A 129,741-nucleotide genomic window follows, 5' to 3' on the forward strand; every position below is an offset into this window, starting at 1 on the left:
CCATTGTGTAAATAATATGCAATCACCTAATCCATAAAAAGTAACTGTAATCTGATTATGAGCATTTTAAAATGTAATCTAATCTAATTAAAAGTACTACAGATTTGGATTCTGATTGCTTAATCCAGATTACATGTAATCAGTTACTACCCTGTGGTCACTGTATATGATGAAGACACAGTGTTCCAAAGCTATATGTCAGCAGTGTTTAACTTGCACCATTATTCTTCTCATACACGTTGTAACTGAGAGGTGCTTTTGTCAGACTTCAGCACCTCTTTTTACTTTGAGATCATTCTGAGGTTAAATACAGATTTCTGGATTAACCGATTTTTAAATTTCCAGCACTGGAATACATTTTTATCACTCGCCATGGTGGCAACTCTAAGACAGATTGTAGCCTAAAGCTTTCAGTGGAAATGTGGATTGATGTGATTGGCAGAATTTTGTGCCGCAAATTCAAACCATCACTTTACTAAACGGCCTTTAAATTGCAGGAGGCATCGTGTAAATCAAAAACAGGCAAAGCAACATATTAATATTATTCAACATAACCTAGCTTTTACAGGAAATATTCAGATGTAACCCCCTTTGTAATCGTTAACATTTTTATAAGTAACTGATTTATTAACACATTTTTTCTCGGATTACATTTGTATTTATTTGGTAATTAAATTATGTAGATAGATAGATGGATAGATGGATAGATAGATAGAAAGATAGATAGATAGATAGATAGATAGATAGATAGATAGATAGATAGATAGATAGATAGATAGATAGATAGATAGATAGATAGATAGATAGATGTCACACTTTTTGCAGTGAACTCAGGTTAGGTTTGTTTTTTTAAAACAGATTTTATATAGACGTATTCTTTAGAGTTTCCTTCAAACTTTATATGTATAACCTACATCAGGAATGTTTGTCGGAATTGAGAGGTGCACTTTGGACTTGTTGAGCAAAGCATTAATTAACATAGGCTATTAAATGTGAGTAAATGAAAGCTTGGACAGAGTTGCTAAGCCTGTCTTACCACTCTGCTAATTACAGTGTGGGGGTGTTGTGAAGTTGCTAGGTACAAGTAAAGGAATAAATAAATATATAAAAATGCTGGGTTGTTTCAACCCATGTTTGGGTCAAATATGGACAAACCCAGCTGTTGCGTTTAAAAAAATAATTTAGAAATTTAAACATATGGTTGGGTTTATCCATATTTGACTCAAACATGGGTTGAAACAACATTTATATATGTATATATATACTATATATATATATATTCTGTGCATAACCATTCAGCATGATTGCAAGCATGAAAACTTCAATACATGTTCAATTGCACTATCACAGATTTTCACTGTGAACTCACATGGGGCCTCATTTATCCCGTCTAATCTGGCAGTAATTTCTTCGAGGGCCAGGAGGTTCATGGGCCGTGGGCTTTAGACTGTAACTCAGAGGTCATTGAGTTCATCAATCCATATCTAACCTCAGATGTGCTCATGGGGTCCAAAAGTTTAAGACAACTTGCAAAATGCTCCTCTTTGCAATTTTCAAAAAAAAAAAAAAATTTTTATTTTTTATTTTGAGAACTCGAGTGAAAGGCTGAATTAAAAAAAGAAAACTTTAATTTTGGAATGTCTTTTGTCCCGGTTTGCTTTAATGAGAGCAGCACTCAATCTGTGTGAACAAAACCTGATGATCATATCTCAAAGGAAAACGTAACTATTTTATGAGGTTTTTTGTATGAATTTAAACGAAGTGAATCATAAGAAATAGACCTATATATTTAGAAGAAAAAAAATAGCATGAAGGTTCTGACCCCACCCCCAAACCTGCCACTGGGCCATAACCAGATTGTACAAAAAATGTATTAATGAGATCATACGAATTCATACGAATTAGCCACCAATTCGCCAAAACGTAAAATAGTTACAAATTGCCATGGATTGTGTTGCCATGGTAAGAACATGTAAACAAAAGTGAACATTGGGTCTTACGATGTCACATGATGAATGTCACAAAATAAAAAAAGTTAAAATGCAAATATTAATAAAATATTAAAATGTAAATAGTTCTTATTTATTATACCCTCATGTTTTTTTATTTACTTGCAGGTTTAAATGAAGTAAATAAAATAAAATAAAGATTTTCAGTGTGACCTCAGATTTTTTTTGTTTTCCTCCCAATTAATTAGAATTATGTATAATTCTGTGAGGAATAATTGACGACAGACCGTTGAATTATTAAAAAAGTAATACTAACCAACCCCACTATGTGGTCGTGTCCCTATTTTTCAATAAGTCAACGGCCCGAAGTCGATTATTCCGCCTATACTACGGTTACCACACCCCAAAACACTGTTCAGAGATGTATTTCAAGACTTTGTCAGGTTTTTGTCCTTAAAACACTCTTATGTGGAACTAATTTCTTATGCATCTCATCCCAAGCTTCCATAATTCTAAAATGTCATATTAATGGATGTTTGAGCCACAGATAATGCCATAATGCAGATATTAATGTTGTTAAGAGAGAGAGAGGGAGAGATGTATCAAGCGTGAGAATTACCTGAGTCACCGTCATCCTAAAACACTGTGCGTCTCAATTAATAGTGAAACTGTAAATTTATCTGCTCCAAGACCAGTGCTGTTATTCATTCGCTAGTGAGAAATGTCTTGTAGCTTTTAAGTTGTTAAACTATTTTACACATAAAACCATCAGAGCAGCGCTGACAGCACGTTTCTGTGCGAGTGTGTCCATACTGTATGTGCTTTCCTTACATAATAATAAAATGTAATTTTGTGGCAAAAAACAAGGAGATGATCTGTTGTTTTTATCCTATTGTTTACTATTATTTGCTTGGTCAGTGTCGTTGTGGGTTTTTGGTTCTTTTGTTGTTGTCTGTAAGGACCTTTGAAATAACTGAAATCGTTTGGTGAAGTGATATGTGGAACTGTATATGGAACTGTAATGCGGTCAAGATCTGCCTGGAACTACTTTAGCCGTGCTTTTCCCTGAAAATAATTGCACACCTTGAGGACGTGCATCAACTAATCAGATTCAAGCATTCAACAGCCCTGTAGAAATAAATGTGATGTATGAGATAAATGTGATGTATGAGAGTTAGACACAAGCCCATTTGGTCTTTGGTATTTGAGGAAGTAGTGCTTACAACACCTTGTTGTTATTGCTCTTTGTGTTGAAAACTGGTTCGTTATGATGTAAAGAATGAACAACTTTCCTTAATATGAGCATTCATTTGCAAGTGTTTGTGAACAAAACCAGCTCTGCCGGTTTTGGGCTATATCAATGCTACTTTTCTAAACTCTTGTAAGCGTATAATATTTATTTGCCTAATCTGGTGTCAAGACATGCCCTGAAAGAAGTTTTATGTGATTAGTTTGTACATTTTTATTTTATTAGCTTTTTGCTTGAGGTTTTAATTTATTGTTATTTACTGCAAATCCCATTATCCTCTGTGCTTTTACTGGATTGCAATATAACTTTTTAATTAAATCCATTACTAGTTTTGTGCAGGTCTATGGCACAAAAGTCGTTTGTGTTAGGCTACTAAAAGTGTAAAGTTCTGCAGGAATGCTGCTAGACAAAACATTGTATTTTATCTTTCTTTAAATGGACGCAGGATATAATCCATCACACTGTGATTCTTCACAGGAATGTGTAACTTGCACCTGGTAAGGTTTGGGGTTGCAGGGGGAAATAAGGGTCAGGTGGGGTTGTTGGGGTTGTAGGGTCAGGTGATGGTTTTTGCTTGAGGGAGATGCTTTCGAAACGAACTTCAATTGCGCAACGCTTGCTGTCAATTATGAATGAGTCAAACACCTTGCAAAATATTACCAGACTCGTTTGCTCACTGGCTCTGTTTTTCTTTTTTAACTTTCATAACGATCACACTGCTTTCATAATTTGTCTAATCGCCTCCAGGTCTGGAAGAGTTTCCAAAGTCTCATTCCAAACTGAGACTAAAAGGTCGGAGCTCATAACAGATTTAGAGTCAAGACTAGGAGTGTTAAGAGAAAAATGAAACTGTTAAGTCCTTTAATGCGTCATGCTTTAACCTACAAGCATGATAATAATGATCTTGATTAGCAACATTTTCAAGGTTCCTCAAGAGACTGGCCATTAAAAACGGACTTCGTGAGTCACTCCACAGGACTCAATAATTGTTGATAAAGCTGCATATTTTTTTCTGAAATTTTTAGGGTAATATTGTGTCCTTATTGTTCATTTTGACAGGCTTCTGTATTTCACAGTTTATTATTCTGAATTATTCACAGTTCTTTATAAGAAAGAAAAAACCCACCACAGGACAACATTTGACTTTAAATTGATTTAAAGAAGTAAATAAATAAAATACATAGATATGTATAATTAATATTATACAATTTCAGTGTTCTTTGCTTTTTAGTTAAATGGTCAAAAACATGAGACAAAAAATAGACTTTTTTTGATAAAAGTATTTTTTAATTTTTTATTACATTTCTGCCCATTTACAACTGATCTGTACAACTGACGGCATGATGAGTGAATACAAAATGAAATATCCAAAAGTGCATTTTTCTTTTTGTTATATTTGCAATGGAGTCTTAATAAAATCTTTATATTGTCAGCCTTTATTGTCTTCTGATATGTAAAGGGTAATCAATCATAAAATTCATAGGTTTCACTTTTGCTACATGTCTTTAAGGTGTGTATTTTTGCACCGTCATGTGTTCACGCACACACCACACACGTTTCACTCAGCTCAAACTGATCAAACAAAGCCACAACATGTTATAGATGAGCAGAGCTGATGTGATTGGTTGTTTAATCAGCCGCTCATGTCAAAGGTTTGCTCTGTTTCAAGAGAGGCTGTTGGCTTGAAAGATACCTCGGCAAAGCATGATGGTTGTTAATGAGTAACTTGTTGTAAAATCAGGGAAGATGGTCTTAGCATTTGCAAAACCTCTGACATATGTGTACTCATACTACTGGACTTATTTATAATGAAATTGGTAATAGATACATTGGTAACTACTTGGACGACATTTGGTCTTTTTAAGATTGCCTGTTCAATTTGCACAATTGTGCAAATTGTGTCGACTGGCTAATTAACAGAAATAGCCTCTTCACTAAATGTCATTTCTTGTCAATTTTTATATACTGTACGTAGACACACTATCATTAAAAAGTTTGTGGTCAGTAATATTTTTGAAATAAGTCTCTTATGCTCACCAAGGCTGCATTTATTTGATCAAAAATACAGTAAAAATTTTAATATTGGTAAATATTATTACAATTTTAAATAACTGTTTTCTATTTGAATATAGTTTCAAATGTAATTTATTTATGTGATGCAAAGGTGAATTTTCAACATCATTACTCCAGTCTTCCGTGTCACATGATCCTTCAGAAATAATTTTAATATGCTGATTTGATGCGCATTTCTTATTATTATCAATGCTACTTAATATTTTTGTGGAAACTGTGATACTTTTTTTTCAGGATTCTTAACAGAAAGTTCAAACCAACAGCATTTCTTTGAAATTGATTTTTTAAACATTATAAATATCTATATTGTCACTTTTGATCACTTTAATGCACCCTTGCTGAATAAGTAGTTCTTTAAAAAAAAATCTTACTGACCCCAAACTTTTAAAGTTATCTAAACACACACACACACACACACACACACACACACACACACACACACACACACACACACACACACACACACACACACACACACACACACACACACACACACACACAGGTTTTGTACCCTACATTATATTGACTCTAGATCAGTGCTTCTCAACTGGTGGCTTGCAAACTACTTAAAACAATACAATAAATAGGATTACACTTCAAAAGGGGAAGTCAAAACACCTCCTATATATTTCTTGTTGATGTCAATCAAACTAAAATATTTGAACAAAGGACAGTTCTGTTCATTTTCAACAATCTTTAGACATTGTGCATTAAAACCTGACCAACTACTAGAGTCAAGGCTGAGATGAATGCTGACATCACTGTTTGCTTTGATTCTACAGTAACAGCAAAGTTTTACTTTAACCTTGGGTCAGGTTATCCTGCACTATAAGACGGATATGCACTGTTGCACTGTCACCATCTATCATTAATAAATAATGCAAGACCAGTTGAATCTCTATTGGCAAAGCCACTGAGAACTGAGGAAGCGTTTGTGAAACAATTAAGCACGACAAGGCATGAGATCACAACAGCTGCAGGTCTGAAAAGCGGCAGAAGACGACATGAAACAGGCCATTTCTCTAAAGTTGAATTACGATATCTACTAAAGTCTAGAAATGAATCGAAAGGAAGGAGCGGGGGATTGGTCAGAGAATCACATCCCCTGCTTTTTCTATCTGAGCGGGCCTGGGCTCTCCTAAAATGGCCGCTATCAGAGCCTCCGGAGCGCTGACTCCGTTCCTAGGAGATGCAGGGCTCCGTGGACTAAGAGGACTGAGGGAGGGCGAGGTTAACGTGTCTGGAGAAACCAGACGCTCTTTCTTGGCATTGGCGGAAGGGTGCGGGGAGGAGCTCCGTGTGGGGCCGTCGCGGGGCCGTGAGCACAGGCTGAGAGACTGCAGGGAGGGAAGGGGCGATGAGGAGAGCGCAGGTACGGCGGGGCTGCGGCTGCGCTGCCGCTTCTGGTGGTGGTGATGCCGTTTGCCGCTGTGGTTTCCAGGGCTGGGGCTACGAGAGCTGGGAGCCAACAGGACCAGCGTACTGTCGTCTTCAGAGCTGACATCTGAACTGTCAGAACGCGAACGACACCCTGGTGCAGGTGGTGTCGACATGGGAAGCTGCACCTGTGAGGACAATATACACAGAGAATGAAATGCAATGAATATATATATATATTGATGACTTAAATGTTAAATAGAAGTTAAAGGAAGAGTTAAAAAAAGCAATGTTTTTAAACCCACATGACCTTCTTTCTTCCACAGAACACAAAAGGAGACTTTTTGAAGACTGTTTGCATGCTCCTTTTAATGCAATTACAATGAAAAGACCCAAATGTATGTTGTTATTCACTAAAAGTATTGAAATCTGCCCTAGCTTGATGTGTTCAGGAGAGGACATGAGAGAAGAAACAATGTTTGTTTCACGAACAACTACATTTTTTCAGTTAATCACTTGATCACTCAATTTACAAAACTGATGTGAATGGTTCATTCACGGTTCATTGCACTGATCTGGTTTGGTTCACGTTCAACTAACCACTCAAGTGGTTTTGTTTTACTGGATGATTCAGTCGCAGTGGTTTTGCTTTACTTTTTGAACTGTTTCACACACAAAGAGTTCATATCAGCCTCAAGCCTCAGCTGGTCCTGACTACACTTCAGAAGACTTGAAAAAAACTGGTCCATGAACATTTAAAGTGCTTTTGTCCATGAAAGCTTCAGTCTTTATTAATTCAAATGAATGACGAAATCAGCACCATCTTCAAAACTCCCCTGGAGTTCCATGGAAGAAATAAATTCGGGAGGATTATGTCATAATATCTGGGGTATTCAGAATTTTGTTTGAGGCACTTAGTACCAAGTGAACTCTTATCTTGAGTTTCCTGGCGGTGAAATAATGAATGCTTACTACTTTTGGAAAGTCTACACATATTATATTTCAGGTCATTTCTATTCAGCCAGTCTATTATTGTGGTATCTTTGATTTCAGATTTAACTGCCCTTAATCACTATGTAAAACAAAACAAATTGAAATCAGTCACTGTATGTCAGTCTAAGTGGGCATTTTTTTTGACCTGAAGAAACTTTGAAAGACATATCTTACGTTGTGAATGTTTGTGAATATTTTTTACCACAGTGGTTTTGTTTTCGTTCCTAAAATCCTATCCAATTTTACTGATAGAACCTCTTTGAAACTGTGGAACATTGTGCCTTATTTCCATTGTGTGTGCTTTCATTATGTGGTGTCTAACATGTAGTTGGAAATTCAAATGACACAACTGAGTCTCTGTTTGTTATTTGTGGATATCCAGCCTCAAATACAAATCAAGGCTGCAATCAATGTTGACAATGGCGATGTCAGACCGCAATGACCTAGTCATCATGCCCTTGGAATAACACACTTCTCAAACCAAACTAATATTTGCATTTGTGTGGAATCAGAATGTAGCAGTGTGAGAGAAGTGTGGACCTGAAATGGTTCTGTCACTCCCACGATGCTGTTCGTGTTGTTACTGTAATATCCCAGAATATATTCCCCCGGGTCTCTAGGCAAATCTTCCTCAGAAAATGTCACCTGAAGGTCATGAAAAAACCACCAGTTACAGATAATGCTAGTCAGCACTGGCTACACTATCAATCTACTTTGTTAGTATTAATACTGGTCAGTGATCTTAAAGCTTTCAATCCAAGATTATCCAGAAATGATTTGATTTTGGGATTAAAGCATTGTCCTGTGAACACCTAAAGACGTAAAGGTCAGGGTCAGGTTGCTAATATCTTTCAGGATTTCATTTTGACAGGATGTAAGGTGGCTCTTAGCCAGGGTCGGTTTACTTGGCGTCATGACCAAGTATTGCGATGTTTGGCTTTAGCATTGGAAGGCAAGCGTAGTATGACCAATAAATTGCCGCCTGTTCTAGCAAAACATTACACGCAGAAGACAATATTCCTCCGCCCAGGCGAGCAACCACCAAGAAAAGGTGCTAACACCAATTCTCGCCCAGGACAACTGGAAGCTGCTAGGGACTGGAAGATGCTGGTTGATCTTGATCAACGGCTTATTTTTCCACCTGAGATTGCCACCACTAACCTACGACCAGATATTGTTTTGTGGTCTGGATCAGCACGCATTGTTCAACTGATAGAGTTAACAGTGCCATGGGAGGATGCGGTAGATGAGGCATATGAGAGGAAGAAACTGCGGTATGCTCATCTGGCCACTGAAGCAGAACAGCGAGGATGGAGAGTCCAGGTTTATCCAGTGGAAGTGGGTTGTCGTGGTTTTGTGGCACACTCTACAACCCGGTTCCTCAGAGACGTCGGATTCAGTGGCCAAGAGTTGCGTTGTACAGTAAAGAACTTATCTGAAGCAGCAGAAAGGAGCAGCAACTGGCTGTGGTTGAGACGGAAAGATTCTAGCTGGCTGTGTACAGGCCGCCATGCTACGGTTTCGTAGAATTCTTGAAAACTTGAAAGGTCTGTTGGTTTATTTGTATAGGTTGTATAGTATTTACAGTCATTACGTTCCTGTGTATATTGCGTGAATGACGGGTGGTTGGGCAGATATTGTGTTTTGCGGTAGGTGGTATGCCATACGGAACCGTTGCCACTGAAACTGCATATTAACGCACCAGTGGGGCTCGACAGCCTTAGTCAAATGGGTTGGCGCGTATGGTTGGGTTGCGGAGAGATTGTGAGATTGTGGTTAGGTCTCAGCAGCAACTGTTGGTTTATTTGTATAGGTTGTATAGTATTTACAGTCATTACGTTCCTGTATATATTGCGTGAATGACGGGTGGTTGGGCAGATATTGTGTTTTGTGGTAGGTGGTATGCCATACGGAACCGTTGCCACTGAAACTGCATATTAACGCACCAGTGGGGCTCGACAGCCTTAGTCAAACGGGTTGGCGCGTATGGTTGGGTTGCGGTGAGATTGTGGTTAGGTCTCAGCAGCAACTGTTGGTTTATTTGTATAGGTTGTATAGTATTCACAGTCATTACGTTCCTGTGTATATTGCGTGGATGACGGGTGGTTGGGCAGATATTGTGTTTTGTGGTAGGTGGTATGCCATACGGAACCGTTGCCACTGAAACTGCATATTAACGCACCAGTGGGGCTCGACAGCCTTAGTCAAACGGGTTGGCGTGTATGGTTGGGTTGCGGAGAGATTGTGAGATTGTGGTTAGGTCTCAGCAGCAAGAGGGAAGTAGAGGTCAGTAAGCTGGGCTGAGTTGAGTGGGGGACGGAGGGGGTGACTCTGGGACGCCAGAGTCACTGTCGAGCCCTCTTGAGGTGTCGTGGGCTAGTCGACGAAACACTGAGGACGGAAGGTGCCCGCTTGAAGACCCTAGAGATGTTCCCTACTCCGCTCAATCCAGAGGGTTGTTATGGGGGGACCGCACTGTGGTTGCAGCCGTTGTGTGTGCTGACGTGCAATACACTGTATTAACACCAGACAGAAAATTCACGTCACCAGATGGAAAGAATGGATGGAGAAGCATAGGTTACTGTAAAGCTACGTCTTAGTTGGTGATTATCTTGGCGAAAGCCGAGTACAAATCAGCATGAAGTTTTAACATCTACTCTCGTGTAATGGAAATCAGATCTCCAGAAAACATCTTACACAAAAGACAAAAAATGTTCATGTCCTACCTGCGTTAAATGCTCAGATTTGGCCCAAACATAAGCAGTGTAATCCTTGTGGTGCTTAAATCCCACCTAAAAAAGGCAATAGAAAAGTAAGTATATAAGTATATAAACAATTTATTTGATTTAATATAGAGGTGCAGATTTGACAGGGCGTGTGCATCTGTTTTTTTTTTTTTGTCATCAACATTTAAAATAATTAAGTAAGATTTAGTACATTTTTAATAATTGATAATTAAATCCTTAAAAGTGCACAAGTTAAACATTTTTAAAAAATGATAAATAACACAAATGAAATCAAAAGGGTCAAAGATCTGCAGTGTATCACAGCACAACAGGTGAATAAACACTGGATTTAATATTTCTGTATAGACAACAAGTACATCATGATCAGGTTGCAACTTATCAACATCAACCAAATCACATGTTCTATCAATGGTTTAAAATAAAATGACAGTTAAGTGAAGTAAAAGTGCATTTGTACTCATACACTGTGCAGATGAAAATATGACAATAATTCTCTGGTGTAAATTAAAGTGAAAGAAACAAAGCATGACAGATATCATAGTTAACAGATAAAATTGTAAAGTGTCAGATAAACAACAACTTATGTCATAGTTTCCATGTTAAATCCACATTTCTTTCTATTACAAAATGTTCTTGAAAATTCTTGTCTCTGTTGCTTGATGTGGTGCTTTTGTATAAGAGTTGGGTAAAATGAGATTGAATAAGCCAATTAGGCTAGACAACTTTTATCAAAATAATTTGTCATTTATTTTGTTAATGTTTTTTGCTGTTAAATGTGTAAATTATTTCTATAATAAAAGTAGGCAAATATAACTAAGCAATTCATAGGTTAATAATTTCCTTGAAAAGACTGGGAAGCTCTGTCTATTTGATTTTCCTGACCAGCCCAACATAGCAACACTGGCTCAACCAATAGCGTGAGTTTGGGGGGAAGGTATATCAATTTATTGACCAATAGTAGCTTGGGAAATATATTTGAGAAACAGTCATTATTTTAGCAAATTATTTTTGGTGATAGTGGAGCATAAATGACACACTTTGATTTAAATGAGGTTAACAGAGTTAATGACTAATTGTGATTAATTATTATAATAACATAATGTGTGTACTTGTTCCAAGTAAAAAAAAAAAATGGATTAAAAATCGTTTTAAGTGAAAATGCTATTCATGTATTACCTTGTACAGTCCCACCCAGTCCCATGAACTCCTCTGAAAGCCATGTGCCATTGCAAGTTTTGCTTTAGCATCAGATAACTTGGTCCATTCTTTCTCCACTTCCAGTGTCACTAATGTTTGGTTCACCTTAAAGGGAAACTGATGGGACAGAAGTGTACTTGTGTAACAAATCTTAGAAAAAATTGTAGGTATTACTACCATAATACAACCTTTTATTATCCCTTTACAGAGGCCTTCAGTAAACAAAAACAAAAAAACAGTGAGAAAATCTATTTAATTATTTTAGCAGTGTGTCTGTGGCCATAAGCAACTTTTTTTAACCCATGAATGTCGAAGTGTCAGGATAATAAATACCTCGCATGACACTGTATGCCTAAAATACAGGCAGCGCTACTCACAGACTATCCAGTATCTTTCCCGCCAATTTTAGACTTACATGCAAAGTAAAGAGGGAGGACACTGGCTTGTGATCGCTAATAGTGAAGCCCATGTGACTGCGATAGAAGTGCTGAGAAACTCTGGTGGCGCCACCCAGCCATGAGGTCAGACCCCTCTGCAGGGCAGAATAATGGGACGGCACGGGGGAGCCCGTCCTGCGCAGACGCCACAGGATGCGATCTGTCCATGCAGGTTTCCTCTTTTTTGCACTAGGAAAGAAAGCCAGGTTTGAACGAGAGGCCAGGGAAACAGAAAGACTCATGAAAAAAAGCATAATTCAGTCCCACACCTTGTGTCATAAGTGTGTGTTCCCACATCAAACTTGTAAGTTGGTGGGAATTTCAGGGGGCCTTCTACAAATCCCTCCAGAACGGACTCGCTTTTTTTCGCCATGTTGAGCTGTGACAGACAAAACAAAAAGACATTGTTCTTTCACTTAATCTTTTTTAACAACAACCCAATCTAGCAGACAACACAACATAATCCAGTATTTTTGTATTGTATCTCAGTGCTCATGCGCTTTCTGAAGAGTTGAATCAAGCCACATTGTTTATAGATGTAGTACACTGACCTCTAGTGGTAACAGATTGAAAAATCAGTATCGCCAAGATCTGTATAGAGACACCTGGAGTTTTGTGAATGATAAGGATCATTTTCATTGATGTGGACTTGAGGCCTTGTTCTAAATTAATTTTATGATTCAAAAGGGTGTTCATGAGTACTATACTATGCTAGGCCTCCATTCTTAAAGAAAAGTACACTTAAGCTTACTATCCAAAAAGGTCACTGCGAGTTTGCCAAGTAAAACATGTTCAACATTCCTGTCCGAATATTAAGTCCTAAACCTAACCCTACCCATATCCCTAAAATCATATGGAAATGATGAGCATGAATAACACTGATGTAGAAGCACCAAACCCTGGGTTTGAGCCCAAACTGATATAAGCAGTAAACTCCCTCAAATCTGATTGGTTGTTTGGAACGTTGTTGACAAAGATGTTGATCCAGGAACATTATGTACTTGGTAAAATCTCGTTCACCAAGAAGAAATTCAGTACTTACTATGATAATATTATACTTTTGAATAATATACTTAAGTGTAAACTGAATGTAATGTTTTCCAACACTTTTTGCATGTTATTTACAATTAAATGAAAATGTATAATAGTTTACATTTACATTTAATACAATTAGCTGAACTTTAGAGTTCTTTTTTACCCACTTAAATAGGATTTATCATCTTTATATGTAATTTCATAATTACTTCAATTGTTGTGCATTCAATACAATTAAACGCATTTCTTTTTGAGATTTTTTGCTTACCTGGTCTTTTTCCCACAGTAGAGGCAGTTTGTCATTCTCAATTGCACTTTTCACCACGTGAATATCATAACCTTCGATTCGGAAGTTCAGATCACCAAACCAGAACACCACACTGTGAAAGAATGCAATAATTTCCAGTGAACCCAACAGGTCAAGTTTATAAGTATAAAGCCACTCAGATTAATGCTCGAATAAAGATAAACATTCCAGTTTGTATAAACCAACAAAATACGCAAAAGTTATGCAATGGTTTAATAAAAAAGGTAATAAAAAAGGTAAAAAAGGTATAATAAAACAATAATTTTATATTGAATTATTTATTTATATGTTAATTAGCTTTGTGGCAGAGTTTCAGTGATGATTTTGTGATGATAACTGCAAACTTCACATTACATGAAAGATTATTTAAAGCAATACTATGTAAAGTCTTTGACTAAAAAATGCTATTAATGAAAGAGTGCAAAAAGGCATCCTCCAAACCATGTCTTGACCGAAATACACTTTTATAATACAGATTTATATTTTAGAGTTGTTGTTCACAGAGAAACTGTACACATGCATAATTTGCATATACATACACAGGGAAAAGTAGCCCCAAACAAGAAAAATCGAACATGGATGATTCAAAACAGCAAACCTCATGAATCACTGGTTTTAAAAACAAAGAAATTATTATTATTTAATTTGTCCATATCCATGTGTACACTAGTGCCTCAAACCACATTCAGAGTTGAAGCACAACCAAAACAATATTCTTCAGCAAGACAGGGCCAAAAAAGTTACATAGTGTAGCTTTTAAAGTACATAAGTTAAACAATTAGATTTTTTTGCTTTGGAGCTCGAAGTATCTAAATCACTTAGTATAACGGTTATTGGTTGTTATAGGACACCCTCGGCTATTAGTGATGCTCTGCCCTCCTTAATGAAACTTCTTTCTGATTTTAAGTCTAAGGAATTAGTAGTCTTCGGAGACCTAAATTGGAACTGGTTATAACCAGTATCTGATGATTTCAGAGCTTACTGTGATTTATTAAATCTTTTTCAGATTGTTGACAGTCCCACACGGCCAAACCTTAAAAACCCGGAAAAACCATCGCTAATAGATGTAATCCTAACTAACGTTCCTCATAAATATTCAACTGCTTCCATTTTTGAAAACGACATCAGTGACCACTGTGTCATAGCAACAGTTAGAAATACTAAAATGCCTAAAACTAAATCACGCATTATTGTTAAGCGAGATGCACTTCTCAGAACAAGACTTCCTTTATGATTTATCTTACTATGACTGAGAATTTTTTTTATATTAGTACAGATGTTGTAAGTGCCTGGAATCTCTTTTATGAAGGGTTTACCAATATAATTAATAAGTATGCCCCACTAAAGAAGTATAGAGTCAAAGGTCGAAACAATGCTTGGTTTTCGCCTGATTTAGCAAAAATCCTTCATGAGCGCAATGTGGCATTGGCAAAAGCCAGGAAATCTAATCTGAACTCTGACTGGCTGGTCTTCAGACAACTGCGCAATACATTTACTCTCAAAATTAGAAAAGCTAAATCTGACATTTTCTTTCTCAAACCACTCATAATCTAAATAATCCTTCAAAATTTTGGAAATTTATAAAATCTTTATCAGAACACAGTAAAGGCCAGGAGCTTCCCTCAAGCATTGTCATGGACTCTCTAAAAGTTACCGACAAGTCCAAAATGCTGGATTGTTTTAATAACCATTTCATAGCCACAGGATTTTTATTTGAGTCACTCAGTCTCAACATGAGTGTTCCTCTACAGTTGAGACTGTTACTCTTGACCCTTCTAGTCTTTCTTTTAGTTTCAGTCCCATTTAAGTCTCAGACGTAAATAAAGCCCTCAAGCAATTGGACACAACTAAATCTGCTGGCCCTGACAAACTGGATCCCTACTTTTTAAAGCTAGCAGGAAATGTTATTGCCGAGCCCTTAACTACTATTTTTAATCTGTGTTTGAATACAAATGTCATTCCTCTCATCTGGAAATCAGCCTTAGTTGTTCCCCTGCTAAAAGGTGGTGACCCTACCATCTTAAATAACTACAGACCAATCTCTAAACTGTCTGTCCTGGTCAAGATTCTAGAATCCCTTGTCAGTGATCCGTTAAATAACTTTTTTTACAGTCATAGTGTGTTGTCTGACTTCCAATCTGGTTTTAGAAAAGGGCATAGTACAACATCGCCAGCTCTTAAGGTTTTAAATGACATTGTTGAATCCATGGATAATAAGCAGCATTGTGCAGCCCTTTTTATTGAACTTTCAAAGGCATTTGATACAGTGGACAACATAGTGCTTAAACAGAGACTCTATAGGGCTGGGCTTTGTGAGAAAACTGTTGGCTGGTTTGTTAATTACCTTACAGACAGAACTCAGTGTGTGCAGGCAGAGGGTTGTACTTCTCGCTATCTCCAAATAACAAAAGGCGTGCCCCAGGGGTCAGTCTTGGGGCAACTACTATTCATTCTTTATATAAATAACATTGATCATAACATGTCTGATGTAAAATTTCATTTTTATGCTGATGACACTATTGCTCTGCACCCACTGCAGACCGGGCCCTCTCCCAGTTACAACTTGCTTTTAACACGCTTCAACAGAATCTTTATGATTTAAAACTTGTTTTAAACGCAGATAAAACTAAAGTCATGCTTTTTTCAAATTCAAAATCGAAGTCAAATCTCCCGTCAATCCTTACTTCCCAGGGTATGAAAATTGAATGTGTTTCTAAGTACAGGTATCTTGGTATTTTAATTGATGAATCTCTTTCTTTTAGTCTTCATATTCAGCAGCTAGCAAAAAGATTAAAACTTAAATTAGGATTTTACTTCAGAATCAAGTCCTGCCTTTCGTTTAAATCTAGAAAGAGGCTGGTCGCTGCCACGTTTATGTCTGTACTTGACTATGGTGATGTTTTATATATGCATGCGTCATGGTTCATCACTGGTAGGAAAGCCCTCACTCACCATTGTGAACTGTATGAACGTGTTGGGATGGTCCTCACTATCAACACGGAGACTTCAACACTGGCTGTCCCAAAGGTCAGAACTGAGCCAGGAAAAAAGGCTTTTAAGTTTGCGGCTCCCTCTGCTTGGAACAATTTACAGAAATCCTTGAAACTTACTGAGCTCGTCTCATTGGTTGCTTTTAAGAGGTTGTTGATTGAAATGGAGGCAGCCACATCTGACTGCAGAGGGTTTACCTAACGTGTTTTTATGATTCTAGATGAGTTTGAAAGATTGGCTAAGTCAGTTGTTTTATGTTTCTAGTGTTTTTGCATATTTTATGTTTGTATGTACTGTATATGTGGTTTAGTACTGCTGCCTATCTTGGCCAGGATACTCTTGAAAAAAGAGATATTTAATCTCAATGAGTCTTTTCCTGGTTAAATAAAGGTTTAAATAAATAAATAAGTAAGTCTAGGCATCAAGCATCTGCTTTTTCCCAGGTACCCACTCATGATCCAGCACGCCCACGGCGGTGCCGCCCTCAAACTGCTGCTGCTGTAGGATGCTTTCAAAGTCCTCCATCCGCTGCTCGAGGTTTCGCATGTGAGCCGGCAGGTGGCAGTTGAGAAAGCAAACAGGATGTCCAAAAACCATCATGCGTGCACTCACGCCCCCTTTATTCCCCTGAGACAAACATATGGAGGTGGAGGATAATGGGAAGACATTAATAATACAGTAGCTCTGCACTCCATAGTAAAGTGTCTGTCCTAATTGTGAAAGAAAAAACAACATTATTACAGAAATTATTCACTCACACTCATCTTGATCATGGAACCCAAAAGGATTTTTTTTGTCTTCACCCAGCTCTTTTCTAAAAAATAACACTTCATAGTGAACTGCTGTCAAACTGTAATATAGAACAAACACCATCAAATTTTAGTTGGTTTATCACAAAATGTATTGTATGGCTTCTGAAGTCTCATTCAAGGGTTAGTTCGCCCATTTAAGACATGAAGTTGTATGCAATCCTTACCAGCACTATAGTGTATACACACTGACCCACTCTGTTGTCACCCCCCTGGTCCGAGTTCTGACCGCTGGAAGTTTTTGAATGAAGTAATCCCGGCTACTTTCCGGGGCCACAAAACTGTGCGTTTTTACGTGAAAAAAAGATTTGCCTTTCAAAGCTTGATTAATTTAACACAAAAAAAACACGCCGGGCAAAATTCATACCTCAGTTTTAATGCGGCACTATTTTCCTTCCGTTTCTATCAATCCGCGCTGCTGTCAATAGGCTTGTTCGACTTGAACCAGCGTTGCACAGACCGATCGGTTGATGACATCAAAGTACCGCGAGAGCGATTAGAGAGCAGACGGCTCCTTATGCTTTTGAATCGCTCTCGCGGTACTTTGATGTCATCAACCGATCGGTCTGTGCAGCGCCAGTTCAAGTCGAACAAGCCTAATGTCAACAGTGCGCACGTGACGATTAGATGTTGATAGCGCGACTCGCCGACAACATGTCCGACTACGAAACTTCAGATGATGAAACTAATTTTAGCACAGTGTCAGACGGATCAGATGAAGACAGTAATTTTAACTCAACGACAAAGGGATATCTTTATGAACCGGAGTATACCGATGCCGAACTTGAGCAGATGGACAAAGAACGGGAAGAGAGAGAGCGAGAGGACAGAGAAGTTGTCCAATCTGATGCTGGGCCCACCACAGCTGTAGCAAGAGGCAGGATGAATGACAAATGGTGGTGCACTTGTTCCAATTGTGAAGTTATGCCAACAGAGGTTGAAAGCTATTGCTGCCACGAATGGGAACTCATCATGCCACAGATGCAAAACCTTTCAATTGACGAGGACGCCAACGCACCGTCTGTCTGCATTACATCCAATGACGTGTTCCCTGCGATGCTAAATGCAGGTGTCCTGGAGACGTTCTTCTACATCCCTAAAATAAATTGGAAAAAGCGACCCAAACCAGCTGGACTTGACGGTCAGATGTCGGCAGAGTAAGTGTGATCGCTCATCTTGCTTTGTAGTTTTTTATTTATTAATTTAACGTTGTCTTGACTAGTGTTGGCTATATAATAGTCTATCTGACTGCATTATTATTATACTGAGTGGACAATAATACAATCATTAATAAATTAATAATTTTATGGAGTTGACACCAAATGTACCTAACTTACATCAAACTTTGAAATACTGTCTTTATAACCAAATGTATCTGCCAATTCATTTCACAATTGGTGCTCAGTGTTTGATGGATACTACAGTTATTGCAATTATCTATAGGCTATGTATTTCATTCTTACCTCCAGTGTTTTTCCCAACAAATCTTCAGCAATCATTATGTTGATTCTTTATAAAGCTCTCCTTGCTGTTGTCCATATTTGAGGAAAAAAAAAACTATAAATCAAGAAAACTGTTATCTAATTTTCATAAAATGTAACAGCTAATATTGTGTTTGTCTTCTAGACAGTACAGACTTGTTGTCACAGCCTGGGAATTTACAAGTTCGCACCATTGTTAATTTAATATTTTTTACCTTGTTGTCGATCGATTGTGTAAACACTATGGAAGAGCTGATCGTCACGTGCGCACTGTTGACATTGACAGCAGCGCGGATTGATAGAAACGGAAGGAAAATAGTGCCGCATTAAAACTGAGGTATGAATTTTGCCCGGCGTGTTTTTTTTGTGTTAAATTAATCAAGCTTTGAAACGCAAATCTTTTTTTCACGTAAAAACGCACAGTTTTGTGGCCCCGGAAACTAGCCGGGATTACTTCATTCAAAAACTTCCAGCGGTCAGAACTCGGACCAGGGGGGTGACAACAGAGTGGGTCAGTGTGTATACACTATAGTGCTGGTAAGGATTGCATACAACTTCATGTCTTAAATGGGCGAACTAACCCTTTCATGAACATACTGGGATAAATCTTGTTTGTTAACTTAAACTTTAAAATAATGTTTTCGGTCATTTTGGTAAATTTGGTAATTCATTTGCTAAAATAAATTAAAATATTGATATTAGATGAAAAACAAACTAAATAAAACTTACAAAATTAAATAAAATTTGTTTGAGTAAAAGTATTCAAATAAATAAAACTAAAAAAGAAATAAAAATGAAAACTATCCAGAAAAAAAAAATTAACTGAACTGAAAACCATTCATTCAATTTGGCATGATTCAGTCTCACATTTAAAAAAAAATAAACGACTTTATTTTTTTAATACTTTATGTTTTTATTTAGGTATTACTGTAGTCTTTTTTATGGCTTGATAAAAAGTTATGCCATGCAGTTTGCAAAATAAAGCAAAACATATAGATCAGCTTTGTTCTATCTGTTGTAACTTGGAAAATGCTGATGATGCTCAAACACACTTTCTGGGGCCTTTTAGTAGGTTTGTAGACATGTACATTTACAGGTGCTGGTCAACGAATTAGAATTATTTTAAATAGTGCAATCATGAAATTCTTTGAATGCATTTTTTGTGCAGAAAGCAAATCAGGTGTTCACCGCACCTGTCCTACTCGTTAGACTAATCACAGAACTCGTTATCTGGAAAAAAATTTGCTCAGCTGAGCTTTCCAAAAGGCCCATTTAGGCCATTTAACTGTGACACTGTTGTTTTATTGAATTAGAATAATGGTGAAAGCGTTTCATTGAATTAGAATAAATGCTCAAATTTTTGTTTTCTGTGAAGAGTGTTCACTGTGCAGTATAAAGTCAGGGTTGAGTAGAATTTCTAAGTTGTAAAATCAATCATGGGTAAGCAGCGCGACCTCTCAACCGGAATAGTGGCTCAAATTCAAGCCCTTCGCCAACAAGGCTTGACCCAAACTAAAATTGCTGAGCAGCTCGGCATCAGCCAGTCTTCCGTCTGCAAAGCTCTCAAGAAAAACTGCAGCAAGCGCACCAACTGTTCCGGCGTCCGAAAAACTTCTGCTCGCGACAACAAGCAGCTGAGAAAGATCGCAGTCAGCAACCGGTTCAAGTCCACTTCCGAGCTCACCGACTTGTGGAACAAGCAGACCGGCGCTGACGTCTCCAGATCAACCACTTACCGTCGTCTGCGCGAACTCGGCTTCAAATCTCGCGTTCCAGCAGTAAAACCGATGCTGAACAAGAAACAAATGGTGAAACGGCTGAAGTGGGCCAAAGAACACGGCGAGTGGACTGCTGAAGACTGGCAGAAAGTGGTCTTCAGTGACGAATCACGCTTCTGCATCTCCTTCGGTGACCAAGGTCCTCGTGTCTGGCGTCGTGGTGGCGAAACCTACAACCACGAGTGCGTGAAAAGATACGTCAAGTTTCCCCAGAGCGTTATGGTCTGGGGATGCATGTCCGCTCGAGGTGTAGGGAAACTCTGCTTCCTCAAGAAGACTGTCAATGCTGCCGTATATCAAGATGTTCTGGAAACGTTCCTGATTCCGACTGTTGAGGAACAGTTCGGCGAAGAAGACTTCATATTTCAACAGGATCTTGCACCGGCTCATGCGGCAAAGTCGACCAAAGATTGGTTCACTAAAAAACAGCTTGAAGTTTTGGCATGGCCGGCCAACTCGCCTGACCTCAATGTCATTGAAAGCCTTTGGGCCATCGTCAAGCGGAAAATTCGCGACAGAAAGCCTACTACGCTGGACCAACTGAAGCAGAACATCGCCACTGCCTGGGAAGCTGTGAGTGCGGAAACTTGCGACAAGCTGGTCAAATCGATGCCGCGGAGACTTCAGGCAGTCATACAAGCCAAAGGGGCAGCCACAAAATACTGAGAAAGTGATGATTGTAATTATAATAAAAATTATTGCAATTCAATTAAACGCTTTCACCATTATTCTAATTCAATAAAACAACAGTGTCACAGTTAAATGGCCTAAATGGGCCTTTTGGAAAGCTCAGCTGAGCAAATTTTTTTCCAGATAACGAGTTCTGTGATTAGTCTAACGAGTAGGACAGGTGCGGTGAACACCTGATTTGCTTTCTGCACAAAAAATGCATTCAAAGAATTTCATGATTGCACTATTTAAAATAATTCTAATTCGTTGACCAGCACCTGTAGTTTAGTTTTAAAACAACAGTTTGTTGGAACCAAAGTGCTGTACAACAAATATAAAACATACTTAAAACAAAAGGACCCATGAAAAATGTTACACACTCAAACAGAATTAAAACATAAAGAATAAAATGGGTCTGCAAAGAGGATTTAAACAGAAATAGAACGGTAAGATCTTATATGGAGGGGAAGACTGTTCTAGAGCCAAGCACCAACCACAGCAAAAGCCCGGCCACCTTTAGTTTTAACATGTGAACGAATGAACAAGAGGAGAAATTGACTAGAATGAATGAAGAGATCTAGAGAGGTATTATGGTTTTATAATAGGTATTATAGGTATTACTTTGACTTTCATCTTTGTCAGTCTTTCATTCGTGAAAGATTCTGTTACTTAATTGTTGAGTAACTTATTCAACGACTCACTCATAACACTCGCTTGTCGCCATCTTCTGGATAATAATTGAACCTGCTGCAACGAGTTACTGAACGAAAAGCTGGGCAAATCTTTTTGGTGAACAGATTCAAAAGATTCAAGTCACTAAAATGAATCAAAATCCCCACCACTGCATTTTTATCTGCCTATTTGTCTGTTTTGGAGCTTGGACGTGATCACTCTGAACTGTTGTTGGAACAACATGAGGATGAGTAAATGAAAGTCTGTGCTGAAAAAGGCAGGTGTGTTGGTCAGTCAAGGGTGAAATGGGCTGTGCAGAGACATGCAGTTTATTATCAGCGCTGGTGCTGCAGATCCCATGGGTTGTGCTCTTTCTTTCTGGGTAACGCTCTGGGGAGAACTGAGAGCTGCTGTGTGTGTGTTCAGTCTGTATTTGATCAAGTAGAGATGAACCTGATAGTGTTTGTTTGTGCACTGCAAGAAATATCAGAAACAGAGCTGCTGCGTGTCCTACTGTGCCCTACTCAAGGGAGACTGCAGAATGAGCCTGAAGCCATGCTGACAACAACACACAGCAGGGTCACACGCACGCACACACACACACACTCACGGCCACATACACAAAAACACACTCGCAGCCTAATTTCCATGGTCTCTCTTTAACTCTGCCTTTCCTGTAATCATCAAAGACATCGCACGGCTGGGGGTCTCGACATTATGCAGATGTTTGATGTTCGACATTAAAGTATTAATGCATCACAACAATCACTGATCACATACACGTTTATAAATTATTTCCCAGAGGTCTTTGCTCACTTGACTCACCCAATAGCCACCCAGGCCAGTGCGTGTGCTTTGGGTTTGTACTCCCCTGAGGAAAGGAAGGTGGCAGATTTTGGAAAACACCAGTAAGAAAACCCCCTGCATCCTCTGAGACGCAACCTAGAGGAATATAAAGACATTTCAAGTTAATGTACATTGTGGTGTTTACTACGGCAAACATCACTATTTCAATTTGAACAAACCTCTAAAGCCCAAACTAAATATACATCAGTTTTTATGCATGTGCTTGGGTATGCCTACAGTCAAAGACTTTAGATATATCAAGATGGTGCACTCATATTACTATGAATGTATGCACAAACACGCAAGAAAGTGTCATCTATGTCCAGTGACTCCTCTATTTCTCTCAAGAAGTTATCACTGATAACTTGCTTGTTTAAACCAGAGTTGCGTATATCCTTTAACACTTCCCCCAAGTGCTTGTCAATACGGGCACCTAATGTTGTAGTTTGTTGTTGTTATTCCATCTCATCCATGCTTCTGCTACTGCTACTGCTCCTACTGAAAAGACTTGCTACAGCCATTAGATACACAGACATGCTTCTGTGAGCATGAAAGATATACTGCTTTTGCATGATTAAGCATTCATAAATCCTGGTGCAGATCTGGGCAGGTGGAGCTGGGGGAGGTGGAGGATTTCAGAGGAACTGCAGGACTAGACTACTGCAAACACTGAACTAGTATCTTTAAATGTTAAGCAAGCAATCTCATTGACTGCAGAATCAGCAATGGCCAATCAGCTTGTGCCATGTGGTAATGCTTAGATGCAAATTGCATGTAAGAGTTTCATGACTGAACTAGATATTTGATTTCAATTCATACTGACCAACACATATCCAAAACGACTGAGTGTGTCCATGCAGAGGTCACTCCACTGGTCTGTGAAGAGAGCATCTTTAAGCCGCTTGTTTATCATGGAGTTTACTTCCTGTAGTCTAAAGAGAGAGAAAAGGACAGAAGCAGAGAGAAAGAAAGATGGAGGGGAATAAGAAAAATACCTTTAAATCAAGGACAAACATGAGAATTCCACAAAGAATTCAGAGGAAGGTTAATTAATTAATCAACAACTATGGAAGGTATTAGGGGTGCACCGAAATTTTGGCCGCCGAAAATGTTTAGTCGAAAACGGCAATATCGGTTTCGGGCCGAAATTAAAAAAAAACAGCCGAAAACATAAACCGAAAATGAATGTCACCCGCCTCTCCCATCCGTGCTTCAAGCGCTTAGGTTTCACTCACGGTCAAGCTGTTCACGTTTAATCACGCGTCTGCCTATCAAAGATAGGGATGTCTGATCATGTCTCCCGCATATTGATAGAGGCTCCCTGATGCCCGCAAATTAGTTCAAATCTCCCGGAAGAGCGAGCGAGCAAGAGCTTGTGCTCCAAACCGTGTAGCGCACGCACGCCAGACAGAGAGAGAGCGAGAGACCTTGCGTGTGTGTGTGTGCCACATGAAGCGCATGTAAGACCCCCAGTCCAATTTTCTGTGTGTATAGAAGTTACATTAAAATTTGCGAAGCACTGCACAATTGTGCTTCCTAAGGCTACATAGGCTTACATGTTGTTTACAGTTTGAGTTTGGATTAAGTTCTAGTGCTGTTTTTGCACTGTGGTTTTGCATTGTTTTGCACAGCAATTTAAAATGTAAGTAAAAAATTGTTTACATAGAGCAGCAGAATAGAGGCCCACTGTCATTCTGTGATTTTGAGTGCAGTTATTCAGATAATTGTGGATCCTTTTGCACAACTGTTAAACTATTTTATTTGATGGAACATAAAACTTGAAGAATAATATTATTTGGTATTATTATTTATATTTACTGTTACATTTAATACAACAAAAATATTTTAGGTTTTGTACTATATATATATATATATATTAGTATAAGTTTTTAAAAGAAGCCATTTTCGGCTTTTGGCAAAGTGCATCCTAAATTTTCGGTTTCGGTTTCGGCCCAGAATTTTCATTTCGGTGCATCACTAGAAGGTATGTAACAAAACAGCACTATACAGCACTTAAGACATTCTCACCCAACAACAAACATGTCAGTGCTCCCATTTTCAATGCCGGGCCCAAACAGGGATGTGATGTCATCAGGTGGTATACTGGAGCCAACATTCCACGTGACAATATGCACTCTAAAGGGAATAAAGCATACTGTACCTTTAATGTACAGTATAAAATAAATTACTTGATGTAAACTTCCTACATTGGCCGCTATCTTCTAAGGAAGCTTTCCAACTGAAATGGAATGGAATCTCATAAATGATTTGAAATGCTCTTCATAGGCAGCAATCACACACGCATGCACGCGCACACACACACACCTTAAAAACAGTGAATAACAAATAACAATATGCTAATTGCAATATACAGTCATGGTCAGAATTAATGGCACCCCTGGTAAATATAATCAAAACTGGCTGTAAAAAATAAATCTGCATCGTTTATCCTTTTGATCTTTCATTAAAAAAATAGCCAAAAATCTAACCTTTCATTGAAGTAAAAGAATTGAAAGTGGAGGGGAAATCACATGAAATAAATGTTTTTCTCCAAAACACGTTGGCCACAATTATTGGAACCCTTTTATTAAATACTTTTTGCAATCTCCTTTTTTTAAGATAGCAGCTCTGAGTTTTCTCCTATAATGTCTGATGAGTTTGGAGAACACCTGACAGGAGATCAGAGACCATTCCTCCATACAGAATCTCTCCAGATCCTTCAGATTCTCAGATCCATGTTGGTGCTTCTCCTCTTCAGTTCACTCAACTCATCAGGTCAGGGAACTGGGACGGTCATGGCAGAAGCTTCATTTTGTGCTCTGTAACACATTTTTGTGTTGATTTTGATATTTGTTTTGGATCGTTGTCCAGATGGATTCAGATTATAAGATTTCTAGCAGAAGCCGTCAGGTTTTGATTTTTTATCTGTTGATATTTGATAAAATCCACGATGCCATGTATCTGAACAAGAAGTCCAGGACCTCCAGCAGAAAAATATGCCCACAACATTAAAGATCCAATGGTACATTAAATTGTACACATGGGGTACTTTTTATCCTTGTGTGCACCAAACCCATCTAGCGTGTTTGCTGCCAAAAAGCTATTTTTTTAGTTTCATCTGACCACAGAACCCAGTGCCGTTTAAAGTTCCAGTCATTCTGACAACTGAATATGCTGGAGTTTGTTTTTGGATGAGCGAGGAGGATTTTTCTTGAAACCCTCCCAAATTACACGTGGTGATGTAGGGGTTGATTGATTTTTTTTTAAAATAGGCTTTCTGACCCCAAGACTCAAGTAATCTCTGCAATTCTCCATCTGTGATCCTTGAAGAGCCTCTGGGCACTCAATCCTCCTCACCGTGCATTAAGGCAATATAGACACACGTCCTCTTCCTGGCAGATTCATAATATCTTTAGTTGATTGTAACTTCTTAATTATTGCCCTGATGGTCAAAATGGGGATTTTCAATTCTTTAGCTATTTTATTACAGCCACTTTCTATTTTGTGATGCTCAACAATCTTTTAATGCACATCAGAACTATATTCTTTGGTTTTACTCATTGTGATGGATGAATAAGGGAATTTGGCCTTTGTGTTTCCTCATATTTAAACTCATGTGAAACAAGAAGTCATAGCTAGACAGTTTCATGTTCCTAGTCACCCTGGTGTGCTAAAAAAAGGTAAACATTAATGGGAATATACTTCAGAGATATTTTACTCTGAAGTTCTTAAAAATTCAAAAAAACTAAAAATGTCTAGGGGTACCAATAATTGTGGCCAAAGTGTTTTGGAGAAAAACGTTTATTTCATAATGTGATTCCCCCCCCATATTTATTTCATAATGTGGGGGAATCACATTATGAAATAAACGTTTTTCTCCAAAACACTTTGGCCACAATTATTGGTACCCCTAGACATTTTTAGTTTTTTTGAATTTTTAAGAACTTCAGAGTAAAATATCTCTGAAGTATATTCCCATTAATGTTTACCTTTTTTTAGCACACCAGGGTGACTAGGAACATGAAACTGTCTAGCTATGACTTCTTGTTTCACATGAGTTTAAATATGAGGAAACACAAAGGCCAAATTCCCTTATTCATCCATCACAATGAGTAAAACCAAAGAATATAGTTGACAACACATATATATATATATGTGTGTGTGTGTGTGTGTGTTGCTACACTAGGTTTTGGATCGAAGCTATCATTTCTAATCAATGTTTATATTCACCTTTACATTACATCATGCCATTATGAGTCATCATGATTTCTCAAATCAAAAAGCCAGCGATAAATGTCACCTGTTGTATAATAGCTTCCAAAACATGCTGAACGTTGTTAACTAATTAGAGCACATGCATGATGAATAAACAGCATTTCGCATTATAAGGGCTCTGTCTGTATTGTCAAAGATGACAGGCTAAATGATCCAGGAACACATTTGTGTGTCTAGGAATGCTGCCAGCTCAACGCTCCTGTGTCCATTCTGTCACCAGGCTCTGAGAGAAATATTACGCTGATTTAAGAGATGAGAAAATCGTAGCTCTGCTAGCATGCGTTCTTTAGGTTCATTTGGCTGCCATTCCATTAGCCGATTTCTCAGCATTTAAGTTAATGGTTAATGACCCTCTCTCTGACCACATGACATGTAGGAAGTTTGAAATCTGAGGCTGTTAATGGGATGGACTTTCATGGGATAGCCTGTGACCAATAAGCTTCTCCATGAGCTGAAGAAATGATTGTCCCATTCTGATCTAGAATTTTCCCTCAGCAAACAGAGCCTTAAACCGTCAGATTCTCTCCCCTCAGGCCAGAGGACATAAGCAAACACAGAAGAAACCCAATCACAGAGACTGCAGTCAAATCATAACACCAGATCTGAGCAATATTAAAGCAATATCACACTTGCAAGAGTGAATAAATGAATGAATCAGCATTTTTGAACAAATTAGTTGAACGAAAGATTCAATGGCTCACTCATAAAGATGGCCTCTTTTTTATTCCTGAATGATCAGTAGCTATGTTTACATGGACACCTTTTGAGTCAATCGGAAGGAAATCAATCCGATCGATGAATCCGAACACGGTGTTTACATGAACGATAAATAAAGTAATCGGGTTGATGTGGGCGTTTATATGTCACAAGCCTCAAATCGGAATTGATTTTTTGACATGCGCACAACTGCCACTGTTCGCGCATAACTATTCTCCTCTATTGGTTCTTTATTTGTTTTAAACAGCAGACATAACATTTATCCATCTCTGGTCATGATTTGGAGACAATGAGCATATGAACCGTTTTGTCACTGCTTTTATTTATCACACAGTAAAACCCGTCTTCCAAAACCAGTCGTATGTGGATGAGAGTCCGTTGTCCTGCTCCACTTTACAGACTCTAAGTGAAATGTGATTTTTAAAATAACGAGACACTCATTTACATGACTCTTTATTGAACAGGAAGAACAGCTCATTCTGTGCGTCATATGTCATTACGCTGTTTCAACGTCATTGCACATGCGCAGTCCTTTCAGTTTCGGTTTTCAATCCGATCAAGTGTTTACATGTTCTCTCGATCGGGTTACAAAAGGAATAAACCACCCCTTTCAATCCGATCGAAATTCCAATCGGATCGAGCTCAATCAAATCAATTAAGGTGTTTACATGAAGGTTTTTTAGTCTGATTGAGCCGTCAATCCAATTATAAGGGTCCATGTAAACGCAGCTAGTGTTTTAGAGCAAATTGGTTTAATGAAGGATTCAACGACGCATGAAGACGCTGACTTGTTTCGTTCCTGAATGAATCAATGTTTTTAAACAAACTGACTGAATAAACGATTCAACAACTCACTCGGAAAGACTGACACTTTTTTCATTCCTGAATTAATCAACAATTTTAAATGAATCAATTTAATGAATAATTTAATGACTCACTCATTAAGACGGGCAGTTGTTTAGTTCCTGAATGAATACATTTTTTTCAATGAATCAGTTAAATTAATAATTCAATGATGCACTCATTCAGTGACTAATAAAATAGAAACTTGTTACATTCCTGAATGATTCAGAAACTGAATTTGGAACCATGTACTAGCATAGTAGTCTTACTTTTTTTTTTACCAAATCGATATATGGCAGAAATAGTAAGAGTAGTATACTGTTCCAAATTTACAAGTGTTTTTGAACAAATCTGTTGAATGAATGATTTATGCTGAATTCGGAACCATGCACATACTAGCACTCTTATTATTTTTGTTATAGAAAGGCAGAATTCAGCGACAGTCATTTATTTAATTACAGATGCTCACTGCTGTTGCATCACTCTTGGAATGCTGCTTGACCAATCAGATTCAAGGAACTAACTGCTGTATAAATATGGACAAGGTATGTAACATCTCACCTGAAATCACCCTCTTCGCTGATGGTCTTGCTCAACTTCTTGTCAGTAGTGTCTGACAAGTTGGGTACATGTGTTTCTGGACTCAGGACTGGTTGAGGGATGTGGTTAGACAGAGGATTGGGGTTTGGGTTGGGGACTGGTCTGGCGATTAGATTATTGTGTGTGTTTGCACGGATGGGCTGTGATGGAGGGCTTGGAAGTGTTGGGGGAATGGATGGGGGGTTGAAACCGAGTTGAGAAGAGGGACTCGGCGGGTTTGGGGGGTTGCAATAAGGCAATGGTGATTCAGTTGGGCTGTGTGACAAGAAGTTGGGCGTTCCCGTAGCTTTAACCTGAAAAGAAGGCTCAGTGGGTTTGGAGACTTTGATTGTTGCCTTGGTCCCCAGTGCCGTAGGCCTGGGTCGACTGATGCTGATACAATTTGTGGATTGTGTGGTAGAGTCTAGTCTGACTCTCTCCTGAATGGCTGGATTTGTCCACAGTGCCGGGGTCTGTCCCAACACTGGTGGGTTTCCAGTCATGACCATCTGGCATTGTGAGGATGCAGGCAGTTTGCAGGGGTTTCCAAGCAGGGCTGGGACTGGTGGTTTTTGGAGTCCTAAAACTCCAGTAGGTCCTTCTGGCATAGGGCAGCTCTGAATGGGCTGCATTGGATCCATTTACCTGGAGAGACGATACAGAGAGCCATTGAGCTTTTAAATGAACTTTTCAGGTTCTATGCAAGTCTTCAGCTGTTAATCAACATTAAACAGATTAACATTTATACTATACAATTATATTATATATATTTTGTTCCTGAGGTTCACTTATAATGTTAGTATGATTTTAACATAAACATTGTCATAAATTAGTATTTTTAGATAAAATTAGAATATTTAGATCTAAATTAGATATTTAGATCTAAATATATTTAGATATATATAGATCGCATTAAATGTTGCAGCGATGAGCATTGTAGCAGATGACAGACATGAATGCAGTGATCTTGTCATTGCAACTCGATTTCTGCACTCTCACTAATACTTTCGTCATAACTAACAGTTCCAACACATGTAAATAAGAAAAACATGGTGTAGATTCGCTGTGTAGACAGAATCATTGACTATAACAGAAGTTTTAGCGAGAGTCCAGAAGTCCAGAGTCCACTTGTGACTTATATACTCACAATTTAATCACAATTTTAATAACAGGTTATTTTTATGCTACTAAGAGAAACAATGTGAAGTTGACCGTTCAGTCACTGGCTTGATTTAGTGACACACAAACAGCAATAAATGGCAAAGAACAAAGACAAATGGCAAATGGCAAAGACAAAGAACGTCTGACTGTACATGAATCACTATATATCAGAAATCACTGATAACAGATTAGGCATTTAAATTAACCAGGTAACATATTGTGGCATTACTGTCGGGTCCACATCGTACAGTAAAAGTCTGTTTGCAAAGCCTGCGCCGAAATTGTCACTGATTTATCAAAAATCCACAGTGAGATGAACCGAAAAAATAAATAATGCTCTACTGAGTCATTCACATAGTTGAAAATAAATAACCACATTCCTAGCATTAGGAGTCTTTGGAAGTAGAGATGCACCAATTACAAATTTCCAGGCCGATTCCGATTTTTCAATAAGTTTGACCTGACGATACCGATTTTATCCGATTCCGATTTCATTTTTTCTAACCACTTTACAGCACACACAAATATTTATTTTCTCTCTTTTCTTTAGTAGAACATTTTACATTTTGCATAGAACATTTTTTTAACAGTAATCGCTATAAAATAGAACGATTTAAATTACTCCATATAAATTACTCCTGGTGTGGGAAATTCACACACATCTAAAGTGCAGTGTTATGGAAGAACCATTTCCTTCTTTTCACATCCAATATCCAACTAAAAAATGTGTTCATTTCAAAAAGAAAATTCATTTTCTTTTCTGACATAGCCTACTCCAGTTCTTGTTAAAACACACCAGACATGCACATTTTGGGCACTCTTTGAAATCATATTTATTTTGTCCATCAAAAGTGTGCTTTCACTTTAATTGAGCGTGAGCAGTGCAGCAAAAATAGACTGCGCCAAAACCCCCGCTTCACTGCTGCTCACGCGATGCTCCTGCTCCCGGTGTGAATGCACTCATTGATTAACATAATATGCGCTGCTCACGCTTGCGGTGTGAAACGTCATTATTCACGAGGTTTCCTACATGTGTGTTCCGTGTGCACGTGTGATGCTGATGTTGCGCGATGTTAATCATGCTGCAGCAGAGTGCATTTGACAGACATAAAATAGGTATGTCTCAGACTGACCGGCTGGTCGCCGTTGATGGCCGATCACGTGAAAAATGGCCAATTCCGGTCACCAGCCGATCAATCGGTGCATCTCTATTTGGAAGGTAACGTTATTTTTAGTCCAGTGGTCCTGTATCACTCTTCTCTCCTCATCGTCTCACTAACACGCCAGTGGGCGGGGCCAAAGACGTGATGATGTATAAGTAGGCGTTGATCTGATTCTGCAGAGGCGTTCTTTTGTCGGTTTTACGTCATTATGTGACAAAATCTGAAACTAGTTATTTTATGAGCTTGGTTTATACAAAAGCTGTTTTTGAACTAACAAGATTTGAGCTCTGAAACTTACAGGATGTTTTAATAGTACAATGACCTCATGTACTTCATGACCCCTTTAATATCAGTGTATTTTTGGAGAATTGCACCACATGACATTTTACCACCTGAAATACCTTATCTGATATTTTAAATGACTTATTGACCTTGACACACAATAATGAGGGTCTGCAGGGGTCCTTTCTGTGATATCATTTTTGTATAATTTACGTTGTTTTCCTGCTTGTTTCTATATGTTGGTCACGCCACATTACTTTATAGAACTGTATTACTTTGACTTGTAAATGAATAAATTTGGACAAGATGAACCACTGACTCAAACCACAAATGCTGTTCAAAGAGCTTAACTTCTTCTGAGCCCTGAACATGCCTTTAATAACGGTAAGGGTGACCAAACCAGAAAATACATGCTGTGAATGCAGAGTAAGATCAGGGTCCTTGGTTTGTGTGTCCTTCACACTCCTCTGCTTTCTCCTATGGTCAAAGACAGAGACCATTGCTATCTGCAGTTGATGGATGAGTGTGTGAAGAGCTTTGGACAGTAGCCAGGGCTGAACGTCCCCACTACCTGTCCCCTCTCGCTCTCTGTTTTTCCTGGGACGTCACTGCTGACATCAATGAACTACAATCAGCTAAGATCAATCCTTTTCCTCAAATGACAACTATACCCTCCCCGCTGTCCTGATCTACTTTCCTGTTGCTTGGCAACAACTTTCAGTCGCCCCCCCCCCCCCAAACATTTCCATTCTTACCTTTTAAGAATCCAGTATATTATTCAGATCGATAAGGCAATGTTTGAACAAAGTGCTGGGGATAATGGCCATCACATAGCATTAGCAATGATGCCTCTGTCTCCATCTGTTACAGACTAATAGCTTAGAGCTTTTTTTACACATTGGTGTCTTGGGACAAATCTTTGTTGAAAAAGACAGAATGCTATCTCAAGTACGATTTACATCTTAGAAAATGTTATATATAGTTTAGCAAAGATGTCCCAGTCTAAAAATGCAGATATACAATAAAACACAGAACAATTCATATCAAAATTACAAACTGGGCAAAGCTTTGGAGCTGGAATGTTTATGGCTGATTTATTCTATGTAAATCATAATTCTAATGTTTGGAATGCAACACAATGCTATCCAACACAAATGTGACGTGTGAAATGTCACATTTGGATAAGGAACATATATGAATTATATGGGGGGGTTTTATCTATGTATTTTCAAATGCCCATTAATGTACTCTACGACAATCAAGTGTTATATATAGTACTAGTAAAGATATTATTAATAATTTAAAAAATCCTACAGTTCAGTGCAGTAAGGTAATAATATAAAAGTCACAGTATTTAGTGCACAATAATAGGATGGCATTAAGAAAATAGGTCATCATTAAAAATGTATATTGATGACAATAATAGCAATGGCTCAATCGGACTTCAGTGGGAAGATAAATTCACAAATGTAACCACAGGGAAGTAACAACAACATGACACATTTGTCCAACTATGACACACAAGGTGTCAGCTCATTTTATAAAGGAGGCCGGGGCTAGTTGTCACACATGTTAAAAATAATTTCATTACACATTCTGTTGGTTGGTGGTATTTTGGTATGTTAACTTTAACACTTTTGCTGTTATTTTGTGCTTCCTTTTTATTATTATTATTTTTTTCAGAAAAGCCTTTATGTGACAACATGTTCTGCTTTTGGGGTCACAAAAGGTCATTAAAAAGCTCATAAAAAATTTCACACCTGGCCATTTTTCACCTTATGAGCTAAAAAAAAGGTCATGTGCTCTGGTGGGTTTTAAAGGTCTATAAATACACTTCTGTTTATATATAATTTCAGTAATTGTATTTTAACCCCAAAGTTCAAATACAATGTTAAATAGAGTTTTAAATAGTGTCCCTCATTTTAAGTATGTCCTATAAAAGAACTTCTATGCAAAATGCATATATGCAAAATTAGTTGGTCATTTTGTCAACACATTAAAAATGTTTATAAAAATGTAGTAACGATTTAGTTTGAAACCATGCTGTAGGCCTACTTCCATTCATTAATTTTAGTGAATGTCCAGTATTTTTCATTATAGCCTAATAGCCTGCTCATTATTTTTGTATCAGATAACTTTGACTGATATTCAATGATAGGCAAGAAAAAATGGAAAAAAGAAAAAGCAGGAAATTTAACCCAAACTGAATATACTGAACAGACACAAAATATTTATTATATGCTTATCATATATAAACTTTTTTATTTATTTAATTTGGTTGTCACAAGAACCAGTGAGTAGATAAGTTACTCATTGGTCGCAAGAATATGAATTTTTACCATAGAGCACGCTGGACATCAAATAAAATCTCGAGTATAATATTAATAATCGTAATCTCCGTCAGCCATGCGCCTAATGAACCGATATTATGAACAAGCAAGGTCATATGTCCTCTCGTGACAATTAAGAGTCAGCAGCACGCGGTGCGTATGTGATTCACCGTTTGACACGCTGATGGGATGGACATTTTATGTTATGGAAATGACGAGAAATGAATGTGAGTCTATTTGACTGACGAGCTGGTTAAATATTTTCAAAGTTGTTTGTCTGACGACACTTGTTTTTACGCTGCAGTGTCTCGAGGTGAAGGATGTCACGCGCATCTCTCGCGCTTTAAACAGATGAGCGTCACGGTAATACTATCTCCAATCATTTTTAATCACAATTAAGTTGTCTCTTTTTAATATCGAAAGAATTCTTACCTGTCCTGTTTCTCTGCACCGGCGTAAATGTGTGTATCCTGTAGAGACGCTCACACACACACACACACACACACTTCCACTGGTGTGATGATGAATTATGGGGAGCGGAAACGTCAGTACCAAGATGACACGAGGAAATGTAGCGAAAACTGTTAGTGAAACATCTTCAGCAGACACTTGACTAGTAGTGACAAATATTGGACCTAAAATGACGTAAGGCGACGTAAAATCAGCCGCATCGCCGTGCGCAGAATAGAAAAATGTCCAGCTGGCAGCTGGCACTCGCGGGCTCTCACACGTGGGGTCAGGAATAGATCTATCATCAACCAGAACTTCCCTCACACTCCATCCAATCAATAATGATTGTGATGTTGAAGGTAGGGTCATTTGTACTACATATAGGCCTAGATATTAGAGCCCTAATATCTAATATAATAATTTGATAAAGTATTAAACTTAACTCACAGATGTCACCGTGAAATCAAAATGGACAATGCTTCTTGTTTTTTATGGAATTATTTAAAATAAAATAAAATAATTATTATAAATTGTTTATCTATGTGCAGGCTGGACAACCTGTCACTAACAGTATCAAAATCAATCAATATCACATAATATCGACCAATAGCAAACCACTATCCAACCATCAAATCAATTCCCCATGGACAAAATCAAGTCCCGCCCAAAATGTCGCTTGTCCGAGAAGCCATTTCACGTGGATATAGGCTAGCCTACTTGTATCACAAATTTCACAATAAATTTACACAAGAAAGTGAAGAACAGACTTCGACTTCCGTTTCATATTAGGCTAATCCCTATTGAATTTTTTTTTTTACTTTATTGTATAAATATATGCCCTTTTTCAATACTATATTGCAAATATAGCAAAGTATAAAGTATATTAGCATCGTGCTTTTACCTATTTTCACAATACAACTTTTAACACACGTTATTTATTTGCACTTTATTTGAAATATATTTTAGGTATATTTTATACCTCTTGTGCTGGAAACGATCATTATAACAATGCATTGAAAGTATACTTTCAAAATACATTAGCCTATAGTATACAATTTGTATACTATAATGTATTTTGAAAATACAATAGTATTTTGTACAAAGTATAGCTAAGTATTATTTGTCAAATAATGTACAGTTATATGCATTATATTTGTTATAGATATCTATACACTTGTGGTCGGCTCCGAGCCTCTTGGGTAAGTGCGCTGATGTGCTTCGGGAGACCTGAGTTCGGCCCTGTCCCAAACGGTGCACATCAAGTGGACTTTAGGTCTTGTGGCCTTAAATTGCGCCTGCTCGCTGAGTCTACGAGTCCGTAGGCCCTCCTCATTCAACATTTTAACGCTCTGAAGTGTGCTCAGCAGCGCCCCCTTTGTACCCTTGAAGCGGTCTTTCGCAAATCCCGCATGGATGCAGGCTCCACACACTTTAACTACCCAGGAATCCTTGCGAATCAGACAACGGATGGGAGGAGATTCCGCTCACGGACAATTTTGTTAACATGGCTGACAAGAAAATATTTAAATGTAAGTATCATTACAGTTTTTATGACCTACGTGTACATTTTACCAGTTATTACCTAGTTTATACAAACATTATGGTCATCGACCAGTGGTTGATGTCTCAAACATAGGCTAATAATAGCGTGCTGAATAATACGATCACATTATGATTTATTAAATAAATAGAACCTAATGTCAGGGCTTTTCTGAGTCATATTGTAACAACAACAACAATAGGCAGCATATTTCCCCGAACCTGCAGCTCCTGTCCATAACAACAATCGTTTTCCTATTTCCGGTGTGACAAATGTAAATGTAAATGTAAATGTAAAACAATCAAGTCTGTCCCAATGCGCCGTCGTGGTCTCACGCCAAGGGCCCTATATGTCTGCTAGAGATGCGGGGATGGGCTATTATTTCATCCGCATATTTCATATTTAATTTTCCGGTGTGACAAATGTAAATGTAAATGTAAATGTAAAACAATCAAGTCTGTCCCAATGCGCCGTCGTGGTCTCGCGCCAAGGGCCTTATATGTCTGCTAGAGAAGCACGGATGGGCTATTATTTCATCCGCAACCGCATCACAAAACTCATCATCCGTCCGCCATCCATCCGCACCAACGTTTTTGACCAATTTTCCCGCCTGCCATCCGCTGATACAAGGCGCTGCTGATGACAGCCGCGAGACTAGAAACCGCCCGCCCGAATTTAATTAAAATATTTTTTTTCGTCACGTCATCCGCCCGATCCGCGGTGTGCGCGGCTATAACCGCCAACCGTGCATCTCTAATGTCTGCACTACATGACGTCATCTAAGTGTGGACTCTGAGGATGGAAGTCCACAAGTCCAGAGTGTGCCATTTGGGACAGGGCCTTCGAGTTCCAGCTCGTGGACTTTTCCTGATCCCGTCCCCCCTCTCTCTCTCTCTCTCTCTCTCTCTCTCTCTCTCTCCCACCTCACTTCCTGTCTAGCTACTGTCCTGTCCTAATAAACGCCAAAACTAAATATTTAAAAACAAAAATAAATGTGTGTGTATATATATATATATATATATATATATATATATATATATATATACTTATGGTATAGGCTATTGCTTGTATGTTTCGAAGACACTAGTAATGAATTTGTAATGTACTTGTAACACAAATAAAGTACACTTTTAATATAACTAATCAAGCATGTAATTAGTCCCTACACAGGCATATACTTAAAGTATACTAAGTATACTTGAAGTTGGTCCAATTTAGTACACAATAGTACACTAAATACACTTAAAGTTATGCTTGACTATAATTTAATTACAACTAAAATATACTTAGTACAAAATTAGTTGTTTCAAAATAGCACACTTCAAGTTAACTAATAATTAACACACTTTAAGTATACTGGTAATTAGCCTGGCTGCAAGAATAGAATTTTTTTTCACCAGGGATTAGTTTTCTTTTACCACAGCAGTATTATTTTCTGAACATATAAATGGATTTTGAAGTAATTTCATGAGTTTTATTTGAGTATATTTTGCCATTTTTGTCATGTCATTGGGTGCTGCACTGAATTCGCAACTCAAAAAACTGACAATTTATTAAGAAATATTTCAGTTTTTTTGTAAACAGAACACATTTTAATTAGTAATCAATTTATAGTTTTATTTGACTGTGTCCTCAATGTATTAGATTGTGATTTGTTGAATTTTGTGGTATTATTTGTTTTATCACTAAAATCCAATAATATATTAAATGGCGTGTGTGTGTGTGTGTGTGTGTGTGTGTGTGTGTGTGTGTGTGTGTGTGTGTGTGTGTGTGTGTGTGTGTGTGTGTGTGTGTGTGTGTGTGTGTGTGTACGTGTTAGTAAAGAGAAAGAAAAGCACAGGGAAGAATATCACATTTATTAATACTTGGCAAACAGTCGGTGATGCACTGTGGGAGGAAAATAACACCCATAATTTAATCAAACCAGAACAGTGATACAGATTGACAGCAACTGTACTTGTATGACTAAAAATACTAATAATAGCCTACTTAAATAATTTTTTATTATATTTGAATGTCTTATTTTAATGGTGCACTTAAGTCATTAGCCATGCAGCAAATAAAGTGTCAAGGACATTTTAAAAGCACTTAAAATTTACCATTGGCCTTCTGAAACAATACTTAGATGTATGTTACAGGCCTCGTGTGCCTGTCTATCCCTGAGTGAGAGGTTTTATTGGACCTAATCTCTCTTAGTGTAGTTCTAGGGTCATTTTCTACTACCAAGCAAATGCTCAGTACGATGCACTTTTGATCCTGAACAAGATGAGAGAAACTGAAAACCATTTGAGTTGTCATATTTCACCCTATAAGCAAAATCAGGTGACACTTCTATTCTGAAGGAGACAAAAGAGCCATTTCTGAGGCTTTGTTGTCCTTTCTGAACTGGTTTATATAATAGCAAAAGTTCCCTGTCTATATTTTTAAACAAACGATTAATCTGAGTTAAGAATTAGATCTCATGCCCTTATAAGCCTGATGTCTCTGTGCTGGAGTGCATTAAAAAAAAACAGGGAGTAGCAGTACCATAAAAAGCCTTCTGCGTATACACACACACACACACACACTTTTACACAATCTCTAAGCATAGACTGAGATTAATGCATGTGTAATCTCACTGGAATGTGCCGTTTCAGAGCCCCAGCTGTACCCTAGTGCCAAACACGCAGGTTATAATCCTCGTCCACTGCATGTGCTTTTATGAAACAGAGAAGAGCATGAGTACATAATAGACTATCTGTCTGATTTTAGGTAAAAGCGGCATGTCAGGTCACATGTGCGCTATGTTGTGTGCCTGTTGTGGCCCTTTGGTCATTTAGTGAAAACGCTCAAAGTTTCTATGGCATCTTCTTCTTAGTCTTGACGAGGCCTTTCTCTACTAGGCAGCGGTAGAACTCCTGGATATATGTGTACACACACTTCCAGTCGGGCTCTCGCATCCGCATCAAGTCGTCAACATCCAGCAGGGGAGGACAGTCAGCTAGTCTCCTACACACACACAGAAAATAAAGCCTATTTTAGGAACATTATGATTTTTTTATATTATTTTCATGATTTGAGCTAATTTTCCCTACAAAATACCTTAACAAAAGAACATTTCCTCCCCCCACCATGGATTTTTTTATTTAAATTAAATTATAAAATTGTTGTGCTGTCTTTAATTTATGCTGATTTTCTTTTTAGGCCTGGATGAGAAAATTACTAAAAGTTTTTTTAAATGCATTATAATTTAAGTATAATATCATTAAGTATAATTATAAAATGAATTATATTAAATAATGAAATATATTAATATTATTAATATTAGGAATTTTATTATAATATTTATTTTGTATTATATTATTTTAAATGATGATTAAAATTTCGTTCTTTTTCGGGTGATATATAACTCAGACATTTCTTCATGAGATGCAGATGAGGATGCAATATTAGTGTCATGTCTTACTCTGCAGTCTTGAACGCCTTCTCAAAGTTGGCCCTGCGATCATAGGGGTCGAGAGTGCAATATTCAAAGCCCTCAGGGAAGAACCTGTGCACCAGGGCACAAAACGCCAGACCATCTGCCCAGCTAGAGGAGAAATTTTGGATTTTCACACCCTAAATATATAAACAAGTATAAGAGTGTGAATAATAAAAAAAAAACTGTCAAGAACACTTTTTTGTAAAAATATGTGAAACATAAACATATGAAATATGTGACAGGTGGTATACTGTTATTGAACATCCTGATGGCACCCACATTTAGATGAATGATTATGTAAGTGTTGCACGCTTTTCTCTCAATAACAAAGTAAGCACACAACTAAAATGACAGTGGTGAGAAAACAACAGTTAAGAAAGCATCTGATCATGATGTGGATGTTTGTCTGAGCTCTGAAAGCCAGGTCACCACATTTATTTATATAGCACTTTATACAATAGATTGCTTTAAAGTCCCCCTGTAGTGAAAATCCAGCTTTTAATGTTGTTTAGGTGGTGTTTTAAATGTGCTGTAAGACAAAGCATGTGCAAATTCATGAGTCAACACCATTGCTGAGTATTTTCTCCTTAAAACTGCAGTGAACCGAAGACAGTCTCAAAAACGCGGTTTGAAATCACTGGTGTTTCTGACGTCACAAACTACCTTGTAACCAATCAGGTCAATGTGCCGGCGGGCTTTAGCATATCACTAACAGCAAACTAGCAGGGGATTCTCGAGAGATGCCAGGATATTCCGGCATAATTTTTTGTTGTTATAAAAAGAATCGGGTAGATTTACCAATGTAGCAGGTGTATGATGTATATTATGATGTTATGATTAACTATATGCCTTTCTCGACTGACATTCTGAGTTGTTCAAAGCGTTTCTAATGATTGTTAGAAGAGATGGTGAATGGGAACTCGAGCTGCGTGAAACGCTGTGGGAACCCCTGCGTGAGTGCGTCATGAAGCACCTATGAAATCAGTCCAATGGTTAGACGGAACGTCATAGGCGGGTGACGTCATCGACCAGGAAACTTTATAAGCACCCCAAAACACAAGCGCATCAGCTTCTGAGTCTTCAGCAAGCGCTCTGTGTATGAAAAAGTCTGTGTCTCAAGTGTTTTTGTCTGTCCTTAGAAATTGTTAGGCAGGAGTTTTTCACATATATATAAAAACTATAAAAAGAGACTATATATATATCATGGCGAGCGAACAGCAGTTCAGAAAGTGTGTTCATCCCTGCCCACGTTATATTACGGGTGGGGACACACACAATCTGTGTGTTGTTTGTTTGGGAGTGCTGCATGCCCAGTCAGCTCTCGAGGGAGCTGAACGTGAGCATTGCGAGCGTTTGTCTATAAAAACGCTCCGCTCTAGCCGAGCCCTCTTTGAGGAGAGTGGTTCGGTGCGCGCTCATCGCGGTTCGGGTCCCGCTGCTGCCGAGGCACAGCGAAGGCTTCAATCGTGGGGATCGCAAATGGATCTATCAGCGGGGATTGAGACGGGCTCCGCCTTATCTCAGCCCTTACCTGCTAGATCCAGTGCCTCAGATCCGGGTTCGGAAGCACGCGCTGCGGTTTCTTCCGCCCGGGCTGAGGCATCATCACTTCAATTATCCAGTTCTGAGGATCTGGATGTTGAAAGTATTGATACAGCAGAGACTGGGGACTCGTCACTTCAGTCTCCTGCTAGTGAGGAGCTTATGGAGGTGCTCACTCGTGCTGTAGAAAAATTAAGCATCGAGTGGCCAGCTGATAGACAGGAATCTCGTTCTAAGAGTAAACTAGATGAAAGATTTCTGCCCTCTCGTGCTGCACCTCCACGCCGGTGTCGAGGTCATGGAAAAGACCAGTGTCAACCAGAATATTTAGCCAGCAAACATCTGTTTATTCAACTATTTCTGAGGCTAAGAATTATGGTTATGGGGCGATGCCTAAGGCTGAATAGACGTTAGCGAGTCATCTATCTCCAGTTACGGCATCGTCATTTAAGAAACCGGCATTGCCCACCAAGCCATTAAGAAACACCTCGGCTTTGGTGGGCAAAGCTTACTCGGCGGCAGGTCAAGCGGCAGCGTGCTTACACACTATGTCAGTATTACAAGTCTATCAAGCAGACCTATTAAAATATATGAGTGAGGGGGATGAAATTAGTGCTGGCGTAATTCAAGAATTACGTCAGGCAGCAGATCTATCTCTCCGTGCCACCAAGGAGCATGGTGGTTCTATGGCAGCCATGGTGGTAAAGGAGAGACATTATGGTTGAACTTATCCAACATGAAAGAAAAGGAAAAATCTTTTCTCCTGGACGCCCCCGCGTCTTCGGTGACTCAGTAAATTCGGTCATCGAGAGGTTTCAGGAAGAGAAAAAGCAGGAGGTGGCGCTCCAGAAATTTCTCCCTCTCCGTGTTCATGTCTCCCGCCAAGCAGCCCCGGCCGTTGAGTAGCTCCTCACATAGGGCGCAACAAAAACAGAGCGTTGCATCTCGTACTCCTCCTCAGCATAACTGGGACGAGAAGCGGCGCTCTCAGACGAGGTCGTCTAGGGGCAGGGCTGATCTGAGGACAGTTATCGTTGCCAGGAAGGCCTCGTCAAAGAAGAGCTTATGACGCCAAAAGCGTCAGGATGCTGAGGGTGGTCCCCACCGAGAGGGGAGGGTGTTCGCCGCATTACACGGTGCCCGTTCTTTCTCGGTGCCCTCAGGGGCCCGTTCTGCCAACCCCGCCTGCGTGCCGGGGAATAGACGGTCCCAGCGAGCGTTTTCCCGAGGGACGCTCGTCCACTCTGAGGAGTGGTCCAGAGTGGTCAGGCCAGTTGTTCCCTGCCGGTGCGCCGTTACAGGGCACTGTGTCTGCCACTCAAAATATTCCAGAGGCCAGTCTCGAGAGACTGGTACCCGTAGTAGAATTTTTGGCACAGTGGAAAAGCCTTCCAAATGTATCTCAATGGGTCCTGCAGACTATCGAGTATGGGTACGCGATTCAGTTCAGATCACGCCCGCCTCGCTTCAGAGGGGTTCTGCCCACAGTGGTGGGCCCCGAGCAGGCTCTGGTTATGGAACAAGAGGTGAAAACTCTTCTGCTGAAGGGGGCTATAGAACGAGTTCTTCCTCCCAGCAGCGAGTTGGGTTATTACAGCCGATATTTCATCGTTCCGAAGAAGGATGGGGGGTTACATCCAATTTTAGATCTGCGCCTATTAAATCGCTCAGTAGGGAAGCTCAAGTTCAAGATGCTGACTCTCAAGCAGATCGTGTCACAGATCAGGTCCGAGGACTGGTTTGTCACGATAGATCTAAAGGACGCATACTTCCATATTTCCATCCTTCCACAACACAGGAAGTTCCTGAGGTTCGCTTTCGGGGGCAAAGCGTACCAATATTGGGTTCTTCTGTTCGGCCTAGCACTGTCTCCCCGAACTTTCACGAAATGCATGGATGCAGCTCTGGCTCCGCTGCGACTCTAGGGCATCCGCATTTTAAATTATATCGACGATTGGTTGATTCTAGCTCAATTGGAGCATCATGCGATTCGGCATCGAGATGTCGTGCTCGCCCATATCAAAAAGTTGGGGTTGAGGCTCAACACCAAGAAGAGTGTGCTTTCTCCATTACAGAGGACGACTTTTCTGGGTGTGGTTTGGGATTCGACGACGATGCAGGCACGTCTGTCTCCTGCTCGTATAGCTTCGATACTCTTAGCCGTCAAACAGGCAAAGCTAGGCCAGTCACTTACTGTAAAAGAATATCAAAGAATTCTTGGTCTTATGGCAGAAGCGTCCAACGTTATACCTTGCGGCCTGCTATACATGAGACCGCTGCAGTGGTGGCTCAGGGCCAAGGGGTTCTCCCCGAGGGGAAACCCGCTCCGCATTATCAGAGTCACGCGACAGTGTCTTTGCGCCCTAGCTATGTGGAAAGAACCTTGGTTCCTGTCCCAAGGGCCTGTGTTGGGGGTTCCGAGTCGTCGTGTAACACTAACGACGGATGCCTCTCTCACAGGCTGGGGGGCGTCATGAGTGGTCGCCCAGCTCAGGGTCTGTGGCAGGACCATCATCTTCAATGGCATATAAATTGTCTAGAAATGCTGGTGGTGTTTCAGGCTCTGAAACACTTCCTCCCAGACCTCAGAGGTCATCATGTTCTTGTCCGGTCAGACAACACATCGGTGGTCTCTTAAATAAACCATCAGGGGGGTCTGCGTTCGCGCCCGTTATACAAGCTAGCTCACCATATCCTTCTATGGTCCCAGGGGAAGCTTCTTTCATTAAGGGCGATTTACATCCCGGGATATTTAAATCAGGAGGCAGACATCCTGCCGAGGCAGGGGCTGAGGCCCGGGGAGTGGAGACTCCATCCCGAGGTGGTGGAGCTCCTGTGGAAACATTTCGGTCGTGCAGAGGTAGACCTATTTGATCCAGGGAAACATCACACTGCCCACTGTGGTTTTCCCTAAGTCATCCAGCCCCTCTGGGATTGGACGCGATGGTACAGGAGTGGCCGAGGTCACGCCTGTACGCATTTCCCCCGATTGCTCTGCTCCCAGGAGTTCTGGAAAGGGTTCACCGGGACGGGGTCAGTCTACTGTTGGTAGCCCCGTACTGGCCGGCCCGAGTTTGGTTTGCGGACCTAATTTCTCTCCTCGCCGGCTCTCCTCTAGAGATTCCGATTAGGAGGGACCTTCTCTCTCAGGCGAGTGGGTTGATTCTTCACCCCCGCCCAGAACTATGGAGGTTGTGGGCTTGGCCTCTGAGGGGGCCCAGCTCATAGAATCTGGTCTCTCGACTGAGGTCGTGGAGACCATCCTCCACTCCAGAGCTCCGGCCACTAGGAAATTATATGCCTTGAGATGGAAGATGTTCACCTCTTGGTGTGGGGAACACCAGTTGGACCCAGTTAACTGCCCGGTGGGTGCAGTGCTGGAATTCCTTCAGGAGCATTTCTCCACAGGGTTATCCCACTCCACACTGAAGGTATACGTGGAGGCCTTATCTGCTTACCACGTCCCTTTAAGTGGAGCATCTCTCGGGAGACACCCACTTATACCTCGTTTCCTTCGTGGCACTTTGAGGCTGAGGCCAGCAGTTCGCACGAGGGTGCCGACCTGGGACCTTGCGGTTTTCTAGAAGGTCTCTCTCTACCACCGTTCGAGCCCATTGAAGTAGTTTCTGAGAAATTCATTACTCTAAAAACTATCTTTCTTCTTGCTATCTCTTCATTAAAGAGAATAGGAGATATTCAAGCTCTATCGGTCTCTCCCTCGTGCTTGGAATTTTCAACCGGCATGGTTAAGGCTTTCCTCCTCCCTAGACCGGGGTATGTTCCCAAGGTTCCAACTAATGTTGTCAGGACTATTGTACTGCAGGCTTTCTGTCCTCCTCCCTTTTTGACGTCGGACCAAGAGAAACTAAATCTGCTCTGCCCAGTTAGGGCTCTAGATGCTTACCTCCACAGAGCTGCCCTGTGGAGAAAATGTGAACAATTGTTTGTTTGTTTTGGACCCCCTAGGAAGGTGCTGTCCTGCATCTAAGAAGAGGTTGAGCAAGTGGGTGGTCGAGGCCATCTCACTTGCCTACAAGTCTGCCGGTCAGCCTTCTCCTTTGGCTGTCCAGGCTCATTCAACCAGGAGTATGGCTGCCTCTAAGGCTATTTTGTCAGGAGTATCAATTCAGTACGTTTACGGTGCGGCAGGCTGGTCCTCACCGCACACATTCGTAAAGTTTTACCATCTTGACTTCAGCTCCACTCCAGCGGCGCAGGTGCTTTCGTCCGAATGTGCGCCTTGACGCACACTTCACGTTACACTAAAAGTGTAACACTTTTGTTACACGACGGACACTTGCTTGTATGGCGACGTTGGTATTAGCGTTCCCACAGCATTTCACGCAGCTCGAGTTCCCTGAAAGGGAACGTCTCTGGTTACGTATGTAACCTTAGTTCCCTGAAGGGAACGAGACGCTGCGTGTCTGTGCCCATGAGCACTTGCTTCAGTCTTAGCTGAAGCTGATGCGCTTGTGTTTTGGGGTGCTTATATAGTTCCCTGGTCGATGACGTCACCCGCCTATGCCGTTCCGTCTCGCCATTGGACCGATTTCATATGTGCTTCATGACGCACTCACGCAGGGGCGTTCCCACAGCGTTTCACGCAGCATCTCGTTCCCTTCAGGGAACTAAGGTTACATACGTGACCAGAGACGTTTGTGTAACATTAGCAACACATTATTATCTGTTTCCCTGGTGGAAAAAAAAGCTAAGTATTCTTGCAGCCAGACTAATTATCAGTATACTTAATGTGTGGAAATGATTAGTTAACTTGAAGTGTGCTATTTTGAAAAAATAATTTTGTACTAAGTATATTTTAGTTGTAATTAAATTGTAGTAAAGCATAACTTTAGTGTATTTAGTGTACTTTTGTGTACTAAATTGGACCAACTTCAAGTATACTTTAAGTATATGCCTGTGTAGGGACTAATTACATGCTTGATTTGTGATATTAAAGAGTACTTTATTTGTGTTAAAAATACATTACAAATTCATCACGAGTGTCTTCGAAACATACAAGCAATATACCATAAATGTATTTTTATATATATATACATTTTTTTTATTTTTTATATATATATTTTTGGTGTTTTCGCCTTTTATTAGGGCAGTAGCTTGACAGGAAGTGAGGTAGGAGAGAGAGGTGGGGGACAGGATCAGGAAAAGTCCACGAGCCGGAACTCGAACTCAGGTCTCCTGAAGCACATGTTGGCACACTTGCCCACTTGAGTAAAAAGTATAGGCTCTTTAATACCTGCTTTGGGTGATTCCAAATACTACAAATTGCATACGTTGTCTTCAATAACAAATTTACATTATTAGGCAAATAAAACTTAACTATACTTAGTACAAAATACTATTGTATATATATTGTATTTGGAAAGTTTACTTTAAATCCATTGTTACAATGCTCATTTCCAGCACACAGTTAAAATACACCTAAAATATATATTTTTTAAAATGCAAATAAATACTTTTAAAAAATAACCCTAATTCTCACTTCAAGTATATTTGTAGAAAATATATTTTTAGAAAATATACTAAATTACAATTATTTTAAAGTGTGTGAAAATAGGTAAAAGCATGATGCTAATATACTTTTTAATATATTTAGATTTAGATTTTTGTTAGTATATTTGCAATGTACTATTAAAAAAAGGGAATATATTTAAAATACAATAAAGTATACTTTTTCACTAGGGTTGATAACAGTCAGGCAAAAGGCTAATCATATTAATTACTGTTATGTGTCCTATGTTGTAAAGAGCAATACCATTGTGAATCACTGTGAGTGAGTGGAGGCAGGGCTAATTAGCATATTCATGGCTCTGTGTATATTAAATTAAACAAGGGTTTATATTCACATTCAAGGTATTTTAAGGCTTGAAGATTTTTATTTCACAGGAATTGTTTTTTATAAATTTGTCATTTTGATGATCAAAGATGAGTTTTAAGGGATACAATTATTAACTACAGGGGGACTTCAAAGAAAGTAGCTTTATATTAAACATGAAAAAACTGTGTCATTGTCTCTTTCATTTAAAGTGTTTTGTTTAGAATTACAACTTCAGTTTCTACTATAAATCACCTCTCCTATTACGTAATCACCACAGACCAATGGTAGTTCAAAGGTGTTTACCAGCCAGATTGAACTTGTCTGGAAAGTTTGCTTTGGCAAGCTGTTAACTCCTGTAATGAATTCCAAACTAACTTAGTTTTGGCTTAACTTTGTTCGAAATGACATCACACCAGTTTGTTCTTCAATTTCACTTGAAGTATATCAGGACCTTTTAGGTTATTTTTGGGTTTTCTCACCACCCTCCTAATTTGCATTGTAATAAAGCAAATAAAAAATATATAAAGTATTTATACATAAAGCATTTGTTGTAAAACAATTTATGCTGATTTAGTTTTTTAAAAATCGAATAAAAAAATAAAACCCATTACATTATTTTTGGCAGTAATACAGTAAAAAAAGGGAACGATCATTTAGCATAATCGGTCTTACAAATATGGTATTAAAAAATAGTAAGCATTACAGGAATGAGAATGAGAGGGAAAAGGTGCTTAATTGTCATAAAAATATCAAAATGCAAAAGAAATCCTTAAAATAGGTTTGATTTTCTTTATGTTAAATACAATTTCTTCCTGTCTTTTCTTTTTATATATTTTGGGGTGAAATGTAATCTGGACATGTTTCCATGAGATTCACACAGAGCCAGAGAAATGTAGCAAAACAGAAACTGTCTGATTTGATCTTATTTGCTCTCTTCAGGCCCACCTCATATGGTTCAGTCTTGACACGACACCAGTCCAGCAGCATCTGTTTGACATCTTTAGTGTTTGGCCCCCCAACTGCTGAGCCGCCCGGCAATTTTTTATCCCTGGCCACATGGGATTGAGCAGGGCTTTAGGAGAAAAAATAAAACAATCAGACGATGGGATTCATCCCATGCTGTCATCCTGTCAGGCCTCTAGGAATGACTCACCTGCTAACAGTTTTTGAAGAGACAGTAGAGGTTGGTGTTGAAAATATTTTTGCCTGAGCCGTCTCTGTACCGAATTGAAGTAAAAAGAGAAAGGGGAGGTTATCAAAGCCTTACAGTTAGAAGAACTGCAGTAAATGTACATACTGTTCAGATCCTAAAGAGTAATGGTTACTCACTATGTGTGTTGAACTGAGCGCTACTCAGGTTATTAGTGGCTTTCTGGTCCTTATTCAGTCCAGCAGCTGTCTTGCCTCCGCTACCCTGCTGACGCAGATTCTCCATCCGGGCCGCCCGCTCCCTATCACGCCGTTCTGAGAGAGAGAGAGAGAGACAAGGGCGTTTTTCACTCACAAAAAAGAATAAACAAACTATTGTATTTTTCATTCTGAATAGAAAAGTGAAACAGATACTAGTAGTAGTTTATTCTGTTGAGTTTACTTCCTGTGGTTGTTTGTGTAATAGTAATGTCTCTTAAAGGTGGAATCTCATGAAATCTGTCAAGAACATGTCTGGGTTATATTTATCACATTAATGTTCAAAAAGTTTCGGGTCAGTAAAGGTTTTATTTGAAAAGAAATTAATACTTTTATCAAGCATGGGATGCATTAATCAAAAGTGACATTTATAATGTTACAAAAGATTTCTATTGCAAATAAATCCTGTTTTAAACATTCTATTCATCAAAGAATCCTGAAATTTGTTTTATCACATTTACACAAAAATATAAAGCAGCACAACTGTTTTCATCATTGATAATAATGAATGTTCCCTTTCAACCGAGAACGTCAGACGTAGTCTTACGTCGACTGAATGGGGATCGCGTCAGAGAGCGAATGTTCTTCGAGTACTATTGAAGGACGCCAATGGAATTGGCGTGCGTGATTCGCATCACACACTACCCCCCGTGGCTCGGGTATAAATACGGAAGTGAATGCATGCACTAGTTGCCTTTCGCTTCGGTGACGATCGTTTGATGTCTCTGAAGAGTGCTGTTGTTTACAACGAGCGAGTGTGTCGGTGTTCTTCTGGAAGACTCTCCCAGTGCTGGTGGTTTCTACAGCGCGAGTGCAGCGGTGATCACAAGCTTTTATCTCTCAACTGCTGTTTTAACAGCAACAAATTCTAAAGGTTTGTGTGTGTTGACGGCTGGTCAGAGGGTGGAAAAAGTGAGTGCTTCACTGTTTCTGTTCAATGTTCAGTGTTGCCGTGGTCAGTCCTCTGTGTGCTCCGGCACTGGTGATGGGTCTTTTTTCCTGAAAGAGCAACACAGGTACGTTTGCGTCTTTTTCAAGATGTCAGTCCACCTGTGCGTTTCTGGATGCGGTCGTTCCATTTTCTCTTTGACGATCACAATTGTTGCATCACGTGTTTGAGATATATATTTATGTGTATATAAATATGTATATATATTTATGTGTTCAGCATGCTGAGGCAGCTTTTGTGGACAGCTCGTGTTCTCATTACGGGAATATGACTGTCGCGGTGTTGAGATTGAGACTCGCCTTCGTCTGCGAAGCGCGAGTCCACATTACCCTGCCCCACCCCCGGGTGCCGTGTGGGATGGGGGATCGGGGGATAGTGATGTCTCGCCCATTTACCATTCCCTGTGGGCTCCTCACTCCTCCATCAGACCGCAGTCGATGGAATTCCTGTTGAGCGTGCTGGTCCCTCTGTAATGGACCGATGAGCCGTTTCAATTGGGGTTCCCCCAGAAGATAAGATGATGATAGCAGCATCGGAGGGTGAGCTGGCCTCTGGAAATGACGACTCGGCTGTGTTATCTCACTCTGGGAGTGTAACATTGCTCGAGCCAGATCCAGAAATGTCAGCTATGCTAAAACGGGCCGCCGAGGCTGCCGGGCTCGAGTGAAACTCCACCATGTCCTGTTCAGTCTCGGTTGGAGGATTGGTAACTCGGGCCGGGCAGCGCTGGTTCTAGGCTCGCCGCCCTAGTGATTTTCCTTTCCGATGTGCATGGAGAGCTTATCAGGTTGTGGACGGAATCTTTCTCTGACGGAAACTGCCTGAATAGCTTTTCCTCCTCACTACCCTTGATGGAGGAGCGGTGAAGGGTTGCAAGGCTGTCCCTCCAGTGGAAGAGTCTGTCAGACACAGGTGCACCTGTGTCTGGCGGCCGCTGCCTTTTGGAGGGATCCTCGTCCCCCCCTAAGGCCCGTGAGTTCTCTGCCCGTCGGAACGGATGAGTTTACAAAGCCTATGGGCAAGCCGCCTCCTTTTGCATGCCATGGCACTGCTATAGGTCTGTCAGGCCAGAGCACTCATTGACATGCACGAGGGGAGCCCAGACAGTGCGCTCATAGGTGAGCACCGCACTGCTCCGACCTTGCCCTCCGGGGCACGAGTGACGTGGCATGCGTGATCGGTCTGGCGATGTCCACCTTTGTTGTCCTGGAGCGCCATCATTGGGTCAGCCTGGTTGATATGGCAGATGCGGACAAGGTTCGGTTCCTGGTCTCTCCAATTTCCCAGGTTGGGCTGGTCGGCGACGCGGCGAAGAGCTGCGTCCAACAGTTCTCTGCCGCCCAAGCGCAGACGGAGGCCATCTTGCACATCCTGGCCCGCTACTGCCTCTACCCAGCCGCCGGTGGCAGTTCCTTTGCCTGCTCGTCACCGAGAGCATTCCCTGGCTGCCGCTCCCGCTGGGCCTCCGCAGCAGCCTCCAGCCAGGCCTCAGCATGGAGCCAACCGCAAGCGACAGCGAAAGCATTCCAGAGCAGGCAGCCCAGGGATGGATGAGGATGCTCTTGGAGTTGGTCACTGATCCACTCCCTCCCTGAGGGCCGGGTGGAGTCTTCGTTTGTGTGTGTGTCTGTTCCGCCCCTGGCTCCCAAAAGAAGCGGAGCAAGCGGTACCCACACTTCAAAGAAAGAGCAAATTCATCTGTTCCTGGGTCCCAAGAGGGCCAGTCTGGCAGTGTGTGACCCTGTATAGCCTGTATAGCGAAGGACATGCCGCCGACGAGCCTCACGACAGTTATGGCCAGGGTGAGTGGAGATTCCATCCCCTGGCGGTCCAGCTGGGTCATGACCACTCCGGGGCCACACAGTTACTCTGTTGCCTCTCCGGATTCGTTTCCATGCCAGTTGCATATTTTCTGTCCGAGCAGACAACCCTTGGACAGACACTGGCTCTCAGCTGCCCCCGGGGGCCCGCAGAAATGCGTTCCCCAGTGAGCCTCCTAAAAAGCGACTGCGATTCGTTGTTGCCTGGCGCCTGTTCAAGTTCAGTGATTTCATCACACACATGTGTTGAGCAGAAACGCTCCTGAAGCTCAGTGAATTTCATCACACTCAGGCGTTGAGCAGAAATGCTCCTGAAGCTCAGGGAAGTTCATCGCACTCAGGTGTTAAGCAGAAATGCTCCTGAAGCTCAGTGATCATCACATGTAGTGTTGGGCAGTGCTCCTGTCTTTTGTGCGCCTGTCGCTTCCACCTACTGTGCCAGGTCAGGAGCGGAGTAGGTCTTGATAGTTGCCCCTTTTTGGCCTAACCAGACCTAGCTCCCCCTGACAGCATTCCTGACTTCCCCTGAACACATTTTCAAGGACGGGGCACGATGGCACCCGCGTTCTGACCCCTGGAGGTTCCAGGCCGTTCCTACACTGGATGAGGAGGTTCAGGTGACTATCGCAGGAATATGTGGTAGTTACCATCACTTCTGCGAGCACCCCCTGAAAAGAGGTAGTGTGCTTACGCTTAATAGAAGTAGAACCTACTCGTTGGTGAGTCTTCTCTCCATGAGGAGATCCTGAGAGCGTTCGGTCATTTCAGTGCTCCCTTTCCGGCAAGATGGGTTGGAGTAGGCTGTTTTCCTCGACCCTCAAAATGATGTTGCCTCTTTTTCTATTAAACGCTCATCACAATCCAGAAGCATGGGAAGCACATCCTGACCACGGCAGGTTCCTGAAGGAGCAAAGGTGAAATCCTTCTGCCCCTCTTTATCCTCTTGGGCCTTATCTCTGGTGGAGCTGCACTCCAGAGACTGCCCCTGAGCCACTGCAGGCAGTGAGTTAAAAATTCTGTTTATAACAGTTCTCCTGCTCGCATGGTCTCTACTAGAGGGTAGAGACATGCTCGCTTTCGGTCAACAAGTTGTGCCTGAAATTCAGGCCGGCTAACTCTCACGAGCTGTGACCCCGGATTGTGCCCAAGGTTCCTACCTCTCCCCTAAAGGGAACAGGTGGTGAGCCTGCAAGTGCTGCCCCGGAGGAGGCAGACACAGCCCTGGCTTCTCTGTCCGTCCGCTTCATAGCGGTTAGACGTGTACAGAATGCAAGCGTTAGGTCCTCAGACCAGCTCTATATCTGTTTAGGAAATCAGCAGAGAGGGAAGGCTGTTTCTAAGCGAGGTTGGCCCACTGAATGGTGGCTGCCTTCATCTTGGTGAAAATTCCGAGATGTACCTGTCCACTTAGGTGGTGAGCTCCTCTAAATGAGTGAGTGCTCCCTTCTAGGAGGTGTTGACAAGGTGCTTCGCTGACAGATATTCTAGAGTTGGGGGCTGGGCGACACCCTTACTTGAACCGCTGCTTCCCGTGGGCTCCCTTCTCATGAAGCCAGTTTCACCGTGAGCCCGAGTCAAAGTGTCGACTTGCTGCGCCATTCCCCTCCTATGGACTGGATACGTGCGCCATTTCTACTCCAGTGGGTTCCCCTTTCCGAACCCTGTTGAGTTCCTCCGCACCCCTCCAACATCAGAAATGCATCCTACAACTCGTAAGCAGTTTGAAACCTGTGTTAGGCTTGGTCCATATGTTGCGATCCCTACGATGATCCCATATGTGTATTCTTCCACGGTACGGCTCCCTACAGCGAGCCCGTGTCTTCTCTCAGCAGAGTCTGTGCCGTCGCTGTTAGCTGAGTCTCCCCCCTTCTTAGGCTGAAGCCACCCCAGTGACTTCCATATGTTGCACTGCCCGGTCATATTTGTATTTCCACTTTTCCCTTTGGGTAGGTTTGGCTTCCACAGCGTCCCTTCCTTCCATGTCAGGGATCGCTTTCCCAGTGGTCCTGTGGAACAGCAGTGACTTCTCCAGCCTAAGCACTGTCCTTCCCCGCCTGAAAAGGGCGGGGGCTTCAGGAGGCTTTTGTCCAGGCACTGGAAGGTGGCAGCTTTAGTGGCGCTTTCAAAGGTTGGTCAGCATTCAGTCAACGTAAGACTACGTCTGACGCTCTCGACTGAAAGGGAACGTTCTGGTTGCGTATGAAACCCGGAGGATATAGTCCCCTTGCCACTACTGCTGAACCACCGCTGACTCCGGGTTACGCTCGGCTCCTCAGCGAAAAAGCAACTAGTGCGTGCATCCACTTCCGTATTTATACCCGCACCACGGGGGCGGAGTGTGTGATGTGAATCACACACGCCAATTCCATTGACTCATTCAATAGTACTCAAAGAACATTGGCTCCCAATCCCCATTCAGTCGACGTAAGACTACGACCTCGGTTCCCTCCTTCAGGGAACGGTGGGTTGCATACGCAACCAGGACGTTTCTTAGGGATGCACGATATAATAAATTTATAATTTTATCGTTATCGGCCCAATAAGAAAATTAGGCCGATCTTAAAGCTGATAAATAATTAATTATTTCATTCAGCTGAGGCACTTCAGATGCGCACTGTTCACCATGATGGTTTTGAATTGCTTGAAATATGATTGAAATCACTTAAAAAAAGGAAAATACAGTTATATGTAAGTGCAACATGTGCAGCACAAGTCTCTCATATAGGCTATGAAATTATAATGAGAACGTTAAATTGTGTGCTTGGGACATGGCTTTTTAACTGTTACAAATTTTGGCCTTTTTCCTCTCTAATGAGGCTTGATCAGGTTTTATCTTGCGTAAGCAAGATTTAATAAAAACTGTCAGAATTGAAGACCACTTTGCTCCCTGTTTTGTGGCGATGGACCCATTTTTTGTTGTTGTTGTTGTTGTGATTTGCTAAAGCTCATGGCAGATCCATCACAAATAGAAATACGTAATTATATTAAGACAATGACAACCTATTTTTAGAATAGATGTTTTGCATTGTTAAATTATTTCTGTGGCATTTGACCTCTGTCCACTTTTGAAATAACTGTAATAAAAAATATAATTTTTATAACTACAGAAAAAAATCTTATTTACATATCATCATATATTATTAAAATATTTTTTTTATTTTACATATTTGTTACTGACTTTAACATGTTTCTTAATGCTGATTTTAATTTTGAATTTATTTTATTAGTTATTTTTAACAGTATCATAATGCTGATAAGAATGATATTGATAATGAGATTAAGATAATGAGTCTCCAATGGTAAATAACACTGAGAATGATGAGAATTGTATAATGCAACAATATATAATGCTTAAAACCCCAACTTTTTTTATTTTCATGACATTTTATCACATTTCCACCCAAAATTGTCATTATTATAATGCAAAAAAATTATGATGCGATGAGAATAACCATGTCCAGATGCTTTTCCCCATTTATAGTTAGCATAAATACTAAAGACAGCAGCACAAACCATGAATTATGCTTACAATAATGTGACACAAAAAACAAACTTTTTGATTCTTGACAAATTTTGAGATTCACCTAAAAGCATGTCGGGAATCAAGTTAGACTTAACAAAATGTTAAGCCATATATATATATATTGTCCTATATTGAATATGTGCATAGGGACATGACCCAATCCTCACCCCTCTTTCTCTTGAGCAGTTCTCTCATGGCAGCCCGGATCATTTTCCTCTCCTCGAAATCCACAGCCTTATCTAGCTATTACATGCAATAAACAGAAGGGAAACACACTTTCCTAAATATGGTCAAGACAAACCACGATAACAAGCCTGCTCCACTTGTAGCGCCTATTGTTGCCTCTTACTTACCATATTATTGAGGATCTCTTCATCCTCTATAGCTGCCAGCTGTTCGACTGTCAGTGGACCCATGGTATCAGGTTCAGGTTGCTCTTTGATACCTGCCTCTAATGTTCCCTTCTCAGCCTCCATCTTTAGTGACAGCTGGGACAGAAGGAGGAACAGGAGGTGTTGATGGAGCCAGGTTACGAGATGTATAAATCTCAATGTGTGCGTGGGAATCAGGGAGTACGTTTATGGAAAGGAAAAATTAGGGAGAGATGTTCTAACTGAAAGCTTTGTGTGAGAACTTCTAGTACAAGGATATTTTAACACCCCGAGATGCTAGTAAGATAGTCTGTAGCTACTAAACGCGGATATAACTAGTCACAGCCAAAGGGTTTGAGCGGCTTCTGAACAAACAGGTTTTATTAATAAAAAATATTTAGCGTGATTGTTTTCTCACAGATTAAATGTCACGCTGCTTCGAGCCACACATAATGATGACTGTTTGCATCCATATAAATGGAAAAGGACATTTAAACATCAAAAATCCAAACATTCATCTCATCATAAACAAAAACCATGTTGGTTGGCACTAACATTAACCATGCAGTAGCTTAGGATATCTCCCGCACCTTCTTCCTGTAGTCCTGTAAACCAACTGAGACCCAAACGCAAACAAAGAGATTTATGAGTGGAGACTATTTACAGGGATGAACATTCTGTCATCATTTTCATGTCGTTCCAAACTTGTATGACTTTCTTCTGTGGAAAGAAGATATTTTGAAAAATAAAAAATATTTATTATCCATTTCCCGTGGTCCAAAAAAAACAACACCATTTGACTTTCACTGAATGAAAAAAACAAACAAACAAAAGAAAGACCTTTTTTATAAAATATCTTGTGTGTGTGTTTAGGGGTAGGGTTAGTGTAAGGGAATAGAATATACAGTTTGTACAGTATAAAAATCATTATGTCTATTGAAAGTCCCCATAAAACATGGAAACACTACGTGTGAGTGTGTGTGTGTGTGTGTGTGTGTGTGTGTGTGTGTGTGTGTGTGTGTGTGTGTGTGTGTGTGTGTGTGTGTGTGTGTGTGTGTGTGTGTGTGTGTTTTACAGAGGAAAGTAAGTCATACAGGTTTTGAACAACCTGAGGGTGAGTAAATAATGACAGAATTTTAATTTTTGCCTGAACCACAGTATCTCTTTAAGTGGGGATGAATGATATATCGGCCACCATATCAGTATCGGCTGATACATGTTTGTTTTTAATGTTACCGCTATCTACCCGAAAAGTAAATTTGGCCGATATAATAAAGCCAATAAATAATGGATTATTTCCTTTAGCTGAGACACTTCGGATGCGATCTGTTCACCATGATGATTTTGAAATGCTTGAAATATGATTGAAATCACTTCAAAAAAGGAAAATACAGTTATATGTAAGTGTAACGTGCAGCACAAGTCTGAATAGGCAACATAAAATTATAATGAAAACATTATAATTGTGTGTTTGGGATATGGCTTTTAATGGTGAGACTTTTGTTTTTGTAATCAGGCTCACAAAAATTATACAAAAATTTGAATTTTAGACTTATAAAAATTTACAAGTTTATTGTAATGAAATATAGAGTACCGGTATTGGCCAAAAATGTTGATATCAGTGCATCCCTATCTTTAAGATTTAAGAGGCATTTATTTTAAAGAAAGATAGTAGGCTACAAGTGCACTTTTTAAGCAAAAAAGAGAAATTCTTAGATTTTAATGATAAAACAATACATATACTGTTTAAAATTAAGTATTTGGGTCTATGGAGAACTCTAAGAACATGGTTATTGAAAAAAAAATGAAGTGGGAGGAACATTATATTTCATTGCTTTTCAAATTATATTTGTATTTTCAAATTATAACTTGTTCCCACAAGTTATTCTCTAAAATTATTGAGTTCCCCCAAGAAACTTTGCATTCACTTACAAAAGCATTAAAATATATATTTTCCTTCATATTATTTCTAGCAGCAGTTTTGTGTTTGCTCACAAAAGTTTTGCATTTCCCTGAGATACTTTGCATGCGGTCACAAAAATTCTAAGTTTGCTAGCAAAAGCATTGAACTATAGTTTTTCATTCCACCTTATATAATATCTATTACCAGTTTTGCATTCTTTCGTTTAAAGTTATGTTTGAAAAATTTCTCTGGAGGGACCATCAAAATAAAGTGTTAGCAGATAATTAGATTAGATTAGATTAGATTCAACTTTATTGTCATTACACAAGTACAGGTACAAGGCAACGAAATGCAGTTTGGGTCTAACCAGAAGTGCAATAGCAGTAAGTGCAGGATATGGATATGTACTGAATAAATATAGCTAGATATGTACTGAATATAATATACAGATGGCTATTACTATAAACAGAATTTTTACAGATATGTACAATGAACATAATATACAGATGATTATTACTATAAACAAAGTTTACAGGTGAATGTGTACTATGAATATATATACAGATGGCTATTACTATAAACAGAATGTGAGCTTAGTATACTAATGTGATATATATAGAATGTGATAATATACAGAATGTGAGCATAATAAACAGATGGTTATTACTATAAACAGGATTTTCAGATAGATATATGTAATAAGTAAGGCTAAATGAGCATTATAACAATGGATTTAAAGTAGTGCAAATTAAGTTGGACAGAAGCTATCCGAGTAAAAGTGCAATGGAAAGTAATTGCATATTACAGTTAAAGTACGGTATTGCAAATGTATATGTAAACAATTGGTACTGTAAATAATAAGCAGACAGTCTACTAATACTCTGATGACTGGTAGCTTATAAGTTGCAAAGTTACTTATAGTCAGTAGAATATCTAAAGCCGACCATCAAAATAAACTGTTACTCAAAAGATTTACAAGCAAACACAAAGGCATTGAAATATAATCTCAGATTTTCTCCCATCACCATGTCCCTTTAGGGGCTCCATAGTTATCAAACTCTAGTGGATCACGCTCACAGACAATGTCATAGTTACTCTAAATAGTTACTCTAATAGGACACCTGTGTTGAGCCGTTTATTAAAGGTTAATGAGTCAGATGCCTCAAGTGTTCAGATGCTCTTTAGTGCTGCTGTAATGTCAGCATGTGTTGGGAATAATGTGTGGGCTGAAGCTAGCAGAATGGGTAATATTGTTTCTGGATGCCATAATACAGTTTTACCCTAATAACACATAATAATGTTGGTGGAATTTATATAACCGCTCAATAACAATTCGCTCTTACACTGGTGTAATAGCTGTTATGTAATCACACAATCATTGAACTGAAAGATAAATGAAAATGCATCAGAAAAACAACAAAAGTGAAAATTCTCCTAAAATCTGGCAAAATAAGAAGCATAAAGATGAAGCTCACCAATCTCGCTGCGGCTGTCCAGAGGAAAGGTCACATACACTCAATTCAACTCTGATGCTGGAGTGAGTGAGTGAGTTTTTCTGAGCCACTCCCACCCCGACCCTCATCACCCTCTTCTGAAGGGACCAGGAAAACCGTGGAATCAGTAGAACAGGACATTAAGTATTAGTGACATATTTTGGCACTGCTTGTTCTGATCTTTCCCAACTTTCAGCTTTGGCGTATCTACCAGGAGATAACAATGCGTCATCATTTTATCTAAACACTGTCACTTAAAAAATGGTATCAGGGTTTTTATGTTTGAAAACCAGAGGAAAGGAAAGGTTGAGATAAATGGTGCTCACCCAGCATGCTTTGTGATGACAGTGATTGCATAAGCATGTGGCCTGGCTCTACGCAGAACTAAACCATGAAAGAGTGGACAGACGGAGAACACTGCCTTATTAAGGCATAACAAGAATGAGGTTGCCTTCAAGCGACTCCATGTTTACACAGGTCGGACACATCCGTTTCTTCTCTGAAGACTTAAACATGCTTGTCGCAGTGTTGATCTGCAAAAGCGGAGACCAGAAATGTCACATAAACATTTCACACTCACACACCATTACAGTATGACAATGATGGAGGTGTTCTGTGTGTTTAATGAAGGAGTGTTTGGCTCCGCCTAGTGGTGGCCGATGGTTATCGTAATAATTTGCTGGCAGAAGTGAGCTAGCATGACATGGAAACAGTGAGTGTGAAGGAAACCTTGGCTTAGACTGGATGTCAAGTGAGTCATTCACTAATGTGGAATATTAATTATACAAAAGTGGTCCAGTTGTAGTCACAAAGACACTTTTAATGTTATGTTTCATAACATTCAACATTGAGAAAATGCTAGTTTTGCTAAACTGCAAAACTGAGAACCATATTGGTATAGGGTGCTGTGGTGGTTCCAGTTCATTGTTATGCATTTGTAATGGTGCTAAATGGTAGTTAACATGTTGCTTTGTGATTTCTAAGGTATTCTGTGGTTGTTTAAGGACTCAACTAGACGTCCTCCTTCAACATACATCTAAGTCATTTGAACTGTTTTATCATCATCAAGGTGAAAAAACACAGTGCAGTTAAGCTCAATCGCCAGCATTTGTGGCATTACAAATTTTACCTAAAAAAATAATTAAGACTCATGGCTTCTTTTCTTTAAAAATATGAAAATGAAGGTTGGGTTGCGGCACTTCCAATGGTAAGTAAATAGAGCCAATTTAATTAGAGACATGTGAAGCTTATTATTTTAAAAAAAGCACAAGGTGCTTTAATTCTTCTGTTAAAACGTGTGTTTTGGGGTTTACAGTTTTATGTTGTCACATCAACAAAGTTGTACATTTAGAAAGAACTTTACACAGAAAAGTTATTTTTTCACACTAAATCATGGTGACATGCATTTTGGTTACATCTTGTGGCTATATTATTGAAACAAACGGAGGATAAATTGGCCCCATTCACTTCCATTGTAAGTTTCACACAGTAACGTTGGTTTTGAAAGGAACAAATGAAAGTCAGATAAAGTTTCATGATGTTGACTTGACAAAGCCTGGCCTGAAAGCATGAAATAGCTTTAAAAGCTTGAGACGTTAATGTTTTATTGTCAGGTAGACAGAACAACAGATGAAGACAGGAAAACAAATCTCAGAGCATGTTTTAACACTTTGCTAGCATGTATTAACTGTTGTTAGCATGCTGCTAGCATGTTTTAAGACAATCAGCATGTATTAACTGTTGTTAGCATGCTGCTTGCATATTTTTTATGTTTCAAAACACTGCTAATTTAAACTAGCATATTGATATGAGCAATAATAAAAGCAAACACAAAATGTTTACATACTAAAATGTAAGATAGCATGAGACATAAGAAAAAGAGACATCAGACAGTGTGTTTTTGAACCAGTGTATTTGTCCAGCTTTCCATGATTGTAAAATACATAAATATAATAAAATAAGCATTTACATCTGATATTTTTTTGACATCAGAAACCATATATACACAGGAGCCACAGAGTTATGCAAATCGTCAGTGCAATTTTGCATTGCAACCAATAAAAGACACATCAAAACCGTCAAGAGATCTCAGCATTGAAATCATCATCCAGTACACTCGTGACCCAGAAAACGTCATCACAGGAACAAACAATAACATCTGAGGTATTTGTCTGACAAACTTCACCTCACGGTGAAGAGTAAAATGTATCAGAAACTTTGCTATTGTTCTGCTGATCATTTTTCAGACTAATTGTGGTTAGTTGACCACTGTGCTTGTGGTACAGAGAGACTGGATGAACATTATGTGAATATGCTGTCGCTTTCAATAATAAGGCGCGGTCATATTAGTGAAATTTCAACAAAATTTTGCAGACAACGAAGGTCCACTGCCTATTATCAATAGTGTAGCGCTAGCGATATATGAAGCATCGCTCATATAGAAGTCAATTTTTCAAAACAAGTAGTTTTCTGTTGATCAACACAGTAAATTAGCATGAAAATCTTTCAGACTTGCACAAAATTCCCAATTGCAAAATCGCAAAATTTTGCAGAACAGTAAATGTGATGGCAACTATAGACTGATGTATCAGCTAAACAGTTTAATGGGCCATTTTGAAATGATCGGCATAGGTAAACGATAACCGTGCAAGCATAGCCGAATAATAGTGTTAGCGCCCCCTTGTGCCACCCTTAGTAACATATAACAGCCTAAAAAAAAAGTTTTCAAACGAATGCGATATATCTCAGACACTCTTTCAGTCTCTTAGTACCATGCTTATCCTATGATGCTGTTCACTAGAAATAAAGTAATGAGTGAAAACACTAAAGAATGGAGGGACAGTTGAGACCTTAATAAATAAAGCTTGAAAGGCTGGTGTTTCCTTACAAAAACAGCCCTCAGGTAGGCACACTTGAGTTAGTGTAGGTTTTATCGTGGATTTGATCATCTCCATAAGACTGCATACACCTCAACATCCGCTAGGATACATTCACATCCTTGTACATTTCCAGTTACCCGATTCGAAGAACCCAAAATGGGTTAAGTCAGTTTTATGAGAATATATTAAACCCCAACTATGAATTCCCGTCATGTTGGGAAACAGGCAAACTGCCTGATATTTGCATCCAATGCACTTCAATTCAGTTATAAAAAAATTAAATAATAATAATAAATGCTAATCCGCTTTCTATCCAGAAGATGGCAACAAAACCTCTTTGAGGGAATGACCTTGCTATGTACCGTGGTCTATAACATCGGTTATTGTCAATTTCTTATGACAGCTTCAAAACACACAGGGAGGGGCTAATACTGTCCAGCAGGTGTCACAAAAACAATAAAACAAATCAAAGAAACTAGTGAAAAAAGTTGAGCACCCACTCAGAGGAGACGAGCAAGAGCAAGGAAACCTTTTGTGGAGGACAACATGGGTGAACATATCATTTTGATTTCTCCTGAAAGATCATAGTGTGCTAAAGATGAATGAGACTCCTTAGAGAGACATATTAATAATTAGCTGCACTGGGAATTTCATAAGAGGCACCAGTTACCTGCCTGCCTATGATGGGACACAGTCACATTTATATTACATAAAAAAACAGCCAATTTTCTGGACTGACACTTCGGGTGAATCTCACCCAAGCCTGTCAGGAACACATCCAAGTCGTGCATCACTCCAAAAGCAAAAGAAAACCTTATGACATTATATTTTGCATGCATAAAATGAAGCATATGTTTTGATTTGTGACATTATTTTTGTGACAATTAAGCACATTTCCTCTCTTAGTAAAATTCTTAGTATAGCGTAATGCTGAAGTTCCTTTATAATTCTCAATGTCATTAATTATGATATAATTTAATTAAATTAAGTTGCATACACATCATAGTATAAATGTAATAGTAGGTATTTCATTTATGCTGATTTCAATAAAATGATAATAATTTTGTCCAGGATGCTTTTCTGTACAGTATTGTGGATTGAAAATTTTTCCAAAAATGCTTCATGTTCTTAGTGCAAAAAAGTAAATATATTTATAGTTTTTTGCATTAATTAAAACTGATTTTGGAGAATTTATTTTTCACTTATTCCCCCAATTATCATTAATGCAGTGTGAAAATAATTTCTTTAATGCAATAAATGATTTATTATTAAAATTGTACAGTATTTATAATAATATTTGTTGTATATTACAGTTGTGAGAAGCCTCAATGAGAATAATGGCAATTATAAAACTCAAAAGAAAAACATTCAGATGAATTGCGGTAATGAGATAGGGCAATAAGAAAAAAAAATATCTGCAAATGATTTTGTGGTGAAATATGACTTGGGAATCTTGTGAGCTTATTTCTACTAGATCTTTTCTATAACACAGAGAGGTATAAAACCAGTTGGTAATACTTTATTTTAAGGTGACGTAGTTACACATTACTACATGTACTTATTAAAGCAATAACAGTAAATTAAGCATAATTACAAGTAACTAACCCTAAACCAAACCCTAACCCTAACTCTTTAATAAGTACATGTAGTTAATATAAATCAGTACTCATTTAAGTACAATGTAACTACATCACCTTAAAATAAAGTGTAACCAACCAATTCTCTGAAAAGAAAAGTGCACCAGGCTAAATAAAAGTGAACCCGAATGAGGATTCAGTAGTCTTGCTCGTCTCCATTATGTAAACGTAACCTAGATGAACATAGGACACTCGTTCAAACATGGCATCCTACAGAAAGCTGCCTTAAATGTACCGTCCATATCACCAGAATCAAGACGGCGGAGTTACAGTACCAAAAAATACATTATTCCTATGTATTTTTTTTGTGACCATCTCTAATATTTAAAAAGTGTGAACAAGTCCAAAAACAGCTATGCTGACCAATAAAGCGGGTCAGAGCAAATCGAGCAGTTGTATTTCACAGTGCATTAGATAGACACAGTCACAGAATTAATATGGCAGGATTTTGGAGATCTTCCTGATGCTCATGCACAAGTTTTTACAAATGTATGAACGTGTTGGCAGAACAGGAAAAGACATGTCCTAAAGTCTGTCTCCATTGGAAGAATGACTAAAATAAAAGTATTGGCACAGTGAGGAGGTACTGGGGAAAACTACACCTCCAAAATCATCCTCATCATCGCCGACCAGGATACCTTGTATCTTATCAGACTCCATATTCAACCAGATAATGCTTAGTGTTCAGTTTCAAAACCTAGTGAATTGTCGATATTCAAACAAAAATTGAATAGAACTATACTCCTAATTCATTCAGTAGTGAAAAGTATCAACAAAATAGTTGAGTCTCATTATAATAGACTATTTTATCCAATATTTGTGTGCTATGGATTTTTATGCTTATTAGAGAATCGCCGTGTTAGCTTAGCAACATGCTAACATCAAATTCTTTTTAAACCCCAAAATGTACTTTGGTTTGTATGTGTATGCTAGGTTATACGAACAGTACACTTTCTAGTGTGCGTGTTGAGCGCCTCTGTTGGCGCACAGTATCAAATAAAGTATCATTTGAAGGGCCATACGTTTGGCTATACACGTACGCTAGCGTTCACGTCAACACTGAAGTATAATTTAAAATGACTTGTGAGGTGAGTTTCCAGTGAGTGAGGAGCACTCTCTGTTCGACACGCAAAGTTTTTGCCTTTGTAAGTAGAGTTCCATATTGGTCACTTATGAGGACTAATTTCCATTTAAAGAATAGTTCACACACAATTAACTACTTTCATTATTTTCTCACCCTCATGAGGTGAGAAACGTGTATGACAATCTTTCTTCTGTAGAACACAAAGAGATATTCAACAGAACATACAAGCCAGTGTTATTTTAATATCAGAAAACATGTCAACAACACAAACCAAATTCTTCCAGGCTTCAGCTACAACTAGTGTTTGAGGGTCAAAGTAGACGTTGTTTGCGGGCAGCCAAAGAAAACTACAGGCTGACATGATGTAATTTTGTGACAATGTTACATAGGTATGTAACAGGAAGTGAGACTGGAATTGCTGACGACTCATTTTGGCAGTTCAGAATATCTTATTTCTTTTAGGGGACAATAAATTTGTCGTGCAGTTTGATATTTTAAACTTTGCAGAACTTTTACTTTCACGAACAGCTATATTACACACTGCATGAAAGGTAAAATCCAAAAAAAGCATAACAAGGGGCACATTAATTTTATTAAAAGTTTTAGCTAAATGTTAATGTTTAGATAAAGTTTTGATTTTGTTGTTTGTGTCAAAAATATATATTTTTAAAGGGTCAATGTAGTTTTCATTCATTGTATTTCAGTACATCTAATAAAATTAAAATGAGAAATGTGAAATTTAAAAAAAGTTTAGGTTTTTTAAATATTTGTATTTTATTCAAGTTAACGTTTTTTTCTTCAAATAACGTGTTTTTTTTAAAGGATTTTAGCTTTAGTTTCTGCTTTAGTTAACCATTATAACTGGTCCAAGCTGCTCTTTTCCATCTAATGAAAGTGGTTGGGAACCAGAGAAATCTGTGGTCACCTTTCACTTTCATTGTACTCCTTTTGTGCTCTATGCACAAAAAAAGTCCAGAGTTTGACTACAGACAGCACTGCAACTCACTAGGTTTTGGAACACAGCCGTTGTTGAGTCTTTTCAGTCGGTTTTCTCATGAATCTGATCCTCTGTCCTCTCGTTAGGTTCTGGAGATGAATCTTCTGAACAAGGTTGTGGAGCTGGTTCACTGTCACTGGTTGGTGTCCTGGCCTTACGTGCGTCGAAGAAAGCTACTATGATCTCCGAGTTCTGGTAGATGATCATGCCCGAGAGGGTGAGGGCCGCTCCAGCACAGCTAAGAGCCGTCAGCTGGTGGCCAAACAGCAGCTGGGAGAGCAGCAGGTTCCCCACCACATTCAGGTTTCCCAGGATGTGCAGCGTGACAGCGGAGGTCAGGGTGATGACACAGCAGCTGGCCAGGTTGTAGAGCACTGAACCCAGACAGCTGAGCAAGATGAAACCCCAGAGGTGACGGTCATACTGGAGAGGGGACTGCATCGCTGCCCAGTTCTCCAGAACCAGAGCGGCTACGGCCAGGATGCAGAAGCTGGGGATGGACATCAGATACAGTAGGAAGATAGAGTTGATCTTCTCCTCCTGGAGCAAGATGCCTGACAATTACAAATATACAAAGAGAAAGTGGTGCAATTCAGCCATAACAGAATGCAACAGTTTCAGCAGCTTTGGTTCCGGAAGTATATTTTCCATTCATTTCTCCCATAAGGATTTCGAAAAAGTCGTTATAGGCCATGAATGAGGCAGCCAGCTATGAGGTGAATCACAATATTACAAACTTTATTTTGTAAAAAAAATCTGACAAATATACAAAAGGTACAAGACTGAACTACAATCCCATGAAGCTTTGTGAACAGCATAATCAAATTAAAAATTATGGACTTTTACGGATGTCACGGTTCGTTGCATGCAGTAGCACGACGAATACATTCAGTCACAATCCACACTCCAATCCAGAAGGGGGCGCGGGCGGCAATGCAATGCTGTTTGCATCTCTCAACCAGTGTTTCAACTGCTGAAAGACATCAGTAAAAAAGCTTGAGAATAATATCCTATGATAATATCTCACGTAGCATTACATTTACCTCAGGCATAGTGTTGACAACAGATTATATCGCTAGAGAAATTAACTCTAGAGAGAAGCATTTCGTATATGCACTATATTATCCTATTCATTATATTTACTTAACCTGTAAGTATAATGTCTTGATTATTTAATGTATGTTTAAATAAATTTGTCATGAAAACAAGTTATGACAGCCACTGTGTAAATTATTATATTTCAAAAATGAATTGGAGTAGAAAGTTAACTTTATAATTAGATCTGGAAGTTAATGCAAAACCTGCCTTATGTGCAATTTACAGAACATGTTTTTGTACTTGTGTTGATTATTATATCTAAAAATAGCAACTGAATTTAATTTAATTTAATTTGACTTCAATACCCAACCATCATGTTTGTGTACTGTTAAACCCCTAATATATATATATATATATATATATATATATATATATATATATATATATAGTCAAATATTTAAGTATTTTGAGAACGCAGGATTAGTGACTTTTTTGTACAGCATCATGGGTAATGTTGTTGTTCACAGAAAGACTGTCTTCAAAGGTTTATAAGTATAGGGTTATACTATAAGGTTTATAAGTCCCAATAGGAAACTGAATGGATTTTTACTTCCGTAACTCAACTGTTGCACTCTATACTTACACGTTTTTTGGCCATCTGGATTGTCATTTACGAAATCGCATGTTGAGCTATGGTGTAATGCATATAGTAAACAACTTTAACCTCTGTGATGAAACTAAAATAGTGCACTGAAACATAACACCAACAGATGAGCAAGATAAGTCTACATGGAGATTCTCCCCTGGACCAAGAAAGCAAAGTAGCTGATTCAATTAATTACAACCTCTGAAAAAACATTTAATACCCTAAACTTTCCCAGTTTTCTATGAGATATTAATCATTACAATATATTAATTATTGTTATTAATAATAATAATACAAACCAGATTTTTCATTTAGGCAAATACTTATTCTCTGTTAATTCTTGGTTTCCTAATATTGACACATCATAGTTTTTCTTGTATACACTACTAGCAAGGTTCAATTTGTTGAAAACCAGGTACTGCCCATTTAACGTGTATGCAAGCTCTAGCCTAGGTTATGTTATGCAACAGTACAATAACTAAAACATTTTCTTTGAAATACATTGCATTGAATATCATCAGCATGTATGGTTGCAGCTGTTTGTGAAAAGATAATGAAGTCATAAAAAGACTAAAACCAAAACCGGTTCTCCCAGTAAACTAAAGCGCAGACCCTTGCTCTCAGTCCGCTCTCACTCCTTGATGTTCTCAGAGCCAGACGCCTACATAGTTATTATTCTAGGGAGGAGGTCACTTAGTGTAATGGGGCTCAACTGACACTCATTTTAAGAAATCAAAAACAGTCAAGTAGATAATCCCCATCTGTTACTGTGACTTAATTTGCTGGGAGATCGGATTAGAACAACAGCAGCATGTAGTCACTCGTGGGTCTCTGGAACAGGACGTCCTACGCTCTGACTCAGACAGACACTAGGAAGTTACAGCAGTGTGGAACATAATGACCAAGAACTAGCCTTATTGAGACAAAAATAGTCTCTGCTGTCAGGAACATTTGGTTAAGAATATTTTCATATCTCAATAAAATAGCCAGTGACCTTTTAAATTAAGATATTGAATTTAGATACTACATCAAATACTTTCTAAAATTTTGAACATGTTTTAATGTCAAAGTGTTCAAGAAAAAGCTCTGCAGTTCAGAAGAGGGTTATGAGAAAGATCACTAGCCATCCGACTCGCGAACGAATCGTTCTTGTGAGCCGATTCTTTTTAATGATTCGGTCGAAACTATTCGAAAGGCGTTATGAATCATTTGACTTGTCTAGGAATAACGCAAAATCTACTTGGTTTAATTTGACCTATTAATTTCTCTGACTCTACATTGACTTTTACAGATCAGTATATGGATTTAATTAAAATCATATAGGCATTACCCTTACAAAAACTTGAAGTATCTTAAAGCTTAAAGGGTTAGTTCACCAAAAATTAAAATGATCCCACAATTTACTCACTCTCAAGCCATCCTAGGTGTATGAATTTCTTCTTTCAGCTAACCACAATCGGAGTTATATTAAAAAATATCCTGGCTCTTCCAAGCTTTATAATGGGAGTGAATGCCTACCGTACCTTAACTTAGATTTTGAAGCCCAAAAAAACACATCCATCCATGCGAAGGATGGCTTTAGGGTGAGTAAATTATGGAATAATTTTCATTATTGGGTGAACTAGCCCTTTAAAATAAGACATGTTACTGTAGTGAAGACGTTATAAAGCTTTAATAAATCTATCAATTACTAGGCTACATGACATTTCCAGGTAGGTCTGGAATCATAAAGTTACAATTCCCTATTTCCAGGTTTTAAATGACATTGAAAACCCTGAATCTGTATAACTAGATCTAAAACAGTCATAAATGTAGAATGCAAAAATGTATGGCAACACAGATTTGAGTGATAATCAGTTTACTGAAAAAATTAATAGAATGAATCGGTTCACTTAAAAGAATCGAATTCCCAACGCTACATTTACTTACTTTGTTGAATGGTTTTTACACCTCTTAACATGGTGGCGGCGAACACAAACAGGCAGCCGATCTGGTCGAACTGGACCTCGCCCATGATGCTGAACGACGCCCCGAGACAGATGGGCATCATCGCGGTGTACTTCAGGATGTGGTGCTGCTTTCCGAGAATCAGCGTGGAAATCGCCAGAGTAAACAACGGCGTTGTTGTGTAGATCATCTGTGCGAACGAAAGCTGCACATAATTCAGTCCCACGTTTCCAAACGCGATACTGGCACAGAATGTCAAACTCAACAGGAACACTTTGAATTTGGCGTTGGCGGTTAAATCCTGCTCACCGATGCCCCTGTGCCGGATAACCCTGCATTTGATCAGCCCGTAGTCCACCACTATCGCCGTCAGCATGTGGAGAGCTGACAGAAGCAGCGGGTATCTGAAATTGTACACGGTGAATATCCATTTGTTGAGGCTGGATATGGTGGTGCCCGTCACCAGCCACACGGAGACCGCGAACATGAGGTGCAGCATTTCTGGCGGTGTCCTCTCTCTCTTCCCGGTGTCCCGGGTCTCCGCGCACTTGGTGGAGGGGCCATCGGTACTGATCATGTTCGTTTCATCTTCACACCTGCATGGTAAACACATATTAAGTTTACAACGTAAATTAATAATTAATCTCGTCAAATAAAAAAAGCAGGTAGTAGCAGTACGAGTCAGTTGTATTCACTCTCTGTTGAAGGTCTAAAGCCGTGTGTGATGTCCTGTGTCTTAACCCGCTATAGCAACCGTGTGTTTTGGAAGCTGACAGAAACAACATTCCGTCTTGTCTACACGTGTTACGTGGGTGGTTTGTGACGTAAGGCACGGGCGTTTGTTTTAGGCATGAGAGGTGTTTCATTCGGGAACCAATAGGTTCTTTTGAATGAATCTCAACTCTTATGACTCGAAATAGCATATACTCCAGCCTGTCCCCTACACTTGCGGTCTTTTCCCTTCATCACTTGTCTACTTAAAGACACCGTACGATCAAAATCGACGATCCTTTTTTATGGAATATTGTAGCATTTATTATAAAAGATTGAACCATGCACATCTTTATTCATTTGTCCTTTTAAAGGGATAGTTCGCCCAAAAATGAAAATTCTGTAATTTACTCACCATCGAGTTGTTCCAAAACTGTGAGAGTTTCTTTCTTCTGCTTAACACATAAGAAGATATTTTGGAGAATATGGGTAACCAAACAGTTTTCCAGTATGGGGAATAATGGAAGTCAGTGCGGCCCATCAACAAAAGTTTGGGCCCTTACTATTTCTAACGATATTTCAATCTTTATATTGCAAGAATCGAAAGAGTAATAAGCCTATGCTTTACATAATTTACCAAATTTCACCTAACGAATCAGCGAATGATTCGAGTTAAGTATTGATCAGTGCTGGATCCAGAATCCCTCCCTACTTCCCTATAGAATGCGGAAAAACTGTATGCCAACAGAGAAGTATGTCCCAATACATACTTGAAAATTGGTTTTCTTTTGCTCTATATAGTACGCAGCTATAAAGATATTTTAATGTTGTTAGTGTGTATTTAGTAGACAGATTTCTATGGAGGACCCGTTTTCTCACGACACCGGGGGCGCGCAGGGAAATTAATCCATCGAGTCTGCCAATCAGAAATCGGTTCGTGATGCGCTGCTTGTTTTGGATTGGTGGGCCCTGTTTATTCAAAAATTTCTATGAAAATGGATCCATATAAGCAAATCCTAAACAAATTAGTGGCTATGGTAAATAAACAAGCGGGATAGTGAGTCGCTGAATGTGTTTGTCGCTGACTTCACTGCTGTCGGTGGCTTTTAGATTGACAGCGCAGCAAATGGTCGCACTGGGTGGTCCAGAGGCTTATTTCATCCGGGATCCCGTGATGGGGTGCCTGAAACTGCGACGACTATACAGCCTAGCCACATATACCAACAATTACTTCGTTATGAGTTTAAACAACAACATGAGACGTTCAATGCGCTGCATAAAAAAAACGACAAGGCCGTACATGTGTACGACGCTGGTAGATGACGTCTATTCACCGCAGCATCGGTATATGTTATGTCCCGTATAGTTTCCATGGAGGTTGTTCAAGCCTAAACGTGCCATATATTCCTTGTTATATTAATATATTCGCTTGGTAATTCTACTGTCGGATTATATCAAGGATGTCTTGTCTTGATCGCCACATCGTACACTAATTGTCACGTCCAGTGAAGCGTGGTAGCAAAACGTTTAATAAATGACACTAGATCACAGAGGAAATAAACAATTAAGTTAACCAGTCCGCATCAACGGAGTAGCCTAAGTTATACCATCACAACTCATCCGCAGCACCATGTACAATTTCCCAGTATGATCAAATGCATTTGCGTCGTCACTTACCTTTCCCCCGCACTGCTGAAGCTAGATGTGTTTAATAATATCCTGCGCGGAGACACATTCAGCTCTTTCTGTGAGCTCAGCTCCAGTTGTTGCCAGATCAGCTGTGCAATACGTCACACGTATTGATTCACTGCGCCCGCTGCTGAGAGGTGACGTCCCGACCCATCGCGTGCTGAGGACGATCAGTTGCGTAAAAAAAAGCCTTGAGCAGCTCAAAGAATTCATGTTTGTTTATTTATTAATTTCGTTAACAGACATTTTGATTGACAATTTGTATCGTTTTCTATTTATAGTCTATATTTTGGTTATTAATATCATGTCCCTTTTATTTTCACTTCTTTTTATTTTATAATCACGTTATGTAGGCTATTGCTTTCTATATTTAAACACTATAACTCAAATTGAAAAAGATTAACAATACTTCCAATGAAGTCTTTAGATTTTCATGACAATGTATAAATGGCACTCGCATCACTATAGGCTACATTTTACAATGTTTACAGTATGCAAGATAAGCTTGACTTATTAAGGCCTGTGACTTAGATAATTGGATGATGAATAGATAATTAGATATTTTAGATGGCAGGTGTAACCTGGTTAAAGGGATAGTTCACCTAAAAATGAAAACTCTTGTCAACATTTTCTCAACCCAAACCTGTATGAGTTTCTTTCTTCTTTTGAAGAAAGTGTAAAGTTGTGGGCACCACTCACTTCCATAGGATTTTTTTTCTCCCGTACTTTGGAAGTCAACAGTTTGGTTACCAACGTTCTTCAAAATATTATCTTCACTTGTGTTTGGTTGGCAGAAGAAAGAAATACAGGTTTGGTACAACCTGAGGTTTGCGTTCTGAACCAGTGGATCAGGATCTTCCATTAACGGGAGTGGTCAGGGATGTGCTACAAGTACTGTGAATATAAAGGTGATTAACTGAGCAATGTTGCCACCTATCATATTCACTTCACAGTATCAATGTGGAATAAAACATTCAGACATTTTATCAATGTTTAATGCATCTACAGCAGAAAATTCTGTCTTGCCTGTTCATGAGATAATTTCACTTTTATATTCACCCAGATTTCAGATTATATTGTTGCAAGGAGACTAAATTGCGTCTAGAAGATTAAAACAAATTTGTGTTGCATAATTTTACCAAATGATAATCCAGCGCTATTCCAAGTACGTTGGCGCCGACTACTGGCCGTGATGAAAACTGAAATGCTACAAAACAAACCAAAGAACCAAAACCAACCATTGATAACCTTTGAAATATTAATCAAATAATTATTGTTCTTATCATTCGTTTGAATCTATTACATATATATTCAGATGATTTTGACAACCAAGATAAATACACATTATCTACAGTGAACATTTTTCACTTCCTTGGAATGTCCAACACATTCAAAATCACTATATCAGCATCATGTTTAATCAATTCAAATAGTTATAATAATCAGATTAAGGTTATTTATATATCTGGAAAATACTGCGTACATGGAAAGTGTAGTTTTTGCAGTGTTTGTAGTACTGATGATCTCAAGGAATTCTGTGAAGACACTTGCTTTTGGTTGAAAAACTCAAACACAGACAGTAAATATGAAGTTCAATCAGTCCTTTACATTTTCCACAATGTACTAAACACAGTTCCTGACATTGTATACTCTCATTTGAAGTGTACATACAACACTGCTCTGCTCATATTCTGAAAGTTTTTAATGCCTAAATATGAGTTTCCTTCACCGTCGTTTTGGTTACAGTTTACGGTCAGTATTCCAGACCACTTTTCCTTGCAGCATGAAGGGTGTATTTAGTGTTAGTGTGCTTCAGCTGCTACTACTGAAAACTAGAAAGTATTGCCACCACAAAATGTTAGTTATTGACAATATAGTCAAGGCCAAAGGTTTGCAAACACCCTAAAATGTGATCTTTCACTGTGTACTTTCCTGTGAGTGTTAGACAAATATATGAACAAATCTGTATAAGTGCACAATTAATTTTGCATAATTATTTCCAAAAATCTGCACTGCATGCAGATGATGATACTTCACGGTCTGCAATGTATTATTAATTCATCTACTTAACTAAATAAATGCGCAGCTGAATTGTAGCTGGATGTTTTAGCATGTTTGCACACATCTAACCATGACTCTAAATGGAGAATCTCAATTAAGCTGTAATTCATCACCTACACAATGACATTTACATTACGCTTGTGCTAAAAAACTAAACAGGCAGCTAAAAAGAAATTCTCGCATCTAATAAATTAGCTTTGATCATTTATTTTGTAAAAGCAACATCAATGCACTGATCTGGATTGTAACTAGGTTGCTAATGGAGAATGTCTGCACTCTTGAAACTACACAGCACTTAATCTATGCTACAGCTCAATGGAGGAACACAGTCTTGAGGGCATTCGGTCTCTATACTTCAAGAGTAGCATGTGCTGTGAATGTCTTTTATCACACACCGGTGGATAATTCATCATGGCTATCAGACAGTTAACCTGAAGCAATCAGCAAAAGCTCTGAGGAAGAATCTAATCCCTGGTGAAGTGTTACATTCCCCAGATCATTAATGTTATTAGTGTCTTTCACTGTGACATTTATAAAGTGCCTCTGTCTCTTGTGCTTAAAATGTTCTTTTTTTCCCCATGCAATGTGAATTTTCCCTTCTACGATACAGGTGTCCCAATGCCCCCATGAATACACTCCAAATTAAGATATACATTTATATACATGTGGGTGCCTTAGTAGAGACTGAACAGAATCAGTATATTCCACATCTTTGAAACTCCTTGGAATGGGAAAGATGATTCGGAATGGCAAGCTGGTCCTGGTGGAAGAGAGGCCTCAAAAGATGGCAGAGCACTGATTCCAGTCTTGTCTGTCTTTAGCTTCCCAGTAGCCTCCTCTGTACACGTAGCTGCTCTCACCTGTCTCTGTGTCAGTCCTTTTCTCAAACCACAATGGCTGGTACCTCTCCGTTTCTTTACCTGTCAATTCCAGGACAAAACATCTTTATTGAGAAAATAGAATACTAGCCTACAGCTTTACTGCACTGTATGTACTGTATATTGAAATGATATGAGTGTTTGTGGTTCTGTCTTGCCTTCTTCTAGTGCGAGGTTGGCCTGCGCCTCTCTCTTCCTCCTCTCCAGTCTCTGACGCTCCTCCAGACGCTGTTTCTCAGCGTTAGCTTCGTCCCACAAACCCGCCTCCATCAGCCGCTGGTCGGGCCGTAGACGGCTGTCAGTAGGAGCCACACCATCCTCAGGCTCATTCAAGGTCAAGGCCAGAGAAGAGAAGAAGTGCATGTTCTCGGCATTCTCGCTGGAATTACAGCAGACAAAACGAGATAGGTATAGAAAGATACAATTACTAAACAAAATATTAAAAAGAAATATATCATTTACACATTATAAATCATAAAAATATAAAAAGATAGCCAGATATATACAGATAGATAGATAGATAGATAGATGAAGGAAGGAATGAAAAAAACCCAGATAGATTGATGGATGGAAAGAGAAAGAAAAACAGACTGATAAATAGATAGATAGAAAGAAAAAACAGATAGATAAATAGATAGACAGAAAAACAGATGATAGATAGATAGATAGATATATAGATATATATATAGATAGATAGATAGATAGATAGATAGATAGATAGATAGATAGATAGAGGGAAAAACAGATAGCAATATAAACAGACAGATAGATAGAAAAACGGATGGATGGATAGATAGATAGGACAGACAGTTATAGTTTGATACTTACGGGAGAGAGTATTTTTTCCACAATAGTTGTGGTGGTCGAGTCTGATAGACAGTTTTCTGCTTTCCCTCAGATCCTCCACAGCCGTGGCTGCTCTCTATGATCTTTGCACTTTCCATTTTATCATCCCATGTTCCAGAGAGAATGTAGTGTGCGCTGCCTTCACCATCCGTCACAATGCCTGTCACCTGGTGACAGGACACACACACACACTCAATACCCTGCAGAGGGCAGTAGCACACCGACTGAACAGAGGATGCACACACTGACCTTGCGGGGAACATCCCTGGAAAAATAGCTGTAAGGGGAGAATTTGAGGTGGCACGTGTCCTTGCTCCTGTTGTTCACTATTATAATATCCCCAGACTGCATCGGGACAAAGAGTGCACATTAATAATAATGACGGCGCTGCAGTGATGTTGTTTGCATTCGATATATATATATATATATATATATATATATATATATATATATATATATATATCCAGTATACAGTATACCTGTATTAGGGTCTATTTTTAATGCATGCCTTGATGGTAAATTAATATTAACTGCATTCCCGTCGGATACAATCTATAACTGTAGTAATAGCTTTCTGTTTCCTCTGGAGTGGGAATGATGGGATGGAAGACAGATGGAGGAGAACAGTGTCAATGGTGACTTTTCTCCAACAGATAGTGTCGAGTTATGCTTCCACACCACGTGGGACGACTCAAACCATAAATATTACTTAAAAAAGAAAAATTATAATTTAATCCCCCCTATGTTGCAGCAAACCAATGACTTTTTTCTTCCATTAAACCTGATGTAACATAAAATGGTGCCATGTTGAGTTTGAGAGCAACAATAAAGATTTTTATTGGATTTAAATCTGATTCTGAAATAAATTCATTGTACAGCTTCAGAAGACTGTTGACTATTGAATATTGAGTTATGACTTGTGAATATGGCATTGATATTGTTAAATAAAACTATTGAAATGTCTTTTCGTTAATTGAAATAAAGCTAAATTTATATATAACAAAACAAAACAAACAAAAATGAAAAAAGCACAAATTCAAACTATTCATAAGTACTATAATTGCATATTAAGAATACTGATACATATACAGTATATGGATTACTTTAGTGGTACTTTCATGGTGATTTTGGATTTGGAACGGCATTAAAGTCAGCGTAATACATAGAAGAGTAACACAGAAGAGTAATACGTACACATAACAAATTCAGAAAAAATAAGAGAATACCGATCACATACTTGGTCAATCCATAGTTTGCCCACGATGATGTTGTGCACAGTGGAGGTCACCTTACTCCACACATAGTGATTCCCACTGGCGTGGAACTTAAGGTGAATGTTGCCTGCAGAGCGCAAACAGAGGCATTAAGAGCAAATAATAGCATAAGAAGGAGAAATGTACTTGGAAATGAAATCCAACAAGGTTGATTTGCTCTAAAAACAGCTCGGAGCAGCAATAAACATTACTATAAAAGGCTCTGTAAAAATAGAAACCATTCCACAATTGAAATTTTTCTTTGAAGTAACGTTTACCGGGAAGCAGCACATATATATATATATATATATATATATATATATATACATATATACATATATATACATTTGCATGTGCACAAAGTGAATCTAGGTAACAAGTATTTTAAATAAAAAATGTAATGTGATCACTTTTAAAACATTTATAGAGTTTACATATTATTACTGTTTTGTTCTGCTTTATATTCCCTCAAGGTAATTAAGGTTTTATGGTAACACTGGACTGTGTGCATAATAAACTAGAAAAGTGGAAACTATTCAATAGTTTTGTGTGTGTGATGATGTGAATGTGAATGATGTGAATTTGAATGATGGATCACCTAGCGGCATGATGGAGATGTATTTGCCACGAAATTTGCTGTCGATGGTGATCTCCTGCCACAGGGTCCAGCCTCGCTGCGATACCACATGATGGGCAGCCGCCGGTGGGTGATGACTTATCTGAGAGAGAGAGAGAGACAGAGCGAGAGAATCAATGTGTGTGCAATCACTGACAATATTGGGAAATATTACAATTTAAAATAACTGTTTTTCTATTGTAATATTGTCATGAGTCTGGTATCCTTCTCTGTCTCCCTCTTCTGGTTACACACACACATTACCTCACGCACCTACAATCATCCTCAGCTGTTTCTAGTTACACTCATCACACCCATTCTCTCACACCTGTTCTCTCTCTCCTCTAATTGTTTGTGCTACTTCATGCTCTCCCTTTCCCTGTTTCTTTGCCAGATTACTTCGTACTCTACCCATGCTAGCGGCATCTTCCGACCTGCTGTTCCTGTCCTGTCCGAGGCCTGTCTTGTCTGAGTTCCATCCGTCATCCAGCCTGGCTCAGGTCAATCTCTATTTGTTCTATTCTAACCTTTGCTCTACACTCTGTCCAGCCCGCCTGCTGCCAACGATCGCCAGAGCGTCCATCTCTCCAACCATAAGAACGCTCCATCTCTAAGGGATCAGTGAACAGAGCCCGCCGAATCCTGTTCTCAGACTGTTTGCCGCTGTCTACTTGAAAGAGAGACTTTCTCATTTTATGTTATTGGAGCGTCAGCATTTACGGCTGCTTTTCTGTTATTTATCTCAAGACATATTTCCGTTGGACTGTGTACACTCTCTTAATTAAAGACAGTTATTTGCATTTCGCTTTTGGGTCTTACCTTTCTTCACAACAGAATAATCTGGCCAGACATGGACCCAGCGAACACGAGCCCGATTCACACAGCTGTTGAACTGCAAGGTGCTATGCTCGGCAAGCATGATGAGGAGATTACCGCTGCACGACACTCTGTTCAGACGCTGTCAGCCCAACTAACTGATCTGTCTCTACAGGTCCACCAGCACGGGAGGGATTCACCTGTTCCTCCAAGAACGTAGGAAGTCCCGGAGCCCAGAATTAGCAACCCCCCGTGCTATGCCGGTGAGCCCACTCAGTGTCGCTCGTTTCTCACGCAGTGTGAGGTTGTTTTCTCCCTTCAGCCAACTAGTTATTCGAGGGAGCGAGCCCGGGTGGCCAACGTCATCTCTCTCTTGACCGGACGCGCTCGTGAGTGGGGCACCGCCGCCTGGGAGGCTGAGGTAGACTTCACCACCTGTTTTGATTTATTCAAGGAAGAGATGATGCATGTGTTCGACCGTTCTGCTCATGGAGAGGAGGCCTCTCGCATTCTTTCATCTCTTCGCCAGGGAAGACGGTCTGTTGTGGATTATTCCATTGAGTTCCGCACCCTGTCAACCACCTGTGGATGGAATGAGCCAGCTCTTGTCGCACGTTTCTTAGAGGGGCTGAGTGCTGAGGGCTGAGCCCGCGAACTACCCACCCGTCTTAACCCTCTCGAGTTAGCCATTCGTATAGAGAAGCGGTTTGTCCTCCGCCGTCGCACCAGAGGATCGGATTCCTTCTCTCAACCAGCTGTTTCAACCATCTCCGCTCCTCTATCCACTAACCCTGAGCGAGAGCCTATGCAACTAGGTGGTCTCCGCATTTCTGCAAAGGAGAGGGAACGCCGCGTCATCAATCGACTTTGCATGCATTGCGGGGCGGCCAACCACTATGTAATTACATGTCCAGTAAAAGCCAACGCTTGCCAGTAGAGGTGGTATTACTGGCGAGCGCTACCTATCTGATCTCTCCATCGAAGTCATGCACCATCATCCCTGTAACCCTGCACTGGTCTGGTTCTTCCATTTCTTGTAACGCTTTGATAGACTCTGGTGCCTAGGGGAACTTCCTTGACGAGACTTGGGCACTTAAACAAGGTATTCCCTTGAAGAGACGTGAGGAGACCACCTCCTTTTTTGCCCTAGATGGTAGTTCCCTTCCTGAAGTTCATCTGCGGTCCGTCCCCTTATCTCTCACTGTGTCAGGCAACCACCACGAGACCATTTCTTTTTTCATTTTTCACTCCCCTTATTCCCCAGTAGTACTAGGACACCCGTGGCTAGTAAAACACAACCCTCACATTAATTGGTCTAATAATAGTATCCTCTCATGGAACCTGTCTTGTCATATCGAATGTTTATTGTCTGCTAAATAGTATCATGATTTGCGGGCGGTCTTCAGTCGTTCCAGGGCCACTTCTCTCCCTCCTCACCGTCCCTATGATTGCAGTATTGATCTTCTTCCCAATACCACGCCACCCCGCGGAAGGCTTTTTTCCTTGTCTGCCCCCGAGCGCGACGCGTTAGAGAAATGTGTTTCTGAGTCCCTCTGCGCCGGTACAATAGTCGCTTCCTCCTATCCAGCTGGCGCAGGTTTTTTCTTTGTTATGAAGAAGGACGGCTCTTTGCGCCCCTGTATTGACAATAGAGGTCTTAATGACATTACCGTTAAGAATCGCTATCCCTTGCCACTAATGTCATCTGCCTTTGAGTTGTTACAGGGGGCAAAGGTCTTCACTAAATTGGATTTGCGCAACGCGTACCACCTTGTTCGCATTAAAGAGGGAGACGAGTGGAAGACTGCGTTTAATATTCCGTTATGTCACTTTGAATATCGGGTTCTACCGCTCGGGCTGGTAAAAGCTCCCGCTGTTTTCCAAGCTTTGATTCATGACGTCCTAAGAGATATGCTCAATATCTTCGTCTTTGTGTACCTTGACGACATTTTGATCTTCTCCTCTTCTCTCCAGGTTCACGTACGCCGAGTCCTTCAGCGCCTTTTAGAGAATCGTCTTTTTGTTAAGGCAGAGAAATGTACCTTTCACGCACGATCTGTCACTTTTCTCGGGTCCGTTATTTCGGCAGAGGGCATTGGTATGGACCGCACTAAGGTTCAGGCGGTCACCGATTGGCCAGTTCCTGACTCTCGTGTTGCGCTTCAGCGCTTTCTTGGCTTTGCAAATTTCTATCGCCGTTTCATACGTAACTTTAGTCAAGTAGCTGCACCCCTTACAGCCCCCCACTTCTGTCAAGTCGCGATTTAAATGGTCAGAGTCTGCTTGAGGGTTTCATTCATTTAAAGTCTCTAGTTACTTCCACCCCTATTCTTGTGACACCAGATGTTACCAAACAATTCATAGTCGAGGTTGACGCTTCTGAGGTGGGCGTCGGAGCCATCCTTTCCCAGCGCTTTCCTGTGGACAACAGGGTTCACCCCTGTGCTTTTTTTTTCACACCGTCTCTCGCCCGCAGAACGCAACTACGATGTTGGAAATCGGGAACTACTCGCCATCCGTTTGGCTTTAGGAGAGTGGCGACAGTGGTTAGAAGAGTCCACCGTTCCGTTTGTTGTCTGGACTGACCATAGAAACCTAGAATACATCCGCTCCGCTAAGCGACTAAACGCTCGTCAAGCTCGCTGGGCTTTTTTTTTTGGTCGTTTTGATTTCACGATTTCTTACCGTCCAGGTTCTAAAAACATAAAGCCCGACTCTCTTTCTCGCCTTTTCGATTCCACAGATGTACCCTCGACAGGTGATCATTTCGCCAGGTCGAGTTATTGGTGCGGCTATCTGGGGAATCGAGAGACTAGTTAAGCGCGCACTGTCTCGCTCCGTCGCTCCACGTAACGTCCCTAAGAATCTACTTTTTGTACCGGTTACTTCGCGTATGGCGGTACTTCAGTGGGCTCACTCCTCTAAATTGACTGTCCACCCCGGGCGTTAGGGGCACACTCTCTACCGTTCGTCAACGATTTTGGTGGCCCACTCTCGAACGAGATGCACGACGCTTTATTGCCTCGTGCACCGTTTGTGCACAGACTAAGTCTAGTAACTCCCCACCGGCTGGTCTTCTTAGACCTCTTCCTATTCCGTCTCGTCCATGGTCTCATGTCGCTCTAGACTTTATTACTGGTCTCCCTTCGCTGAGCGCACCAACCAGATCGTCGGCCGTCTCCTACGTAGTTTAGCCTTTCGCAACCCCTCAACTTGGGCTGAGCAACTGCCCTGGGCCAAATATGCCCATAATTCTCTGCCTACGTCCGCTACCGGCCTTTCCCCGTTCCACTGCTGCTTAGGGTATCAGCCTCCTCTGTTCTCCTCTCAGGACGCTGATTCTAATTTACCATCAGTAGAGGCTTTCATCCAGCGTTGTAAGCGCACCTGGAGAAGGGTTAGGTCGGCTCTCTGTCGTTCAAGGGCACGTACTCAAAGAACCGCAAACAAACGTCGTGTCAGGAGCCCTAAATATACTTGTGGCCAGAGAGTGTGGCTTTCCACCCTCAATTTGCCTCTCCAGGCCACTTCCCACAAGCTGGCTCCTCGTTTCATCGGACCTTATCAAATTTCTAAGGTCATCAGTCCTGTCGCCGTCAGATTGAGACTCCCTCCTAATCTTCGTCGTGTTCACCCTGTTTATCATGTCTCTTGCATCAAACCAGTCGTGCGCACCCCTCCTCGCACCCCTCCTCCTCCCCCGCTTCGTGTCGAGGGAGCCCCTATTTACACCGTTCGCAAGCTCCTTGATATGCGTCGTCGGGGTCGTGGACACCAATTCCTAGTAGACTGGGAGGGGTCCTGAGGAGAGAATTTGGATCCCTTCACGGGACGTCCTGGACCGCTCGCTCATTGATGATTTCCTCCGTACCCGCCAGGCCCCTCCCTTGGGAGCGCTACTTGAAAGAGAGACTTTCTCATTTTATGTCATTGGAGCGTCAGCATTTACGGCTGCTTTTCTGTTATTTATCTCAAGACATATTTCCGTTGGACTGTGTACACTCTCTTAATTAAAGACAGTTATTTGCATTTCACTTTTGGGTCTTACCTTTCTTTACAACAAATATATTTTGAAATGTAATTTATTCCTGTGATCAAAGCTGAATTTTCAGCATCATTACTCCAGTCTTCAGTGTCACATGATCCTTCAGAAATCAGTCTAATTTGATGATCAAAAAACATTTACTATTATTATCAATGTTGAAAAAAGTTGTGCTGCTTAATATTTTTGTGAAAACTTTGATCAAATAGAAAGTTCAAAGGAACAGCTTTTTTTAAAAAATAGAAATCTTTTGTAAAATTATAAATGTATTTACTGTCACGTTCAGTTATCAATTTAATGCATCCTTGCTGAATAAAAGTATCTACTGAACTAAGGTGCATAAAGTATTATCAATAATAATATTATTATCCTCATTTCTGATTTATTAAATTCTTATTATAATATATAATCAAATGAATATTTGTGTATTATGAGTGTGGTTTCGGACCTGTTCACAAATGGAGCGGTATCCGTACTCCTCCACGCGGTCCAGCTCATAGGTCTCTCCCAGCAGAGGGTTGAAGGGTTTCCCTGTGCGGTGGATGGTAGTTGAATAGGACGAGACGGAGAAGGCGGAAACCAGACACATCTGCTCCAGAGAGGAGTCGCAGCGTGCCGCCCGGTCCAGTAGCTCGCTGTATTCAAGATCCTCCGTCAAACGCTGCAGCATCGACAGCGGCTCGTTGAAGTTCACCTGGAAGTGAGGATTCAGACACACGCAAATCCCTGTGAAGATTCAGATATCAACAGCTACACAACACACCAGATCTGATACCCTTCTTACAGGCATGGGGATCTTGGAGAGCTCCTTGCCAATGCAGTTCTTCATGATGCTCCACAGGTTCAGGGAGTAGTTGGGCTTATCTGGGATGCGACAGCGTCTGCCCCTGCGCAAGTAGCTACCAGAACTGTCCTGTAAACACAGAGAAAACACTCTAGTGAACAAACACAAGAGACAGTTCACCCTAAAATAAAAATTCTGTCATTATTTACATCATAATTTTTGCTGTTCCAAACCAATAAGACTTTCTTTCATCTTAAGAAATCTCACACAAATGAAGACATTTTTTAATGAAATCTGAGATACCTGTCCCTCCGTTGAAATCATATTCACCCGTTTTGACGCTTGTAATCAAAATCATTCAACCCCCATTGCAAATCAGGTTTATTAGCAAAATTTCAGACTTTCAGCTGTTTGCAATGAACAAATCAAAGAAAAGTTATTGAAATATTTCAACACAACAAATGTATCAAGTGGTTTCCCCAAATTCAACTGAAAAATACAACTTTTAATGGCTTCTGCAGTCTTCAAATTATTCAACCCCTTCATGGCAAGCATCTTTAGTACTAGAAGAACACCCTTTGGCTGTCATGACCTGCTGCAAACGAGATGTATAACCAGACACCAGCTTCTGGCAGCGTTTCTGAGGAATCTTAGCCCATTCCTCGTGAGCAATGACCTCCAGTTCAGTAATATTCTTGGGTTTGCGTGCTGCAACCGCCCTTCTTCAAATCCCACCAGAGATTTTCTATGAGGTTCAAGTCAGGTGACTGTTATGGCCACTGTAGAATCTTCCAGGACTTCTTCTGCAACCAAGCCTTGGTGGAATTTGAGGCATACTTGGGATCATTGCCCTGTTGGAACGTCAAATGACGCCCAAGCTTCAGCTTCCTCACTGAAGGCATGGTGTTTTCTCCTAGGATTTTCCAATACTTCAGTGAATCCATCTTGCTTTCCGCAAGCTGCAGGTTTCCAGTGCCAGGGGGATCCAAAGCAGCCGCGGAGGATCACCGAGCCCCACCATGCTTAACTATAGACAGAGTGTTCTTTTCAGCATATGCTTCATTCTTATTCCTCCAGATATATCACTGATCCATAGGGCAGAAAAGTTCCAGTTTTGGTTTAACGCTCCACAGATCAGAATCCCAAAACTTCTATGGCTTATTTATATGATTTTGAACTTTTCTTGTACTTTTAGGTCAGGAGTGGTGTATGTCTTGGAGTTCTGGCATACATTTAATGCCTTCGATATATATATTTGTATCCTATTCCTTGTTTGTGAAGGGGCGATGATATCTTCTAACCTTTTGGACCATTCTTTTGACTCATTTTTGACCACATTTCTAACATGCACTCAAACGTGATAGTCAACAAGCCTAGCCAGTTCAGATATTTCATGTGTTCTAGCTCAAGCACACCTGCTGCATCTAATGAAGCCCTTGATATCTTAGTTGCATCAGGTGTGCTTGGGACAACACCTGTTTTGCAGATTTGTGCTGTTGTGAGGGATTCAATTCAGGGGGTTGAATAATTTTGAGACTGTAGAAGTCAATAAAAGTTGCATTTTCAGTTGAATTTGGGGAAACCACTTGAAACTTTTGTTGTGTTGAGCTATTTCAATTACTTTTTTTTGATCTGTTCATTGCAAACAGCTGAGTCTATAAATTCTGCCAATAAACCTGATTTGCAACGGGGGTTGAATAATTTTGATTAGAACTGTAAATATCTTTACTGTTGCTTTTGATAAATGCAATAAAAGTATAAATTTCTTACAAACTAGTAAGGAGTTATGTATAAAGTATTATTATTAATATTTGTTGTGAATGAATTCACTGGAGGCAAGCTGGTGGAGGACCCAAATGCAACTTTACTTCAAAACATAATCAAACATAAAACAAAGGCATGGCAAGGAATGAAACAAGAACAACAACAGGAAACCTTGACAAGAATCATTCACAATTAACATACAATCCACGACAAAGACAGGGCAAACATGAGGGCTTAAATACACGTACTAATTACAAGACAAGGAACACCTGTGAACAATGATGAGACGATTAACAAATGACAAGACACATGGCAGGATCACATGACAATCAGGGAATCAAATGACAGACAAGAACAAGGAACAAGACCCACACCATGACAATATTATTATACTCAATATAGTCTCATGAACTGTCCCTCCACTGAAAGCCTATTCACCCACTTTGACGCTTCAAACCGTTCATAAAGAGATTGTAAAAAAAAATCATATGAATTGACTGGTTTAGTCCAAATTTTCTGAAGAGACAATCGCTTTATATGATGAGCAGATTGAATTTAGGCTTTTATTCTTTATGAAGTTTTTAGAGCATCAAAGTGGTGTTGTGTAGACTGTCAATGGAGGGACAGAAAGATATCAGATTTCATTAAAATATCTTCTTTTGTGCTTCTGATGGGTTTGGAATGGCATAAGGGTAAGTAAACGATAACCGGATTATCATTTTTGGGTAAACTAACCCTTTAATTAAGATATTTAACATTATTTGGCATCTGTGGTTTAGTTTAGTTTAGTAGTTGATTAAACAAAAGCCCAAACCTACATTGTCACTCTGGCTCCAATTACTGGATAAACTGAGAGACACAAAGAAACACAAGAGAAGGATGAAACGGAAGATCATTATTCAGGCACAGAGTAGATAACACATAAATGCTGAGAAACAATTTGTTTCATAATATTTACAAACATTCCAAATAGCATTCATTTATTTTGGCAAATAACTGCCCATTTATACAGGAAAAGGCCATCTAACGTACATGAAAAACGTCTCGGTTACGTATGTAACCCTCGTTCCCTGAGTAGGGAACGGAGACGTTACGTCGGATGACGACGAATGGGGTTTCGCTTAGAACACCTATCGACTTCGAGTATTACAAAACGAGCCAATGGCAAAGAAATGCCATGGGTCTGCGGAATTTGCATAGCGTATCTCCGCCTTACCTCGTGGGTATAAAAGGAGGACGCCGGCAACAGGCAGATATGTTTCTTCGCTGAGGAGCCAAGACTGAGCTCAGGCGATCCCCGCGGTACAGCGGAAAGTGGCAGGCAGACGTAACGTCTCCGTTCCCTACTCAGGGAACGAGGGTTACATACGTAACCGAGACGTTCCCTTTCGTTGTCACTCCGAGTTACGTCGGATGACGACGAATGGGGTTACCAGTCTAATCACGCCACCTTCTCAGCTGTCTTCCAGTGCCCTGCGTAAATCTGAGATCCCTGTCGTGAGACTGGCACGGACGAAGGACTCCTATTTAGCACAGGAATACCAAGGTACACTGGGGGCATATCCCAAAGTTTAGGGGAAATATGCAATTACTGCCAACCCAGAGGGGGGGGACTTAGAGAATACACATATGACCCGAAGGAGACATATGGAGAACACTGGGGTGTCCAGCCGCAGGTGGAATATTTCAACCCCAGGGGTGGCAAGGTGGCTTGCCAAGGGAAAGACACACGCTCAGAGAGGCTTACAGTGGAAATACACATGTGGGGGTCGCTCAGAGGAGGGACCATGCACACGGGAGGCACCTAGCCGACGCACAGGCAATAGACACTGGCGCCAACGTCAAGAGTGCTGGAGGAACTCAGGGCTTTTTGGGGAAGCTCACCTGAGGAGAATATCGCACGTATCCAGTCCGTGGAGTGGAATGGCGAGCAAGCGAAGACACCTGAGCGGGTCCAGTACTAGCTGGTTGAAGCGAGTACATGAGAGGACACTGGCTCCACTCGGAGATTGTAGAATCTGGCGAATGTGTTAGGTGTCGCCCAGCCTGCAGCTCTGCAGATGTCTGTTAGCGAGGCGCCATGCGCTAGAGCCCAAGAGGATGCCACACTCCGGGTGGAGTGGGCGGTCACACCAAGGGGGCACGGTCGACCTTGCTGCTGGTATGCCAAGGCAATGGCGTCCACTATCTAGTGAGACAGCCTTTGCTTGGAGAGAGCCTTTCCCTTCAGCTTCCCACCATAACAGACAAAGAGCTGGTCTGAAGTCCTGAAACACTGCGTCCTGTCTACATAGGCGCGGAGGGCGCGTACTGGACAGAGCAGTGCCAAGGCTGGGTCTGCCTCCTCCGGGGGCAGCGCTTGCAGGTTCACCACCTGGTCCCGGAAGGGAGTGGTAGGAACCTTGGGCACATATCCAGGCCGGGGTCTCAGGATCACGTGAGAGTAAGCCGGCCCAAATTCCAGGCACGCTTCGTCAACGGAGAATGCATGCAAGTCCCCCACCCTCTTGATGGAGGCCAATGCAACCAGGAGCGCTGTCTTCATAGACAGGAACTTAAGCTCCACTGATTGCAAAGGCTCAAAGGGAGCACTCCGCAGGGCAGTTAGAACCACTGAGAGGTCCCAAGAGGGAACGAGAGGAGGACGAGGAGGATTCAGTCTCCTCGCTCCTCTCAGGAACCTGATGATCAGGTCGTGCCTTCCAACAGACTTACCTTCGACTGGGTCATGGTGTGCGGCAATAGCGGCAACATAGACTTTCAGGGTGGAGGGAGACAGCCTTCGCTCCAGCCTATCTTGAAGGAAGGAAAGCACGACACTAATCGAACATCTCCGGGGGTCTTCTTGAAGAGAAGAGCACCAGTTGACGAAGAGGTTCCACTTCAACGCGTAGACGTGTCTCGTGGACGACGCTCTAGCGGAAGTGATGGTAGCCGCCACCGTAGGTGGAAGGGTACTCAAACCTGCTTCGTCCCGTCCAGGAGCCACACGTGGAGGTTCCAAAGATCGGGACGAGGGTGCCATAGGGTGCCCCGTCCCTGAGAAAGGAGGTCCTTCCTCAGGGGAATCGGCCAGGGAGGTGCTGTCGCGAGGAGTACTAGTTCGGAGAACCAGGTCCGGGCGGGCCAGTATGGCGCGACCAGAATGACCTGCTCCTCGTCCTCCCTGACCTTGCGCAGGGTCTGCGCAAGAAGGCTCACTGGGGGAAACGCATATTTGCGGCCCCGCGGCCAGCTGTGCGCCAGTGCATCCGTGCCGAGCGTGCCCTCGGTCAGGGAATAGTACAGGGCGCAATGGGTCGAGTCGTGAGAGGCAAACAGATCTATCTGTGCGTCCCCGAACTGGTCCCAAATCAGCTGAACCGACTGGGGATGGAGTCGCCAATCTCCCGGGAGGGGCTGAAGCCGTGCGCTCCACAGTTCAGGGCTCCGGGGATGTAAATGGCATGAAGCGACCTCAGATGCTTCTGACTCCATATGAGGAGGTGGCGGGCGAGTTGCGACATACGGCGGGAGCGTAGACCACCTTGATGGTTGATGTACGCTACAGTGGCGGTATTGTCTGAGCGGACTAGTACGTGTTGGTTCTTGAGCACGGCCCGGAAGCGGCGCAAAGCAAGACGTACGGCCAGCAACTCGAGGCAATTGACATGCCAGAGGCGACGGGGTCCTGTCCAGGAGCCCGCGGCAGCACGTCCATTGCACATGGCACCCCAGCCCGTGGAGGAGGCATCTGTCGTTACAACAACATGCCGCCAAGCTCGTTCCAGGGGCACTCCGGCCCGTAGAAAACTGAGGTTCGACCACGGGGTGAAGGTCTGACGGCAGGTCGGAGTAACTGTTACTCGGAGGGTGCCGTGTTGCCATGCCCACCTCGGGACTCGGTCGCGAAGCCAAAGCTGAAGCGGTCTCATATGAAGCAATCCGAGCGGCGTTGCCGCGGCTGCAGAAGCCATATGCCCAGGAGCCTCTGAAAAAGTTTCAGTGGAACCGCACTCTTGCCCTCGAACTGTCTCAGGCAAGTCAGCAGTGACTGCGCGCGCGCTAGCTCGTAAGCTGCGCGGACATGGCGACCGAGTCGATATCCATACCGAGAAAAGAGATCCTCTGCACGGGGCAAAGTTTGCTCTTCTCCCAGTTGACCCGAAGGCCCAGACGAGCTAGGTGCCGAAGCACTAGGTCCCTGTGTTCGCAACCTGAACTCGAGAGTGAGCTATGACCAGCCAGTCGTCGATATAACTCAGGATGCGAACCCCGTGTTCCCGAAGGGGAACAAGGGCAGCCTCGACGACCTTCGTGAAGATGCGAGGAGACAGGGCTAGCCCGAAAGGGAAAACCGCGTACTGGATGCCTGCCCCTGAAAGAAAACCGAAGGAACGGTCTGTGTCAAGGAGAATAGAGACATGAAGTAGGCGTCCTTCAGGTCGATCGCTGCAAACCAATCCTAGGCCGTATGCATTCGAAAACGCGTTTGAGCATCTTGAACGGCATCCTGTGAAGGGAGCGGTTCAGCACGCGCAAGTCCAGGACTGGCCGTAAGCCACCGGTTTTATTGGGGACAATGAAGTAGGGGCTGAGAAGCCGGCTGACCTCATCTCGGCTGGAGGGACAGTCTCGATTGCGCCCTTCGCCAGCAGGGTGGCAATCTCTGCTCTCCTGATGGGGGCATAGCCACCGACAAAAGTGGAGCGGACTCCCCAAGTGGGGAGGAGACCGTGCGAACTGAATCGCATAGCCGAGCCTGATGGTCCGCGCGACCCAGCGGGACAGACGGGGAAGCTCTAACCAGGCTCCCAGGAACTGAACCAGCGGGATCATGCGACCACAGGCGTCCCCCCGGAGGGGCAGCGAAGCGGAGTAACTGGCCCAGACGTGGACGGCATAGCGGCCCGATGTGGGGGCACAGTTAGCAACCGCGCCCTGGCAGAGGGGCCAGGGGAGGACCAGGCTGGTCGTCCCGCGGGGGCCTGCTCTGCCAGGGGTCTGGCGACAGAGGGGGACAGGGGCGAAGCGGTCCGTGGACGGCACACCATGTCAACCACCTCTGGGACAGAGGGGGACGAGGAGAGCACGGCTTGTGGGCGGCGCTCTGTGACGTCCGAGAACTCTGTGCTCAGAGACGGGAGAATCAGCTCTTTGGAGAATAAGGATTCTTCCCCGGCCCTCCCCGGGGAAAGGAGTGGTCCTGCTACCAACTCCTGGAAAGAACTGAGTCCCATCTCTGAGGAGCCCAACTCAAGAGCGCCGCTTAACCCGGCGTGTAGCGGGGTGCGGGGCTGGAGAGGACTGTGGCGTCCGACCGCGGCCTCCAGAGCCGACCCGGGTGAACGGGCGGGGTGGGAGCCGCGGGGGGGCGCCCTCGGCAGTGGGCAGACCGAGGGATCTGAGCGGACGGCGGGGCCGTCGGGACAGAATCAACCTCAGCCTGCTCCATCATCGAGGTGCCCGTCTCACGAGCGCCGCTTAACCCGGCGTGTAGCGGGGGGCGGGGCTGGAGAGGGCTGTGGCGTCCGCCCGCGGCCCCCAGAGCCGGCCCGTGAACGGGCGGGGTGGGAGCCGCGGGAGGGCGCCTTCGGCGGTGGGCAGACGAGGGATCTGAGCGGACGGCGGGGCCGTCGGGACAGAATCAACCTCACTCTGCTCATGGGCGGCTGAGAGCTGTTGGGCAAGCCCTCAACCGCACCGCCGAAGAGGCCGACCTGGGATATGGGAATGTCGGACAGACGGGTCCGCGCGACATCCAGCACATCAGACAGGTTCAGCCACAGACTGGTGAGCATCACCTGACCCAGGGAGCGTACGGCCACTTTCGTCGCTCAGAGAGCAAGGTCAGTGGCGGCGCGCAGCTCAGTGAAGAGCCCTGGGTCAGTCCCGCCCTCGTGCAGGTCCATGAGCATCTGGGTCAGGTGGACCAGCAGAATGACCATGGCATGCAGTGAGGCGGCTGCCAGTCCCGTGGCGCTATAGGATCTCGCCACAAGCGTAGACGAAAAACTACAGGCCACGGGCGGGTGCTTAGGATTGCGCCGAGAAGAAGCACTCTGAGGACACATAGCATCGCAACAGAGCGTTCAGCCGGGGGAACCCCAGTGTACCCAAGGGCAGCGGCCCCATCGAGGGGAGGAAAGGCGGATGAGATCAGCGAGCGGTCCTAAGAAGACAAGGGGGTCTTCTAGGACTTCGAGATCTCATCATGCACGTCCGGGAAGAGAGGTATTGGGGTTTGCCACGGACGAGGGTCGGCGGCCTTACCCAAAACCAATCGTCCCAGGAAAGCATGGCCGTCATCTCCGGATCAGACTCAGGCACAGCCGTATGCACACCGGAAGGTGGCAGCTGTGACGAGCCCTCACTTCCAGAAGACTCAAGCCCACCTAGTGATGCTGCAACAGACATGGCATCTTCCTCTGTAGCTTCAACTGAAACACGCGGGCCACCAGAGGGTAGACTCGCGGGAATCAGCAGTTCACTAGCGGGCACCGTCATCGAAGAGGGGGGCTGGGGTCACGGACACATAGTCGGCGCCTTGTTCCAGACCGTAACCCTCAGGTCACCCTGGCCACCCGCCGAAGATCGGGGGGTGGATGAGGGGACTCTCACTCTTGCGAGTTCACCGAGTCTCGACCTATTTATGACGCGATGATCACGTTCCCTTGCGAGAACATGAGTCACCCACGAGCGCTGTTCAAGCATGATCAAACACACTAGACAGCGCTCGTGCCCATCAGAGTCCGATACCAGTCCGCTGCAACCAGAAATGCACGGGCGAGCCGTCTTTAAAAAGACGTGCCGCGTGCGAGCTCTTTTATGAGAGGAGAGAAAAAACTCCGTGATGTTGAAGCGCACAGGGAGACACACACACACTGGCAGATTACTGCACAGATCAGCAGGCACTGTGAGCTCGCTGCAGATCGCCGTCACACCAACACCGAAGAGAGAAGCTCGTCTCGTAGAACGAAGTCAGAGATGACTGTGGAGTGAAGAAATGCTCTTGGCTCCGAAGCGAAAACATATCTGCCTGTTGCCGGCGTCCTCCTTTTATACCCACGAGGTAAGGCGGAGATACGCTATGCAAATTCCGCAGACCCATGGCATTTCTTTGCCATTGGCTCGTTTTGTAATACTCGAAGTCGATAGGTGTTCTAAGCGAAACCCCATTCGTCGTCATCCGACGTAACTCGGAGTGACAACGAAAGGGAACTACAATTCATTTTGTTTTTACATGCCACTTAGGGGCAGGTACATCTGAAATCGATGACTCCACAAAATATTAGAATAATAGTGCAGCAATTTCAGTGCACAAATGGTAATTAACTGAAAAAAGCTAAAACAATTGTGTAAATTGTGAAGATTATCCTAAGTGAGCTAGTAAAACCTGGGCACTCTGACATCCAGAAATTGCGAACAGTCAGCCAATCAAATCGGATCTTGTTATTTTATCAAGCTCTTTTCCTTTTATATGCATCAGTTGGTCAGTGATTTGATTGTGGGTGTGTCTCTGGTTCAGTGAGTAAAAGCCATCAACTATATGATCTATATATGAACCTGTGCTGTGAGTGATCCTCTGCAGGCACTGTGATGAAGGCTGGAGAATCTTCCATGGCATCAAAGAACTCTATGTCTTCATTCTCTTCACTGGATTCCCCCTCCGGTGTTCGTTCCGCCCCTTCTGAAGAGCAACACATGGAAAATCTCACTTAGTGCTAGGTCAGCATTATTACACATATTACAGTTTTATAATAAAGATAGAAATATTTTCACTACCATTCAAAAGTTTGGAGTCATTAAGATGTTTAATGTTTTGGAAAAAAGTCTATTATGTTCACCAAGACTACAGTTATTTGATCAAAAATACAGTAAAACAGTAATATTGTGAAATATTATTCCAATTTAAAATAACTGTTTTCTATTCTATTGGTACTTTTTGGAGCATGACGGCCAAAGTTTACTCTTTATGCTCATTGTAGAGAAAAGGTAGCTTGGACATTCTGCAAAACAACTCCTTTTGTGCTTGATGGAATAAAAAAGTCAAAAAGTCTCACTATTGTGTGTACTGGGCGCTTCCCTCCAGGCTCTCTCCAGATTGTTGTGCTGTTTGGCTAGCTGCTCGATGGTCTCCTCCAGGTGGTGGCGCTGTTCCCTTTCATACTGCAGCACACGCTGCCACCGCCGGCTGTGAGTCTCCGCTAGATCCACAAAGTCCTGGCAGGCCTGATCAAAAAACCAATCATTTAGATTCATCATTCATTTAATTTCATTTAGTATGCAGAGTCCACTGTAAGACTCACATTGATCATAGCATTGGAAGTTATGCGGAAGAGAGTGGCTCGCTCGTTCACGGCCTTCAGCTTATCTGCACCGTCGGTGGGGGTTCGCAGGTCCTCTAGTTCACTGAGGGAGCGCTGGAGGGCGGCACCGTGCTTCCCTATGAGATCATTGCAGGTGCTGAGGTCTTCAAACTTGCTGGCCAGAGTCTTGAGTGCGCCCTGGATCAGAGCACGATCCGGCTGGGCTAGTGGACCCTCGTCACCAGAGTCATCTGCAGAAAAGAGATAAATGGAGAGATAGACGGTGATAAGTGAAATAAAGCTTAGTCGCAGCCTCATTTTCACTTGCATCAATTTACAATTTGCAGGAATGTCCATTGACAGCAGAGGATGTGCAGGCATGAGTAAAAGGGGTGGGCGATAAAACCAAAACCTAGATATCATGAGTACTTTTATTTCAGGATAACAATATATATCACAATATAGTTATTTTTGCTTTAAATTAGGTTTTATGACATCTACATTTTTTATACCATTGAAATACCATGATTCTTGTCACCAATTTCAATATCGAAAAAAACTACTAGCCTAAGTATAAGAAATTGCTTTCAAGATTACTAAAGACAAGTAAACAGTGATAAAAAAGAACAAAGAAACTAATTAAATTTAAAATAGACCTACCTGAAAAACGAAATAAGAAAGACTACATATATTGTATAAAGTATGTATAAAAAACTGTCTTTTCATACTATTATCCTCACAGTGTAAAAATGAGTCTTAAAATATATTGCAGCATTTAAATTTTAAATGGGTTTCTTGCCAGGGGATCATCATATTTGTGGGTCCTTGGCAGTCAACAAACCTCTGGATTTCCATTGTAAGTGAAATTCTGTATCCACTTTTTGTTTGTTTTTTGCAAATTAAGGGATGATTCAAAATTTCTTCTTGTGGCAATCGAAAGTATGACACATTCCTTTACATAAGTGAAGTTATTGTGTGTTATGATGTTCTGCATAACACACAGAGATGATCAAATTTACTGCAGTACTACAGGCTGAACTAAAATAGTTTATAAATAGCACAGACGTGGCGCTGGAGGGGTCTGGTGTGACAGCTGAGAATTTACACAGTCCTTTTGTGGAGGTCTTTTCAATTACAAGCGTATTTTTAAATGGATGCTGAGAAATGACCTCAGAGCTGGAGCGAAGAGATGGAGACAGCGAGAAAGAGAGAAAGATCACATGTTCAAACAGAAAGAAAGCAACAAAGACGCAATCAGAGGGAGAAATGTCCAGATTTAGATGTCATTGGAGAGTTGAAGGACATCACAATTGAATGTGGGCAGTAGGTGATGGAATGAGCAAGTGTGAAAGAGAGGCGTCATAATAACCAACAACCCATTCAAACACCAGAGTTCTGTGAATGAACATGAACATGGTTACCGTGGCAACTAGGTCCCACGCAATTGGAAGGATGGCTATTTTTAGAAGCTATAAAGAGAATGAAAACCCCAAAGGGGCTAATGCGTCTCGCTTTGCCTACTCTCTCACAACATGGCCATCACTCTCTGGCAAAGAGACGAGGACAGGCTGTAAATCACCTCTTGTCTTGTGTAACGCAAGACATTTTTGGAAGCACTTGCTTGTAGGAGCCTGAGGCAGATACACAGAGACGAGCAGTCGACATGCTGGCACACTGTTCACTGAAACTTCAGTGAATGGATATCAGTTGGGTAGAAGTGTGACCTTTAAATGACCTGCTGCTCCCTGATCAGATCATCAGGCGATGTACATGTCATTATGATTATATGTCTATATGTGTATGTGTACATGTACTCACTGCTGTTCAAAAGTTTGGGCTCAGTAAGGTTTAAAAAACAAATTAATAATAATACTCATTTAGCAGCACATTAAAACAAAACTGACAGTAAAGACATTTATAATGTTTTTTATTTCAAATAAATTCTGTTCTTGTGACCTTTCTATTCACCAAATTTAAATCACAGTTTCCACAAAAATATTAAGCAGCACAACTTTTTCAACACTGATAATAATCAGAAATGTTTCTTGAGCACCAAATCATCATCTTAGAATGATTTTTGAAGGATCATGTGACACTGAAAACTGGAGTAATGATGCTGAAAATTCAGCTTTGATCACAGGAATAAATTACATTTTAACATAATTAAATTGGAAAACAGTTCCTTCAAATTGTAATAATATTTCGAATAAATGCACGCCTTGTTCTGCATAAGAAAACATTTTTAAAAAATTAAAATATTGTATAATTAATCATATATTAATAATAATATATTTGTAAGCTTAACAGCTCTAAAATAAACACAAAAAAATTATTTCCAACCATTTACATAGCAACTTTTCATATGATTGCATTAATAAAAATAGTAATAATAATGACTATCAATGTTTTGATTTTCATATTATTATATAGTATTAGTATCATCTATGATTAATGAGTTTTACATAAAAGCAAAAAATTAAAATAAAACAATAATTACTAGATACTGAAAACAATCTGTATCTTATCGGCAATATCTTTAAAAAAATATCTATAAAAACTTTATAAAATTTTAATAAATGAATGTATGTCCTTGCAACATACAATAAAAAACTGGTGTAGGATTCCCTCTGAAACACTTTTCACTCAGGAATTGCTAGTAAATTTCACAAATTTTAACGAAGAAATGGCAAGTATTGAATTAAACGTAATTTTTAAGTAGGAAGGCTGAAATTGTATTTTCTTGTAAAACATACTCCGTTAAACTTTGTTTTATTTCCAATTACAAAACGTTACTATTCCTATACTATATTCCTATTTTTTTGACAAATAGAGATCAACAAAGCAACTTTTGTTACAAATATTTTTAGTTATTAGTATTCTCATTAGTATTCTTGTTGACAGGGGCGTCATGCAAGCCAAAATTCTGGGGGGGCACAATCTGAGATGTTGCAATTGTTTTCTGACGGGTGATATGGATCATGTTTGGAGGGGTCAGCGGGTTTCTCCCTCTGAAAATTTTTAAATTCTGGCTGCTAAACATACCTTTTTTAATGAAGTTTAGAGGGACAGAAATACCTTAACGGAGCTAGCAGCAACCCTCCTCAATCTATTTTGTAAGTTTATGTCAAAGACAGGTTGATGAAAGAACTGTAAGCTCAAATTCAAAAGCTTTTGAAGTCTACTTCATTAAAGCATGTTTACACACACACTTACTGTACACTTAGGCCTACTACACATGATTTTAAAAACAGTACCATTGCAGTTTTTATGTAAATTGGTATGTGACCTAAGAACGATCTTACATTAAAGGTACATAAAGGTGCTGAGGTCTGACTTTGTGGTGCTCTGAAATTAAGGTATTTTAATATTAATTTGTGATGAAGGACTTTGAAAGAAGTTTGACAGATTTCAGTGCTGAATAAGGTTAACACTACCCCGTTTATTTGAAAATGGTTAATCAACCGTGAATAATGGTGAATAATAAACCGAGTCTATGGGAGAAACATCAAGTCGATGCCTTGATAATGTTAGGTTGGATTTTGCAGTTAACCTACAACAAATTTAACACCCTTGTTTCTATGAAACTGAAAACAATTGAACCAGCTGGAGACTTTGACACAAGACAAAACAGAACAGATGTTTCAAAACCAATCAGATAACGTTACTATGGCTTATTGGCTTTGTATGGCAGGCAGTAACGTTAGCCAAGTAGTTTACGGTTAGACTAGGCTAGCTATCGATAATGTTACACTGACACAATTTAAGTTAATGCTCTGAATTCGCAGCTAATATCAAATCCATAACTTTTTGATCAAGTTAAAGTTTCCAGGTCAACCACAAATAATCCCACTACCTTTTAATATCATCCGATAACTAATTCAATGCCGATTTGTTGCTTTGCCCACTTACCACTTCAAGACCATTTGTAAAACATCGCCAGCTCAACGTGCGAGACGAGTGATTGCTTGAACATACACAACAAAGATTCTAGAGCGATACGCGCGTAGCCTCTAGGTTTGATATACACAGACACCATATAGGAAAAAGGGGCGGGCTGATGCTGACCGATTTATTACACATCCAGAAGAATACATTTGAGTCGTTATAGGCTCTGGTAATTATGGAGCATAATAGGAATAAATTTGTGACAAAAAAATTATCAGGGAGGAAAAATCTGAGGGGGCACGTGCCCCCTCTCTTTAAATGGGCATGACGCCACTGCTTGTTGAGTTCACACAAAATAATAAGCTGACTCTCTTTGTTCTTTGTTCATGCAACTTTTTTTACATTTGTTAGAAGATGTTTTGGCTAGTTGGATTTTTTTACAGTGCCGAATCGCAGCTGCAAAGATTACATGATTCAATCTTTCCATCCAAACTGCATCTAAAGCGTCTTTAACCCAATTTTATGCTTGCCAAGAAAACAATGGGGAAAAGTGGATTAGTGTGGCTGTCTAGAGAGCAGAATGAAAGAGGAGAGAGTGAGAACTCCTCCAGTCTGTTGACACATACAGATGATGGCTCCTGCCTGCCAGCGGTGCGAGCCCTGAAGGAGGGATTCGGGTGAATTAAAATAGAGCGAGTGAGAGAGGCTCGCTCAGCCTCAGTGGGCGTCAGAGGAAAAGCATCACCTTCCCCTGACCTGCTGGAGAGAGACGAGTGACTCATCCCTGATTAACCACACCTAACAGGGAAGATTCAAAGTGTGGAGACCAACATGGAGGAGCAGCGAGGAAAAGCCTAGAAGGATCTTCGAAAAGTTAAAACAACAGCCAGTGGGCTGTCTTTGCACGCTTTGTATCACAGATAATCTGATTTGCACAGTTGTGTTGTAAGTTTCTCACAGTAGTGTAGAGTACTAATGAAGTGCTGACAAGCCAGACTTAAAGAAACTTAGGAGTTTTGACACCAAGAACATGCTAGCAACGCCCTGACAAACACAACACCGCACATTTTTTTCAGGAAATGTAAAAATGTAGTTATAAATGCAGGCTATACCACATATATCATGCTGTTGTGTTGTGGCTCAATTGGATTCCCAATGCAAATCCTGAGATTTAGCTGTAAGCGCTAAATGTATTTGAAAAAGCAAGTGACCACATGCGAACATCAAGTTGACTGATAGGAACTGACTGATGATACAGTATGCTGATACATGTGCTTCAGAGCAGCTATAAAAATAGACTCATTCCCGTAACTGATCATAAAAAGCTACTGCATATTTAACTTGAAAAAATCGAGGCTGAAATTATGATGTAAAACAGACTATTCCATTAAATTTTAAATAGTACTCAAATAAAACACTGGCTAAAAAACATCTATGAACTCGGAATTTATTTTCCACTAAACAAAATAAATGTTTTTGCATAAATGCCATTCAAGCATATGTATTTATAATTTGTCCTACCTTTTCTCGACAGGATGGAATCACTGATAAATACGGAGCAATCTTTTTGAATGAAAGCGTGAAGCAGCGTTCCCTCTCGGTCACCTTCCAAGCTTCCCTCCCATCCCTCGCGCTCCTGTTTTCCTTCTCACCCTCCCTCTGTCCCCTCACATTCTCCATCCTGCACAGTGGGCGGAGCTAATATGCTCGTCACTTCATTCAGTAGCAGATGAAATGGTCCAAACGGGAAGGTGTTGCAGCATGCATATTAATCACATTTGGGGATGAAAGAGGCTCGTGTAAATGCAATAATGTAGGAGGAGTCGAAAACAGTCAAAATGATCAGTACATTTAAAATATCAAAAATATTGTTTTTATCTAAGAAAAAAAAAACTAGGACGGCACAGCATTATTTCATTTCAAATGAAACCGGTCAATTAAATGTAACACACATTTAAAACATAATATTTATGAGTGAATAATAATTACTCTGTATATAATTGTGGATTTATAAACTTTAAATATGAAAGGAAAAACAAAGCTTTAAAAAATCATGAACAATGCTACCCCCTAGTGGCATTTGGCTAAAAAAAACAAAGTTTTGCCTTAAATGGTAAAAGGGGATAAACAAAGTGTTTATTATACAAGACTGTTTTTACGGATATACAAGAGTGACACATAATTTACATTTTACTGTGAATTCATGTTCGCAGTCTTTACATGTGAGTTTAGATGTGCCAATAAATAATTTCTACAAAACTTGCACTAATAAAATGAAATTCATGATTAGTTCTACTACATACAACACCAGCGGACAACAATATTCCGTTTATCATAAGCAGTTTTGCCGTCTGCTCGAGCTCTTTGAAGCAGGATGGATTCTGATTGGCTGTCAAAGTTTTCATCGTTCATCAGCTGGAAACAATCATTCTGAAAGTCATTCCAAGGACATTGTTTATCTGTGCCTTTATGGTCATAGCGGTGGTGTGAAATATAAGAAATGTAAGAAAAAAATGATAGAAAAATATCCATATTTATAACTTTATAAGCTAAAACCACTGGCTTCAGCCGTACACGAGTGTAGTTCCGCTGGAAGAGTGACCTCTGACCCGACACATGACGTATTGACAAACGTGGAAGCGCAGAGGATACAGCAAAACTAAACACCCGTCATGAATTAGAAGTCTTAAATTAGAATTGGAATGTTAGAGGAGCTTGAGTTGTTTCCCAGCGTCTACTCTCACCTAAGCTTACGCTACATCCTACATCCTACATCAGAGGTCACTCTTCCACCGGAACTAGACTCGTGTACAGCTGAAGCCAGTGGTTTTAGCTTATAAAGTTATAAATATGGATATTTTTCTTACAAAATCGCATCGCTTCGTTTCAGAAGGCCTTTATTAACCCCCTGGAGCCGTACGGATTACTTTTAAGATGGATGGATGGATTCATTTTTTTGGGCTTCAAAATCTCAAGTGACCATTCACTCATATGATAAAGCTTGGAAGAGCCAGGATATTTTTTAATATAACTCTGATAGTTTTTGGCCAAAAGAAGAGAGTCATATACACTTGGGATGGCTTGAGGATGAGTATATCATGGGATAATAAAATATTTTGGGTGAACTATCCCTTTAAATGCTTGAGTTCTTTAAAGCAGGATGGATTCTGATTGGCTCTCAATATTTTTATCATCAGCTGAAAAAAAATAGTTCTGAAAGTGATCTCAGTCACATTGTTTCTCTGTACCGGTATCGTTATAGGTGTGGTGTGAGTGAACTCTGCTTTCTTTTACATAAAGACTGATTTTTAGAACTATATCTTTATCGTTAACGTTAGTTATCGTCCTTGGTGTGAATGGGCCTTTATAGGGTAATTCACGCTGCACCGACAGATGCAGACAAACGCCGTTGGGTTTTACCAGTGTGACGGATCTGTGTGTTACAGGTCGCCGTCTGCCGGCTCTCTTTTCCGTCGACTGAACATGATTGAATATTGTTTTTGGAATGCCTGAGAAGTGGCATGCTGTAATCTGGTGACTGTGTGAATTGGCCTTATGAAGTGCACCCTGGGATGCTTTTCATTGGCACTGTGACAGGACTCACCTGAATGGGGCATCATTTGAGTGGCGTTTGCTTTGGCCTGTTGCAGAGCAGAAACCCAGCGCTGACACTCCCCCTCTGTATAGGCCTTCAGGTGGTAGCTCCGCCCCCCACTTGTCAACACAAAGTGATAGGTGTCGCCCATCTCTATGTGCACCGTCGCCAAAGTAATCGTGCCTCGGCAGGTGTGTGCCATTTCTGCTTGAGTCCTAAAGACAAATTCACACAATTACATGGGTTAAAGGAGCAACTAGCTGAAAGTAATTTGACAGAGTCACACCATCACAAACACACCAATATACTAGTGATAGACTGATATATCAGCCAGACTGATTAACTAACATAACAGTGTCAGTTCCAATATCTACCAGCAGCCTTGTCAATCATTCATGCGCCTTTTCTGTGCAAATACTTAATTTATTCTCAAGTAATTATTGTGTAAAATATATTTATATATATATATATATATATATATATATTCAATTGTATTATTATGTATGAATTTATTATTGTGAATAATTATGCTGTAAAAATATTTTATTTTGCACAATTTTATTATTTTCGGTGAATTTATTATTGTAAGTAATTTTTGTGTAAAAATAAGAATTTAGTTGTATTATTTTATTATTATGAGTGAACTTATTATTTTGAGTAATTATGCTGTAAAACAATTTACTTTTTTGGGGGTAATTTTTTATTAGGGATAATTATGTGGTAAAAAAATAAAAATGTCCTTTTATTTTTGGAGAATTTATTATTGAGGGTAATTATTGTGTAAAAATAATTAATTTTTAAAATAATAACTTAGTTTTAACATTTTTTTATTATAAGTGAATTAATTATTATGATTAATTATTCTATAAAACAATTTAATTTTATTACTTTATTATTATGAGTAAATTTATTATTTTGAGTAATTTTTGAGTAAAATAATTAAAATATATATATATATTATTAGTGAGTTTATTATCGTGAGTACAACAATTATTTATTTTTATGATTTTTTTATTATTGGTGAATTTATTATTGCGAGTAATTATTGTGTAAACATAAGCATTTACTTTTATTATTGGAGAATTTATTATTGAGGGTAATTATTGTGTAAAATTAATTTATTTTTATTATTGTATTATTATTAGTTAATTTATTATTGTGAGTGCATATGCTGTAAAACATAATTTACTTTTATTATTTCATTATTATGAGTGAATTTATTATTGTGAGTAATTATTGTGTAAACATTATCATTTACTTTTATTATTATTGGGGAATTTATTATTGTGAGTAATTATTATGTAAAAAAATATTAACTTAGTTTTATCATTTTGTTATTATACAGTCATGGTCAGAATTAATGGCACCCCTGGTAAATATGATCAAAACTCGCTGTAAAAATAAATCTGCATTGTTTATCCTTTTGATCTTTCATTCAAAAAATTTGCAAAATTCTAACCTTTCATTGAAGTAAAAGAATTGAAAGTGGGGGGAAAATCACATTATTAAATAAATGTTTTTCTCCAAAACATGTTGGCTACAATTATTGGTGCCCCTATAATTTTTTTACGAGTAAAATATCTCTGAAGTATATTCCCATTAATATTTAATTTTTTTAGCACACCAGGGTGACTAGGAACATGACATGTCCAGCCATGACTTCTTGTTTCACAGGAGTTTAAATATGAGGAAACACAAAATGCCAAATCCCCTTAAACATTCATCACAATGAGTAAAACCAAAGAATATAGTTCTGATGTGCATTAAAAGATTGTTGACCATCACAAAATAGAAAGTGGCTGTAATAAAATAGCTAAAGAATTGAAAATCCCCATTTTGACCATCAGGGCAATAATTAAGAAGTTACAATCAACTAAAGATGTTATGAATCTGCCAGGAAGAGGACGTGTGTCTATATTGCCTTAATGCACGGTGAGGAGGATTGAGTGCCCAGAGACTCTTCAAGGATCACAGATGGAGAATTGCAGAGATTAGTTGAGTCTTGGGGGTCAGAAAGCCACAAAAAAAAAAAAACTACAAAAAAACCTACATAACCTCAGGTTGTTTGGGAGGGTTTAAAGAAAAATCGTCCACGCTCATCCAAAAACAAACTAAAAAAACAAAACAAATTCAGTTGTCAGACATGACTGGAACTCCAAACGGCACAGGCTTCTGTGGTCAGATGAAACTAAAAAAAGAGCTTTTTGGCAGCGAACACGCTAGATGGGTTTGGTGCACACAAGGATAAAGAGTACCCCACGTGTACAATTTAATATACCGCTGGATCTTTAATGTTGTGGGCATATTTTTCTGCTGGAGGTCCTGAACTTCTTGTTCAGATACATGGCATCGTGGATTCTATCAAATATCAACAGATAAAAAATCAAAACCTGACGCCTTCTGCTAGAAATCTTATAATGGGCCGTGGTTGGATCTTCCATCAAGACAACGATCCAAAACAAACATCAAAATCAACACAAAATGTGTTACGGAGCACACAATGAAGCTTCTGCCATGACCGTCCCAGTCCCTGACCTGATGAGTTGAGTGAACTGAAGAGAAGAAGCACCAACATGGATCTGGGAATCTGAAGGATCTGGAGAGATTCTGTATGAAGGAATGATCTCTGATCTCTGGTCAGGTGTTCTCCAAACTCATCAGGCATTATAGGAGAAAAGTCAGAGCTGTTATCTTGTCTAAAGGAGATTGCAAAAAGTATTTAATAAAAGGGTGCCAATATTTGTGGCCAACGTGTTTTGGAAAAAAACATTCATTTCATGATGTGATTTCCCCCCCACTTTCAATTCATTTACTTCAATGAAAGGTTAGAATTTAGCAAATTTTTTGAATGAAAGATCAAAAGGATAAACGATGCAGATTTATTTTTTACAGCCAGTTTTGATCATATTTACCAGGGGTGCCATTAATTCTGACCATGACTGTAAGTGAATTTATTATTTATAAATATTATTTATTTTTTAATAATAAAAAAATGTATATTATTGTGAGTAATTACTGAGTAAAACAATTATTTATTTTTATGATTTTTTTTTATTATTGGTGAATTTATTATTGTGAGTAATATAGTGTAAACATAAGCATTTACTTTTATTATAGAGGATTTTTTTATTGTGGGTAATTATTATTTAAAAAACAATAATGAAGTTTTAGAATATAGAATATATTATTGTGTAAAGTCAACCTAAATTTTATTTGACTTTATTTACTTATTGTATTGTATTTCTTATTTGCATTACATATTGTAGGCCTATTGCAGTATTTATTTTTTTAATTTGCTATTACATTGTATTTGATCCTATTTGTGTTCGATTATTGGCACCCTGCTCACATCAGCATTGCCGTTAGACACTGAAAGTTCCAGACTGACAGACTAATATTACATGCTGGCTGCAATAAATAACTGCAGGATTTCTGAGTCCATAGATGCAGAATCTGAGCCTCGTTAAGATGTCCCCATTACTAATTATAAACAGGAGAGACATTGTTGCAGCATGGATGGACAGCTAAGAAATGACTTGTGCTGTAACCTGCGGTGCCCACAGGTAAGGTTAGAGGCCTTTTAATTCAAACTTCTGCGCAACTCTACCTCAGTTAAAAGTCAGATAATGTACGTACCGTGGCCGGTGAAAGGGGTGACACAGCAAAGTCACGCGCGCCGAGAGTCTCGAGCGCTCCTCGTGCGCATCAACTGAAACGCAGTGCACGTACCTGTAATAAGACAGGAGGCCGTTACTCAGGACGAACCACCGGCGCTGGTAGCCCTTCAGGTAGTTGGTCCATTTAAAAAGCCATCCTTTATAAGTGTCCGGGCCAGGACCCTGCACACCTGAAGGAGACGGAAGGGTCCGCACCACCAGTTCGGTCATATTGAGTGTTGTCCGCGGGGATACGCGTGCGCTACTGCTGTCTCTCTCACCGCTGCGGAAAGCGCGCCAGACACCTCACCTGCCTTCGCATGTATGCAACACGTTTAGGGCATGAGCGAGGAGTCAAATTTGCGGTCACTGCGAGGAGAGGCGGCGCTTCTGAGAGATATGATGGACATCTGATGCTACTGGGGGAACCAACACAGTGGATGACGTAGATGACTCGCGGACGCACCGAATCTGCCATATGACGTAAAGACATTAGTGAGGAGAACGGATGAGAGGATGCACAAGCTTTTAAAAGCTCAAGTAGGCTATGCGTCCCGAGATAAGCTTGACATGAATGATGGGCTGCATCCGATATCGATTAGATTCTTGATCATTGCATTAAGGCATTTGGTGTTGCAAAGTCATGCGGTGTTTTTCCGGTGTAATATTGTTTTACTGAACAGATCTTGGACGCAGTTATCTGTACTACCCACAAGGTGGCGCTGCAATGGACACTTTACCACTTACAGTGTCTATTTACTCGCATTCCTGTTCCAAAACTTTTCCCCCCTGGAGCACAAAAAGAGAATTACAGATCTTCACGCGGCTCTTTTTAGTATAACTATATTTTTTATTTTGTTTAACGCAAGGGGAAAAACATGGTTTAAGAAAAAAGGCAAGATCTTTTTTTCAGAATTTATTTTTTTGAGGTGAACTCTTAAACACTGTTTGAAATTACATAGAGGGCTGAAAAGCATCCGTTATTTACATTCAGTTACACAGAAGATGCCACACTGTTCAGGTGAAGTAATGACAATAAATGCAGAAAACAAGTACATGGCCTAGGTTTTTTTTAGCCATGCATTAAAAAAAAAATGGGTTAAATGTTTTTTTTATTCAACATTTTCACACGAGTGCAAAAAATGTGGGGTATTTGGAATAAAATAAAAAACCTCACAAAGTACCACAAATACAATTTCTGACACATCCAAATGGCACAATGAACACCCTGCATTTACATGTGCATCTGATTTCAATGACAGTTCTTGACCAGAAAAGCGAGCACAAAAGAAAGTTTAAAAAAATAAAACATTCACTGAGGACTAACAGCAATGCAGTAATAAATTCCATACTAACCATTTATAAATATGGAAATGCAACTTTAAAATCATTTGAAAACGAACAGGGTTGAAGATGTTGACCAGCGAGGTATGGTCTCTCAATATGGTCTCTCTCTCCGGTCCTGGCGATGGTCTCCCCTGTAAAAAGACAACAACAACATTACTGTTCTGTTTTGTGGCAACAAAACCTTCTCAGCTCCACAGAGTCGGGTTTCTTCATACTCACTTCATATCCATTTTGCCAGGTGGTCCCATTCCTCGCCCCCTTCTTCCCATGTCATCCATAGGGGGCCCACCACGACCTCTTCCTCCAAAACCACCTCTGTCCATACCACGTCCTCCTCTGAAGCCTCCACGGTCCACACCTCTGCCCCCACGGAAGCCGCCGGGTCCCCCTGGCCCTCCACGGTCCATTCCACGGCCACCACGCATCCCACCTGGTCCACCACGACCCCGGTCACCACCTGAAACCCAAAAGACAGCTAGTGAATATGAACAATGCAAACATCTGAAGCAACAATGTTAGCGGTTCTGAAAGCTACACAAGACATGAATATGAAAGAGTAACCTGGAGGAGGGAAGGGAGGAGGGCCAAAGCCTTCAGGTTTGGGTGCCTTGCACTGGTTACACTCCATTCTCCAGGCAAAGTTTTGGTTTCCACATCCCCTAGAAAATCAAAGACTCAAAATCAGAAGCTGAAATTGAATACATGGATCATTGAGTATCACTGCACCACTACTGAAATACTTACGCGTTTGGACACTGCCAGTCTCCTGCCCGCTGCTGCATGTTTCCTCCAGTAGGTCCTCCACGGCCCATTCCTCTGGGACCCCCACGTGGCATGAACCCTCCGCGATCCCCACCTCTGCCCATTCCACGACCCATCATTCCTACCGGGGGGGAAAAATATCCAATTTCAACTTAAAATGCACAGAAATGCAGTTTTCTATTACTTAAAAAACAGCAATTAAACGACGTACCTCCTCGTCCCATCATGCCACCTCGGTCTCCTCTCATTGGCATGCCTCCACGCATCATTCCCATCATGGGCTTGCGCCGGGCCATGGACACCTTCAGCTTCTTCCCCTGGAAATCTTTTCCTAATGAGGAAAAACAATTTCAGTTTATCTAAAGTACTCATGTTGCATGGAGAGACATTCAGGACTGATTTCAGTAAAGATCAACATACCATCAAACCACTCGACAGCTGCTTTAGCAGATGGAGGCTCCTCATAGGATAAGGTGGCATCGCCTTTAGGTTTCCCGCTGTCTTTATCTGTGTATATGTTGACAGCAGGCAGGCCTGTCCGTTTGTTTATCTTAGAAAGATGAATGAAACAATATTTAATCATAAGCTTCAAGAAATCCAATAAAATGCATGATGTAAAAATTATGCATGAAAAAGCGCCTTCCCATCTTTCCCAAGCCATTTCATCGTATTGAAAAAGAGTATCAAGTACCCTAATGATTCCACTGTGCTTGAAAAAGTCAGCAACTTCATCCAATGTAGCGTTCTCAGTCAGTCCAGTGATATAGATAGTGCTGTTTTCAGAGTCATCTTGCTCCTCTGGCCGTCCTGCAGAACCCACAGGGTGTTAAAAGCAGAAGAAATTGATTTTTTTTTTTTAAAAATGGACAGAAAAGGACAAATAAAAACCCCAAATTCAAACCTACCCATGTCACCATCTGTTCCGGAGGTTTATTAAGCAGGACACCAAGAGAAAAAGACAGTGAGAAACAAGTTAGTGTACAAGTTGAGCTTCAAGCACCTGACAACATTATGCTACCATTTTCTGGTCAAGACTGCCCAGGCACACTTGCTCTGACCATTCAAAGACATAAAAAGACAAAATACCATGGTGCTGTTGACCCAAGAATGGTCTGATTATTGTCAAAAAATTAAGACTAGTCAAAAGCTACCTAGTTTTTATTCCAGTGTGCCTTAAATAAATAAAAATGTATATTTGCAAAACCCTTGAAAAACCAAGGACCCAAATTGGACTCCATACCTGATGATATATAAAATTGAAAAAGTAGCAAACGCTGAAATGGTGATACTGGCTGGGTGGGCAATTTACCATTATCTCCTAAATATGAGAGCAAAAATAACCTTTCATTGGAGTCCACACTCAGGATTTTTAACCAATAAAAATAGGACTGAACCATTCCTATGAACCAATGGCAAAAGCTGAGCTCTTAATTTTAGCCGGCAGTATAGTTTTGCAAGGCATTAATTATTTCCCTTCTGAAAAACACCCATAAAAGGTGGAGAATTCTAGTGTATGGTCTTGTGATTCTCATTAAACTTACCACCAGGCTTAATGAAGCCACCTCTGTCTCCAGCGATGCTGGGGGGAATAAGCGAAGATATGAAGGCGATATCCCTTAAAACAGCCACTTCGGTACCACAAAAGGGGTAATGGGGGAATTTGGACAGTTCTGACTGACTCTAAACCCTTATTAAAACACTTAAGCCCCCCTTATAAAAACACAGTATTTCTGAGAGGAACACTCAGTTAGGGTGCTATAGCATACAATGTCTGCCCTTAATCTGCCTTGGTCGATTTACAGTTTAATGACATTAGTGGCTGAACAGTATTGGGGTTGTATTAAGCAAATGTAAGGGTTGATCTTTATTACTATTGTAAGTGGAAAAACCCAGAAATTTGTACACTGAAATTGGGATGTAATTGTTTCAGATGCAGCCCTGCTACTAACTTTAAGCGAAAATGAATGAGGTCATGCAATATTTAAAACTACACCCAAATCAACTCTTGAAAATACTATACGACAATTGATCCTCACGAAAGAGCTAAAAGCTTGGAGCAAGTGTACCAAAATATGGGAGTAGCCCGTTTGTGGCTGCATCTGAAACAATCTGCTTACATAAAGCTGGTACATGCATTTGAGTCAAAGAAAAAAGAAAAAGCAGATAAACCATAACACCATTTTTATCTTTACATAAAAGTTTCTAATATTATTACACAACACAAAAAAAAGTTGTTAAAAAAAAGAAAAGAAAAGTAAACTTGTATGTTCAGATAATTATTACAAATTTTCTTTGGTTGCAAAACATGATTTTCTCATTCCTGTTGGAAATACACATTTGGAACACCTCTCGACACCACCAACTTTAAGTCCCCATTTCAAAAGGCTGCCGGCCCAGACTCAGAACTGAGTAGTGGTACTGTAAAAGTATTGATGTGTTTACATGGCTCTCACTTTGTTACCTGTAGCGTATAAATGCGACAAAGCATGTTAAAGAAAACTTTTCATAATGCACAAGACAATTGCAATCCAAATTTGTGACAGATAAAGAAAACATACCTTTTAATAAGGAAAATGAATGCAGTGTATTTTCACCTTCATAACCAAAATATAGCTTTCTTTAAAAGTAGTATTGAACAAGCTCACTGTAAAATAAATCTATGAATAGATCAAATATGTTTTAAAAACATCTAGCAGGGGACACGCTCAAGATAATGAAGAAGGGACAAAGACATTCTGCAGTAACAGTTTTGTTTATGAGCATCACTGCATTCACTTTCATATTTGTTTTGCGCTAGCTTCTTGCTTTTGGCAGCATTCTAAGAAGCCTTTGGGAACCAATATTTTTAATTATAAAACACTGTTCATTTTATGAAAACCAGACCTTTTAAAATAATTTTCAAACTCTGCAGAGTAAACTGGAATTTATCCTGGATGCTAGTAAATATCACCCATTTTAACACCTGTGTCTTTCCAAAAATACCCCTAAATTTCACTTACCGTTGAGAGTAAGATTAAATAAAGTTTATTTTAATAACTAATTAAATTAGTTTGAAATGTATGTACCTGCAAGCCTGTGATTTGCAGGTAGATCTACAGAATATCATTTTGAGTAACTAATACACCTTATTTAATCCTAAAGGATCACACTCTGCATTGATGATCTTATTACAAACACTTGGAGCACAGATCTTTTGAAATATTTTGTATTGTGCTTTCTTGATGTTTAATCTTCTTGTTCCCATTTCTGACATTAAGTCCTTCTAGTAAATTAAGATCTGACAAATGTATTTATTTATTGTAAATAAGACTGAAATTATTATATTTTTCCCCAAAGCACATTCTCTATCATCTTACCTTAGGCCATAATGTAGGGTTGTAGTGTATGACAGAATATCACGGTATGAACGCATAGGATTATCAAATCATGCACATTTCCTTATCTACAGGGGAGGGGGGATACCTCGGGTTGTCAGAAGACATATCCAATTTGCAACAAAAAAAATTTAACTCAAAGTGGCTGCAAAATGGAGGAAACAGTTTGAGGAGAACGAAAAACATGTTTGCCTATATTTGAGAACACCATCCCATCCCTCCGTGCAGATAAAGGTATGCCCCATTTATAACTTAAGGTGTATGTTTTACGTGATGCAGAATGAATCCTGGATTCAGTCATGAAAATGGAATTTACAGTATCACACAGATGTAACGTAAAACGCTCCATTTGATGGATAAATTGAAAAGTAGAGCTATACAATAAATCAAATCATGATAAGGTCTAGTGTCTGTGAATATTCAAGCGTAAAAAGACAGCTATTTAAATACATTATAGTCTTGATTACTTCGTATACTACATAGACAAGTACGCCGGCCGTCACGCTATTTTAGGACACGAATACCACTAGAACTGTTCCGAGAGAAAGCTTAAAGAGCATTTCATCTGAAAAGACCCATTGTCAAATACACTGAACCACAAAGGTCTTCACTACAACCCATCAAAATAAAAGTTTGGGTTAACTTGAAATGATCATAGAACTACTGTATATAATAGAATGTACTTCAATTATAATAATTTCAGCAAAAATAATAATAAAGTATTATTATTTAAATAATTAAATTAAAAGCTTTAAAAGTTTATGGATTCATCTAATTACCACCCCTTTTGATCATCTATTTGTATTCAAATATAAAACACAGAATCCAAACTAGACAAACCAGAATTTCTGAATAACATATATTTCATAGACTATTACAGCCTACTTAATTGTAATAAATTATAAATAAGTTGTTAATTCAATCAAATTTACTTGATTTTATGTGATTTTGATTAAACAAAACAAACAAATTGTAATTGATTAATACTGTATACCGTGACATTTTCTGTGATGTAATCATACCGTTACAACCCTACCCTAATGAGGCAGAGCTGAGAGCAGCAGCACTTAAATCAGTTTGGCATCTTGTCAAAACTACTGTGACTATCAAATTAACTTAAAAAAAAAGCTTTAATAATTACAGCATATAATTCAAGCTTTGACTCCAAAAAACAAAGTGTTACATTTCTGCCAATTTATGAATCTACCACAGCTCTCAGCCCTGTATTGCCTCTTTCAGCTCCTGTCTGAGGGAAAGAAGTGGTGAGGTGAGACTGCACAAACGCTCACTTACCCCATGCCTCCACGGCCCCCTCGCATGCCACCACCTCCTCGCATCATGCCCCGGTCAAACCCACCCCGGCCACGCCCGCGGCTCTCCCCCCCTCCCATGCCTCGGCCCTCTCCAGGGCCCCCATATCCTCCGGATTCAGGGCCCGAGTAGCCACCTCCGCCCATGCCGTTCTGATGGTCTTGTCTGTAATTCCCTGTGAAGGAAAACTGTTAATCAAAAGGAAAAACTCCAGTGACAGTCTCTACCAAGCTACTACAAGAAGACTTACCATACTGGTTGGGTGGTTTGTAGTCGGACTGGCCATAGCTTCCTCCAGTACTGCCCTGCTGTCCGTACTGACTAGCAGGGGGCTGTCCATAGGACCCAGAAGCTGCGGTGTAGCTGGAAGGTGGAGCTTGTTGCTGCTGGGCAGGAGTTTGTTGATATCCTCCCTGCTGGCTGTAGGAGCTCTGCTGTCCATAGCCTCCTTGCTGGCCCTGGTATCCTCCCTGCTGCTGTGAATAGGAACTTTGCTGAGGCTGCTGGGAATACGAGGTCTGCTCATAGCCAGAGGGCTGCTGGCTGCCAGAACTGTAACTGTAGAATTATAAATTTACAATCAGTGACCATCATAAACACATTGACAAACTTTGGGGACCATCCAGAACAGAATAAACCCAATACCTTGGTGGTGCAGCAGCAGAAGCAGGCTGTTGCCCATATCCCGGATATGTAGACTGGGCACCGTAGCTGGTCTGCCCAGCATAAGAGGACGGGTTACTGCTGGTGGTTGAAGCAGTGGCGGCGGCGGCGACAGCAGCAGTGGAGGAATCGTAGCTGCTGCTGCTCCCATAACCCTGCACAGGCTGACTGTAGCCCTGCGGAGCAGCTGTAGCAGCATTATAACCAGCTACAAAAGGTAAAAATCAACAAATAGTTGAATAAACGCACACCGCTTGCAGATATTGGTGAAATTCAGTACTGTTCGGATAAACAAAAATAACACACCGCTGGCTGGCGGTTGCTGTCCGTAGGATGATCCATATGGCTGCTGACTGTAACTGCTGGAGGACCCACTGGTCTGAGAGTAGGTCGAGTCAGCCGGTTGGCTGTATGAACTGTAGCCTTGCTGTTGACCATAGGATTGCTAGATGAAAAAAGCACATACAGTAAGTCACTTATTCAGAAAAAAAAAGCATACAGAAAATAATCTAAAGTGACAGTTTACCTGAGTGCCCTGAGCATAACCCTGTTGTGAGGGCTGGGCCGCATAGGAGCTGTACCTGATAACAGATGATTAATTATTGCCTCATTTTATTACTGATAAATGACAAAACTATTATATACAGGAATGTGTATATCTGTCCAACACACTTCCATGAATATACATACATTTTCAGTTTTCCGTGATTAGCGAATTATAGGGGAAGTTCACCCAAAAAAAGTCATCATTTACTCACCCTCAAGATGACTTCCTTCTGCTGAACACAAAATATGATATTTTGAAGAATATGGGGGGAAAATACTATGGAAGTCAATTGGGTCCATCAAATGTTTGGTTACTGACATGCTTCAAAATATCATCTTTTGTGTTCAGCACAAGAAAGATTCAAAGTATTTTATTTAATGCCATGTCAGCATTCTCAGCACAAGAAAGAAATTCATAATGGTATAAAACTACATGAGGGTGATTAAATGACAGAACCTTAATTTTTGGGTGAACTACCCCATTATGATAAAACAAACTTTATAGACACTGCAATCACAATACAACTAAAAATATATATATACTAGACAGTATAGGACTTATATGGAAACCCTATATGTTATACTTACCCCTGTTGGCCTCCAGTCTGTCCGTAACTGTTGTAATCTGCGAGAAAACAACATTAACATTCATTAAAAATATCAAATGTATCAAAGCAAGAACAAAGCTGTGGAAATGGGTAACATTTTCAAAGAAAGGTACGGTCATATACACTTTGCTTATGGTTAATTAATAACACAGATTAATAATGTATGGGGGAAAACGGTCAAACGGGTATTTAAAAATCGTCCAAGAAAAGTTTATCCAGTAAGTTAGATATTTCAGAGAATGGGGGTCGGTTTCGATAAGCGAGCGAGTAACGTTAATGTTAAGCACATATAGAGTGAAATGAACGAATCTCTTCATTCACACTGAGTAACAGATGTTGAAGCGGATGCATTTTGTGATTAATATTTAAAGGATTTAGAATAGCAGCGGATTATTTAGGTAAGACACACCTGAGCACCACTTAACACAGACATACGAGCTCGCGAGCTAATAACAATTAGCCCGCTTCCTCAGCTCAAGCGTTGCCAAGCAACAGACCGGCACGTGTAAATTGGTGCTAAATAATAAGCTGCATAATATAATAACCAAGGTGAATTTGTGTGGCATCAGATAAAGAAATTATGTGGATGTGTTTGAAGCTAAGCTAAATGTAAAATGCCGCAGTTTTCCCATCCCCTCCCCCATTTCCAACGCAGACAACCCAAACCGGCAAACATGATGCAATGAATATTTTATGGATTCAAGGCGTTTTATGAAACACATAACATGCTTAACGATAACTATAACCCCAGACAAAAAGACTTGTCCACACTGGTATTTTCTAAAATCTCTAACATTCTATGAAAGAGTACAAAAGGTTTCACATTACCCTTACCTGCAGCAGACGCCATTTCGTGTGCCTTCTGTCGCGACGCGAACTGCGCATGCGTTGATGACACTCTTTAGGCGCTACCAATTAATCAAGCGGGGGTGGACATTGATTACAAACGTTATAATTTCGCGATTAGTTGGTATGCAATGCTTTATTGATATGTCTAAACTTTAACTTTGATGCAGTTTGTTTGTTTAAGCACATCATTAAGAAAAGAAGCTAAATATAGCGAAATTAAATGTTGCTGTCAATGGATTCGTCCTAAGGGTATACGGAATGACCTACTTAAAAGATTCCATTTAAATAAATCCTGCAGAACGTGGACGTCATGTATGATGTATCAATATATGAAATGTTCTTAAACTGCATCAGTATAAACACAACTCTGCACTATTCGTATAATAAAAGTTCGTTTATAAGTGACTGGAACACAAATGTAAATTTACAGGAATGCTGATGAAAAACATGGCAAACAAAACTGTATTCCCATGTACAGCTGTTGGTTTGTCAGTTCCTAAACCATAAACACATATTAAAAATAAGCATTGTCTTATAATTAATTTTGAACCCAAAATGCTACTTTGGAAAGCTGCTTTACACGCCAAATGCTGTAAATTATGCTTTAATATCACATTGGAAATTATAACTGTTATTTGGCATTATTCATTGCACATCATAGCATTACCTACACCATGATTTACCTGCAAAGTTTTTTTCTATGTGTAAAGACCTAGCTATTTGCAAGCAAAAGTACAATTGAGTGTAGCATACAAAACTGTACATTGAAAAATAGTTATGGCACTTTGAAAAGCGATATGACAGCAAATGATTATGAGGGTGCAATACCAAAAACAAGTCATATCTCTTAAGATAAATATAATAACAGGACTTTGTTGACACTCTTTGAATGACAGTACATGACAGAACCACAGCTGATCATCCCGCACCAGAAACTGGTAACCAACTGGTGCAAATAGGGCTGTCAGTTTAGCCTGCTGATCTGACTGTGACCAAGTTTTGCAAGAAAGCATGTTTGTCTTTTACAACAGCTGGATCACTGTCCGGTGCCCAAAGTTCAGTAGGTCATGATGATAAGCTACAGTGTCCTGTTCAAAGAGTCATAGGTTACAGTCAGAGTAAACCATCTTGCTCAAAAGCAGAAGGTAACAGAGAGAAGTCAAAGGGGGCAAATTTGACACCTGTTCCACTGTAGAATTTGTTCTGAAATTCCACCCTGCAAAAAAAAACTAACAATGAAACAACTTTTAAATGTAACAAAATATTTTATATTAAATTAATAAAAAGAATTATAGATTGAAAACATTATGTAAAATCCTAGAAGATTTTTTAATCCCACAAACCATTTTTATTAAACCTTCCCCTATCTGAGGCCGTGCGCTCACCAGTGAAGACGCAGAGCATGGAGGAAAGCGGACAGACCCTCCATGATCAGGAGAATGGAGACAGTGAGCAGAGCGAAGACACTGAACACAGGCACAAGGAAAAGCACACCCAGTCTGGAGCTCATCCTCAGACCCAGACGCATCACCATCGCCCACAGTACCTCTGACAGCTCTAATATAGAGACAAATGCAATATATCCACAAACAGTCTAGAGAAAATATTCATATGCCCATGATGCAATGAAACATGCAGGTTTTTCAATGTGTTTTCTGAATGAACAACCAGACACTCACGGGCGTGGGCGAGACTCAGGGCCCAGAGACGCAAGTAGGAGGCTGTGTTGGAAATGCAGCCCAAACAGTATTCTATGGTGTGAATTGCTTGATGCAGGAATACATCTCCGAAATCAAACTGCCAGTGAACAAACAAGCTGTTAGCGACATTTATACAATGAATAAGTAAAATCATTGGGTCTGATTCAGTCTGATTCTGAGTGTGCGTATGCACAGATTTTTTGTGAATGAAATCTGTGTATGACCATTTTCACAAACAATTTTCATATTAAAATTTATTCTAAACGTACAAAAAATATAAACCCTAATCCAAAACCACACATACATACACACAAATCACACTCTGGGTGGCCTCAAATTAGTGTTAAGATAATTATTTGTATACATTTATTTACAGTACCCGTCAAAAGTTTGGAAACATTAAGTAATCCATTTATTTGATCAAAAATACAGTAAAAACAGTAATACTTCGAAATATTATTACAATTAAAATAAATTGGTTTCTGTTCTAATACATTTTAAAATGTAATTTATTCCTGTGATCAAAGGTGAATTTTCAGCATCATTAGTCCAGTCTTCAATGTCACATGACCTTTCAGAAATCATTCTATGATAATGTCTTATTATTATCAATTTTGAAAACATTGTGTAAACCATGATACGCTGCCATTCAAAAGTTTGGGGTACGTTTTTTTTTTAAAGAGAGAGAGAGAAAAAAACAGCAAAGACATTTGTTCTTTTGAACTTTCTATTCATCAAAGAATCCTGGAAAAAAAAATTGAATCACAGTTTCCACAAAAACATTAATCAGCACAACGGTGTCTAACATTAATAATAATAAGAAATATTTCTTGAGCATCAAATCAGCATATAAGAAGTATTTCTGAAGGATCGTGTGACACTGAAGACTGGAGTAATGATGCTGAACAGACACCAGTTAAATTGTAAGAATATTTCAAAGTTTTACTGTTTTTATTGTATTTTGATCAAATAAATGCAGCCTTGGTGAGATTAAGAGACTGTATACTTCCAAAAACATTAAATTACCTTAATGATCTCAAACTTTTGACTGGTACAGTGTATTGTATACACTATATATAAATATATATAAAAGAGTAAGAAAAGCTTGAGTTGCGAGGTTCCGCTGCATAGAAAACAACTATTTGTATGTAGCTAAAGCTGAGTTTGTATTAAAAGTGTTTGAACTGGTTTTGAGGATGGCACACTTTTTATAACTCAAGAGTCTTGCTGTGCGCAATTTTTTGCATCATGTATTCTAAGAGTGACAAAAGCTTGTGCGGAAAGCCCTTATATGGAGACGGTTTGGGACTGTTTTATGCAAACGACTAACCTGTAGTCAAGTCAATGTTGTGAATTAAGTTACATTTTTTGTAAGAAGCTCTACTGTGTGTACAAATACAAAATAATCCACGCAATTATTAGTCGATGAGACCCACTGTGTTTTAATGGTGATTTTATGTGAGATAGGTCAACTTTAACCTCCGGAGGCTTTCCTGAGTCACTTAGTCCATCCTCTTCATCATGGACTACAGACGGTGACAGATCTTCTTCACTCACACGCCGAACTCTCTCGTAGCCCTACACACAAAGTGATAGCCTCTTTAACCAGGTCATCATGCATCAATATATCAGGATGCATATACTATTACACACATAACAACATACATCTGAAGACCACATTTGGGTCAAATCTCACAAAAAAATGTGAGTGACATTTCACCCGAAGAAAAAAAAATATTGAATAAAAAAATAAAGCCTTCTTCAGGATTAAGTTTTATTTTTCATTGTGATTTTCTATATCCAAGTAAAGTTGTGAGATTAATTCGTTTTTTTAGAGCCCTAATAATTTATGAATGTACCATGTGATATCTTGACATCAGATACGAACACATACATACACAAGAACACAGACAAACCCTGTGGACCCCCAGTCTCTTTCCACCATGATGCAGCCAGTAGAGGTAAAGAGGTTTCCCGAGCAGCAACACTGGCACAGACAGCAGAGCAACCACGACTAGAAACACCTGCAGTCCCATCTGTTACAAGAGGATTAACACAAATGCAGTTATCAAGCAGACTGACTAGTCCTCCCACACATGTGCACAGACACACACACACACACACACACACCTGCCCGGGGTAAAGCGGTGTAGAGGCATTCCCCTGCATTAGGAACATGTCGATAAAGTGGATGAGAATACTTGGAGCCAGCCGTGAGTCTTGCACTGAGAATGCCAGCCATTTGTAAAAGATCATGAAGACCAAGTACCCAAAGAGACAAAGTAGAAAGAGCAGCTCAGGAAGAAAGACAAGATAGATCTTAAACTTCTGTCGGAAGTGCCTGTGAATACACAGAGAGGAAAAGAGCAAAGACAGAATTTATAGAGTATAAGAGCATAGAGAGCTTAATGCAGAAAGAGTTTGATTAACAACCGAACCTTTTGATTAAGACCTTTTCCGAAAATATGTAAGGAACTATATATTTTCATGTATAAATTTATATTGTGGAAGAAAAAATATAAATATGAAATCATAAAATTGTTTCCAACATGAAATACTTGGCAAAATGAATACATTTGTATGGTGTACTGAAGCCAAAGCAAATTATTTAAAAACAATTGAAAAAACAAGGTCAAATATTTCAAATTTTGCGGGCAAAAAAAGGTTCAATGTCTATTGTCAATAGTGTAGCATTGTATAAAGCACAGATCACACAGAAGTCACTTTCAAAACTACTGTGTGTGTGTGTGTGTGTGTCTGTGCACACTACTCGCACACTTTTTGAAGTACACGCTCACTTTTTGAAGTCAAGAACTCGCAGTTTTTAAAATGAAGTACTTGCACACTTTCTGAAGTCAAGTACTCGCATACTTTTTGAAGTATTCACCTATTTTCTGAAGTGAAGTACTCGCACACCTTTTAAAGTGAAGTACTAGCATACTTTTTGAAGTACTCGCATACAATTTTTTTTAAATCAAGTACTCGCACACGTTTTGAAGTGAAGTAGTCGCACACATTTTGAAGCGAAGAACTCCCACACTTTTTGAAATCAAGTTCTCACACATTTTTTGAAGTCAAGTACTCGCACACCTTTAAAATGAAGTACTCACAGTTTTTAAAGTCAAGTACTTGCACACTTTTTGAAGTGAAGTACTAGCACACTTTTTGAAGTCAAGTACTCACATACTTTTTGAAGAAGTACTAGAACATTTTTAAAGTCAAATACTCATATTTTTTGAAGTGAAGAACTCGCACACTTTTTGAAGTCAAGTACTTGCACACTTTTTAAAGTCAAGTACTCGCACACTTATTAAAGTCAGGAACTCACACACTTTTTGAAATGAAGTGAAAGTGTAATACTTGCAGTGAAGTTCTTAACAAACAATGAGTGTATCTTAATGATAATAAAACACTGCTTTGGAGTCCCCAGACCCCAGTTTGTAAACCGCTGCGCTAAATGACTTGTTTGTATAATAATTAGTAACAGAACCTTTACCATTACAAACACAAACACATTTATAAAATAAATTGCTCACTCACAAGTGGTTAAAAACACTGAGCACCACCCCAAAGCTCATGTGGATGACTCCAATGATCACAGACATCTTCATCTTGTAGGAGTTGAGGAAGGACAGGCGATTCACGGCCATGTTCCAAATCTACAGGTCAATAGAACATGATAAATCAGAGCTCTGCAAACAATATCAGCGAATTACTCTGAGCTGTAATGTACTATTTCAGGATGTGGCTGCCACCCACAGAAGACTGCTTCATAAATCAGAGAGTGTGTACTCACTGGATCAATGCCCAGTGGATAAGGCCCAGAGAAAACACCGGAAACGTTTGGATTCAAGGTGAGTAAAGTATTCATTTGTAGAGTTTCATTTCTATTAAGAGAGTAAAAGGGGGAAACCAAAAGCATCCAATGATATGTATGATTATTTTGGAACTTAAATAAAATAGAAATTTTGCTGCAAGCAGCAATGACAGGCTCAAGCACTATACTGCCACTGCACATGGAGGCTCTAGGAAAACTATGCACATGCATTTAAGCAAGTAAATATTTAAGCAAGAATTATTCCAAAGTCTGTTGTAATTGCCACACTTCCTGTTGACGCTATGACTTTCAGTGCTTGGATCCTAAAAAATAATTACATTAAAGTCATGCTTTGCAAACAAACCAAACGGTTTCTTATAAGATTTGTGTATTTTGTGTCTTACGACCACTCCTGTTCTGTGAACATGGCCTTGACGCTCCAGGCTGAGCCAAAGATGTTGAGGGATTTGGAGAAACAGTCATTATAAATGAGTCCAGTGTATAAGGAGAATAATCCCATCATCAGTATGATGTATCGCCCATCAAAAAAAGTCGTCCAGATCTGAATAAAAACAAAAATGTATTCAAAAACACATTTGTACTGCCAATGCATAATCACAACAGCTCAATGCACGTTGAGCTACACCAAGGCTAATTGCAATTAGTTTAATTAAATTTAGTTACCACTCTGACCTCATTTCCTGGACGTCTACGTGGGTGGTCCTTCTCAGTCAACACCATCCACAAAGCACAAAGTGTCATGACTGCACCATGACCAACATCTCCAAACATCACCGCAAACAGAAAAGGAAAGGTGATAATGGTATAAGGGGCTGTGAAGAAAAGAGTAGAAATAAAAAAACTGAACTATAACACTAGACTCTTAAAAATAAAGTTTCTTAATTGGCATAGATGGTTCCATGAAGGAACTTTAACACCCATGGAACCTTTCCATTACACAAAAGGTTCTTTATAATGGAAAAAGGTTTTTCACATTATTAAAATATTCTTCACACTAAGAAAAAAGTTGTTATTTTAAAAACTGCTCATTGAAAGGTTCTTTGGTAAACGCAAAATTGTTCTTCTATTACATCACTGTGAAAAACCCTTTTAGGAACATTTGTTTTTAAGAGTGTATGGAAAATTTCGGTCTGTTCCGGACACAAAGACAATGCACACTACCGTTTTTTTTATATATATATATTTTTTTTAGAAATTAACACTTTTATTCAGCAAGGATGCATTAAAGGGGACCTATTATGCCCCTTTTCACAAGATTTAAAAGTCTCTGATGTCTCCGGAATGTGTCTGTGAACTTTCAGCTCAAAATACCCACAGATAATTTATTATAGCTGGTCAAATTTGCCCCTATTTGGGTGTAAGCAAAAACAAGTGCTTCGGATATTCCCCAACAACAAAACTGGAGAATGTTACACAGCCAAAATGTCAGAAATTGCCAGTGGCGGTGTTTCTGAATGGTTAGCGGATAAATTCATGTAGTTGTTGTGGAGTTAAGTTGATTTAACTCATCGACTAGCATGTACCATTATGTTAATCTAAAAACCTTTCAGGGGCTTCCATCTACTCTTACGTAAGAGTGCTGTTCATTTGTACATTTCATTTTTAAATGTTAGTGACTGTTCTGTCCTAAAACTATCTAATGGTTATTGTTACTCCTGCTGTTATTTTTTGGTCTTGCTGTTGCTTGCAGGCCTTCAGACTCCTTTAGTGAAATAAAACAATGCTTGTGTCATGAACACTTTAATCTTTTACGTTTTTCCTCCAAAAACAAACAGCCTGGTATAACAAACAAACTTTCGAATAGACATTCAAATGGTAATTATTAGTCTAAAGTCAAGATAACTTTAATTCCTTAAGTTAATTAATTCTGCCTGGGGTTAATGCGTAAACTTGAACACAAATAAAACTTAATTTCAAACAGGCTGAAAGTGTGAGCATTTGATTAATTTGTTGGAGACGTAACCAAGAATAGAATTTAATTTACATTTACCTTTCAGTGCGGACATCCTTATAAAAGTGGATTTTGCATAATAAGTCCCCTTTAAATTGATTAAATGGACAGTAAAGTCATTTATAATGTTACAAAAGATTTCTATCTCAAATAAATGTTCTTTTGAACTTTCTATTCATCAAATAAACCTAATCCTGAAAAACTGTATCACAGTTTCTACAATAAATATTACACAGCACAACTGTTTTCAACATTGATAATATTCAGAAATGTTTCTTGAGCATCAAATCAGCATATTGTAATGATTTCTGAAGGATCTGTGACACTGAAGACTGGAGTAATGATGCCGAAAATTCAGCTTTGATCAAAATGAATAAATTACATTTTAAATATTACTGTATAAAATATATTACTGCCAGTATGGCTAATGACAAGCAATATGGACCCTTTTTATGAATCCTGACAGCCACTAGTCACTACATGCTTTCATGAATATATGCTTTAAGAAATTGCTTTAATTCCTAGTGTAAGCCTTCTCAATCAAGCTGATGAATAATAGTTGGTGGTCTGCACTTACCCGGGCTTGCCTCCCTGTAGTCTCCCACTCCATAAGCTTCCACTATACTCTGGAAGCCCGAGGTAAACTTGTTGCTCCTCAAAAGTGTCGGCGGAGTGTCGCTGCTTGGGATACGGTTCACGAAAGATGGGACAGTGGCATCACCTTTTCTCTATTAAGAAAGTTAAAAGAGGCTGCAGTTATAGCACGCATCAGTAGAATTGTCTAGAAGCCACATTAACACTTCTCGTACGTCAATAGGTTGGATAAAATCAGACTACCGTCACATGAGAACGATTGTACTCACTGAGCCCTCCTCCAGCGCACGCCTCAGGTTCGCCAGGTCACTGACCGGACACCATACTTCAGCGATGAGACACTTGTTGGTGACGTCAAAGCTGCAGAGGTTGAGGATGTGATAGATTGCTTTCATCTTCTTCACTTGTAGCACCCATGAGTGCGCTGACTCGGACGCCTTATGCAGGACCTGCTTCAAGTAATCCGCAGTGCGGTGCAAAACCTAATGAGCAAAGATCGCTTCATTAATGTTTAATTTATGAAATCCCAGGTTAATAAAATTACGCTAATCCTCCGGTGGAAGAGATAACGTCAGCATTATTATGCAGAGGACAAACCAATGACAGTATACAACAATCAATCCTCCCCCCAAGGAGACACTGAAGGCACTTGGTAATGCAGAAGACATACGTTTTGTAAGTCTTGGATGCGTGTCCTCAAGCTGTCCATCACGTCGGCTCTTTCCTCGTCCGTTTCAGGGTGGGGGTAGAGATGGCAGTGGTAACTGGTGTACACAAGCAAAATCATATAGCAAAATCCAACAGGACCGTGGCAGTCTTAAGAGCACAACATGCTCTATTATACCATCTGCAAAAATACTTTCATTTTTTCACTAATGGTCAGACACATACTTCAAATGGATGTCTTTAACTATTGTGTAGTGTCTCACTGTTTTCAGGGTTTCGCACCACAGGCGCCATGTTTAAAGATGGTAGGTCAAGTTAAAAACAGTTCCATTTTCAGGTCAGTGACAAATTGGGTCAGTGTTCATGACGCAGAAAAGATCTTGGACAAATCTTTGAAAAATCTTAAAACACATGTGCCAAGTTCTTAGAAATGTACTACTTGTATTCATGATGGTTTTGTGTTTTTATCCCCATGAAAAAAATGACTGAAAAATAACCATAAAAATGTCAAATAAAAAGTACATTACCACACAAAGTACTGGGAAAAAACTTTATAGTTCGGATATAAACACTGATGTATAAGGTCGCTATCAAAATAGAGAAAATCACCTTTTGAAAGTAACATGACAAGATTGTATGGATTACATTGTTACACCAGTAGGGGGCGACCAGTGACTGTTAAAAAATGTATTTGTCCTTCAATCACTCTGATTCATCCAGTAACGAAAAGCAATTGAAATCTTTATGAGTGAGTCATTGAATCATTCATTCAAACTGAATTTTTACAAAAATAATTAAAAATTAATTAATTATTTTTAATATAGACTTCAGCAACTAACATTTTGTCAGAACCTCTATTAAATTACATGTTATTTTGTTTATTTTTGTTCATAATCATGGGAGATTCATGATCGACTAAAATCATGAAACAAAATCGGGGTACACAAATTATCCAGAATTATTCAAGGTAAAACTTTTTTCTTCCCTTTTTTTTATACAAATATCATGATTTTTTTTTTTATTCCTAATAATTACAATTAGACTTTTTTGGGTGTGATAGGATATTTTATAACCTGAACTAATCTTGCCTTGTCATAAAAATGATCTTACATTTTAAGCGACTTATTGACTTATTTTTTCTGCATGTTAGTCGCACCACATGACGATGATTTGGCAGAATTTTTTTTTTAAATAAAGCACATTTGGTAAAATATTTTTTACAAAGAAATAATCATAAAAGATTATGCCAAACTACTTTGTTTTACTTTTTGTTTTCTTTAAGAATTTCATCCTTTTAATGAGGCATTATAATTTCAGCATGGTTGTATCACCCAGAAATGTGAGGCTTTATGCCACAAAAAAAATATCAAAATGAATTTTAATTCAGTAATTAAAAAATGCTCATCAGAGAAAATATGTATTCAAGTCAACATTTTTTATATAATTTAGAGTTCAGAGAGACAATGCTTTCATTTTTAATGCCTTTTTTGTTGAAATAATTACTTAATAATTACTTCAAATAAATTAAAGTTAATTGTTTAATTGACAGCCCTCACATTAATAATAAATTAAATATAAAGGCGAATAAAAAAAAGAATGCATTCGTTGCGTTCAAAGTCATATACTGTCTGACGTATGTGTCCAAAGACCAACAACTAACAGATAGTGCAGATGATATGCAGGAACGTGCTATGTGTGAATGACCCCTTAAAAGGTGAAATAAGAAGAATGAAGTCTCCATCTAGGCCTTCACTTACCAGTCGCAAATTTTTTGAACCTTCTGCCCAATCTGGTCGCCCCAAAAGGAGATGAGGAACACTACATTCTTATTGATCTCCCCCTGAAACACGTAAACACAAGACAGCCTCCGTAAACAAACTGGTTCATCACTCTGAATACATTAGCACGCTTTGGCTGTGGCAGACGGTTATGATCTAAAACTGTGAAACAAACACAGAGGCATGTTTGCACCATGCAGCATATTCTGTTAAACCAAATCATTTGGATATAACTACAGTTCTAAGTTTGCATACCGTGTCAAGATCCACCAGGCTCTCGTCCACCTCTGCGTAGCTGAGGATGGTGTAACCTTTACAGACCCGCCAGAGCATGCGCTCAAACGCCTCCACCTTCACCCGCTGAATCAGTCCTGAGATAAACCTGCAGCACACAAACATCACACACACGTAAAATACAGGCAGCTGTATGGATCTAAACTGAGACACAAGGATCTGTTTAAAAGATATAAGAGTGTGTACTATGACGAGTGAGTGAGACGCTTTTAGTGACTCACCCGAGTTTGGCGCCCAGTCTCTGCATACCGGTGCAGCCTGTCACTGATTCAGTGTCCAGAGACGGGAACTCTTCATACTGCGGGCCCAGGGCTTCATGCTAAACACACACATGCACATTCACACATTCAATTAAAATCTGACAGCTACAGATAATAATCTTCCTCAAAAAAAGGTTTATTGTAATATTACTTAAATTGTGATCGGCCAATATATATTAGTTAAACCAATTAATCAGCCAAAATTTGGCCATTTTAAAATTATTAAATTTGCTTGATAAATGTGTCTTAAGTTATGACTTATTAACAGAATTGTGTTTTATCTCAAAATGTAACAACAGCCATGCAAATGGTTTTAAATGTTTATATTTATTTATACTAGCGCTGTCAAATCTATTAAAAAAAGTTTGTAAAAAAAATAAAAAAATGATATATATATATATATATATATATATATATATATATATATATATATATGTGTATACACACACACACACAAACTGTTATGTTAGATGCGATTAATCAATTTGACCACTAATTTATTTTTTTAATTATTATAACACATTTTAGAGAAATATAAAAAATATTGTATAAAATAATGTTATTAAAATAATAATACAAATATTTATTAAAGATTTCAGCAGCTTATTTGCTTTTAAATTGTATTATATCAATTAGAACTGTAAAAATATATATTTTTAAGCACCTCATTTGCGATCAATACATATATATATATATATATTGACATCCGGCACAGTACTTTATAGATAATGAAACCATTGTTGGTCAACCATAGAACATTTACATAAAGGAAAGCTAACATTTCCAAGGCAAATATAACACAGATAGGATTTGATCCAAGCTGATCTTCTCACAGAAAATTGGACTTGTAATATGTTTTTCCAACATAAACATCACGTGACTCTCAGGCTGTGTCTGCTCACTGTATACTCACAACAACAGGACTTTAAGTCACTGAATATGTCGAATAGGCCACATTAGTGTGTGTTAAACGAGTGAACGGGACGCACCCTGGAGCGGCTGTGCATGAACGTGTGTGTGATCCTCAGCATGTGTGTGTACTCCGTCAGCTCCAGCAGGTTCCTCTGGAGCTTCTCTTTATTCTTGGCCACCTCGCTGAGCTCCACCTCAAGCCGCTGCAGTTGCTCCTGACAACAGCCAATGACTTTCCATCAGTCATGTTAAAACACATCATACTTACACAATCAATACTTATAAAGGTCTCTGAAACAAGACACACCAATCAATAAAACTCAGCACATAATACTACCCAAAACAATACTTAGCTCACTAAACAGGCCATGATAAAAAGTCATGGGTATATTACTATAAATAAAGACTGATGAATCTGCCATGCATAATCAATTTCCTCCATTCACCGGAAGCTTTCTCTCACCACATCACACACAATCAATCACTCTTGGCAACTTGACACGGACAATTACCAACACTGGGTCTTGATGCTCTTATATACAATCAATTACTACAAACCACTTTACACATGGCCATTTAACCAAAATTATATGCTCTATAATTCAACAAAACCGAATGGAAAAAACGTCCTTCCTTTTTAAGGGTCTATAACCTTAAATGCCTTAAACATTGTGTTATATGATGCAATATTTATATGATTTTTCAAGCAGCATCACAATAGCGAAATTTACATTCACGTCAGACACTGGAATTCATTCGGCGTGACCATCAAAGTGCATTTTGGGTATTCTCGAGCCGTTGAGTGTACATCAGTTGTATACTCGTTATTGCGTTTCATTATGGGATTGAATGAGTGCACGCAATAACGTCTACTATGGTTTTGGACACCATTTCAAATGGCTGTCCCCTATAGGGGACATTTCGGGGGCGATTTCAGACACAACCAACTTGTTTCATCACTGGATGAATCTGTTTTTGAATGAATATCTTGAATGAATGATTCAATGACAAATATATTTTTTAACAATCACTTGTCGCCACCTACTGGTGTTACGATGCAATCGATACATTCATTATTAGAAGCACCAAGTTACTTTCAAAAGGTGATTTGCTCTATTTTGATCGCTAAAATATCAATGTTTATATCTGAACTATAAAAAACAGTTCTTCTGTGATAATATGAATATTTGTAACAGATATAATGATACTGAGTGGTTGAAAAGACTGTTTGTGAAGCTGTTTCATACCTATACATGAATGATAACTGCTCGCTCCGGATCAGCGGCAGCACGAACGCAGATTTGAATGTTCTGGTGTGATTTTTTTCAAAGGTTTAATAGAATTGTTGTCATTTAGGAATAATATCGTGTAGATCTTTGAATCGAGATCACAATCTTTTATCAATTAATCGCGCAGCTCTAACTCTACCCTCAGTAGTGTATTGATGTATGAAGCACTGCTCACACAGAAGTCACTTTCAAACCAAGCAGCTTTCTGTTGGTGAACATAGCGAAATCTGGCCGTTGTGAAATCTGCATGGGGAAACCTTTCATCCTCAAGCCAAATTCATGGATTTCGCCAGTGAAAATTCAACTTAATGGTATTAACTGAACTCAGACCCAAGATAATATTTATGAAATAGAAAAGGCCTGTTTGGCACATTCACCTTGTCTACTAAAACAGTCAATATCTGTAAATCTCAGCACCTACCATGATCTCTAAGACATTTTTGGGTGCAGGAGCAACAGGAGGGACTTCAGCCTCTGGCACTGCAATATTAGCCTTCCTAATTTCTCTCAGCAGATACCCTATAGATGACGGAAACAAAGAAATGGTGTTTTAAACACACATCACATACTGTTACAACAACAACAAAAAGGAGACCAATACATTTACCATTTTTATACGACCACAATTCAGATCAAAATGCTAAATTCAGAACAAAGTCTGTTCTAATGTATAAAAATAGTCAGTTCTGTGTCGGTTTCTCGTGTTACTCCAGCAGAACTGCTGTGAAATTATTCTATTTTTGATCTTCTTCATTTAAACTTCATGGGTTTGAGGAACATACTATTGAGGCTAAAATGGAAGGAAATGTATTGCAAAATAAAGGAAAGTAATTGTAGCCTATTTGTTAGCACTCTAACAGATATATTTTGAAGTTCAAATATTCTCTGCTGGAGAGGTTGAGAGATTGATCTAAAATGTACAGAGTGCTCAATAAAGATCCCTTACCCAGAATCCTCTCCATCTCCTCACATCTCTTGATCTCACTGACGAAGCGGCGCTGGAAGGAGCTGACGCTGGGGTTGAGCTGGAACAGGTCAGATTATGACTTATGTGTTTGACATTACAAAATATTACAATCTAGAGGCAACAAGACAAGGCTGTTACATTAATCTAATGATATTTGTTCATGCAGTATTGGGTGATAATCAGGTCCCATATGCGGATTAACAGGAATTAAATTGACAGTGTCATTGCGATGGATGAGGAATTGAGCTTTTCAAAAAGGACAAAAATCAACATAAAATCATCATGAATGTGGTTTATACAACTCATGAACTATATTTCAAGTCTTCTGAAGAAATCTTATTGTTTTGTGTTACACTCTAGTGAGCTGGTAACCAACCAGATCCACTGAATCAGCTAGATTTGTGAATGAATCATTCAGACCGGTTATGAGTTGGATCGATCGATTCACTGAGTAGTTCTGATTCAAAGGAATTGATCCAATCAAATATTAGCTGTGATTAGATAAATGATAATTTAATAATATCTTACATGGTTTGTTTCTCACACAAAGCTATCAAAAGACTTGGAAAAGAATGTGTACTTTTGAATAATTTATTGATGTGTTTATTGTCATTTTGGAGATTTACAGCACCAATCCTCTCTCATTTTTATTTGAAAAAGTATTTTAATTTTTTTAATTTTTATTACAGAAGTAAGTAAGTCATATGATTTTGGAACAACATAAAGATGAGTAAACAATTCTGTTTAAGGATGGAAAAAACGTATCTTATTTCAGTTATAGTTGCCCAGGCAATATTTCTATTATGTATTTTTTTGACTAATATTTATATTTTATTTGAGCTTTATATAGATTATTGAAAATAATTTTTAATAGTTTTAGTTAACAGCAACAACGCGCTTAATTTTAAATGTAACAAATATATAAGCTGCACGCATAATTAAAGAATTAGCACAATTTTATTTAAAACAAAAAAGTCTCAAAATTATTTTATGAGGACTACGCAGACTGTTGCCAACAAAACAGTAGGTCACACACATACATGAACAAAACATGGCCCACATGAAGTTGTTAATGAGTGTCAAACACCCTCTGGCTGAATAGAAAACACAGGCTTTTATAACCAGACTTACTCTGTTTTTTAGCAAGTAATTGATCCAGCGCATCAGCTGTAACCAGGACATTAAAGGGATAGTTCACCCAAAAATGGAAATCCTGTCATCATTTACTCACCCTCATGTTGTTCCAAACCTGTATGAGTGTCTTTCTTCTGTTGAACACAAAAGAAGATATTTTGAAGAATGTTGGTAACCAGACAGTTGATAGAAGCCATTGATTTACATAGTAAGGAGAAAAAGAAAAAGAAAACTCAATGGCTACCTGTTTGGTTACAGACATTCTTCAAAGTATCTTCTTTTGTGTTCAGCAGAAGAAATTCATACTGGTTTGGAACAACATGAGGGTGAGTAAATTGTGACATTTTTGTGTGAACTAACCATTTAACCTGGCTGACACACAACGGCCTCTGTCTGACCAGGCCAAAATGTGCACACTTTAACATGCGCTTCAAAACGCATAGCAGCAAACTAATAAGGGTAGCCAGGTAACACCGGTTAAGGTCAGTTCATTCACTCAAATCTGTCTGCTCTGAGAATAAAGGTTATGGCTCAGAGTCTACCTAGATAGCATTTTTGGAGTCCAGAAGGTAGGCAGCTCACTAGGTTTTGACACACAGGTTGTCAAAACCTTTGCCGAGTCCAAACTTACATCTCGAAATTCGACCAGTCCCATTTCTCCCAGTTCGCTGATGCAGTCGTACGCCGAGCCGGACTGCAGGAACAGCTGCGCCAAGCACATCTCCTCACTGCGAAAGCCCGAGCCCATCTTCTCTCTCCTCTCTCGGCTACCTTGAGCACTCAATCCGCCTCTGGCCTTTGCGATTCACTTTGCGACTGTCAAGTGTTCAACTTAAATCGCATTCAATCCCAATAAATCGGACTAAATTGACTTGTTAAGCACGCATTCTGAATTACTGAAGATTTTATGTCTGACCGAGTCGGGATGTGATTAAATTGTACCTAAAATGATTAACCTATTTGTAGCAACCTAGCGAATATTCTCGGCATTCTCATGAGAAGTGTGCATATAGCCTACTACAAATTAAACTGCAGATGTAAATAATATTGATAAAGTGTCTTACCTAGCTGGCTGCAGAATAATAATCGATAGGCTTGTACCTTTAATTGTCGTCTTGCCATTGAAGCGACAGAAATAGCGTGAGAGATTAAGGTTACTGAAGGAGTGTCGACATAAAAACAACTAAACACTATCTAGATTTAAAATGTACGAATACAAGGAAGCCTTGATGTTGAAATAAATCGCATAATAAAAAGATCACTCCGGTATAACACAAACCCTGCCGGTGTTACAGATTGCGCCCATGGGTTGCCATATACTTCGTTAACAAATCCCCCTTCTTCGATTTACGAAAACATTTTAAACTTTGAAAACGAATTATTTATTGTTTTGAAAAATAGACACATGGCATAAATATATAGTACTATATGATTTAGAAAACTGTTCTCTAACAAAAACCGGTCTTTAAAATTTAACAGCTCCCTAAGAATCGGTGTGATTTAACGGACAGAATTAAATGAATTAATATAAA

General features: G+C 39.8%; 6 protein-coding genes and 1 long non-coding RNA gene across 15 annotated transcripts; 1 reads left to right on the top strand and 6 right to left on the bottom strand.

The window, feature by feature from the left end:
- Nucleotides 1-4,463: 4,463 nt before the first annotated feature.
- inpp5ja (inositol polyphosphate-5-phosphatase Ja) lies at nucleotides 4,464-34,684 on the bottom strand. The gene is made up of 13 exons (XM_077243061.1): nucleotides 34,393-34,684; nucleotides 29,007-29,669; nucleotides 24,639-24,746; nucleotides 23,434-23,542; nucleotides 22,590-22,706; nucleotides 16,807-16,982; nucleotides 13,326-13,437; nucleotides 12,292-12,401; nucleotides 12,001-12,211; nucleotides 11,565-11,702; nucleotides 10,368-10,433; nucleotides 8,182-8,286; nucleotides 4,464-6,836 (listed from the first exon to the last, which is right to left on the bottom strand). The coding sequence occupies exons 2-13, from the start codon at nucleotides 29,663-29,665 to the stop codon at nucleotides 6,360-6,362; spliced, it is 2,388 nt and encodes a 795-aa protein (XP_077099176.1). The 5' UTR covers nucleotides 29,666-29,669; nucleotides 34,393-34,684; the 3' UTR covers nucleotides 4,464-6,359.
- LOC143750198 (uncharacterized) lies at nucleotides 23,115-32,394 on the top strand. Its single transcript, XR_013207127.1, has 3 exons — nucleotides 23,115-23,683; nucleotides 28,907-28,990; nucleotides 32,120-32,394. It is a non-coding gene; the product is annotated as an uncharacterized LOC143750198 (long non-coding RNA).
- Nucleotides 34,685-37,785: 3,101 nt separating the features above from the next.
- On the bottom strand, nucleotides 37,786-58,409 carry smtna (smoothelin a). Of its 2 annotated transcripts, XM_077243077.1 has the most exons (9): nucleotides 58,237-58,409; nucleotides 55,414-55,474; nucleotides 54,841-54,975; nucleotides 54,655-54,730; nucleotides 48,118-48,252; nucleotides 47,942-48,005; nucleotides 47,734-47,860; nucleotides 39,396-39,547; nucleotides 37,786-38,938 (listed from the first exon to the last, which is right to left on the bottom strand). In XM_077243077.1, exons 1-9 carry the CDS (start codon nucleotides 58,341-58,343, stop codon nucleotides 38,788-38,790), a joined length of 1,008 nt encoding a protein of 335 aa, XP_077099192.1. In that variant the 5' UTR covers nucleotides 58,344-58,409; the 3' UTR covers nucleotides 37,786-38,787. The 2 variants fall into 2 exon arrangements, with proteins under 2 accessions (XP_077099192.1, XP_077099193.1); XM_077243078.1 differs by lacking the exon at nucleotides 55,414-55,474 and having other exon boundaries at nucleotides 58,237-58,389.
- A 1,740-nt stretch (nucleotides 58,410-60,149) lies between these two features.
- slc35e4 (solute carrier family 35 member E4) lies at nucleotides 60,150-71,339 on the bottom strand. Of its 2 annotated transcripts, none has more exons than XM_077243073.1 (3): nucleotides 70,871-71,339; nucleotides 68,465-69,078; nucleotides 60,150-65,405 (listed from the first exon to the last, which is right to left on the bottom strand). In XM_077243073.1, the coding sequence occupies exons 2-3, from the start codon at nucleotides 69,057-69,059 to the stop codon at nucleotides 64,894-64,896; spliced, it is 1,107 nt and encodes a 368-aa protein (XP_077099188.1). In that variant the 5' UTR covers nucleotides 69,060-69,078; nucleotides 70,871-71,339; the 3' UTR covers nucleotides 60,150-64,893. The 2 variants fall into 2 exon arrangements, with proteins under 2 accessions (XP_077099188.1, XP_077099189.1); XM_077243074.1 differs by lacking the exon at nucleotides 70,871-71,339 and adding an exon at nucleotides 69,178-69,296.
- Nucleotides 71,340-73,134: 1,795 nt separating this feature from the next.
- osbp2a (oxysterol binding protein 2a) lies at nucleotides 73,135-103,889 on the bottom strand. Of its 3 annotated transcripts, XM_077243065.1 has the most exons (15): nucleotides 103,558-103,885; nucleotides 103,347-103,439; nucleotides 99,720-99,925; nucleotides 92,231-92,481; nucleotides 91,985-92,153; nucleotides 91,488-91,611; nucleotides 84,761-84,791; nucleotides 82,179-82,307; nucleotides 81,843-82,088; nucleotides 76,519-76,639; nucleotides 75,905-76,008; nucleotides 74,917-75,012; nucleotides 74,650-74,834; nucleotides 73,980-74,200; nucleotides 73,135-73,863 (listed from the first exon to the last, which is right to left on the bottom strand). In XM_077243065.1, the coding sequence occupies exons 3-15, from the start codon at nucleotides 99,910-99,912 to the stop codon at nucleotides 73,721-73,723; spliced, it is 2,013 nt and encodes a 670-aa protein (XP_077099180.1). In that variant the 5' UTR covers nucleotides 99,913-99,925; nucleotides 103,347-103,439; nucleotides 103,558-103,885; the 3' UTR covers nucleotides 73,135-73,720. The 3 variants fall into 3 exon arrangements, with proteins under 3 accessions (XP_077099180.1, XP_077099178.1, XP_077099179.1); XM_077243063.1 differs by having other exon boundaries at nucleotides 103,347-103,889; XM_077243064.1 differs by lacking the exon at nucleotides 103,347-103,439 and having other exon boundaries at nucleotides 103,440-103,886.
- A 306-nt stretch (nucleotides 103,890-104,195) lies between these two features.
- Nucleotides 104,196-112,881, bottom strand: ewsr1a (EWS RNA-binding protein 1a). 2 transcript variants are annotated; one of them, XM_077243067.1, is made up of 15 exons: nucleotides 112,812-112,881; nucleotides 111,958-111,994; nucleotides 111,350-111,404; nucleotides 111,130-111,268; nucleotides 110,806-111,031; nucleotides 110,411-110,718; nucleotides 110,143-110,335; nucleotides 107,023-107,054; nucleotides 106,167-106,300; nucleotides 105,896-106,025; nucleotides 105,687-105,806; nucleotides 105,458-105,596; nucleotides 105,275-105,372; nucleotides 104,933-105,170; nucleotides 104,196-104,844 (listed from the first exon to the last, which is right to left on the bottom strand). In XM_077243067.1, exons 1-15 carry the CDS (start codon nucleotides 112,825-112,827, stop codon nucleotides 104,805-104,807), a joined length of 1,905 nt encoding a protein of 634 aa, XP_077099182.1. In that variant the 5' UTR covers nucleotides 112,828-112,881; the 3' UTR covers nucleotides 104,196-104,804. The 2 variants fall into 2 exon arrangements, with proteins under 2 accessions (XP_077099182.1, XP_077099181.1); XM_077243066.1 differs by having other exon boundaries at nucleotides 112,806-112,853.
- Nucleotides 112,882-113,201: 320 nt separating this feature from the next.
- Nucleotides 113,202-129,523, bottom strand: atp6v0a2a (ATPase H+ transporting V0 subunit a2a). Of its 4 annotated transcripts, none has more exons than XM_077243058.1 (21): nucleotides 129,274-129,523; nucleotides 128,841-129,025; nucleotides 127,055-127,133; nucleotides 126,530-126,627; nucleotides 124,897-125,034; nucleotides 123,869-123,966; nucleotides 123,609-123,735; nucleotides 123,333-123,415; nucleotides 121,580-121,673; nucleotides 121,179-121,391; nucleotides 120,893-121,043; nucleotides 119,037-119,176; nucleotides 118,748-118,905; nucleotides 118,323-118,413; nucleotides 118,067-118,185; nucleotides 116,657-116,867; nucleotides 116,425-116,562; nucleotides 116,006-116,104; nucleotides 114,506-114,623; nucleotides 114,212-114,383; nucleotides 113,202-114,042 (listed from the first exon to the last, which is right to left on the bottom strand). In XM_077243058.1, the coding sequence occupies exons 2-21, from the start codon at nucleotides 128,955-128,957 to the stop codon at nucleotides 113,940-113,942; spliced, it is 2,547 nt and encodes an 848-aa protein (XP_077099173.1). In that variant the 5' UTR covers nucleotides 128,958-129,025; nucleotides 129,274-129,523; the 3' UTR covers nucleotides 113,202-113,939. The 4 variants fall into 4 exon arrangements, with proteins under 4 accessions (XP_077099173.1, XP_077099175.1, XP_077099174.1 ...); XM_077243060.1 differs by having other exon boundaries at nucleotides 113,202-113,914; nucleotides 114,008-114,042; nucleotides 116,443-116,562; nucleotides 128,841-129,523; XM_077243059.1 differs by having other exon boundaries at nucleotides 116,443-116,562; nucleotides 128,841-129,523.
- Between the last annotated feature and the right edge of the window lie 218 nt (nucleotides 129,524-129,741).

This window comes from Siphateles boraxobius, unplaced genomic scaffold, assembly GCF_051911475.1.
Source record: "Siphateles boraxobius isolate OS27281-9 unplaced genomic scaffold, OSU_SipBor_1 25, whole genome shotgun sequence".
Taxonomy (NCBI): Eukaryota; Metazoa; Chordata; class Actinopteri; order Cypriniformes; family Leuciscidae; genus Siphateles; species Siphateles boraxobius.

What these genes read in the sequence shown, in the direction of transcription:
- smtna (XM_077243077.1), bottom strand. Translation starts at nt 58,343, where the DNA reads ATGAGGGTCGGGGTGGGAGTGGCTCAGAAAAACTCACTCACTCACTCC. An exon ending in GGACAGCCGCAGCGAGATTG is followed by an intron (nt 55,475 to 58,236) that starts GTGAGCTTCATC and finishes TTTGGGTCTCAG; the next exon opens with TTGGTTTACAGGACTACAGG. An exon ending in ACTGCTCAAGAGAAAGAGGG is followed by an intron (nt 48,253 to 54,654) that starts GTGAGGATTGGG and finishes TCTCTCTCTCAG; the next exon opens with AACGGCGTGATAGGGAGCGG.
- atp6v0a2a (XM_077243058.1), bottom strand. Translation starts at nt 128,957, where the DNA reads ATGGGCTCGGGCTTTCGCAGTGAGGAGATGTGCTTGGCGCAGCTGTTC. An exon ending in GCATCCAAGACTTACAAAAC is followed by an intron (nt 121,392 to 121,579) that starts GTATGTCTTCTG and finishes TTTGCTCATTAG; the next exon opens with GTTTTGCACCGCACTGCGGA. An exon ending in ACTCAGGAAAGCCTCCGGAG is followed by an intron (nt 114,624 to 116,005) that starts GTTAAAGTTGAC and finishes GTTCACTGGCAG; the next exon opens with TTTGATTTCGGAGATGTATT.
- inpp5ja (XM_077243061.1), bottom strand. Translation starts at nt 29,665, where the DNA reads ATGGATCCAATGCAGCCCATTCAGAGCTGCCCTATGCCAGAAGGACCT. An exon ending in AGCGAAGAGGGTGATTTCAG is followed by an intron (nt 24,747 to 29,006) that starts GTGAGATGTTAC and finishes TATTCCCTTTAG; the next exon opens with AGTGCATATTGTCACGTGGA. An exon ending in GAGTGACAGAACCATTTCAG is followed by an intron (nt 6,837 to 8,181) that starts GTCCACACTTCT and finishes TTGTCCTCACAG; the next exon opens with GTGCAGCTTCCCATGTCGAC.
- osbp2a (XM_077243063.1), bottom strand. Translation starts at nt 103,597, where the DNA reads ATGACCGAACTGGTGGTGCGGACCCTTCCGTCTCCTTCAGGTGTGCAG. An exon ending in GAGGATCACTCACAGCACAG is followed by an intron (nt 84,792 to 91,487) that starts GTTCATATATAG and finishes TGTGTCTCTCAG; the next exon opens with TTTATCCAGTAATTGGAGCC. An exon ending in CCAGGGATGTTCCCCGCAAG is followed by an intron (nt 74,835 to 74,916) that starts GTCAGTGTGTGC and finishes TCCTGTCACCAG; the next exon opens with GTGACAGGCATTGTGACGGA.
- slc35e4 (XM_077243073.1), bottom strand. Translation starts at nt 69,059, where the DNA reads ATGATCAGTACCGATGGCCCCTCCACCAAGTGCGCGGAGACCCGGGAC. An exon ending in TGTAAAAACCATTCAACAAA is followed by an intron (nt 65,406 to 68,464) that starts GTAAGTAAATGT and finishes TGTAATTGTCAG; the next exon opens with GCATCTTGCTCCAGGAGGAG.
- ewsr1a (XM_077243066.1), bottom strand. Translation starts at nt 112,827, where the DNA reads ATGGCGTCTGCTGCAGGTAAGG. An exon ending in GGCGTCTGCTGCAGGTAAGG is followed by an intron (nt 111,995 to 112,805) that starts GTAATGTGAAAC and finishes GTTTTCTCGCAG; the next exon opens with ATTACAACAGTTACGGACAG. An exon ending in GTTATGCTCAGGGCACTCAG is followed by an intron (nt 111,269 to 111,349) that starts GTAAACTGTCAC and finishes TTTTTCATCTAG; the next exon opens with CAATCCTATGGTCAACAGCA.